Source organism: Bos mutus, chromosome 21 (assembly GCF_027580195.1).
Source record: "Bos mutus isolate GX-2022 chromosome 21, NWIPB_WYAK_1.1, whole genome shotgun sequence".
Classification (NCBI taxonomy): domain Eukaryota; kingdom Metazoa; phylum Chordata; class Mammalia; order Artiodactyla; family Bovidae; genus Bos; species Bos mutus.
The window spans coordinates 36,594,920-36,739,098 of NC_091637.1; the positions used below are offsets into that span (position 1 = coordinate 36,594,920).

The 144,179-nt window shown below is 36.9% G+C and overlaps 1 long non-coding RNA gene across 1 annotated transcript; it reads left to right on the forward strand.

Annotated features, from left to right (window-relative positions):
* The first annotated feature begins 29,295 nt into the window (after positions 1-29,295).
* On the forward strand, positions 29,296-76,209 carry LOC138984384 (uncharacterized). The gene is made up of 3 exons (XR_011461641.1): positions 29,296-29,425; positions 56,215-56,293; positions 76,086-76,209. It is a non-coding gene; the product is annotated as an uncharacterized lncRNA (long non-coding RNA).
* The last annotated feature ends 67,970 nt before the right edge of the window (positions 76,210-144,179 follow it).

Genomic DNA, 144,179 nt, shown 5'->3' on the forward strand with positions numbered 1-144,179 from the left:
AATGGACTTCTCTTTCCCTATGTCTCTACACTGCTAATCTGAAAACTATGCCACCATTCTGGTAAAGAAACCACTCCCTTACTCTTATCAGGTGTTATTCTGCTTTCTTTCCAAGAATATAGTAGCTTTCCCCCACCTTTGTACTCCAGTTTAATAGTTGTCATTTAGATATTCAAGATTTATTGAATCATTTATAGAATTTAAATGATGCTGCTATCTTCTTTACCTAAAATCCAAAATAGGACATATGTTTCACAGCATGACTGAGTAGAGTTTCATGCTTTTTCAGTGAGAAAAATAGTGAGAGTTATTGTCAAGAACCAAGTGAAGCAAGAGAACACCTGCATTTCCCTGACCAAGGCAAAGTCATAATACACTAACGGCAGACTTAGCCTTAGGTTGCAAATGCTCCCTTTTGGAAATTAAAATAAAATTATTGAGCAAATTTATTAAGATAATGTATGGGAAGTAATTTGTCATACAAACTTCTTGTGGTAACTCTAGAGCGTCTTGTTAGAAAGACTAGTGGAGAACAATTTATATGCTATTGCAATAAGCTCTTAACAATATTGACTGAAGGGAAATGAAAGTTGCTCAGTCATGTCTGACTCTCTGAGACCCCATGGACTATACAGTCCAATTCTCCAGGCCAGAATACTGGAGTGGATAGCTTTTCCCTCCTCCAGGGGATCTTCCCAGCCAAGGATTGAACTCAGGTCTCCCGCATTGCAGGTGGATTCTTTACCAGCTGAGCCACAAGGGAAACCCTAACAATATTATCTGCGATTATTTCTTTTGTGCACTGAATCTACATCTTCTGGAATACCTGCTGATATAAGTGGATATTTACTTAATTTGAAAGAGAATAGGTGCATGAAGAGGTTTGTTTCACATCTTTAATTGGGTTGATAGTTGTTTGATTTGTGTAAAACATCCAGTAGGCTTCAAAACAGCCATTGATATCATCTTATTTTCCCTGTATGTTCTGTTCCTATCTCCTTCTCTACTCTTCAGTGACCAAACTTTGTACTCAATAAATAAGATCCAATCAAACATCTACTCTTTCCACCTTCCCATTACAAAACTGTCAACTCACCTGCATCTGTAATCACCTACACTGTCTGATTTTCCCTCAGTTACTTTGGATGAAGTGTCTCTTTTCCAATTAAACTTGTCAGGTATGGCCTGGATTCCACCTTCTCAAAATGTGACCTCTGTAATTAGCCACTTCTCTCCTGTTCCTCTAGGGAGGCAAAGACAGCCTAAACTAAGATTATCTGTGGAATTACAAAGAATAAATAGTTGAGAGATGAGGTAGGGCAACATCAGTAAGAATTGTTAATCCGACTTGAAAAATAAAGGAGAAAACAGTGAAGATTGCAGCACATTTTCTAAATAAATAGAGAGATACCATGGATGGGAACTGAACAAATAAGAGGTAGAGCATTAATCTTATGGCTTAGGGTTGATTCACACACACAGAAAATCACTTTCTATCTTTCCCAGGTGGAGAAAGTCCTTGTGTCTTTTTCTGCACTTACAAGCTTCCTAATATGTCCATGAATTCTCCAATAATGTTGTTTCTGAAAGAATCCTTTACCACTCATACTTTAGGCAGAACCTTTTTCATCTTATTTAAAATTGTGCTCTGTGCCTAAGAGTGGTTCATATATTCACCTTGATAGTAGAATCTCTTTATGATGATGGTGGTTCTATTTTCTTATACTATGTTATCATATTAATAGTAAGGACCTTGGGGGAAGAAATATTTTTTAAAAATCTAAAAGGTATAGAACAGTCTTATGGACTCTGTGGGAGAGGGAGAGGGTGGGAAGATTTGGGAGAATGACATTGAAACATATATAATATCATGTATGAAATGAGTCGCCAGTCCAGGGTCCATGCACCATGCTGGATGCTTGGGGCTGGTGCACTGGGACGACCCAGAGGGATGGTATGGGGAGGGAGGAGGGAGGAGGGGTCAGGATGGGGAACACATGTATACCTGTGGCGGATTCATTTCAATAAAAATAAAAATAAAAAAAATAAAATGAAACATTATGGCTGTGATTGTTTCACATATTCTAGGAATTATTAGTTCTTTCAATGTATAATTGATAATATTTATTCCCTCCCCATTGAGTTATTATATCAAAATATTAGACTTGTTTTCCATTTTCCTAGAGTTTTTTTATTTTGTACAGAATTCACTTACTAGTACGTAATTTTATTCAAGAAATTTAAAGTGCTATAACTGATTTAATCTACTAGGTTCTATGAAACTGATAGATGGCCATGATCTCAATTTCAATTTGAAACAGAATTTAAATCTATTAATTTCTACCAGTTGTCAATATCTATTGACTTAACAAGCTTGAAGATACAGCATTGCTTCTACACAAACAAATGCTAACACACACATACACACACTGATTTCAAATTTTTATAAACCGACTGTCACAAAATGAAAGGGCTTCCATGGTGGCTCAGAGGTTAAAGCGTCTGCTTGCAATGCAGGAGACCTGGGTTCGATCCCTGGGTCGGATAGGATTTACAAGGTTAATCCCAAGATATCACATCTTCATACATATAATGACTTGTGTTTACACACTTGTTTTTATATCAGCTGTACTTCATGGGTTTGGAAGAGGGCACTGAAAAAAGACCAATGAAAGGTACCAGTGGACGAAAGCCAATAATTAATACAGTAATAAGTTAGTGGAGGGAAAAAACAATTAAAAATCAGTACCCATTCCTATTTGACCAGTCTCTGGTTGAATGAGCATATGAATTTCTTGGTATAACATTGGTTTCAAATTGTGTACTGTTTTCTCCATGAGCTCACTTGGATCAAGTTATTGGTTGAAGACCGAATCTAGAATGTATTGCTATTTTGTATCAAATGAACTTATCTTTTAAAAGTTTCTATAATCAGAAATATTCTGAATTTACATTCTAGAACAATTCATGTAATTAAACACTTTAATAAAGACCCCAAGTTGTGGTGAATTTTCTTACACTGTAACATCCCTATATACTGTTCTCAGTATGAAACCTGGATATAAAAATGTGAATAATTTCCTTTGTAAGTACTATAGAGAAAGTGAGATGACTTGAGATTACCAAAATTATTAAAGGAATATAATTACCCTTTAGACTTGTCTAGAGTAAAGATGATCACATCATAACTCACAAAGATTTTTAGGCCTTAAACTGCTTAATTCTTCTCCAATATTTTCATTTCTCCCTCACTTGTATACTCAGGAAATTTTATATTTGTGTGTGTGTGTGTGTATATATATATATATATATATATATATATATATATATGTAGTCCTGAAGAGTCACAATAGCCAAGCAATTATCTGCATCTTTGTAAAACTATGTTTTATCTTCAATTTTGGCTCTTGGTTTGGCACAAAAACTTTTCTGAAATAAGTGCTCTGTAAAACATTAATCTCTTGGTAGTTTCCTTAAATACAGTTGAAACCATAATTTTTAATTATGTCACAACCCCACATTTTTCCAGGAATAAGATATACATAGTAGTTATAACCACATAAGATTCTGATATAATAATATGGTAGAATAATTACATCCTTTAAAAATTTATTTGTAAAGATGGATCAAAATATAATTTTTGTATTTCTTTCATAGCTTCTCTCATAGCTCAGTTGGTAAAGAATCTGCCTGCAATGCAGGAGACCTCAATTTGATTCCTGGGTTGGGACGATCCCCTGGAGAAGGGATAGGCTACTCACTCCAGTATTCTTGGGCATCCCTTGAGGTCCAACTGGTAAAGAATTTGCCTGCAATGTGGGAGACCTGGGTTCAATCCCTGGGTTGGGAAGATCCCCTGGAGAAAGGAAAGGCTACCCACTCCAGTATTCTTTCATAACCACTAAGAAGCTGTGGTTCTTAGCATTAATTGTTATTAGAGTCTTTCTTGCACCCCCAAATCCACATATAAAACGTGTCAAGAAAAGATCTATCCATTTTCATTCTTTCAGTCATCCCGTTAACATGATGTGAATTGCCCTTACAGTTTTCCAAGCACATTATCAGGTACACTTGTTGGTCTCAGCAAAGCAACAAAAGGAGTTAGCATGAAGTGATCTGACATTTAGAAAACGGGGATTTTGTTTCTGCCTTCATCACTTGTTCATTTTGTCACTTCAGCATTACTCCTTCTCTATGGGCTTGAGCCTTTCTGTCCACAAAGTATCATGTTTAGTTCAATGTATCCAGGGGACCCCTTTGTGTTATATTCCACTCTTTGCCAACCAATGGCCTGTAGCCCACCAGGCTCCTCTGTTCATAGGTAAGAATACTGAAGTTGGTTTCCATGCCCTCCACCAGGGGGTCTTCCAGACCCAGGGATCAAACCCTTACGTCTCTTATGTCTCCTGCATTGGCAGGCAAGTTCTTTATCACTAGCACCACCTGCGAAGCCCCATCCAGGGGCTCCTCAGGAAACATTAAAAATGGTAAATGGAGCCTTCTGGGCTACAGTCCATGGGTCACAAAGAGTGGGACACGACTGAGCAACTCACACATTCACTTTTTCAAAGGTAATTTACCTCTTACCTGTTGACTACAGAATGTGCTGTGTGATTAAATAAACAAAAGACTTTGAAATTATAGATGGGGCCTTTTTTTTCCTCCTTTTTCTAGCAGTATTCAGTGCGTTATTTTCTGTTTAATTTTGAGTTGGAAAATACTCACAGAGACAGTAAATATCTACATCTTTCTCAGTGTGCTTTCTATCTAAAATAGTTCGTTTTCTCGTTTTCTTCTGCTGTGTTTCCTGTTGTTCCTAGGGGTTTATGGAGAATAGCAAATACAAAGTTAAATATATTATTACCTTTCCTATGCTGTAGTGGTAGTGCTAGTCACTAGGTTGTGTCTGACTCTCTGGGAACCTGTGGACTGTAGCCTGCCAGGCTCCTTTGTCCATGGAATTTTCCAGGCAAGAATACTGGAATAGGCAGCTATTTTCTTCTCCAGGGGATCTTCCCAACTCAGGGACCGAACCTGGGTCTCCCACACTATGGGCAGATTCCTTACCACCTGAGCCACCAGGGAATCCGCTCCCATGCTGTAAGGTTATTCTAAAGTTGTCTTTCTCTGTAATAATATTCTTTGGATTTTTATATAATTTTTATTTCATTCCTCTACAGATGTACTTTAGATGTTACACATATTTTATGAGTGGTTTTGCTTGTTTTGGCATTGCTCTTATGGCACATAAAATTCTAATTTTATTAGAATTTTATATTCTAATATTCTAATTGGCCTGAAAAGGATAATGCATCTTCCAAAAGTAAGAACTAAGTTCATATTTGGTGAATGTGGTTGGCTTTTTCAAAATAAGTAAAATAATTTCATAGGTTGCAGGGCAATCCCTTAAACTTAGCACCTCTCTGAAATTCAACCCTTATTTTAAAATAAACATACTTAAAATTTGAAAACACTGAAATCTCTATTAAATTAATCATCTATAGAATTTTTTAAATAGCCCTGTATTTTGCTCTATTTTATGTGAAACAATTCTTTCAGCCTTAGTTTATACTCTCAAGATAATGGGTTCCATCTTTTTAATTTATCTCAATTCTTACCTTTTGATAGGAATTTATTATTTTCACAGCAGTAGGGGAGAATCATTCTTTACCAAAATGCAGCTATCTGCTATTTATTGAAATAAACATCTATATCTGATACTGTTTCTCAGTATCTAAGAAAAAGAGTTGTGATCACTCTATGTCTTGGCTCTTTCCTTTGTGTTTAATTATGCTAACTTTTGCAGTTGATGTATAATGCTTTCTCATTTTAAAATTAGTTTTGATGTTTATTTACTGATAATACTTGTACACAGAAACAGCACATTGCAAGCATATTCAGGCAATAGTGAAAAGATCTGAAAGTCTTTCTGAAAAGTTAATAGTTGGAACTCAAAAATAGATCCTGCTCATAACAAGCATTTTCTTTTCTACTTCTACTATACCAGAGAGAAGGTTTCATTTTATATGCATAAAGCAAAGTCTATTGTATACATTAAACCAGCTTTATGACAACAGGGAATCTTCATGGGCCTAAAAACAAAAATCAGTAAAATATTTATAAGAAAAAAAATGGCAAGGAAGAGCATGCAATCCCTGGTGATCATTCCATGTTATTAGGTGATGGCTTCAGCCATTTTTGAATTGCAAAATGCAATTATTACTATAAAATCTTTCTCACCATAAAGCCATGCTCTTTCCAAATTGATACAGGTTATTGCGCTGCAAGGAGGTAGTGTTCGTCTCCACTCAGAGCTCAAACAGTTAATGCTCAGCACTTGGGACCAATTTGGCTGACATGAAAGAGCCCCTGGAGTGGTAATGGCTCTTTTCTGGTGATCTGTATATCACTGCACTTAAGTTCTAGAATGCCAGGAGTGCTTCAGATATGAATTTATTTTGTTACTGGGCTTAATGCACCCACTTGAATATTTAGATGAATCACTCTTCTGTCAAACAAATTTCTCTTTTGAATATCAAGCACTTAAAAATAATGCTGATAAATAGGCAATGGATAAAATTATGTTCTGCTTGATCAGATTTTTTATTTTTCCACTTATTCTGGGACCACTAAGATTTGTATAATTCTTCAAGTCCTTTTTGGACTGGAACAAACATAAATAAATATGAAATTGACCTTGATTACAAGGCTGGCTTTTCATGGCCACCATATATGGCCATTAAGCTCAGGCATAGCATAACTTGACAGAGCACTGGTCACTTTTAATCTTTGCAAAGAATGTCCCCTGTATCTGGATGGTGTACAATTGGAACAATAGTACATGGAAGCACTACCATAGATAGATATGAAGCAAGTAAGGAGTTTGATTAAATCATCATTCTGAAATTGCATGGTAGGTCAATGAGTAAATCAGAGCCTTACCTGCTTTGAATGACCTACTTAATAGCATCTGATCTGAGACTACAAGTCAGAATTGACTTAAGAGTTCATCTAGTTCAAACTCATTACAGTATAAGTTAGGTAAACTTAAGTTCCTACTCACCAAAGGGTTGAACTAAGTCCTGTAGGTAGCTAGTAGCTGTCAAAGCTAGTAAATTCCAGTCTATAGATTTCTTTTCCAGTGCTCTGTTTTCAAAACTCTATGCTAACTCTCATTATCTTATTAATATGTTGACAGTCACCTCTCCCCTGATTATAAGAGACATCACTGGGAAGTGACCTTACAATAATAGAGTTGTGGTTTTAACCTCCCTTGAAGTCCATTCTGCTATAGGGATTCCATAGTTTTGATCTTGGCTTGTTAACCTCATTAGCATTGATTCTCAACACCTGTGCCTGTGGTTAGTTGGGACGCTAGGGTGCGTATGACTTCTTTGTACCAGAGCCCACCACCAATAATCATTTCTCCCATGACCAAATAGAGTATGAACAGCCAGAAATACTGAATCCAGAATCTTGTATGGACATTGAACAGGTTATTATAAAGATTTCATTTATATGCATATTTGATAATATTTCATGCAATAGAGGTTTTGGACAATAGGTGAAGGAACAGCAAATGAAGTTAATTCTCTTTCTTTTTTTCCTAGTGAAGATGATGGGGTTTTGTGTATTTTCCTAATGAGATGGTGATTTACATGTTTTAGAGAACCACTTACTCTTGGCCCTCTGTGCATGGTTTCAGCCTTGCAGATCTGAAGGCTTATGGAGGCATACATAAGTCCAGAGCAGATGTGTGCAGCTGGGCAAACCATTTTGCCATTGCTCTTCCTTGGAATGATACTCCACATGCCAGGATTTCAAATGAGTTTAATACACATTTTCTTGATTAATGGAAAATGGCAGAGTGTAGGAGACTGAAACAGTTCGTGCTTTGCTTGATTAATTAATAAGGGACTCTCTTTTCCCAGCCTCGACTCATTATGCTAATGAAGTGTCATCAATTAAGGCTTTCCCTTGATTATTGAATCTGTCAGGTAGCGCTCAGTGAAAATGCTGCATTCCTTTGCTGTCTGGGTGGAATTACCATTACAGCTTTTTATGGACTGCTTCTTCCATTAGCTGCTGTTTGTTCTATTTTCTCATTATTGTATCTTTATCTTGACCTTAAGAGAGGTGACTATCAAAACTTGGAATGAACTGGAAAATGTTATCTCTGGAAATACAGGTCAAGAAAATGTGCTAACAGAAAGATACACACCATTTTTCATTCAGAATTCATTTGTAATTATTAATGATATAGTAAAAAATTAATCAAAAGAATATGTTGAACTTTCTAAAGTAGGCCTTTGGCATTGTCATTAGATTAGATAAGCAGTTCCAGAAATACATCATTAACCATTTCCACCCTACTATTCAAATTAAGTGTTTAGAGGAAAGCCCCACCCCCACGCCACCCCCACACACTGGAAATATTCTGAGACCAAAAGAGTACTGATTTAAATGCTTTATTCTCTTTGAAAAAAGTGAAAGTGAAATAGTTAGTCACTCAGTCCTGTCCGATTCTTTTCGACCCCATGGACTGTATGTAGCCCATCAGGTTTCTCTGTCCATGGAATTCTCCAGGCAAGAATACTGGAGTGGGTAGCCATTCCCTTCTCCAAGGGATTGTCCCAACTCAGGGATCAGACCCAGATCTCCTGTATTATAGACAGATACTTTACCATCCGAGCCACTGGGGAAACTCATTACTAATTTGTTTGCAGATATTACTTAGATTTGGATCCACTTAAAGATGACAAAAATGTAAAAAGAATAAAGCATAACCAAATACAGCCTCTAGAGTAGGTTTAAAAAACAAGCGTTTTTATATTTCTTCATGGTTTTGCTCCTCAGCACTAAAGATGAGGCTTTTGCTATGGATCAGTTTTGTACCGTGATCTAATTCACTGATTAAGGTATACCTTACTTTAAGGTTAGGTAGTCAAATAGGCCTTAGAAAGCATTACTGCGAACAAAGCTAGTGGAGGTGATGGAATTCCAGTTGAGCTATTCCAAATCCTGAAAGATGATGCTGTGAAAGTGCTGCACTCAATATGCCAGCAAATTTGGAAAATTCAGCAGTGGCCACAGGACTGGAAAAGGTCAGATTTCATTCCAATCCCAAAGAAAGGCAATGCCAAAGAATGCTCAAACTACCACACAATTGCACTCATCTCACACACTAGTAAAGTAATGCTCAAAATTCTCCAAGCCAGGCTTCAGCAATATGTGAACCGTGAACTTCCTGATGTTCAAGCTGGTTTTAGAAAAGGCAGAAGAACCAGAGATCAAATTGCCAACATCCACTGGATCATGGAAAAAGCAAGAGAGTTCCAGAAAAACATCTATTTCTGCTTTATTGACTATGCCAAAGCCTTTGACTGTGTGGATCACAATAAACTGTGGAAAATTCTGAAAGAGATGGGAATACCAGACCACCTGATCTGCCTCTGGAGAAATTTGTATGCAGGTCAGGAAGCAACAGTTAGAACTGGACATGGAACAACAGACTGGTTCCAAATAGGAAAAGGAGTTCATCAAGGCTGTATATTGTCACCCTGTTTATTTAACTTATATGCAGAGTACATCATGAGAAACGCTGGACTGGAAGAAGCACAAGCTGGAATCAAGATTGCCGGGGGAAATACCAATAACCTCAGATATGCAGATGACACCATCCTTATGGCAGAAAGTGAAGAGGAACTCAAAAGCCTCTTGATGAAAGTGAAAGTGGAGAGTGAAAAAGTTGGCTTAAAGCTCAACATTCAGAAAACGAAGATCATGGCATCTGGTCCCACCACTTAATGGGAAATAGATGGGGAAACAGTGGAAACAGTGTCAGACTTTATTTTTCTGGGCTCCAAAATCACTACAGATGGTGACTTCAGCCATGTAATAAAAAGACGCTTACTCCTTGGAAGGAAAGTTATGACCAACCTAGATAGCATATTCAAAAGCAGAGACGTTACTTTGCCAACAAAGGTCCGTCTAGTCAAGGCTACGGTTTTTCCAGTGGTCATGTATGGATGTGAGAGTTGGACTGTGAAGAAGGCTGAGCACCGAAGAATGAATGCTTTTGAGCTGTGGTGTTGGAGAAGACTCTTGAGAGTCCCTTGGACTGCAAGGAGATCCAACCAGTCCATTCTGAAGGAGATCAGCCCTGGGATTTCTTTGGAAGGAATGATGCTAAAGCTGAAACTCCAGTACTTTGGCCACCTCATGCGAAGAGTTGACTCAATGGAAAAGACTCTGATGCTGGGAGGGATTGGGGGCAAGAGGAGAAGGGGACGACAGAGGATGAGATGGCTGGATGGCATCACTGACTTGATGGACGTGAGTCTGAGTGAATCCAGGAGTTGGTGATGGACAGGGAGGCCTGGCGTGCTGCGATTCATGGGGTCGCAAAGAGTCGGACATGACTGAGCAACTGATCTGATCTGATCTGAGTCTCCATTAATGAGGGGCTGCTAAGCCATGTCTAAAGGCTCTAAGTAGAAGACCTGAGTACGGCACTCATAATCATCCATCTTATCTGCTTTTGGTAACTGACATCTTGGAGGAGCAGTAATAATTAATTATTTTAATTTTCTCATCAGTTCACCTAAAGTAAAAAGTAGTTATATTTTGTGGTATATCTCTGGTCTTGAAAAAATTCTTTTTCAACTGGTGGTATCATCTGTTTAACTCATTCATCAGCTTCTTCGTTTTCTTAACTACAGAATGAGGAGACAGTATTCATTCATGGCTGTTTTTCTGGAGATTTTGAATATAAATGAATATATATATATATATTTCTTATTATAAATCATCATATCGCATCTTCAGTGGCCACATCTGAAGTGATTAGGTTGGAGAATGACCAACTTGGAAGTTTCACAGTTCACCTATCTTCATGATGGTGAAATTCCTGGCATTCATTGGTTTATGAGCACATACTCTTCTCTTGTTGGCACACGAGTGCTTCGTTTCCACTTTTCATTTTAATATATATCAGACTTACAGAAAAATTTCGAGAATACCAATTGAATGTTCATATCCATATCACTGAAATTTCTAAATTGTTAATGATTTTATGGGCTTGTTGTTTCTGAGGTAATGCAATTCCATTGAGAATGAATTCGCTTCTGACAAGTTCCATGTTCCAGTCATTTTCACATTCTCGTTAAGCAAGAGTTTTTCCATGTTTCCTTGGTGGCTCAGACAGTTAAGAATCTGCCTGCAATGCAGGAGACCCTGGTTTGATCCCTGGGTTGGGAAGATCCCCTGGAGAAGGAGATGGCAATCCACTCCAGTATTCTTGCTTGGGAAATCCCATGAACAAGAGAAGCTAGGTAGGCTCCAGTCCATAGCATCACAGAGTCAGACATGACTGAGCAACTCAATATACAACATGCTTATAGGAGTTTTGTATCTATTAATATATTTAATGTTCATAACAACCAAATGTGGCAGGCATTACTTTAGTTAAGGAAGAGAATAATGAAACATGAAAATGTTAAAGATAGCTCATGTTCACACAGCTAGTTGGGAGGTGGGCTAGGATTCACACCCAGGCCGTTTGACTCCAGGATCTGTCTGTTTAACTACTTTATGGCTCTGTTTCACAAAACACTAAATTCCTACCAGGAAGAAAGTTTGTTAGCGGAGGTGACCATTTGGCATCGACCATGGCAAAGTATTGACATGTCTGTTAAAATGATTATATCCAATTTCCTTTTGGTTAACTGTTGGTTACTGACTAAACACGGTATCGTTTATCATACTGTTTTTAATCTGTCAATCTGGTATACAATATACATATTCAGGCCCTGAAATCTATTTCTCTAAAAATAATCACAATTAATCAATTATATAAATATGGCATCCCTTTCTATACACATTTTATTCTGTATTTCAAAACAGGCAGGACACAAAGATTGTGTTATACACACAGCATGACTTTAGTTATGAATGACAGAATCATATCTCATATCCTCAGATCTATGGTACTCATCTATTTCTCTCACTCAACCAACATTGCAGTATTATAAATATAACAGTCTTATGACTTCAAATTTAATGACAGCAGGAACATGTACACTTTGGTGAAAAATTGAACATAAGTTGTTTTCCACAATGAGAGTGAAATTTTATTGTTAAGAAGAAGAAACTGACAGAGTAATTTGATTCTAAAAAATATTTTATCCCGGTTCATCCTATCTAGTTATCATGACTTTAATATAAAAAATAAACCAAATAGAAGATTAAAATGATGACAATGAATATATACACACTGCAGTTGGTAGGGCTTAAACTAATTTTTCATTCCCTGGGTAACTTGATCTTCCACTAGTTTGTTTCAGAAGGTTATTTTCCATTTTTCTACATCACATGGAACAAATTCAAGTATGACTACCAAGTGGAATACTGGCTCTAAGGGTTGAGTAAATTGCCCTTTCTGCACAGCCACCTGCAAGAATCTGAGGCTTGGGGCACATCCTCTAAAGGAACTACAATCTCAGGCCTGAATTCTGATGATTACCCATCATTGAACCAGTTTATCCTTAGATTTAGATTCATTTCTCACCAAGATCCTTCTGAGAAGATAAGACATTCCATATTGAGGCAGTCAGTACCGCCTCTGCTTGGCAGCTAGTGGAGGTGATGGAATTCAGCTGAGCTATTTCATCATCCTAAAAGATGATACTGTTAAAGTGCTACACTCAATATGCCAGCAAATATGGAAAACTCAGCAATGGCCACAGGACTGAAGAAGGTCAGTTTTCATTTCAGTCCCAAAGAAGGGCAATGCTAAAGGATGTTCAAACTACCATATGAGTGCACTCATCTCACATGCTAGCAAAGAAATGCTCAAAATTCTCCAAGCCAGGCTTCAACAGGACGTGAACTGAGAACCTCCATATGTTCAAGCAGGATTTAGAGAAGGCAGAGGACCGGAGAGATCAAATTGCCAACATCTGTTGGATCATTGAAAAAGCAAGAGAATTCCAGAAACATCAACTTCTGCTTCATTGACTAAGTTAAAGCTGTTGACTGTGTAGATCATAACAAACTGGAACATTCTTTAAGAGATAGGAATACCAGACTACCTTATCTACCTCCTGAGAAACCTATATGCAGGTCAAGAAGCAACAGTTAGAACCAGACATAGAACATCAGATTGCTTCAAATTTGGGAAAGGAGTACCTCAAGGTTGTGTACTGTCACCCTGCCTATTTAACTTATATACAGAGTACATCATGTGAAATGCTGTGCTGGATGAAGCACAAGCTGAAATAAAGATTGTCAGGAGAAACATCAGTAACCTCACATATGCAAATGACACCACTCTTATGGAAGAAAGTGAAGAGGAACTAAAGAGCCTCCTGATGAAGGTGAAAGAGGAGAGTGAAAAAGTTGGCTTAAAATTCAACATTCAAAAAACAAAGATCATGGCATCTGGTCCCATCACTTCATAGCAAATAGATGGGGAAACAAAGGAAACAGTGACAGACTTTATTTTGGGGGCTCCAAAACCACTGCAGATGACTGTAGCCATGAAATTAAAAGATGGTTGCTCCTTGGAAGGAAAGCTATGACAAACCTAGAAAGGGTATTAAAAAACAGAGACATTACTTTGCCAACAAAGGTCTGTCTAGTCAAAACTATGGTTTTTCCAGTAGTCATGTATGGATTAAGGAGGCTGAATGCTGAAGACTTGATGCTTTTGAGTTGTGGTGTTGGAGAAGACTCTTGAGAGTCCCTTGGGCTGCAAGGAGATCAAACTAGTCAATCCTAAAGGCAATCAATCCTGAATATTCATTAGAAGGACTGGTGCTGAAGCTGAAACTTCAATACTTTGGCCACTTGATGTGAAGGGACATGAGTTTGAGCAAGCAAGATGTTGAAGGACAGGGAAGACTGGCAGTCCATGGGGTTGCTAGGAATTAGACACGACTGAGCAACTGAACAACAGCAGCAGCATACTTAGATTTATTTATGGATCAGTCTTTCTTTAGTGCTGTAACAGGTTTGGGACTCAAAGAAAGAGTTAAAGGTGTGAACCAACGAGAGCACATATAGGGTTCCAATGAACTACAGACATTATTCCTGAAAGCAAAGGAAAGGAGTACTCTCTGACAAGAGAAATAAACTTTAGTATTAGCTGATGGAGCTAACTAGGCATCAATATACTCAGAAATGAATTCTATTATATGCCTTCCTCTCATTGAAAAACTCAGAACACCAGAATAAAAATGTGTTCCATACAAGCAAGTAGTAAAGTATCTCATTTGTACTCAACACCACAGTTCAAAAGCATCAATTTTTTTGGCACTCAGTTTTCTTTATAGTCCAACTCTCACACCCATGTATGACTACTGGAAAACCATAGCTTTGACTAGATGGACTTTTTTCGGCTAAGTAATGTCTCTGCTTCTTAATATGCTGTCTAGGTTGGTCATAACTTTTCTTCCAAGGAGCAAGTATCTTTTAATTTCATGGCTGCAGTCACCATCTGCAGTGATGTTGGAGCCCAAGAAAATAAAGCTTGTCACTGTTTCCATTGTTTCCCCATCTTTTTGCCATGAAGTGATAGGACAGGATGCCATGATCTTTGTTTTTTGAATGTTGAGTTTTAAAGCAGCTTTTTACCTGTCCTCTTTCACTTTCATCAAGAGGCTCTTGAGGTTCTTCCTCCCTTTCTGCCATAAGGGTGATATCATCTACATATCTGAAGTTATTGATACTTCTCCTGGCAATCTTGATTCCAGCTTGTGCTTCATCCAGCCTGGCATTTTGCATGAGGTATTCTGCATATAAGTTAAATAAGCAGAGTGACTATATACAGCCCTGACGTACTCCTTTCCCAGTTTGGAACCAATCAGTTGATCTGTGTCCAGTTCTCCTATTGCTTCTTGACCTGCATATAGATTTCTTAAGAGGCAGATAAGGTGGTCTGGTATTCCTATCTCTTGAAGAATTCTCCCCAGTTTGTTGTGATCTATACACTCAAAGGCTTTGGCGTAATCAATAAAGCAGAAGTAGACATTTTTCTGGAATTATCTTGCTTTTTCAATGATCCAACAGATGTTGGCAATTTGATCTCTGATTCCTCTGCCTTTTCTAAAACCAGCTTAAACATCTGGAAGTTCATGGTTCATGTCCTGTTGAAGCCTGGCTTGGAGAATTTTGAGCATTACTTTACTAGCATGTGAGATGAGTGCAATTGTGTGGTAGTTTGAGCATTCTTTGGCATTGCCTTTCTTTGGGATTGGAATGAAAACTGACCTTTTCCAGTTCTGTTCCACTACTGAGTTTTCCATATTTGCTGGCATATTGAGTGTAGCACTTATACAACATCATCTTTTAGGATGATGAAATAGCTCAGCTGGAATTCCACCACCTCCACTAGCTTTGTTTGTAGTGATGCTTCCTAAGGCCCACTTGACTTCATATTCCAGGTGTCTGGATCTAGGTGAGTGATCACACCATCATGGATATCTGGGTCATGAAGATCTTTTTTTGTATAGTTATTCTGTGTATCCTTGCCATTTCTTCTTTTATCTTCTGCTTCTGTTAGGATTGGAACAGAAGCAGAAGATATTGGATTCGAACTTTCACTACAACTTCTGACTTCCAGGGAAGGATGAGGAGCTGGAGATTGAGTTCAATCACCAATGGCCAACACAGGCCATGCCTGTGTAATTAAGCCTCTATAAAAATCCAAAAGGTCAGCGTTCTGAGAGCTGCTTGACTTGGAATATGACCCCCAGGGCAGTGTTGGAAACTGCAAACTGATATTAGAGAAGTTGTCCTCGGTTTTAATTCTAATGACTTTGGGGTGGAGACACTTCCCATACTCTGTATACTTGGAAATTCCATGGGCTACTGTGGGAAATAGCTCAGTTGGTAAAGAATGTGTTTGCAAGGCAGGAGACCGTGGTTTGTTTCCTCTGTTGGGAAGATCTGCTGGAGAAGCAACAGGCTACTCCAGTATTCTTGAGCTTCCCTTGTGGCTCAGCTGGTAAAGAATCCACCTGCAATGAGGGAGACCTGGGTTCAATCCCTGAGTGGGAAGATCCCCTAGAGAAGGGAAAGGCTACCCACTCCAGTATTCATGCCTAGAGAATTCCATGGACCATATAGTCCATGGGGTAGCAAAGAGCTGTACATGACTGAGCGACTTTCAAAAAAAAAAAAAAAACTATGGGAAATAACTTTTCTTATGCTGATCTCTTGCGTATTTGGGTTCAGTTTTGTTTTGTTTTGTTTTGTTTAGTCTATCCTACGCTAATTAATACAAAGGTTAAAATCTATAACATCTAATTGAGACTGTCCAGATCTAAGAAATGGATTAATCTTACTTTAAACTAATGTAGGGGATAATTAAAACTCTCTATTTACCTGCAAAATGTTTCAAATTGTATATAGTGAATGAGAGATAAACAGGCTAAAACACCTTAAAAATTATAGGTTGCCTATATTTCCTAACACTATACTGATAATGTTTAACAGTCATCTTGAGTTTTCTATGTCCTAATTTTAAAAAAGAAAAGCTGAAATAACCCCCAAATTAATGTATGACTATATGTAGAATGAACAGAGAGCACGATTACTGCTTGTTCCCTTTGCTGTTGTATTTTAAGATACTGAAGTGTTAGAAAGAAGTCTATTGTGATGTCATTTGAAAATAAACTATTTTTTCCTATTGAATCTTCATATCCCTGGAAGCTGAATATGTTACCATGATTCCGAATGCATATTAGCAGAAAATTTTGCAAACCAAAGAAGAAAATAAAGCAATACACAGTTTAGCATTCATATTTGTTCCAGGTTTTCCATTACAAGAGTCATTATAGAAAATCAGTAACACAGAAAGGAGATAGTTGTACCCAAATATTAGATATTTTTCTAATACAGAAATAAAAATACTTAAAGTGAATACTTTTATTTCAGTATCATATAATTTTGTAATTTCAATTTCTGATGTGTTAAAATTTTCTTTGTTTTCATATAAACTCTTACATCTCCCATTTTATTTTTAGGTGATATAAGTTGGAGCCTCAGGTGCCAGTTTTTTGTTTTCTTTTTTTTTTTTAACCTCATTTTCTTTTTCTTGATATATCTAGGAAATTAAGAAGTAAAACAGGAAACATAATGTTCTGATAAGAAAACAACAGGCTTGTTGTGCTGAGGTAGTACAAGCAGTAATTCTGCATTGCAGTTATTACTACAGAATCAATAAGTATGAAACTAGAAAACAAATGCATCTTACTGAAAGTTTAATCAACCAGCAATCTCTGGTAGTGCCCTTCTGTGAAACAGTGTCATTTTTATGAAGAATTTATTAACTTACATTTTACTTTTGAATTGTTGTATTCAAGAGCAGTATCATTATTTAAAAACTATACTCTGCTAATTTCTGTGTAAATCATGATCTAAAGGTACATATAGGATTGAAAGAAGGGCCAAATGGAGAAGGGGCCAGATTTCACCAAAATAAAATATTTATTAAATGTCACAACTACAGCTGTTACTATTCTAAACAATTAAAATGTGATAAATTATGTAATAAAATGCATGTCTTTGAGTTTACAGCACGTTCTTAAAAAAAAAAAAAAACAACACAATAAAACTGATACATATTCATCCTAGGAGAGCAAAAAAGAAGAAAATAAAATTTACCTGTAATTCTGCTAAGGAATAGTCAATTTTCTGTCTGGCTCACTTCTACCTATCTAGCCATCGATCATCATCTATCTATATCCTCTGTCTCATGTGTGCTTTCAAACTTTCTAAGCTTTGTGTATGCTTCTTAATTTTTAGCAAATTGGATTATACAATTTTATTTTCTCTATTGCACACTTCACATATACTGTATTTTTTCATATCATTAAATATTCTCATAAGATATAATTTTAGATAGCTTCACAGAATTTTTTAAACTTTTATTTTATTTTTAAACTTTACAAATTGTATTAGTTTTGCCAAATATCAAAATGAATCCGCCACAGGTATACATGTGTTCCCCATCCTGAACCCTCCTCCCTCCTCCCTCCCCATACTATCCCTCTGGGTCGTCCCAGTGCACTAGCCCCAAGCATCCAGTATCGTGCATCAAACCTGGACTGGCAACTCGTTTCATACATGATATTATACATGTTTCAATGCCATTCTCCCAAATCTTCCCACCCTCTCCCTCTGCAACAGAGTCCATAAGACTGTTCTATACATCAGTGTCTCTTTTGCTGTCTCACACACAGGGTTATTGTTAGCATCTTTCTAAATTCCATATATATGCGTTAGTATACTGTATTGGTGTTTTTCTTTCTGGCTTACTTCACTCTGTATAATAGGTTCCAGTTTCATCCACCTCAATAGAACTGATTCAAATGTATTCTTTTTAATGCAACTCCTACAGCTCAACTCCAGAAAAATAAATGACCCAATCAAAAAATGGGCCAAAGAACTAAATAGACATTTCTCCAAAGAAGACATACAGATGGCTAACACACACATGAAAAGATGCTCAACATCACTCATTATCAGAGAAATGCAAATCAAAACCACAATGAGGTACCATTTCACACCAGTCAGAATGGCTGCGATCCAAAAGTCTACAAGCAATAAATGCTGGAGACGGTGTGGAAAAAGGGGAACCCTCTTACACTGTTGGTGGGAATGCAAACTAGTACAGCCACTATGGAGAACAGTGTGGAGATTCCTTACAAAACTGGAAATAGAACTGCCTTATGATCCAGCAGTCCCACTGCTGGGCATACACACTGAGGAAACCAGAAGGGAAAGAGACACGTGTACCCCAATGTTCATCACAGCACTGTTTATAATAGCCAGGACATGGAAGCAACCTAGATGTCCATCAGCAGATGAATGGATAAGAAAGCTGTGGTACATATACACAATGGAGTATTACTCAGCCATTAAAAAGAATACATTTGAATCAGATTTTTTTACATAGAAATACTGTGTAGTCATGTATTCACCTGTAGTCAAACATCTACTGTTTCCTGTTTTGCCTCTTTCTAATATTTTTTCTTTAAATATCTTTTTTCACAACTGTGTGGCCCAGTTTTTACTCCTTATAATTATTGATTCTTAGAGATGAAATTTTTTTAATCACAGAATAGCAACCTCTTTTTAAAGTCTTGCTGTATACTAGGAACTGTACTGATCTTTGGAGGCATGGTGGAGGAAGCTGAGAGAGGGGAGATAAACACTGCCAAGATGATTTCAAACTAGAGGTACTAATTTAATTCCAACCTATGAATACCTAGGAGGACATATTCACTATACTCTAGGCAACATTATTAATCTCATTATTAAAAGGTATGATACTTCATCAGCCAAACTGTACCTAATTGCTATTTAATTGAATATTTAACTCATAGGTTATAGTCAATATATACTTAGATGTTTGTCATTTGTATTTCTGATTTAAAACATATTTTTACATTAATGGTATAAACTAGAATAATGTCTAGACATAGAATTTATACTGGGCATTTTTCCTTTTGTTTCTAAATTTTTTATGGAACTGCTCTGTTTAAGTATGAACTGTGATATTGACTAAAATCATAGGATCTTAAACATAGCCTTTAACTGAAGAGCAAAAGGGAAATAACTTACTTATGTTACCTATTTTTCTTTTAGTTGTTTTGTTCTGCCATTTCATTGTCTCAAAGTAAACTTTTAAATAATAACATATAGAAATTAAAATTGTCTTTTTCTGTAACATATAATGGTGTGTAAGAAAGTACCATCAGAAATGGTTTTCCTCACTAAAAATATGTCTGGTTTAATAAAATAAAAATAATCGATGTTAGACCTTAATAAACTAGAGTGTGGATAATTACTCATCTACAGGATGTACCATTTAAAATTTCATTACCAGTTTTAAAGGTCTGGATATGCAAATTGATTTTGTAAATTTTAAAGAGGGTAATACTTAATCTACTAAAATAAACTATTTTTAATAGTTTTAGAAGCACAATTTACATGCAAATATTTTATATGCTAACTTCAGCTATTTCTTGTCTGTTTCATAAGCAAGTCTGACAAAAGAAGCCTATTCAGCAACACTGTTAGCCACTGGTTTGGTGTATGTTATTGATTGTATTTCTAAATCAATTATACTTTTTTTAAAAAACAGCAAATATGATGGAGCACATCCAAGTAAGTGTTATTTTCTTCAGTGCTTAATTCTGAAAGTTCCTATGCTGACTGTAATAATACTACCACTATTTAAAACCTTTAAAAATTGTCTGCTTTGGAACTATCTTTACTTGCTCTAAAATACTCTTTTGAATAACTTGTTATTTGCAGTTATATTTTGATTTTGTACATCACAGAACGTTGGAGCCAAGTAGTTGCGCTTCGTTGTACGAATGTTGGTCAAATGCTATTGTGAAAAAGATGCCACATGAACAAACGGTTTTTTGATGAAAAGTTCTGTCATTGGACATTCACATGCACTTTGTTAATTTCTATCAAATATAATCTTTCAGATTCCTCAAAATTTAAACATAAATATCTTGATTGACTAGCCTTTCTTCGGCTTTTTTGGTGATATAATTGAAAAATCGGAATTTAAAATTTTTGAGGTGTGCAACTTGATGACTTGGTATTTGTACGTTTTGTGAAAGACCACCACAATCAAGCTAATTAGTATATCCATCACTTCATATAGATACCCTTAGCAAATTTCAGGAACACAATGTAGTATTGTTAACGTTCACCATGTTGTAATTAAATATCCAGAAATTTATTTTTCTTGTGTAACAGAAACTTTGAACCCCTTCGACCAATATCTTCCTATTCTCTGCAATTCCCTGCCTCTGGCACCCTCCATTCTACTCTCTGTTTTTATGACTCTGACTGTTTTAGACGCCACATATAAGTGAGATCATGCAGTATTTGTCTTTCTGTGTCTGGCTTATTTCACTTAATATAATGTGCCTCGGGTTTATTCATGTTGTCAGGAATGGAAGGGTTTTCTTCTTTTTTAAGGTTGAGTAGTTCTTCATTAATGCATACACACAGACATAAACACACACACACACACACACACACATACATATATCACATTTTCTTTATCCATCCATAGTTTTGCTACATGAATAATACTGCTTTGAGCATAAGAGCCAAATATCTTTTTGAGATTCTGATTTCAATTTCTTTGAATATACCCAGAAGTAGTATTGGTGAATTATATTATAGTTCAGTTTTTCACTTTTGGGGGGAAACATCATAATGTTTTTCATAGCAGTTGCACTGTTCTTATCAACAGTGTACAAGGGTTCCATTTTCTTCACATCTCACCAAAACTTGTTATTTTTTGGGTTTCCAGTAAAAGTCATCCTTACAGATGCAACATGATGTCTCATTTTAGTTTTGATTTGCATTTTGAGCGTATCTTGATCCTTGTTTTTGCTTTGTGTTCAAAACATATGCTGCAATCTTAGAAGAAACTTTGTTCTTATTCAAATAAATTCACTTTTACATGTTTACAGTCTGCCTCTCATGCCAAATTTAATTTAAAAATATACTTGAGCACAGTTTGAAAACTGAAATAAAATAGAATGTGATTCTTTTTCTTGTGGATATAGAATTATCTTATGTAATTTAGTGATTTGACAGCAACCTCTAAAAGATACTAATTTTTAAAGTAATGAAGTTAATTACCAATTAATTACCTGCTCAAACATATAAATAGAACTAAAGATATGAAAAGTGACCTTAGGAAGGTACAGATTGGAAATTTATCATAAATCAATAATTTCTTGCTTTTTAGCTTGGGTAATCTTACATAATGATCACTCATCCAGAAGATAAAGCTATAACATTATGATAGGGAAAATGCATTTTTAGAATGCTGTATTTGTATTTTACCCACCTTGATGCTAATAAAAATGTTAATACTAATATATAAAAACTGGCAAGTGACCTCAGTGACCATGATGATCTTCATAGTACTAGAGTAGGGGCATCTTCAGTGAAAAAAGCAATTGGTCGATTATTTCCCCTAACCAACCATTACAGTATTAGTGTTTTCCAGGACTCAGTCATAGATTTTTTTCTTATCATCCATGCTTTACAGGGGTCTCTTTATCCATTACTAAATATACTATCTCCACCTAAATATTATTGATTTTAGAGTTAATCTCCAGACTTGAACTTTCTTGTGAACTTCAGACTTCTGAGTCAAATTTTCTATTGCATGTCTTCACTAGAATATTCCACAAGCATCTTCAATAATAGTACATCTAAACCTCAGCATCTTTATTTTTTGATTTCCTTCAAATTGCTTTCTACTGTCATTGTCTCTGCCACAGTCTGGACACTTCTCATTATCCATTACCCAAAGTCTCTCTCTGGGATTGTTGCAAATGTCTCTTTACCGATTGCCCTACTTCTTACCCTTTGATCAGTTTAATATCTATACTTAGTTATGTTTCCAACACACAAATAAAACTGTGCCATTTTGTGCTTTGCCATTATGTGCTTTAATTGCTTAAGTGGCCCCTTAGCTCAATTTTACACATTAGAAACTCATGACATATTATATAGAGAACTATCTCAACTGGCATTCTGTCCTCCCACTTTACCAAAATAGTTGTTCTGTTCTAAACTTGCCAGTTTTCTCATTCCACTTCGGTTTTGTACATGTCTTTATCCATGCCTGAAAAGTTCTCTAATGCTTTTCTGACAAGAAATTCAATAAATACGTTTTACATCTCAGTCGAAACTCATTAGAGAAGTCATCTCTGACAACTCATGGTAGACATATGCCCCTTTCCTCTCACCAAGGGTGCCATTAATTGCCCTAGAGCAACGACCAACTTAAGGTTCGATATCTCAGTTTTTCTTTCTCTAGATTTAAGCTGTCTTTAAGCAAAAGATCATATTTTGTTATATATGCACCAGTTAGCATAGTGCTTAGCCTGTGACAGAACCTAATGCAATGATAACCAGTCTCTCTGGGGGCCAGAGTGGAGTTGGTTATGTTCACTTTGGTGGTAGGCTCTGATTCACCCATACAGATTCAGCTTGAGAAAGTGTCTGTTTATCTGTTTTGCATATTGATCTATAGCACAATATTTTGGAGAAAAAAGTGTTTAAAATTTTAAAATAGTACAAAAGGAACAAAATTTGGAGTGAAACAAATTTTAGTATAAGTCCTCTCTAGCATGACTAGTAATTATTTATCCTTGGGCAAATTACTGAATATTTAGTCTTTAAAATAAGACTTACAATCTATATACTGCATAATTGTTGTGAAAAGTAAAATGAAGATAATATTTTTATCATAAACTCATAGTTTTATAGCTTAATCATTCTTGTATTAAATGATACTTCAAAACAGAGCCAAATTACAAGTTGGATGAATAAATTTACATATAAGAGATCTGCATTTATAGGTATGAAGAATAATGCCATAGGGTTTCCCAGTATTTTTTTCAATGGAGAAGTCTAAGAAAAACATTTTTCTCTTTGAATATTTGGGTAAGCAAATGTGAACAGTATGCTTGCTATATTTTTTCAATACCAGTTAAAATGTAATAATGAAGTATTTTTCCAGAGATGTTACTTTAGAATTTTTTCCAGGCTTCCCTCATAGCTCAGTCAGTAAAGAATCTTCCTGTAATGGAGACACAGGCTTGATTCCTGGGTTGGGAAGATCCAGTGAAGAAGGAAATGTCAACCCACTCCAATATTCTTGCCTGGAGGATCCCATGGACAGTAAAGCCTGCCAGGCTACTGTCCATGAGGTCTCAAAAGTAGGATGCGACTCAGCAAATAAACCACCACCATTTTTCATGGAACTTCTTTTCACATTTAACAGAACATTATTTTTCTGTGACTCAATCATTAAGATTGAGTTTGGAAAGTTATATTTAACCCCATAATTTATCTTTCAGTTAGATATAAAATGCAATAGTATATGAGTAGTATACAAACAAAAAAAGTTTGGGTAATATTCCTGGTCATTTTCCTAGCACTACACAGTATATCTTTCTGTGATAATGAAAATGATCTATAAACTGTTCGCTCTGTCCAGTACTGATGCTGCTAGCATCATGCAGCTATTAAGAACTTGAAGTGTGTGCATTGCAACTGAAGAACTGACTTTTTCTCATTCAATTTTAATTGATTTAAATTTAAATAGGCATATGTAACTGGTGACTTTTTATTAGACACCTCAGTTCAAAGCAATTCTGTTGTGGATAATTACCACAAGTTACCTATTATTAGTGGTATGGATTAATCTTCCTTACTTTAACCTGAAAGTTGAATCATGCACCATTTTTTCTTAGTAACTTTTTATAGTTCTATCATCCATCAATTTGATGAAAGTCATTTTGAATCCAGTTTAATTTCCTGCCACTGCCACTTCTTGGAACAAATAGTTCTTTAAGTTTATTATCCACTTTGAATAAGGGCTTCCTGATACTTATTGTAAGAAAACTTTGCCCAATTTCAATGTTTTACCACCACCATATCAGAGTTAGCCAAAAAAAAAAATCCATTGATAATTTATCTATTATGTTCATGTCTACACGATTCTGATCCTATTTATTCTATAATTTTATCTTTGTGAATTAAAAGATTGCCATCATGTGAATATATTACATGAGTCTACATCAGATTCTAGAAGCACGTTGTTTAACATTGATTCAGTACACTTGACTTTATGTCTACCACAGTCATTTTTTAATGCATAAGAATTTCCTAAATGTTTTGATTACCAGCACAGGGTTAATATACTAGTGGTAGGAGAAGGATAGCAAACAAAAACAAATAGCAATAACACTTAAACTCCTTTTATTATCTCTCTTTATTCTGAGTTATAGGTCATTATACATAATTTGAATTTTGTGCCTGTATAATCTTTCTTTGAACTTCCTTACTCTAGATTGTATCTTCCACTCTTCTGCTTATTTGTACCGAACTGTGAGACCTTATAGTTGTTTCATCAACTGTCTTCACTTAACCAAGAAGTTTGACTTTATCCAGCAACTTCAAGATTTCAAATCTTATAGACTTTGTGGGTTGAAAAGATTATAATACACCTTAATCTCTAACAGTTCAGTTCAGTTCAGTCACTCACTCATGTCCAACTCTTTGCAACCCCATGGACTGAAGCACACCAGGCTTCCCTGTCCATCACCAACTCCTGGAGCATGCTCAAATTCATGTCCATTGAGTTGGTGATGCCATCAAAACATCTCATCCTCTGTCATCCCCTTCTCCTCCTGCCTTCAATCTTTTCCAGCATCAGGGTCTTTTCCAGTGAGTCAGTTCTTTGCATCAGGTGGCCAAAGTATTGTAGTTTCAGCTTCAGCATCAGTCCTTCCAATGAAGACTTGGGATTGATTTCCTTTACGATGGACTGATTGGATCTCCTGCAGTCCAAGGGACTCTCAAGAGTGTTCTCCAACACCACAGTTCAAAAACATCAGTTCTTTGGTGCTCAACTTTATTTATGGTCCAACTCTCACATCCATACATGACAACTGGAAAAAAACATGGCTTTAATCATATAGACCTTTGTCACCAGAGTAGTGTCTCTGCTTTTCAATATGCTGTCTATGTTAGCAATAGCATTTTTTAAAAGCAGTAGAAACATATTAAACAGCTTTGTCAATGCTCAAATTTATTTTGATTTTTCACAATAATTCAGTAGTCCTTTAAAAGACTTTTGAAATAATTTTTATAAATAATTTTAAAAGTCTAAGTAGGTTACATTGACCCCCTTCCCCTATGATTATTTCTTCTCTTTAAAATCTATAAATTAATCCAACACAGTGAGAGGGTAACAGGCACGAAGGCCAGGGGTCTCCAAATGGAGGAAATAGCCTGCAAGTGTCAGACATTTTTGTCTCTCTTAATGCACTGGTCATAACAAACACCCACTTCCAACAATACAAAAGAAGACTCTATACATAGATATCACCAGATGGTCAACACCGAAATCAGAGGGATTATATTCTTTGCAGCCAAAGATGGAGAAGCTCTATACAGTCAGCAAAAACAAGACCAGGAGCTGACTGTGGCTCAAACCATGAACTCCTTATTGCCAAATTCAGACTGAAATTGAAGAAAGTAGGGAAAACCACTAGATCATTCAGGTATGACCTAAATCAAATCCCTTATTATTATACAGTGGAAGTGAGAAATAGATTTAAGGGCCTAGATCTGATAGAGAGAGTGCCTGATGAACTATGGAATGAGGTTCGTGACATTGTACAGGAGACAGGGATCAAGACTATCCCCATGGAAAAGAAATGCAAAAAAGCAAAATGGCTGTCTGGGGAGGCCTTACAAATAGCTGTGAAAAGAAGAAAAGTGAAAAGCAAAGGAGAAAAGGAAAGATATAAGCATCTGAAGGCAGAGTTCCAAAGAATAGCAAGAAGAGATAAGAAAGCCTTCTTCAGTGATCAATGCAAAAAAATAGAGGAAAACAACAGAATGGGAAAGACTAGAGATCTCTTCAAGAAAATTAGAGACACCAAGGGAACATTTCATGCAAAGATGGGCTCGATAAAGGACAGAAATGGTATGGACCTAACAGAAGCACAAGATTTTAAGAAGAGGTGGCAAGAGTACACAGAAGAACTGTACAAAAAGATCTTCACGACACCAGATAATCACGATGGTGTGATCACTGACCTAGAGCCAGACACCCTGGGATGTGAAGTCAAGTGGGCCTTAGAAAGCATCACTATGAACAAAGCTAATGGAGGTGATGGAATTCCAGTTGAGCTATTTCAAATCCTGAAAGATGATGCTGTGAAAGTGCTGAACTCAATATGCCAGCAAATTTGGAAAATTCAGCAGTGGCCACAGGACTGGAAAAGGTCAGTTTTCATTCCAATCCCAAAGAAAGGCAATGCCAAAGAATGCTCAAACTACCACACAGTTGCAGTCATCTTACACGCTAGTAAAGTAATGCTCAAAATTCTCCAAGCCAGGCTTCAGCAATATGTGAACCATGAACTTCCTGATGTTCAAGCTGGTTTTAGAAAAGGCAGAGGAACCAGAGATCAAATTCCCAACATCTGCTGGATCATGGAAAAAGCAAGAGAGTTCCAGAAAAACATCTATTTCTGCTTTATTGACTATGCCAAAGCCTTTGACTGTGTGGATCACAATAAATTGTGAAAAATTCTGAAAGAGATGGGTATACCAGACCCTTGATCTGCCTCTTGAGAAATTGTATGCAGGTCAGGAAGCAACAGTTAGAACTGGACATGGAACAACAGACTGGTTCCAAATAGGAAAAGGAGTCCGTCAAGGCTGTATATTGTCACCCTGTTTATTTAACTTATATGCAGAGTACATCATGAGAAACGCTGGACTGGAAAAAGCACAAGCTGGAATCAAGATTGCCGAGAGAAATATCAATAACCTCAGATATGCAGATGACACCACCCTTATGGCAGAAAGTGAAGAGGAACTCAAAAGCCTCTTGATGAAAGTGAAAGTGGAGAGTGAAAAAGTTGGCTTAAAGCTCAACATTCAGAAAACGAAGATCATGGCAACCGGTCCCATCACTTCATGGGAAATAGATGGGGAAACAGTGGAAACAGTGTCAGACTTTATTTTTCTGGGCTCCAAAATCACTGCAGATGGTGACTGCAGCCATGAAATTAAAAGACACTTACTCCTTGGAAGGAAAGTTATGACCAACCTAGATAGCATATTCAAAAGCAGAGACATTACTTTGCCAACAAAGGTTTGTCTAGTCAAGGCTACGGTTTTTCCAGTGGTCATGTATGGATGTGAGAGTTGGACTGTGAAGAAGGCTGAGCGCCAAAGAATTGATGCTTTTGAACTGTGGTGTTGGAGAAGACTCTTGAGAATCCCTTGGACTGCAAGGAGATCCAACCAGTCCATTCTGAAGGAGATCAGCCCTGGGATATCTTTGGAAGGAATGATGCTAAAACTGAAACTCCAGTACTTTGGCCACCTCGTGCGAAGAGTTGACTCATTGGAAAAGACTCTGGTGCTGGGAGGGATTGGGGTCAGGAGGAGAAGGGGACGACAGAGGATGAGATGGCTGAATGGCATCACTGACTCGATGGATGTGAGTCTGAGTGAACTCCGGGAGTTGGTGATGGACAGACAGGGAGGCCTGGCGTGCTGTGATTCATGGGGTCGCAAAGAGTTGGACACGACTGAGTGACTGAACTGAACTGAAGCGGCAGGAGGAAAAAGCTAGCGATATTTTTTCCTTCTCTATACAAATTTAAAAGGAGGTTTCTCAAAAATACTGTGTTGCCATAATGACACCTGGTTTCACCCGAAGTTAACTATTCTCAAACCTAGAGATAACCAATGCATTTTTCTTATGGGAATGTTTAGCTTAAGCTATACTAATGTACTATTCATTTACCCCAAACTCTGTCTTCAAGTTGGTTCCACCTCTTGGCTCAGAACCTACTTGAGAAACCAGTATGTTATACTCAGATATTGTTCCCCTAATCTATATAAACAAAACTATTTGTATGGTGATCTGCCCTTCTTCAAGATTCAAGTTAATCACTTTATGGCCCAAGAGGAACCATTTGGTGCCAAGATTATCCCAAAATGCATCTTATGGGTGAGGGGCCTGGTGCCATTCTGAGTTTTAAGACATTCCTTTCTTTCATTACGGAGAAGGCAATGGCACCCTACTCCAGTACTCTTGCCTGAAAAATCCCATGGACGGAGGAGCCTGACTGCTAGTGACTATATAACATCCAGCTGAAGACTAGCAAGGGGGCACTCTTTCTGCCCCCTTCTGATGCCTATGTCAGAAGCTTTCTCTATCTCCTTTATACTTTAATAAAACTTTATTACACAAAAGCTCTGAGCGATCAAGCCTCGTCTCTGGCCCCAGATTGAATTCTTCTCATCCGGGGGCCAAGAATCCCGGCGTCTTTGCGTGATTCAACAACAACCTTTCAACAGTTTACTCAGATTTTGCAAAGAACTGTATATGTTGCTTTCTGTCAGACCCCATAACTAATTCTAAAAATCATCTATGTCTGGTTCTCTCTTTTTCTAGGCACATTCCCAGCCCTTTGGAATCAGGCACCAACAAGTGAGTCATTATGTTTAAGATGTTTGGGAGTTCATTTTGGTTGCCTTATGCAGTTACCTCTAACCTTTGAATCATTGGTATGTTTTGATACTGAGTCATATCTCTGGCCACCTCATGCAAAGAATTGACTCACTGGAAAAGACTCTGATGCTGGGAGGGATTGGGGGCAGGAGGAGAAGGGGATGACAGAGGATGAGATGGCTGGATGGCATCACTGACTCGATGGACGTGAGTCTGGGTGAACTCCGGGAGTTGGTGAGGGACCCGGAAGCCTGGCATGCTGCGATTCATGGGGTCCAGAGTCGGACACGACTGAGCGACTGAACTGATCTGATTGTATGTATCATCTCAGTTTAAAAAAATAACTTAAACACCATGCTCTAGGTATGTTCAGCTTTAGTGATCATGCCAATTTTCAAAAACTGGTTTATTATCTCACACTCTCACTAACAGTCCATGAGTTTCACTTACTTACATTCTCAACAACACTTGGTTTTGTCAACTAAAATAATTGATTATTATAATTGGTTTGCAGTAATTTGGCATTTTGATTGTAATTTATATATTTAAAGTCTGTCTGTGGTTCGGATACCCTCTTTTGAGAATTGTCTAAGTCCTTTTCCTGTTTTTTAAAATGTGTTGTCTGTATTTTTCCAATTAACTTTATATAGTTTTAAATATATATATGTGTATAGATCTATTGTAGGGTACAGGTATTGGAAGTATTTTCCAGTTTGTAAAGTCCTTTTTTACTTTCTTAATTATATCTCTTGATATTTTTAATCTAGATTAATTTGAAGTTCAATTAAACAACATTTTAACCTTTTTTCCTTTTACCTTTGCTCTCATTGTCTTTTTAAGAAATCTTTGACTACTTCAAAGTCAAAGATTTTCTTCTGTAATAAACTATTCTTTTCTAATATATACATCTAAGTCCTGCTCTAGCTTTTCACAGTTTTGGATACAATTTAGTTTCCATTATCATTCATTCCATGTCATATTATTCCAATTTAAGTATTATAGTAATTAGGGATTTAATATAGGTTTTAGAAGTCACAAGGATGGGGAAGAGATGGGGTAATGAAAGCACAGAGGGGCTCCAATTGGGGTATAAAAGAAATAGTAACCAAATGGCTTCCATTGGAATATCTAGATGTATTGGAGAAACTGAAGCTTAAAGAAAGTTTTAGAAAAGTCTTCACATTTGGCTTATTGATTTAGAGAAGCAAGTAGGGAGGTCTGTGAATATTGCTATGAAGGTATAGTGAAGCTTGTATGACAGTCTTCAAAAAATAATGGTTTCTGCCACATTTTGTTTTGGTCTCAATAGTACTATAGCTGGTAAGCGTTCTTTGGTAAAGTGACCCCAAACCAAAGTTACATTTTTATAGAATCTGAGTTATTAACAGTTCTTTTGGGGCCTGTTTGTGTTGGTTGTTGCGGTTTTGCATTCAATTTACCACATGACATCAAAGTACTAGAAGACCCCTCAGAAAATGTGTTCCAAACACATTCCTCCCTTCCTATATGGTGTAGTGGCAACCCAAGTTCCTCTTGGTATTCTCCATTCAGTATAGAAAGAGACTCAGCTGGGAGCCTTTAGCCACCAGCACTCCCAACAAGTGAGGGCATGAGTGCTTCAGTCCAGAAGGAGTAGTCTGGGTTCCGGACCCCCCATCTACTACTGTCCTACTCTTATGCTGCTCTCAGCCTCTTATTTTATATCAAAAGTTCAATGAGAAGCTCTGCTATGATTTTGTTTGGTCTTTTTTTCTTGAGAGATAAGAAGATGAGTAGGATAAGATTACAACCCCTGCTGTAGCTGGTCTTAGGAGTGAAAATGATATGCCTTGTCTTCATCACTTCTGTCTATTTGAGATGCCCTCTTTTGGATAGCACTTCTGCCAGTATAGGGTACCTACCAAGCCGCTTATCCTTTAGAATTCTTAACATCTTCTCAAATCATAGCTATTGCATTTGTCCATTTGTTTTCAAAAGTGGGCAAACATATGTCAAAGCACATACACATGGACGCCCTGAGTATCAAACATAATCCTTACTATCCCTCAATCTAAGAACAGCCCTACCTCCTCATGATGATTATGGTCAATTATCTTTTCCAAGCTGATAATCCCTTTCCTTGCCTGCTTGTTTCTTGATGTAAGGAAACTTAAGTGACCGAGTGATTACCATAACTTAAAGTTTAGTGGTACTCTTTCTATTCCCTGTGGGGAAATATTTGTCTCTGGGAACCAAGACATCTAAACCCATATTACCATGGGGACAGGAAGCTTAAATTCTCCAACAAAGACATTGAGTTTGATGCTAAGCAAGGCTACAATGACTTCTATCTTTGGTAACCAAACCCATGTCTTATCCTATCTATTTAAGACACAGAAACATTAAATGATCATTGATTTAGCATAAAAGTGAATATTGACAAAGGTCTCCCCATATTTATCAGCTATCACATCCAAACTTACTTGTCTCAGTTATACCCTTAAAAGGCATTTCTGTCTCTCCATCAGGTGAACAATTTCTAGGCAGTGAGATGGATAATAGAACCAATTGAACCTCTGTATATGGGTTAAGTTTCATACTTTCTTTTCTATAAAGAGGAGTCATGTTATATGGGATAGTGGATAAGTGGATCACACCAGATATGATTCTATCTGAGGCCTCACAAGGAGTAAAGCATACCCTACTGAATGTGTATTAATTCTACTCAAGCTGAATCTCTGCCCTTTCCAGTATGGAAGGGATCTAATGTAATTAACTTGCCAAGTAACAGGTTGTCTCTTCAAAGTGAAGTGAAAGTCACTCAGTTGTGTCCAACTTTTTGTGACCCCATGGACTATACAGTCCATGGAATTCCCCAGGCCAGAATACTAGAGTGAGTAGCCTTTCCCTTCTCCAGGGGATATTCCCAACTCAGGGATCAAACATATGTCTCCCACAACGCAGGCAGATTCTTTACCAGCTGAGCCACAAGGGAAGCCCAAAGGATGGTATTATATCAGGAACTCAGAATTAATCTCTATTGCTGACTTTGTCAGCAGCAGAGGTTGGATGTCCCTACAGTTGGATTTTATACATAGTCTTTATTGCTCTCTCCATGGCTGTTTGTGTCTGTAAACTCATTGTAGGTCCCTCTGGGGAGAAGAGTGGGGAAGTCATTATTCTATTGATTTGCTATTGATTTGAAGAGCCCTTCTTCATGGAGACTCAGTCTTTCCTGTGGTCATGAAATTCAAGGTTGAAACTGGCTTAAGTCAAACAACTGAGCAAGGGACTGGTTCTTAAAAGGACAGCCAACTTCAACATCTTGGCTACCTTTCCTTAATTTTTTTTTTTTTTTAATTTTTAGGTTGAAGAGTTTATTTATTGGAAGCTCATTAGCTGTGACTTGGGACATAGTGATATATTAACCATCTCCTTAATTCTCAAGGGGTTATATCCCTTTGGCTGCCACTTTGACGCTCAAAGTCATTTTAGTACTGCCATCTGGCCTCTGTCACTTAGGGTTCCTATCATCCACGTTGCTATCAGGGTTTACTGTTCTGAAACATCATCTTCTATTAAGTTCAATACCAGTAAATCACATTGAGCTTCTTGGTGATAGTTAATGCCTCTTTCCCTAGGACATTCCTTTTTTCTTTTTTCAAGTGTCTTTTACTGAGCCCTCAGTATAAAACTTAGTTGGTGAATTTTTTTGACCCTAGGTAGAGTGTCTACTTAAGCATATCCATTTCTCTGAGAATTCTAATCTCTTCTGCAACTGTCTTTTATAGAAATTCTGACATTTCTATTTATTTACTCTTAGCCTTCTCTTTCTCTAACCTCCAAGAGCCATCCTGAAAGTGAAAGTGAAGTTGCTCAGTTGTGTCCGACTCTTTGCCACCCCATGGACTGTAGCCCACCAGGCTCCTCCATCCGTGGGATTCTCCAGGCAAGAATTCTGGATTGGGTTGCCATTTCCTTCTCCAGGAGATCTTCCCAACCCAGGGATCGAACCCGGGTCTCCCGCATTGCAGACCTGACTTTCACTGTATTCTCATAGTAATGGATTCTTCCTATTCACACCTAGTTTCATATCATGGTAGAACAGAAAGCTATCAGCTCATGATAACTTATTTTTCAAATAAGAAACAAAAAAATCAATTTATAATAAAATTAGATCAGATCAGGTCAGTCACTCAGTCATGTCCGACTCTTTGTGACCCCATGAATCGCAGCACGCCAGGCCTCCCTGTCCATCACCAACTCCCAGAGTTCACTCAGACTCACGTCCATCAAGTCAGTGATGCCATCCAGCCATCTCATCCTCTGTCGTTCCCTTCTCCTCCTGCCCCCAATCCCTCCCAGCATCAGAGTCTTTTCCAATGAGTCAACTCTTCGCATGAGGTGGCCAAAGTACTGGAGTTTCAGCTTTAGCATCATTCCTTCCAAAGAAATCCCAGGGCTGATCTCCTTCAGAATGGACTGGTTGGATCTCCTTGCAGTCCAAGGGACTCTCAAGAGTCTTCTCCAACACCATGGTTCAAAAGCATCAATTCTTCAGTGCTCAGCCTTCTTCACAGTCCAACTCTCACATCCATACATGACCACAGGAAAAACCATAGCCTTGACTAGACGGACCTTTGTTGGCAAAGTAATGTCTCTGCTTTTGAATATGCTATCTAGGTTGGTCATAACTTTCCTTCCAAGGAGTAAGCGTCTTTTAATTTCATGGCTGAAGTCACCATCTGCAGTGATTTTGGAGCCCCACAAAAATAAAGTCTGACACTGTTTCCACTGTTTCCCCATCTATTTCCCATGAAGTGGTGGGACTAGATGCCATGATCTTCATTTTCTGAATGTTGAGCTTTAAGCCAACTTTTTCACTCTCCTCTTTCACTTTCATCAAGAGGCTTTTGAGTTCCTCTTCACTTTCTGCCATAAGGGTGATGTCATCTGCATATCTGAGGTTATTGATATTTCTCCTGGCAATCTTGATTCCAACTTGTGTTTCTTCCAGTCCAGCGTTTCTCATGATGTACTCTGCATATTAGTTAAATAAACAGGGTGACAATATACAGCCTTGATGGACTCCTTTTCCTATTTGGAACCAGTCTGTTGTTCCATGTCCAGTTCTAACTGTTGCTTCCTGACCTGCATACAAATTTCTCCAGAGGCAGATCAGGTGGTCTGGTATTCCCATCTCTTTCAGAATTTTCCACAGTTTATTGTGATCCACATAGTCAAAGGCTTTGGCATAGTCAATAAAGCAGAAATAGATGCTCTTCTGGAACTCTCTTGCTTTTTCTGTGATCCAGCGGATGTTGGCAATTTGATCTCTCGTTCCTCTGCCTTTTCTAAAACCAGCTTGAACATCAGGAAGTTCACGGTTCACATATTGCTGAAGCCTGGCTTGGAGAATTTTGAGCATTACTTTACTAGCATGATATTTAAATATGTAAATACTCAGACACAACTGTACTAGAAGACATAACAAAAGAAGAAACACTCTGTTATAAATCTAAACTAATACAGTTGAATTGTGGTGATGACTCAAAAATTATGAGCAAAATTGCCATTGCAGACAAATTTTCTAAAATAGTAAACAGTTCTTGGTACATTCGGAACAAAATGATGCACAGGCTTCTCATGATTTGTTTTTGTGATTTAAAAAAATATATAATTAGATTTTTTATCTAGTTTTTAACTTACAGTTGAATAGTGAATGCTGGAAAGGAGTTCAAATGATAGATAATATTCGAGTTGGGAGAAGTGTAAGAAAGGAGGAAAACCAGGTGTCAGAGCAAGTTTACCTGAGAAACTAATTCTTTCAGGGCAATGTACTTAAGCCTGTTTTTACCAATCTGATTCTTTTGATGGAAAAATTTCTGTTATTTGGCCACATGTTAATAAAACATCATACTATCTGCAGTCCAAGGAGCCTTTGTTGAAGTGTCCTGCCATTACTGAGTTACCTGGGTATAGAGCAACTGGTTCATGGTTAGGTAGAAACATTACCTGCATGTTCAATTATTTTAAAACATGCTGATTCCAAAGCTACTTTTAAAGTGGAGAATATAAATGGGATGACATAAATTATTGATTTCTTGAAAATGTTTATAAGCCACCCCCATATGAAACATTTACCTTCTCTCTTTATAACAAGATGGCAACTTATTAAATTATTACTTTAAAGCATTTGTGATAATGAAATTATTCTTGCCAGGGATTAGATTACGATAGGAAATGTGACCATTATTGGCCAATGTTAAAGCATTTGAAATTTTCTCAAGCTAAGAGTTTCCACTGGTGTAGAAAGTAGTCAATGAGAAATAACCTTTCTTCATTTATTGATGTTGTTGGCTCTATACGAAATTGTAGCCATCATGCAATCATGAAAAACATGTCAAAACAAAAACATGGAAAAAACATGGACTCTTGATCCTGACAGTGAGTATAAATTCACCAACAGTGTAATATTCCTGATGTCTGAACTTCTGGTTTCTTGAGATAATATATCCACTTATTGTTTAAACCATTTTAATTTGAATTTCTTTATCTTGCAACTGATGTTCTAACTGATGTAGCAAGTGTTGAAGAGTTATTTTAGTATTATACTTTTCAGTGTCTAAACTACACTCTAACACCAAAAAGTGCTCAAAAATGTATTTAAATTAATCATTAAATGAAATATTTTCACTACTGAACCTAAGAAGTCATCCTATTTTATTAATAAGTATATGAAAAAGGCATTTTTATTTCCTTTGTTCCCATAAGCACTCAATAATCTATAGGGAAAAGGAAAGAGTGGCTATTCTATTAATATCTCTAAGTTTAAATACTTTTCTAGTATAAAGGTGATTGAAAAATCATCTCTGCATTATTCACAATGCATATATAATGCTATTTTAAGAGTATTAGTAATGAAAATGACACATTAGAATTTTATCTAGGGATTTGCATAACATTAGATTACATTCCTGATGATAGTTAAGATTAATTTTCCAAATTTTCAAAAAGTTTTCTTTAAAAAGCAAAACAAAAAACTTCAAATAATAAAAGTCCATATTTCTAGCTGAATTTTATTGTGTGGTTAAAAAACAAATCTTAGTGGGTTACTTTGAAAATTATCTTGGGTGGCATTATATTAATTTTCTGATTGATGGGTTAATCTAAAAAAATTTTAGCATGATTTAAAGAATAAAGGAGGATTTTCCTGGTGGTCCCGTGGGTGGTTAAGAATCCACCTGCCAATGCAGGGAACATGGGTTTGATCCCTGGTCTGGGAAGATTCCACATGCCTCAGGGTAATAAGCCCGTGTGCTGTAACCACTAAAGCCCTCGCACCTGAAGCCCATGCTCTGTAAAGAAGCCTGCGACAATGAGAAGCCTGCACACCACAACTTGAGACTAGCCCCCTCAGTGCAACTAGAGAAAGCTCATGCAAAGTAATGAAGATGCAGCACAGCCAAAAATAAAATTTTTTATAAAAAATTTCCCCTTAAAAAAGGAATAAAAGAATAAGGGCCTCATAAGACTATACTTGGAACTGTCTTTGCTCTTGCCTACAGGAAGATGGTTTTTCCAGTAGTCATGTATGGATGTGAGAGTTGGACCATCAAGAAGGCTGAGCACTGAAGAACTGATGCTTTTGAACTGTGGTGTTGGAGAAGACTCTTGAGAGTTGCTTGGACTGCAAGGAGATCCAACCAGTCCATCCAAAAATAAATCAACCCTGAATACTCATTAGAAGGACTGATGCTGAAGCTGAAGCTCCAATATTTAGGCAGCATTTCCAATACTCCAAAACCAGATGTAAAGGGCCAACTCATTAGAAAAGCCCCTGATGCTGGGAAAGACTGAAAGCAGGAGGAGAAGGGGAAGACAGAGGATGAGATGGTTGGATGGCAACACTGACTCATTTGGCATGAGTTTGAGCAAGCTTTGGAGGATGGTGAAGGACAGGGAAGCCTGGTGTGCTGCAGTTCATGGGGTCACAAAGAGTCGGACACAACCGACTGAACAATAACAGGAGGATGATCATTGTTTTTATCAAAGTAATTAGATGAGTATTTATTCTAAATATTGAAAATTATCATTGGGCCTACCATCTACATGAAATGCTAAGCAATGCAGGAAAAACCTCAAAAAGGATCTCAAGATATCCCTCAAAGGAGCCCTTCACACAAAATGCTTGAAGAATGGGCCTATTCTGGGTCTAATGACAGAGGATGCCCTGGCATAAGGAAAATATTTTCTGTGTTTTATGATTCAGTTCTGTGTTTATTCAGATGTGTTAAAGCAATAAAGACAAAAGCATGTTTTCATGCTATAATTACTAATAACGTGTCAGTGCCAACCCCCTGTCAAGTGTGGCATTGTCCCTTACGCTGGATGGATATTTCTTGCAGAATATTTCCTAGGTGCATTCCATGTACTTTGTATTGGATATAATATTAATATTCCCCAAAGCACTTGGAAAGAGGTCATCTGTATGATGATTAGGAGAAAATGTAAGTATCTATCAGGACACAGATTTTCCAGAGGACTTTATTTTTGGAGAAAGTGTGAAGCAAAACTAAAGTTTTAAATTCATGCTTCTTAAAACTTAGAGGATTGTCTATGAAAGAAAGAACTTCAACAACAACAACAAAATGGCCATCTCTTCTAAGAAGGTGTGGTCTAATCTGAACAATGCATGATATTAATGGACTTTCTTAAAAAATTATTTTTGAAGTCATCTCTGTGGGCCATCTGGTGTTGAAAATGGGAGAGACGGTATCTTATGTATCTTTTTATTTTGTTTTTAAATAATTTATTTTTTTTCTCTGGCATCCTGCTAAAATCTCCTGTATCTTTCTATTTCTCCAGTTAAGAAAGTAAATGATAAACAAAAAATTAACTGAATTCTTATAAAACACATAGGATAAATTGTATGAGGTTTTTAATTTTTTAATTTTGCTTTGTTTTGTTTAAGAATTTGTAACACTTTGTATGACCTTCTATGATTCCTAATTGCTAAGTCAATATAAAAAAAAATAGAAATTGACTCACCAAACTGGCAATGTCTATATATTTCTATATTCACATTGCCAATTGTAAGTTCTAACAAGAGGTTGAGAACTTCCATTTACATTTGAAAGTATTATATTAATATACTAATTAAAGAATATTATATATATATATATCTAAACTTCTCATTCAGTAAATGAATCTATATAAAATATAAATATATAAAAGTTTCACATATATACACATACATTTATGTGTATATGTAATATCAACTAGTCTTATTTGTTTCTTTTATTTCTTAATTTTTCACTTGGAATGAAAATGCTTAGAACTGAAAAAAATTGAATTCATCAATCAATTAATTGTGGTAATCAAATAATCATTTCTTATCTTTTCATCTCATATATTGATCTGAATTCACTCTTAAACTGCAAAGATATATCATTACATATCATATCATTATTACAATGATAATAAGGGAGCCTTAATACCAGTAACTTTGAAAAATATATGCGATGTACATATTTCTTATATTCATAACACAAAAACTGACACAAGATGAAATAGAAAATCAGAAGAGTTCAATATCTATAATAAAAATTGAATTCATCATCAAAAAGTTTTCTCAAAGTACTCCAGGCCTAGATGCTTTCACTGAGGAATTATGCCAGACATTTAATGAATAAGTAATAGCAGTTTTATACAAACTTTTTCAGAAAATAGAGAAGCGAACATTTTCCAATTTATTTTATGAGGCTAGTGAAAACTTAATACCAAAACATGACAATCATGTTGCAAATTTAAGACTCCATCAAAACTCTATCCTCTAGGTTTATACAAGTAGAAGGTAGGAGTCAAGGATACTCTTCTGTCAGTAAAACACTGATTTGTAGTAAATCAAATTTTACTAAAAATATACTTCCATGACCCATAACATGATAAAAATTATTTTTAAAATATCTTGATGTTTTGTTATTCAATATGTAAGATTTTAGTGAAGAAGAGAAATAAAAATTTTGATTAACGTGTATAAAAGTAAAAATTCTCTGTAATCTTAGTTCTGCTGTTTTAAGTACAGAATCCAGCTGCAATGTAGGAGAACCAGGTTCAATCCCTGGGTTGGGAAGATCCCCTGGAGAAGGGAATGGCAATGCACTCTAGTATGCTTGCTTGGAGAATACCGTGAAGCTTGGTGTGTTACAGTTCATGAGGTTGCAAAGAGTGGGACATGACTGAATGCCTAACACATGCATACACAGACTCAGGGGAAAATGACAAGAGCTATATAAACCAATCACCATATAATGTCATTATTTTTGTATTTTAAAGTGTAGTATTAGGAGCCACTTACCTGGATGTTATTACTAAGCATCTGGGCAATTCAAAGAATAATTTCCACCTTGAACTGTGTAAAAGCCTTTCTAGCAGGACAGGACCACTTCATGTAGTTAAGAGCTAAGGAAACATATATACGCCCAGAAGTTGCTTTGCTGAATCATATAGTAATTCTGTTTGCACTTTTTGAGAAAATTCTGTACTGTCTTCCATACTTTCTGTATACCACTTTACAGTGCCACCAACAATGCACAACATATATACATGTATATAATTCTAACTGATGCTATTCCTGTTGCATTTGAATTACCATCCAAAATTTCAAATTGTTATTTTATGATTTCATAAACAATTCCCTACAATAATCCACAATGAGCTAATATTACTCAAACTTCTATGATATCTTTTATCTAATTATATACTATCTTATTAGAATTAAGATAAATATGATGTATTTGCAATTAAGATGTACTCCAAATAAAATTTTTATTATATTATGGCATACAGAAAAGAACATGTTATATACATGTAACACATAAAGAATAATAATTCAAAAAGTACTCATTGATTTAAGGGAAAAAAGCATCATAATTATCTTTGATATCCAAGGGTACCAAGAGGTAATTATTCTGACATCTTGTATTTTTTTCGTCCCCTTTCTTTGCTTTGTAGCTCCTCAGCTTTACTCTTTCTGGTCTTACAGGAAAAGTATTTGGTATTTCACCATTAAGGATAATTTTATCTCTAGACTTTTTGGAAACAGCCTTTATCAAGTTGAAGACATTCACTTCTATCCTTATTTTACTGAGATGTTTTATCAGGAAACAATGTGTTGGATATAGTTAAATGGTTTTTCTTTGTCTATTGAGGTGGTTATCTGTTTTTCCCTCTATTCAGTTCACTTCAGTTCAGTCGTTCAGTCTTGTCCGACTCCTTGAGACCCCATGAACTGCAGCACCCCAGGCTTCCCTGTCCATCACCGACTCCCTGAGCCTACTCAAACTCATGTACGTCATGACAGTGATTCCATCCAACCATCTCATCCTCTGTCATCCCCTTCTCCCACCTTCAATGTTTCCCAGCATCAGGGTCTTTTCCAGTGAGTCAATTCTTTGCATCAAGTGGCCAAAGTATTGGAGCTTCAGCATCAGCATCAGTCCTTCCAATGAATATTCAGGACTGATTTCCTTTAGGATTGACTGGTTGGATCTCCTTGCCATCTGAGGGTCTCTCAAGAGTCTTCTCCAACACCACAGTTCAAAAGCATCAGTTCTTTGGCACTCAGCGTTTTTTATAGTCCCTTCCGTTAGGTTTATTCCATTTCTGTCCTTTGTTGTGTCCATCTTTGATTGAAATGTTCCCTTGGTATCTCTAATTTTCTTGAAGAGATCTCTAGTCTTTCCCATTCTATTGTTTTCCTCTATTTCTTTGTACTGACCACTGAGGAAGCCTTTCTTATCTCTCCTTGCTATTCTTTGGAAATCTGCATTCAAATGGGCATATCTTTCCTTTGCCTTTTGTTTCTCTTCTTTTCACAGCTATTTGTAAGGCCTCCTCAGACAACCATTTTGCATTTCTTTTTCTTGGGGATGATCTTGATCCCTGCCTCATGTACAATGTCACGAACCTCTGTCCATAGTTCTTCAGGCACTGTCTATTAGATCTACTTTTGCGTTATTGACTGTGCCGAGAGCTTTGACTGTGTGGATCACAACAAACTCTGGAAAATTCTTAAAGAGATGGGAATACCAGACCACCTGACCTGACTCTTGAAATCTGTATGCAGGTCAGGAAGAAAGAATAAGAAGTGGACATGGAACAACAGACTGGTTCCCAATTGGGAAAGGAGTACAGCAAGGCTGTATATTGTCACCCTACTTATTTAACTTATATGCAGAGTACATCATGAGAAATGCTGGGCTGAATGAAGCACAAGCTGGAATCAAGATTGCCTGGAGAAATATCAATAACCTCAGATATGCAGATGACACCACCCTTATGACAGAAAGTGAAGAACTAAAGAGCCTTTTGATGAAAGCGAAAGAGGAGAGTGAAAAAGTTGGCTTCAAACTCAACATTCAGAAAACTAAGATCATGGAATCTGGTCCCATCAATTCATGCTAACAGATGGGGAACAGTGGAAACAGTGACAGACTTTATTTTGGGAGGCTCCAAAATCACTGCAAATGGTGACTACAGCCATGAAATTAAAAGATGCTTGCTTCTTGGAAGAAAAGCTATGACCAACCTAGACAGCACGTTAACAAGCAGAGACATTACTTTGCCAACAAAAGTCCATCTAGCCAAGGCTATGGTTTTTCCAGTAGTTATGTATGGATGTGAGATTTGGACTATAAAGAAAGCTGAGCACTGAAATAATGATGCTTTTTCATTAAACTCTGGGAGTTAGTGATGGACACGAGGCCTGGTGTGCTGCAGTCCATGGGGTCACAAGGAGTTGGACATGACTGAGCAACTGAACTGACTGACTGAATGAATGAATGGTCTAGTGGTTTTCATTACTTTCTTCAATTTAATCTGAATTTGGTATTAAGGAGTTCATGATGAGCCACACTCAGCTCGAAGTCTTGTTTTTGCTGACTGCATAGAGCTTCTCCATCTTAGTTGCAAAGAATATAATCAATCTAATTTCAGTGTTGACCATCTGGTGTTGTCCTTGTGTAGAGTTTTCTCTTATGTTGTTGGAAAAGGATGTTTGCTATGACCAGTGCGTTCTCTTGGCAAAACTGTGTTAGTTTTGACCTGCTTAATTTTGTAAACCAAGGCCAAATTTGCCTGTTGCTCTAGGTATCTCTTGACTTCTTACTTTTGCATCCATTCCCTTATAATAAAAAGGACATCTTTTTTGGGTGTTAGTTCTAGAAGATCTTGTAGTTCTTCATAGAACCATTCAACTTCAGCATTATTGGTCGGGGCATAGACTTGGATTACTGTGATATTGAATTTTCCTTTATTATTTTGTTAATATAGTGGATTGCATTGTTTTGTATATGAAATCAAAGTTTCATTCTAATTGACTTTATTGAGATATATGTTACATGCAGTAAATATGCATGCACTTTAAAACAGTTCAATGTGCTTTTCAAATGTATTCAGTTCAGTTCAGTCACTCAGTCGTGTCCGACTCCTTGCAACCCCATGAATGGCAGCATGCCAGGCCTCCCTGTCCATCACCAACTCCTGGAGTTCACTCAGACTCACATCCATTGAGTCAGTGATGCCATCCAGCCATCTCATCCTCTGTCGTCCCCTTCTCCTCCTGCCACCAATCCCTCCCAGCATCAGAATCTTTTCCAAGGAATCAACTCTTCGCATGAGGTGGCCAAAGTACGGGAGTTCCAGCTTCAGCATCATTCCCTCCAAAGAAATCCCAGGGCTGATCTCCTTCAGAATGGACTGGTTGGATCTCCTTGCAAACGTATTACTTCCTTGTAATTACAACCCCAATTAAAAGTTAGAATTATTTACGTTACTCACAATAAACTGTGGAAAATTCTGAAAGAGATGGGAATACCAGACCACTTGATTTGCCTCTTGAGAAATTTGTATGCAGGTCAGGATGCAACAGTTAGAACTGGACATGGAACAACAGACTGGTTCCAAATAGGAAAAGGAGTTTGTGAATGCTGTATATTGTCACCCTGTTTATTTAACTTCTATGCAGAGTACATCATGAGAAACGCTGGACTGGAAGAAGCACAAGCTGGAATCAAGATTGCCGGGAGAAATATCAATAACCTCAGATATGCAGATGACACCACCCTTATGGCAGAAAGTGAAGAGGAACTCAAAAGCCTCTTGATGAAAGTGAAAGTGGAGAGTGAAAAAGTTGGCTTAAAAGCTCAACATTCAGAAAACGAAGATTATGGCATCCGGTCCCATCACTTCATGGGAAATAGATGGGTAAACAGTAGAAACAGTGTCAGACTTTATTTTTGTGGGCTCCAAAATTAGTGCAGATGGTGACTGCAGCCATGAAATTAAAAGATGCTTACTCCTTGGAAGGAAAGTTATGACCAACGTAGATAGCATATTCAAAAGTAGAGACATTACTTTGCCAACAAAGGTTCGTCTAATCAAGGCTATGGTTTCTTCCTGTGGTCATGTATGAATGTGAGAGTTGGACTGTGAAGAAGGCTGAGTGCCGAAGAATTGATGCTTTTGAACTATGGTGTTGGAGAAGACTCTTGAGAGTCCCTTGGACTGCAAGGAGATCCAACCAGTCCATTCTGAAGGAAATCAGCCCTGGGATTTCTTTGGAGGGAAAGATGCTGAAGCTGAAACTCCAGTACTTTGGCCACCTCATGCGAAGAGTTGACTCCTTGGAAAAGACTCTGATGCTGGGAGGGATTGAGGGCAAGAGGAGAAGAGGACGACAGAGGATGAGATGGCTGGATGGCATCACTGACTTGATGGATGTGAGTCTCAGTGAACTCCGGGAGTTAGTGATGGACAGGGAGGCCTGATGTGCTGCAATTCATGGGGTCGCAAAGAGTCAGACGCAACTGAGCGACTGATCTGATCTGAAAATTTTCTTCACAACTCTGTAGCTACTGACAGTTAACCCTTGCCCAGTGCAATGCAAACTCTGGTCTGATTCTTATTAGTATATATTCATTGTACTTGACCTACAAATTCATGTAAGTGAAGCCATACAATTTATGCTCTTTTGTGTCTTCTTCTTCCCACTTTGCATAACGTTTTGGGGATGTGTTGGTTATTTGTTGTCCATTTCTTGTTGCTGAACATAATTTTACTATATGATTATACCACAGTTTGTTTATCATTTACCTACTGATGGACATATTTGTGTTGTTTGCATTTAGGGGTGATAATTGTTGAAATTGTTAAGTACAATGATGTACAAGTCTTTAGCTAGATATTTTCATTATTTGGGGGGAAATACTTTGGAATAGAATTTCTAGGTTGTGTGTGATTTGAATATTAAGTAGATGCTAAACTTTATAATAATATAAAAATTGTGATAATCTAGTGAAGCTGCTCAGTCATGTCCAACTCTTTGAGACCCCGTGGAGTGTAACCTACCACGCTCCTCCATCCATGAGATTCTCCGGGCAAGAATACTGGAGTGGGTTGCCATTTCCTTCTCCAGGGGGTCTTCCCGACCCAGGGATTGAACCTGGGTCTCCTGCCTTGCAGGCAGACGCTTTAACTTCTGAGCCACCAGGGAAGCCCTATAATCTAACACATTGATAAATATAACACACTGTTAAAAATTGTCATATTTAATATTTTCATTGACAATGTATGAAAGTTTCAGTTGTTTCATATACACATTGATTATTTTAAGTCAATTTTATTCAATATTCTAATGAGCATATAGAGGAATCTTATTATTTTAATTTTGATTTCTCTGATATCTAGCAATATTGAGGATTTTAATATCTACCAATTGGATATATATATAGGTATATTATTTTATGAATTATCTGTTTAAATGTCATACTTGCCATAATGGGCAGTGTTTTTCATTATTTAATTGAAATATTCTTTATGTGTTCTGGTTACACACCCTTTATCAGGCATTTGTATTATAAATATTTTCTCCCAGTCTGTGAATTGCATTTTCCTGATTTCAGTGTGTTTTAAAGCACATTTCTAGTCAATTCCAAATTATAAATTTTCTTGTGATTTGTATACTCTTAAAAATATTATCCTACTACGTATCAAAAAGAATTCCTCCTGTTTCCTACTGTATATTTACTTTATCACTCCTAGAATTCCTTACTTGTTATCATTTCTGTTTATTTGTTGAGATGTTCCATTTTGGGGGGTAAAATTTTTATTGATTAAATAAATTGTCTTTTATTTCATTTAGAATGTAGTAGCCACTTCTATTGGAGAAGGCAATGGCACCCCACTCCAGTACTCTTGCCTGGAAAATCCCATGGATGGAGGAGCCTGGTAGGCTGTGGTCCATGGGGTCGCTAAGAGTCTGACATGACTGAGCGACTTCCCTTTCACTTTTCACTTTCCTGCATTGGAGAAGGAAATGGCAACCCACTCCAGTGTTCTTGCCTGGAGAATCCCAGGGACGGGGGAGCCTGGTGGGCTGCCGTCTATGGGGTCGCACAGAGTCGGACACGACTGAAGCGACTTAGCAGCAGCAGCAGCAGCAGCAGCGGCCACTTCTATATTGTTTCTGTTAGTACTAACATCTAGGTTTTCTTGGTTTTGCATTCAAGTGATTTCTTTTTCTCTAATTCTGTATTCCATTGTCTTGATTCTTGGTATGTCATGACCTTCTGGACTGTATCCTGGACATTATGAATATTACATTTTGTGGATTCTTAGTTCTGTTATTATCTTCTAATGACTATTATTTAGTTTTTTGTTGTTGGTGGTGGTCTTTTTTTGTGTTTTTTTAATTAGTGTTTTCCTTGGCTGTGCTTGGACATATTTTGCTATTGTGAATAATACTGTAGTGAATATGATGGTTCAGATATCTCTTTGAAATGGTGATTTTATTTTCTTTGTTTGAATCCCTGAAGTGGGATTGCTAGACTATATAGTATTTTTATTTTTAGTTTTTTGAGAAATGTCCATACTGTTCTCCATACTGGCTATACCAATGTGCCTTTCCATCAACAGTGTACCAGGATTCCTTTTTCTCTACATCCTCACCAACACTTATTATCTCTCGTCTTCTGATACTAGCCATTCTAACATATGTGAAGTGATATCTCATTGTGGCTTTGATTTGCATTTCCCTGATGGCCTCAATAAAGCTTGAGGAAAGGAAAAAGCTATATATTATTGAGAGTTTTTTTGCCAGACAAACAGCTGTGGAAAATGTAAACAAAACTGATCTTGCATCTGTTCTTAGGGGGTTACAAATTTTATGTCTATTGTCTAGAATAAAATTTAAGGTAGTTAAGCATTAGAGCATAAAAATTATTTCTAGATACTTTAAATGAAAGAATAAACCCTAAAAAATAAAGTAAATGAATTTTACCTGAAGATAAGTTGCAAATTTTCTTTCTTTTTGCCTGAATCACATATAGATTCACACAGCTTTTACAGGGTCAGTCTAATGGATGTAAAACCAATTCATGATGAAGTACTTTAACCCACTGAGACAGGAGTGAAATCATTCTCTTTTCTCTTATGGAATTATACTAGATAACTATGGGGTGAATAGAGTAGAAGATATTACTTATACTAAAGAAGAAAAGATGTGTGGATAATTTCTTTTTCTGGGGATTTGTCAGATTTGTGATTATACTGATTATCTTGTCCTTAGCTGTAACATTTTCTTCTGTGGGTGTGAATTTTCATCATTTTATTATGGGCCAATCATCCTTTATTTAGAAAATGATAGAATACACCTTTATTTTTCTTAAAGTTATCTTGAAGTCTGAAAGTTTTGCAATCACAAAATTATCTGGTGTTCTTTATATCTTTATTGTCAATTTTAAGGTGGTTGCCATTCCACTTATTGATCCTTCTGAATTGGTTTTCATGGTAAGCGGTAAGCACACTTATATTTACATTAGCAATATTCATTTTTCTCATTTTTCATAAAACATTTCTAATGAGAATAGACATCTTTATTAGCTCTCCCTTTCCATTCATTTCGTTTTCCAGCTGCCATTCGTTTTCCAGTTTCCATGTTAAATTGTATGAATAATTAAAGTTGGACTTTTAATTTTCTTTTCTGGGCATGATTCCATTGTTTTATTTTGTGAATATTCTTAGTGGTAAATATGGGAAAATATCCCTAGAGTCTAAAGATTAAAATCAGGCAAATTCTATTCATCTTGTGCTCTAATCAAGCAAAGAACTCTAGCAATTTTCTTCCTCATAGTAGCAGCCTGCTGTATATCCGGTGTATGATATATTTGCTCTGTCCCTTTTCTGATGGCTTTGTGTTTTGACAGATAACCAAACTGTGTAGTTATGTTTTCAGCATGTGATGTCCTCTTTGTAAGAGCCACTCAAAAACTGACAGATATTGGGGCACATGGTGACTTCTACCTAAAGTGTAAACACAATGCAACTGTTTATATAAAGTCAAGCCATTTGATCATATATAAACCTCTTCACAACTCTTCCAAAAGCAATATTATCCCATTTGAGCTCACCAAAGTGCTTTAAATACTAAACCATTTGAATATTATTACATTCACTCTTTGTGTTTACTAATCACAATGATGTAAACTTAAATTTTGTTGAAATATCATAAAATTAATCTGCTGTAATATCTATACTTGAAAATCAGTTCAGGCTCCAGTAGCGAATGAAATACTGAATGCTACTGGATACACAGGGGAGATTAATAATCTCCTCTGAATTTGAAACAGTTGTGAAGATATGGAACATTTCCAGGAATAGAAGCAGATTATTTGAGTGACAAATCACATATAACATGCAACTTTTAAAAATACTTCGTGAAGATCATTTATAGCAGTCTTAGAAGCAAGATTCTTCAATTATACCAAATGAACTAAAGTATAATCACCAATCTCAGTTTTTTACACTACTGATGTTGCACACTCTGAGTTTTGATAAATGTATAATAGGTATTGACCATTTTAGTGCCATACAGAATAGTTTCTCTGCCTTAAAAATCCTATGTGTTCTGCCTGTTCATCTCTCCTTTCCTCTGAAACCCTGGCAATCAATGATTTTTACTATCTATATAGTTTTAACTTTTCCAGAATATCACATACATGGAATCATATAGAATATTGCCTTTTAAGGTTGACTTTTTTCACTCAGTAATTAACATTTAAGATTCCTTTGTGTCTTTTCATGACTTGAAATCTCATTTTTTCAACACTAAATATCTGTTTTCTGAATGTATCACAATTTACTTATTTGTTCAGCTACTGAAGGACATATTGGTTTGTGCAACTTTGGGCAGCTATTAATAAAACTACTACAGACATCTTTGTGTAGGTTTTTGTGTGAATTTTCAACTCCTTTGGGCAAATAAACACCAAAATATTCAGTTGCTGGGCTATCTTCAAAAATAGCTGTTCTATTTTACATTCCCACCAGGAATGAATGAGAGTTTCCATTGTTTCACATCCTCAACAGCATTTAGTGCTGTCAATGTCTTGAATTTTGGCTATTCTAATGAGTGTATAATGCTTTGCCGTTGTTTTTGCATTTTTCCCGATGGCACATGACGGGTATCTCTTCATGTGCTTATTTACCATCTTCGTATCTTCTTTGACCATTTTTTAATCAGGTTGCTTATAATTGCCACCATCCCCAAAGGCTTCAGACTGTCCCTGAGAACTGTCTCTAAGTTCTCCTTTACCCACTTCTTTCTGCTCTAGACAACCACTCATCTGATTTCTAACACTATAAATTAGCTTTATTTATTCTAGATAGTTATATAAATTAAATGTTAATATTGTAATTTGCATCTCACTACTTTTGCTTAACATAACATTTTGAAGATTCATCCATGTTTTTTCATGTACTAAAGGTTTTTTGCTTTAACTGCTGAGCTGTATAAATACACCACAAGTTGGTTTTACATGCTTCTCTTTTGTTTCACAGGTTTTTAAGTTCAATTTCCTTATTTCTCTTTGGTATTTTAGAGTGAACATGTGTTAAGCTTTATTTCTAATCTTTCAAAAATTTCAAAGCCCTGTATCCAATTTCTTATACTAAAATATTTGAGATTATTCTTGATTCTTCTTGTACTTAAAAAAAATTTTATTTCTTTATTTTTGGTTGTTCTGGGTCTTCGCTGCTGCATGGGCTTTTCTCTGGATGTGGTGCATGGGCTTCTCATTGCAGTGGCTTCTCTCGTTGCAGAGCACAGGCTCTAGGGTGCATGGGCTTCAGGAGTTGCAAGTCTTGTGCTTGTTAGTTGGGTACATGGGTTTAGTTCCCCTATGGCTTGTGAATCTTGCCAGAGCAGGGATCAAACTGGTGTCTCCTGCATTGCAAGGTGGATTCTTAACCATTGGACCACCAGGGAAGCCCCAGCTCTTCTTGTTCTTTTCCTCTTCTGATTATTACTGTGTGTAGTCTAAACCCTTTAATTCTGTCCTAACCATGTGCTCTATTTCTCCATAATCACTGATGCCATTCTAATTTATCTAGCAGTATTTCTTGCCTAAGATTTTGTAACTTTCGCATAATTAATCTCCAAACATAGTCTAGGGGGTCCCTAAACTATTTTCCCCCATGTGTGCTTTTAAACAGAAAATCCTTTCCTGCTTCAGTTCAGTTCAGTTGAGCCGCTCAGTTGTGTCTGACTCTTTGTGACCCCATGAACCACAGCACGCCAGGCCTCCCTGTCCGTCAACTGCCAGAGTCTACCCAAACCCATGTCCATCAAGTCAGTGATGTCATCCAACCATTTCATCCTCTGTTGTCCCCTTCTCCTCCCACCCTCAATCTTTCCCAGCATCAGGGTCTTTTCAAATGAGTCAGTTCTTCACATCAGGTGGCCAAAGTATTGGAGTTTCAGCTTCAACATCAGTCCCTCCAATGAACAGCTAGGACTGATCTCCTTTAGAATGGACTGGTTGGATCTCCTTGTAGTCCAAGGGACTCTCAAGTCTTCTCCAACACCACAGTTCAAAAGCATCAATTCTTCGGCACTCAGCTTTCTTCACAGTCCAGCTCTCACATCCATACGTGACCACTGGAAAAACCGTAGCCTTGACTAGACAGACTTTTGTTGACAAAGTAATGTCTCTGCTTTTGAATATGCTGTCTAGGTTGGTCATAACTTTCCTTCCAAGGAGTAAGCATATTTTAATTTCATGGCTGCAATCACCATCTGCAGTGATTTTGGAGCACCAAAAAAATAAAGTCAGCCACTGTTTCCACTGTTTCCCCTGCTTACAGCCCTTCAAATGTTTTTTCAATTATAAATAAAGTGACTATCATGAATAAAGTGTACATGACTTTGATTACCTCAGTGATGTAGTGGACTCTCATCTTCGCTAATCTTTAGTTCCAGCAACCCTCATTTAGGACTTCCATGACTTAGGGCCTTTGGACAAGTTTCTTTCCATATTTGTATGCATATTCCTATTCATATTTCAAATTTCAGCTAAAATTACTTCATCAGGGAGATGTTTCTTGAGTTTATTAGTTAGATGAACCTCTCTTACTAAAGATCACAAATCATCCTACATCCTATTTTTTCCCCTCTTGTCTTTTGACCATAATTCAGTTATTAATGAATTTGTTTAATGTCAGTGTCTTTATGTAAATACCTTTATAAGGTAAGATGCCATGTTCATTTCATTCATTGCTGTATTCATAGCACTTAATAAAGTACTTTAGTGTTTTAGGTTATTAACTATTGATTGACCTGTGATGTCAAAGAGTATTTGTAATTGAGTATATCGGTGATCTGCACTGACAGAACAAGAGACAAGAGAAAGAAGGCAACATCTGGGGAAATATGGAGAGAAATACAGGGAGAACAGGGCTTACAGAGGTGGAAAAGGACATGTTCTTCTGCCTTAAAAAAAGATTATGTCATTTGTCATTTGTATTATCTCTTCTGACTACAGTCAGAAAAGAAGATACTCCAAAGCAGCTATATCCAAACACCCCAAAAATTCTTGTCTTAATAGAGGTAAACTAATATTTTATGATATTTAAAGAACAATGATATAGGACTTTAATATTAGAAAGTTATGAGATAATAATTCATGTCCTAACTGGAACACAGTCATTATCTTATTTTGAACACTAAAACAAGAAGGGACCAGCACACTGACTGTTTTTGACATTTGTCTCTAATAAGAAATTTTACCTTGAGAAGCATCTATAGTGTGTTTTCACTCTGGTACTTTTTTTACTGTGTGATCTAGGATAGTTGTTTAAACCTTTCCCAGCCTCAGTTTCTTGCTTGGTATAAGATAATATTCATTTCATAGCTTTGTTATGAGGATTAGATGAAGTAATATGTCATCATTAAGCCCACACTGTAGTGATTTTCACACATGTGTTTGGAAACTCAAGGCTATTGTATTTTTGTAATGTTCTTATTTTGTCATCATAACTGCCATTATCACTAGAAGAACATTTGGCTAAGGGTAAGGAAATTGTATTCTTTTTCAATAATGGAAAAAAGAATCTCTGGGCAAATGCATTAACTTCAAATTCAATGCTGTGATCTCAAAAATATGGCATATGGTATTCACCTTGTCAACAGGAAAGGATTCTTGTGAGTAAATGAATGTGATGTAAATGAGTGAATGGATGTGAAGGCAATTTGAACATTGTAAGTTATCATTGTTAAGATTGGACCATAACTGGGAAACACTGATTTAGAGCAAAATTCTAATGAGGACTGCTGCTGCTGCTGCTGCTAAGTCGCTTCAGTCGTGTCCGACTCTGTGCGACCCCATAGATGGTAGCCCACCAGGCTCCCCCGTCCCTGGGATTCTCCAGGCAAGAACACTGGAGTGGGTTGCCATTTCCTTCTCCAATGCATGAAAGTGAAAAGTGAAAGTGAAGTCACTCAGTCGTGTCTGACTCTTAGTGACCCCACGGACTGCAGCCTACCAGGCTCCTCCATCCATGGGATTTTCCAGGCAATGAAGACAACTTTATACATTTAACTCCTTTATGCAAAAGTTTTGTTCAATGGCCTAGCAGGGTATTATCTCCTGGGGACTAGCCAGTGTTCATCTGTTTTCTCTAGATTACAGAACAAGTGTAATCATTTAAAAGCGTGTGTGTAGGAGCCAAATATACAAACATTTTGAAAGAATACAGTATTCTAATTAGAGGTCTGAGAGTCTTTAGTTTCCGTGGATTTAATGTGCCAATTTGATCACCTACATTGTTTTGTGTGAGTTGCCCTGTATTGTCATCTTTACTCACTCCCAGTGTCTATCAGTCTTCCTTTGGCCTGTGACCACTACTTGGTCATCTTCCTGACTGACACCTTTGGAAATGTGTCAACAGTTACTGTGTCTTACATTTAGCATAATGTCCTACGTAGCATTACATTTAGATTTCCTGGACATAGCGTTTTTCTCTGGTGAAAGAGAAAAAAAAAAATGTTTAGTTTAGACCTTTACAGAATTCAGTCAGTTGCACACAGAATATCTTTCTTTATTCATTAGAGACAATGTAAGAATGTGGTGGAAAAACACAGACCCGGAAGTCAGTGAAACCCAGATTTGTGTGCTAGCTCTGTCATGTAATACTCTTTTGATCTTGAGGAAATTATCCATGCTTTTTAAGCTTCTGATCCTTTTTCTACAGTATGGGAATAATAGTAACCACTTTACACATGGATATCATAGAAGCTGATGATGTAAAACACAAACATTAGTGCCACACAAGAACCAAGACTACGCGAGAATGTGAGGATTAGATTCTGCTTCATGCTCACTCCAAGTTATATGCATGCAAAAGGGACTGGAGACTAATCTCACCTTATTGCCACCCTCCTTTACTTATAGAGCAATTAAATGCAAGCCCAATGAGGGTTGTCTGTTTAGTTCTGGGGACAAGGGAATGACATACCACTTTATAGGAAGGGCACAGCTGAATCCACAGTGCGGGGAAAGAGACATTAACTGTTATGCATACAAGTCATCTGAATGTAAACTGGTCAGTTGGACTGTTTGATCTGTAAATTAATTTTCATATAGAGATTACTTGGGCCTGTGAGGTCTTGAGGAGAAGGCAATGGCACCCCACTCTAGTACTCTTGCACGGAAAATCCCATGGATGGAGGAGCCTGGTAGGCTGCAGTCCATGGGGTCGCTAAGAGTCAGATACGACTGAGCGACTTCACTTTCACTTTTCACTTTCATGCATTGGAGAAGGAAATGGCAACCCACTCCAGTGTTCTTTCCTGGAGAATCCCAGGGACGGGGGAGCTTGGTGGGCTGCCATCTATGGGGTCGCACAGAGTCGGACACGACTGAAGTGACTTAGCAGCAGTGAGGTCTTGGAGCTTGAATCTGCAATTTAAGAGATATTGGCAACTTGCTCCCCCTGAATGGGAAGAGCCTAATCATTCTTAGAGCTGGATCCTATTGTGACAAGACCCACCTGCTCATTGTGGTTTTGGATGTCAGGAATACTCGTGCCTATCCTGAGGAGAGCAGTGAAAAGAAATCCATTCTTTAGACTGGCGTCGGTCAGGGCCAGGTCTATGGCTACTTTTGGAGGATACTATGTTTGAAACTTGTTATAATATATAGTGAGCCTTTTACCTCCTGTTCCAGAAGGCTTCTGGAAGTGATCATATCAGTATTCACTCTATTTATAAGGCACTTTGGAATGTGCCAGGGCTGTGTTTCATGGTTTTTATGATTTATAAAACTCAGGAGGCATTATTATACCAGTACAAACTAAGGCTCAGATAAGCTCAATAACTTACCCCACATTCGCATGGTGAAAAACTGGTGGTGTCAAAATTTGACCTCAAGCAAGCTTACATGAGATTCATGTTTCTTGTGCATGGCTGGCAGACAAAGAATCAAGAGGCCATGAAGATAAGTCACCATAAGGAAGAACAAAAATAGATGGGCTATGTATAAAACAAATAAGCTACAAAGATAAGTTACATGGAGGTACAGCCAATCTTTTATAATTATTTTAAGTATAATCTATAAAATATTGAACCATCATGTTGTTCACCTGAAATTAATATAGTATTATAAATCAACTATGTGCCTGAGTCTTTGTGACCCCACGGACAATAGCCTGCCAGGCTCCTCTGTCCATGAAATTCTCCAGGCAAGAATACTGGAGTGGGTTGCCATTTCCTTCTCCAGGGTAAATCAACTATACTTAAATTTTAAAAAGTGGACTGCAATCAACATTAGGACTTACCTGTTTCTGTACACATCCTAAGTGATGATTTAAACAAATCATGGAATATTTATATAACAGAATAGCATACCAAATCTATATGTATTGATATGGATCTTCTTTTAAGCTATATTTTTAAAGAAAAAAATTCAACATGTTGCTTCATGTTGGAATTTCTGTAAAGCAATATTTGTGCAGCACAGAATATTCCTGAAAGTTCACACATGAAACTGACGTGGTTACCTGTGTATAGAAGTACTGGGTAGACGATAGTTATGGGGTTGGTGGCACTGACTGTTCTCAGATTATTTTTTATACTTAAAACAGTTCTACTGAAAGTAGTTTAGTAAAGAAAACTGTATTTTAAGAGTAAGAGAGCACTTTAAACCTTATCTCAAAGTGGTCTACATTAAAAAAAAAAAAAAACACATTGTGTTTTATGTCTAAAAGAAGATTAGTAATACAGGTAGAGGCGATATTGATTTATGCACAGTATCTTCCCTTAGTATTCTAGATAATCTCCAGGTTTATTCTATCTCTGTCAGCAGAAAGTATGATTAGAATTTAGTGAAGGTATTATTCTTCATCTAGAAATTGAAAATATGAGTTCTTTAAAAATAAAAGCAAAGGACAGAGCATTCACCTATTTTACTCAAGCAATTTATACTTTCAAAGTGGTGAAGAGGCCAGGTTGGTAACACTGAACTGGTACATCAAAATAATTAAGCTTTAATCTCTGATTCAAAGACTTCAGCTTAGGGGTCATGAGGAATCAAGAAGACATTTTCTTTTTAATCAGTCTAAGATGATTAGTAACTTTGCTTGTGGAATGATCATTTTCCAAGTACAGCAATGCAATGGTGTAGTAAAATAGAGGGAAAAGATTAAGGAGTTTAATTTACTTGGCATGTTATAACTATGTTTATTAAAATACTAAGAATTACAGCAAAACTTTATTATTTGTTAATATTACTTTTGCCTCAATGGGGGTTATATTGAGAAAATAATATTCTAGACATAAAGGCCATTGCCAAGCCATATTTTTTAAAAACATATTTTTCTACTTTCTTATAAAATAACCCCCTGGGTACTTATAATGAAATCTATTTCTTTGTTGGAATGTAATTATTCCCCCTCCCTCAATAAGCTTTCCATCTCTGGTTTATTGCTGTAATGTTGTTCAAATAAAAAGACAGGTTCAGAATTCTGATATATTAATCAGCATGCCTTATATCATAAGGAAAAGGATAAAGGGACTGTGAATTATTTCTCAACAAATGTTTTGTTTGCATAATGGCACACTTGGGATCTTCTTTCTGGTTTTATGGTTTTATCATGAAATTAATTGAATTCAGTATATACATGCAAAGAACTGTATTAAATGTAGAAAATCCACGTTAAATAAAAAATGCGTTCCCCAAAATAGAACTGAAGGTTTTATAAAGAGGTCAGTGATTTTAACTTACTGGTTCTTGTAACTTTGGCTTGTTTTAGCAGTCAGAGAGTCTTTTTCAGATTCAATAGGTATTCTTTGATTTCCAAGAAGAAAGTTGACAGAAAATTGGTTCCAATAGGATTGAAATATGCAAAACAAAAAACAATAAAATATGGACAGCTTTCTAAGCATCTCTCATGACAGTGGTATATTATGTAATAATACCTTATGATGGAAACCATCTTTGCTATGAGAAACATGATATATTTAGAAAGGACAATAATATATTTATCAGGGCCCGAATAATATTTGGCAGGGGTTCCTGAGAGTTTAAAGGAAAAAAATGTGTAAAAAATGTTGGATAAAGATGTAAAAGATGCATGCTATACTTCCAAACAGCAGCTTGTCTTTCCAGCCTGGTCTTGCAATCTGTGTCCTTTGCGGCATGAGCCATAGTGTTTTTGCTGTACTGAGAATTTTAAAGTCTGTAACACAATCATCTTTTAGTGGAATAATTACTGTTTGCTATAATTTTCAGAACACCCCAAGTACCCACATGAACTGCTTTACAGACTGCAAAGAAGCATACAACACAAACTGAGAGAAAGAAGACTAAGGTATGGTTGTGTAAGGAATGTTGCTAAAATTGTCTGTTTGCTTTTTACTTATAAGATTCACAAATAATTGTGATTTGGGGTCTAACAGATCCAGAAATAAACTTTAAACAAACCCCAAAAAGTGGTTTCTTTACTCAAATAATATGAAGATTGTGTAAATATTACTAAACTCACATCATTAAATAAGATCAGTTTGCTATTATCCATTTGTTGTCTTAGCTCAATATAATTCTTATGAATACACCTATACAATGTACACAATACATACTGTGTGTGCATATATGTTTATATATGTATATATTTATTATATAAAACTATCTCCATAATACCTTTCCAGGGATTAATATTTTCCCTTTTTAATTTTGTGTTTACTTTACTATCTCTAAATAATATGGGTACATTATTGTTTCTCTTTATAAATGAAACATAAACATCTATTGACATTATGGTATTTCCTCAACAGTTTTGCTGCTTTCCAGTTTTATCACTGATAATGTTTAAAAATTTAAGTACTATATTTAAAAAATTTTCCTGTTAATTTTTACCTACTCATTTCAAGTTTATGTAAAGTAAAATTCATTCATTCTGTTACCAAACTCAGGTTTGGCTGCTCACTATTCAAAAGTCAACACTCAAGAGACAAGTGCTGGTAGGAACAGAAAGACTGCTTTATTTAGGTGGCTGGTGACTAGGGAGAAGGCAGAATTGTGTCCTGTCCAGAACCAACTCTAATGATTTTACCATGGAAATTTGTAAAGGAAAAAGGGGAGTAATCTCAGTTAATCCCTGAGTTAGGGGGTTGGATTTTTGCCAATTCCCACTATGTACAAGCTTGTTGATTCCTTGTGATCTTTAGATGCTATCTTGTTCTCACCATCTGCTCATGAGATTGCCAAGGGAAGAAACTAGGGAAAGAGATCTAGTCGTCTGTTAATTATTTATTATTCATTTCTACTTCTTTAATTAAAAAAAAAAAGGAATCAACAGGTTAGGCAAGGTACGTTGTTATCGAAAGATTTGAAAGGTTAGTTAAGCATGGGGCATCTGGTATAAAGGTTGGTAAATATATAGTTTTGCTAAAGTGATGAGATGAAAGGGGCTGTCTGGAGAAAGCTGCTGCCTGCAAAGAGCTGCTTACAAATCCCCATACTCAGACATTATCCCATTTCTATTGGATTATGAGTAAAAGTCTCCCTATGTAACTTCTTCATGTTGACACAGGGTACCACATTCTTAGAGTGGGTTTATATGGGTCTGTAGTGTCTCTTTGCTAACAATTTTAGTTACCTACTTATATATACCTGTAGAACAAGCTGTAATTATTTTGATGATGCCCACAAAGATACACATTATTATGAGCAATAGTGTTTATTATTCCTGTTCTCTTGAGGCCTGTTTTTAGAATTGTGCTAGCCATAGATTCAGTACTATTCAAGATGGAGCAGCTTATATTTGCCATGGCTACATTCTGGTCATCCTAAGATTAGCTTTTTTCCCTCTGGTGATAGTCATAGTATTTATGAAACAACTCAGGACTGTGCATCAGACACAGGAAGATTCTATGACTCTATCATGCAAATCATTAACTGTTTGTGCATACTCTTTTGTGAGGAGGTCTGAGACACTTTAGCTTTCCTATAAACAGAAGCAGGGGACATGGAGGAGTCTTTACACTTGGGAGGGTCCTGAAGGGTTCTACTTGGTTTCAGTTTTGATATATTTGTTTGAGTTTTGACAAATACACAGAGTTGTGTAACTACCAAAATGAGCAAGATCTAGGGCAATTCCATCATCTGGAATATTCCCCAGTGCCCTTAGCAACCAACCCCTTTCCTCATCCCTAAAATCTGACATCTACCACTTAACTTCATTCTCTGTAGTTTTGCCTTTTCCATTATGTCATACAAATGAAATCAGGAAGCACATGGCCATTTAAGCCAGCATCTTTCCCTTATAATCCAGAACCATGGGTCACAAAGATTTGGACATGACTGAGCAACTAGCATTTTCACGTTCACTTTTCAGTGTGTATATTGTTGCTTGTATCAACAATTTACGCCTTCGCATTGCTATGTATTATTGTACTGTATTAATTTACCAAAGTTTATTTATCCTTTCATCAGTCAAATGGTGTTTAGGTTGTTCCCAGTTTTTAGAACGCATGATTAAAACTACTGTGAACATTCATGTACAGGATTTTTTTGAACATAAGTATTAGTTCCTTGGGTAAATACTTAAGAGGAAGATTGTTGGGTCATATGATAAGTATGTTTACTTTTTCTTCAGGAGTCATTAATTTTATTAGTATTGCTAAAGCAACAAAGAAATATGTATTATATACATCAAAGATTTTTACCTTTGTGAAATTTTACAGGGGGTTTTATGTATGGCTCTTAATAACAATATGCATTTTCTCTATTTTCTAAGTAAAATATTATTAACTCTAGTCACTATGGTGTATATTTTATCCCCATGACTTATTTATTTTATAACTGGAAGTTTGTGCATTTTGATCCCTTCATTTACTTCATCCACTCCCTCAGCTACCACCTCTGTCAACCACCAATCTGTTCTCTCTATCGCTTGGCTTTGTTTAATTCCACATATAAGTGAAAATAAACAGTATTTGTCTTTCTTAGTCTGACTTATTTCACTTAGCATAATACCCTCAAGATTCATCCATGTTGTTGAATAAGATTTCAATCTTTTGATGGTTAAGTAGTGTTCTACTATATGTATCACCGAACCTTTATATTTTTGTACATCAGTAAACACTTGCTAAACTCTTGACTGTATCACTTTTGCATTGCTAGCAGCAATGTATGAAATTTGAGTGCTCTGCAAACTTGCCAGGGCATGCGACTTTATCAGGTTCTTTTTATATCTGTTGTTTGCTGATCCAATAGATGTGCAGTGGTGTCTATTTTGGGTTTTACTTCACATTACCTGTAATGACTAATGATAGTGAACATTTTTACCTATACCCATTTGTCACTGGTATATCTTCTATGGTAAAGTGGGTTTTTTTTTTATTCAAATATTTTATTATTTTATTGGGTTGTTTTCTTGTTTTTGAGTTTTAGAAATTCTTTGTATTCTATGGATCCAAGTTCCTTGTGAGGAATAATTTACAAATATTTTTTCCCAATCTGTAATTTGTTTTTTAATTCTTTTAACAGTATCATTCACAGAAAAAAAGTGTTTTTAATTTTGATGAAGTCTAATCTATCAATATTTTCTTTGGGGGATCGTGCTTTTGATATTCCATATAAGAATTCCTTGTCTGTTCCAAAGGTCATGAAAATGATTTTCTATGTTTTTCTTTGTAAGTTTGAAAGTTTTACATTTTATATGTTTATGATCTGTTTTGAGTTAACTATTATTGGGTTGGCCATAATGTTCATTTTTTTTCTCCCATGAGATGACTCTAGTAGTGCATAGTTGTGTTTAGTTTCATTAAAAACAATTTTGTTAGATTGTATTTTGACAGATGTCATATCAGCATGAATTAAAAACGCTTATCAAAACTGGTGAAATTTTGTGTGGCCATTTTAATATTGAAGATGAAAGAAAACAAATATTTTTGGCATATTATACTTTATGATTTGAAGAAGGGTAAAAATGCAACTGAAACACACACACAAAAAGATTTGTGCAGTGTATGGAGAAGGTGCTGCAACTGATCAGTTGTGTCAAAAGTGGTTTGAGAAGTTTGGTACTGGAGGTTTCTCACTGAATGGTGGTCTGTGGTCAGGTAGACCAGTTGAAGTTGATAGCGGTCAAATTGAGACAGTAAGTTGAGAAGAATCATTGTTATACCACATAGGAGATAGTTGACATACTCAAAATATACACATTAATTGTTGAAAATCATTCAAATCAGCATGATTAGGTTAATCACTCTGATATTTGAGTTCCACATAAGTTAAGCGAAAAAAATCTTCCTGACTGTATTTCCATAGGTAATTTTCTACTGAAACTTAATGAAATCATTCCACTATTAAAAAACAAATCATGACAAGTAATGAAAGTGGATACTGTACAATAATATGGATGGAAGAGATTGTGGAGCAAGTGAAATGAACCAACACCAGCCACACCAAACACCGATCTTCATCCAAAGAAGATGATGTGTGTGTATGGTGGGATTGGAAGGGAGTCCTCTATTATGAGCCATTCTGGAAAACCAAATGATTAATTCCAAGTATTGCTATCAGGATAATGCAAGACCACATGTCTCTTTGATGACCAGGCAAAAGTGGTTACCGCTTGCCTGGGAAATTTGGGTTCATCCACCATAGGCACCAGACACTGCACCTTTGGGTTTTCCATTCACTTCGATTATAAAACTCTCTTCATGGAAAAACATGTCAATTCTCTAGAAGACTATAAAAAGCATCTGGAACAGTTCTTTGCTCAAAAAAAAAAAAAAGTATGGGGAAGACGAAATTGTGAATTTGCCTGACAAATGGCAGAAGGTAGTAGAACAAAATGGTGAATACATTGTTCAATAAAGTTCTTGATGAAAATGAAAAATATGTGTTTTATTTTTACTTTAAAAACAAATGAAATTTTTGGCCAACCCAATATATAAGCTGAGAGATCCGGTCAAAGCGTTTTTTTTTTCTTCTTCTTCTTCTTCTTCTTCTTTTTCCTTCTTTTGCATGCAGATATGAAATAATTCACCAAATTTTGTTTAAAAAATTTGTTTTAGACATTGGCTTGCCTTTGCATATTTGACAAAAATCAACTGAACATAGTTGTGTTTCTCTATTTCTGAATATTGTCTCCCATTGATCGACATGTCCATCTTTTCATTGATACCATGGTGTTGTGATCTTTGCAGCTTTATATCAGATAGTGTGAGTCTTCCAACTTTGCTGTTTAAAAAAACCAACTTTTTGTTCTAATCTCTTTCCTTTCTATATAAAGTATAGAGTCATCTTGTCAATATTTACAATAATCATATTGTTACAGAGACAGGAGAAAATTCCTGAGAAACGTGTATGGACAGTATAAGCCCACACTAAAAGCCAGGACTATAGCCAGTGTCACTACAGTGCAATGGTTGGAGAGATACTGTAGCATTAACTGGGCATTGATGCTAACTCAAATACCATCAGACATGGCAACAATGACATTACTGCTTCTGGATAGTGGATACCATATCATTGCCAATGGAATGCCCTGTAGAGTTGTTGATTTGTTACTATGTTCCCCCAAGGGTAACATGTTAACACATTTCCCAAATGAAATAGGAGGTTCATATCCCTGGTGACTCAGACCATAAAGAATCCCTCTGCAATTCAGAGAAAGCGATGGTGCTCCACTCCAGTACTCTTGCCTGGAAAATCCCATGGATGGAGGAGCCTGGTAGGCTGCAGTCCATGGTGTCGCTAAGAGTCGGACACGACTGAGCGATTTCACTTTCACTTTTCACTTTCACACACTGCAGCAGCAGCAGCAATTCAGGAGATCTAGGTTTGATCCCAGGTTTGGGAAGATCCCCTGGAGAAGGGAAGGGCTATCCACTCCAGTATTCTTGGCTGGAGAATTCCATGGACAGAAGAGCCTGGCAGGCTACAGTCCATGGGGTCAAAACGAGTTGGACATGACTGAGCGACTTTCATTTTACATGCTGGAAAAAGGGAAAAAATGTTGGACAAAGCTAACACTAAATGTTATTAATTTCTTTGTAAGCTGCACTGTTGTCATCCTAGAATTCTTTTCTTACACTTGTGGATTATGCTTCCTCTTTCACTGACATTCCATCGCATAGGCTGAGGCACATCTTCACCAGTTTCTCATTTTACAGGACTGACACTGACTTCTACCTTTGTGTAAGTTAGTTTCCCAAATTGTTTTTCCTTTGGATGGGAGGGCTGATTCTCAGCATTTCCATTAATGACATGTGAATAAGTAGCAAATATAAAAGCTAGCTTTTATTATAATTTCCAAAAATAAATAAAATTGAATTAAATAAAAAGTAGAAAATATCTGACATACTAACACCAGTGCTAGAATCCCTAGTGCTCCCCGAGACATTGTTCACTTTCTTTTGAGAGTTCTTTAGTTATGTCTGAAAGTAACCAGTGTCTCTGCCAATGCAGGGCTTGCATGTGGACAGCTTGCATAAAGCAGCCTGGTCCTGCAATTACTTACAAAGCCTTTAAATTAGTTAAATTTTTTTCTGTCCCATTCAGACTTCTGCACAATGTAACCACTGTCATAAGGCTTGTACCCCTGAATCTTTTCAGGCCCACTAAAGATCACTGCTCCCATGTCTGTTATTTTCATTTGCTTTTTTTTGTGGGCTATAGCTTTCTTTACTCTATTTCATCTGTTATGAAGATTATATCTACTGGTTCTCCTGTTCACAATGAATGTTTTGTTTTGTTTTGTTTTTTAATATATCTGCCATTTCAGTGGGCTTTTGTTAAGGGGGAAGAAAAGACATATATGCAGAGTTCACTGTCTGAATCAGAAACACATAAAGGAGTTCTACTGTGGACTTAAAACTACTCATAATAAGGAATTGAGCTTCCCAGGTGGCATTAGTGGAAAAGAACTCAGCAATGTAGGAGACATAAGAGACATGAGTTCAGTCCCTGGGTCAGGAAGATCCCCTGGAGGAGCACTTAGCAACCCACTCCAGTATTCTTGCCTGGAGAATCACCATGGACAGAGGAGCCTGACAGGCTACAGTCCATAGGGTCACACAGAATTGCACATGACTGAAGTGACTCAGCACGCATGTACGCCACAAGGAATTATTGATACTCACTCCCTGACCAAGTTTGGCAAATGAGTTATCTCTAGGAGGGGGTGAATTTTCCTAAACTTCTCTTTTTTTTTTTTTTTTTTCTGTGTCTCTCATTTTTCAAGTTTCTCGCATGTCAGAACTAGTTTGTTGATTATGTTCATTCCTCCTATCAGGATTCCTGTAACTAATTGCATAAATGTTTAATATTCTTTCCAGTTATCACTTCTTGATGTTCTTATTTTAAATAACAAATATGCTTGTTAATTATCTCAAAATATTTCCACTGGTATAGAATGAAGCTTGGGCTCCAAAATCACTGCAGATGGTAACTGCAGCCCTGAAATTAAAAGATGCTTGCTTCTTGGAAAAAAAGTTATGACCAGCCTAGACAGCATATTGAAAAGCAGAGACATTACTTTGCCAACAAAGTTCTGTCTAGTCAAAGCTATGGTTTTTCCAGTAGTCATGTATGGATGTGAGAGTTGGACTATAAAGAAAGCTGAGTGCTTAAGAATTGATGCTTTTGAATTGTGGTGTTGGAGAAGACTGTTGAGAGTCCCTTGAACTGCAAGGAGATCCAACCTGTCCATCGTAAAGGAAATTAGTCCTAAATAGTCATTGGAAGGACTGATGCTGATGCTGAAGCTCCAATACTTTGGCCACTTGATGGGAAGAACTGACTCATCTGAAAAGACCCTGATGTTGGGAAAGATTGAGGGCAGGAGGAGAAGGGGACAACAAAGGATGAGATGGTTGGATAGCATCACCTACTCAATGGACATGAGTTTGAGTAAACTCCGGGAGCTGGTGATGGACAGGGAGGCCTGGCATGCTGCAGTCCATTGGGGTCGAAAAGAGTTGGATACAACTGAGCGACTGAACTGCTAGAATGAAGCAGTGATGTTAATCAAACTACTCAGGGCAGAAAGTTAACTTATGGCAGAAAGATAAAGTTGAAGTTCGCATTATCAACCATTATTGTGTATGGTTTTCCTTTAAATCACTCCAGTGTTTTAAAAGAGTTAATTTTTCTGCCAAGTTACCGTATGGCAAAACCAATAGAATATTGTAAAATTAAATAAAATTAAATTTAAAAAATCATATGATAGTTTAAAGACATGGAGAGCACACTTCAATCCACAGACTCCTATATTTTCAGAACTGAAAAGCACAATGCTATAGCTTAGCCTCACTTTCTCACACATGCTAACAAAAATCCTAGAGCTTAAATGATATGTTGATCCATTCAATTATTACAAGAACTGTTACCAAGTTCCTCATTCGCATACCCATTGTTTTCCTAAAACTATTTTCTTTACTTACCTTAGAATACCATACCTTTTTTCACCTCACTTATCCATTGCTGTTTTCTGTGTTGATGTGCAAATGCCTGATCTATTAATCATTTAAAGGAAGGTGACTAAATTCAGCTGCACATCAGATGCAGTTTGACCACTAGTATATAAAATACTAATTTTACATTTACCTAAAATATTCCTGATCTAGTGGTTTTCTGAACAGCAGTTGAATCTGGGTTACGTTTACATGTTTTAGACTTTATGAATACGTTATTTGCAATTGTTTGAGCAATAAAAAAATAAAATTATAAAATAATATCTTCTGTCAGGATCCTCAGAGTACTATGTATATATAATAATTACAACATTACAAAATTATAATAAGCAATCATCCACTAGGACAAATTTAGGGAGGAAAAGTTTTGAATAGTGTTACATAAATGTAGAGAGAATTAATTGTAAACTCAAAAAATAAAAAAAAACCTGCAAACATGATTAAATGCAGAGACAGACACAAATCGAACTGAACACATTTGTCTTTGGGAAAGAAATGATAAAAATGTTTTGGCAGTAAAATGAAATTGCTTATAAGTCATTTCAAAATAATAATACACCCTGGAAGATTTTATTGGTTTTATGACTTTAAAACTGTGACCCAGTGTCCTGTATATGCTTCCTTGTAAAGTTATAATCTAATTATAAAGTGACCAAATATTAAAAAGCTGCTGTGAGTCTGCTGCTGCCTCCAAATGTTACTTTTGATGTTTAAAGCTCTTCTAATGAAAATTGCATGCACTATCAATAGAAAAAGATTAAATACTATAGTGCAGTGAAGTGAAGCAGAGATTGGTTTTTCACCCTGTTAAGGTTATGATTGGATTATTGTGAACTTAGTATTTGTTCCAAGACAAAATGCTTTCTTTCTTTAAATATACATTACAATAATTGGATAGACAAAGTTATTCCTGGAAGTTAAGGGGCATTTTAAAACCAATAGAAATAGTTGTATATTGTTTCTTCCTTCTATTCTAAATGCCTCTTTTCCTCAATTCCAAATCTGCTGTTAACTTATGAAAACTCTATACGATGCTCCAAGGGAAAGAAATATGTTTCTCAACTGCAGAAACTTATTGGAATCTTTTCTTGTACCTCTGTTTCTATTTAGGGGCGTGTGTGTGCGTGTGTATGTGTGTGTGTGTGTGGTGTTTGAGTTACTGATGAAAGAGGAAGGACATATAGGGCTAGGGTCTGGTTAACTTACTTAGCTCATTACTATCTTTCACAGCCCATGGGAAAACTGTTTTCTGGTTCTTCACTGTCTCTGTCCCACTCATTCTTCTACTTCTTTCTACTTTCTTCTAGCATCCTTTTCAAGAATGTCACATTTCAGTATTCCACTCAGGCCGGTCTTTAGTTTTCCCCTGGGAAATACTTCTCCATGCTATAAAATCAGACTTTTGTCCTGTATTTTTCTTTTCATGGCTACACTTATTCCTTAAGGCAAATTTCAGTTCTTAAAAGTTAAGATTCTTACTAAACTCACACTAAAATATAATGTGAATAATGACTATATTGTCATGTTTAAGAATAATAATCTAATATAAGTCTACTTACATTTCAAATAAATATGTAATAGACGATGAAATTTCAGGCACATGAATTTAGCTCCCAATAGAATTCTACACTCTGATCATCAGGCAGTGAATATATTATTTAACATGTCAAAAAGAACTTTGTAGATGTAGTTAAATTTCCTAATCAATTGAATTCAAAAGAAGAAGATTGACCAGAAGCAGAGGCCCAATATAATCACATGATCCCTTAAAAGCACAAGGCAAGGCGGAAAGGGAATTTGGAGAAATCCAAAGCACAAGAAGAATTCAATGATTCTTTGCTTGAATTTGAAGACAGTAATGTGTCAAGAAAACAGGGACTTCAGTTCTACAACCACAAGAAGCTGAATTTTGTCCACAACCTCATAAGCTAGCATGGTGCTCCACAAGAAGCTGAATTTTGTCCACAACCTCATAAGCTAGCATGGTGCCCCACAAGAAGCTGAATTTTGTCCACAACCTCATAAGCTAGCATGGTGCCCCAGAAGAGAATAGTAGCCCTGACAGATATCCTAATACCTTATCACTGCTGCATCATTCATCCATTTAAAAATACTGCTTGTTAAAATGTAAGCCATTTAAAAAATAATTCAAATAAAGCTCTTGTACCTTTGTTTATCTTTTCTAAATCTGTCCCTAATATGTTTTCATGTGCGGCATTCATATTTGTATCATCTGTTGTCCAATATTATCCTGGCCAATGTGTTTAGTCAATTCTGTTACATATAATGAAATATCTAAATGCTAAGCATTTATGCCAGCTAGTAATAGCTAATCTATTTATTTTTCAGCATCTGCATAAACTCTTTCAGAGTGTTGTCACTTCTCTATTTAGCTGGAAAGACTGACAAACAAAATCTGAAAAAGACTAATGTTTGCAGAACAGAGGGTTTCATACCTACCATCTCCCTGGCTGCATATTTTCAAATTTTATGCCTCATCTGCTAAAATCTCTTTCAACACAAACCCCAACTGTGCAGCTGTGTAAATCATGCATTCCCGTGACCAGGTTTGCCAAGGATGACTGTGGAGATACCCCTGTTAAAGTAATCCTCCCACTAGAAGAGACACTGATAACATTGATTTTTGGATGTCAACAGGCTGGATGGCTTAGAAGCCAAATAGTTTAAGATGGTTCCAGAATGTTTTCATTTGAAGCATGATGATTATAACTGTGTTGTTATAAAGTTTGGGAAAACTAGAAGCACCTTCTCTGTGCTAATAATTACTGGAGAGCATTGTTCTTTGCAGACTCGGGAATCCTTAACATATAGGCTGAACTTGCCCTGCTAAAATTTTTCTGTTTCCCTTCTGCTGATGCTGAAAAAATAATAATACAAATCATAGTTTTTCATCTAATAAGCATCAATTACTCAACATAATCAAAAGAAGACATTCATCTTTTAATCTATCTCTGTCATCTGTCTTGTATCTATCTATCATGGAGCTACCCTGAGGCCATCAGTCATTACACAAGTTGGTTGTTTATTTTTTTAACTTAGTTTTACAGCATGACTCTTAAGAAATGGCTACCTTGGATATGCCTGTGATGACCACAGTGAAGTAAAATAACACTGCCTTGCTGCCTCGAGAGGAAATCACTGACTTTTATTATAGTAGTGTGGTTTATGCTAGTGTTCTCTTTCAATGAAGGTCTAATATGAAAAATGGTGTTAGCGGAATATTTAAAATCATCGTCACAAATCAGTATATATTATTCCATCAGTTTGATGTTTAGATGTATAATACATATTTTCCTTTCAAAAGAGCTGAAAAGTAATGTATTTTGTTTACTGGATGTTCCAAGCCTATGATGAATACATCCTTGCTTATGTCTCTTTTGTATGTTCACTCTGAACTCCTCAGAAGTTAAAGAGAAATAATGGTTTTCACTGGGAGCTTTGTTGTTGTTTGAAAATAACAAACTTGACACTAGCAAATAATAAAATGTTAAGTCAGTTGAATAGGGGAAGAAATTTAAAACCTTTCATATCCTTAATACAGGTAATAGGAAATAGATTTGTAAAGTAGAATTTGTGGTTGCTTAGATTTTGATTTTACTCAGAAAGTCGCTGAATTGCTTTTGAAATTACAACTTTTAACAACTGTTAAGCAGGAGTAATACTATAAGTGTCTAATCCATATCAGAGACCAATTGGTGTGTGGATTAATGCAATAATTTCTACCAAGATTTTTGGTATATATCAAATGGGCTGGGTGAACACAAGATAGTGCTGTTGTTTGTCATGAAATTGTGATTTTTTTTTGTTTGTTTGTGTTCAGTTTCTTTTAAATCCCTCCTTTTTCATTTTCCTTAAGTTAGTTGCTTGCTGTCTTGATTCAATATTAGCCTAGGTTTTTCTGCTGATGTTGATTTCTGTTTTTCTACCCACCATCTCTTGAAACACTCCTCACTCTACAGGCTTCAAAGTGTGGCATTTGGAGGCTTAGAAAAACTTTTGCCTGTGGTTTTAATACAATGAAGAGCACACAAAATTTTAATCACATTCAACAACATATTGTATAAAAACTTATGCTTAAACTTGTATTGAAGAAGAAGCCGTTGGCTTTTTCCTGAAGGTATAATCTCTCAAATTTTATTTTGAGAAATAATTCTAGTATAATGGCTTAGGACTGTACTTTTAGCTTCATATTTATCAACCTACAATTTCTTTATGGCTTATATGGTCTTCTCTTGTGGCTCAGCTGGTAAAGAATCTGCCTGCAATGTGGGACACCTGGGTTTGATCCCTGGGTTGGGATTTGTAAGGGCTTCCCTGGTGACTCAGACAGTAAAGAATCTGCCCACAATGCAGGTGACCTGGGTTCAATCCCTGGGTTGGGAAGATCCCCTGGAGGAGGGCATGGCAACCCACTCCAGTATTCTTGCCTGGAGAATCCTATGGACAGAGGAGCCTGGAGTGCTACAGTCCATAGGGTCACAAAGAGTCAGACATTACTCAGTGACTAAGCACAGTATGACTAATTTTGCCTGTTTATTCTCTTGATTTATAGTTCATGTTGACAACTAATTAATTGTCCTATTTTAATGTTTTGTTCTTGTTCATATGTCTAAAACTGGAAATTATAGACCACTTCCAATGAAAGTCCAGAGAAGGCAATGGCACCCCACTCCAGTACTCTTGCCTGGAAAATCCCATGGATGGAGGAGCCTGGTGGGCTGCAGTCCATGGGATCGCTAAGAGTCGGACACGACTGAGAAACTTCACTTTCACTTTTCACTTTTATGCATTGGAGAAGGAAATGCCAACCCACTCCAGTGTTCTTGCCTGGAGAATCCCAGGGACGGGGGAGCCTGGTGGGCTGCCGTCTATGGGGTCGCACAGAGTCGGACACGACTGAAGCGACTTAGCAGTAGCAGTATCAGTCCATTGAAAGTTACAATCCACTTCTAAGATTCTGCACATTGTAATTGGTATAAGTTCAGTTCAGGTGCTCGGTCGTGTCAGACACTTTGCCACCCCATGGACTGCAGCACACCAGCCTTCCCTTTCCATCACCAACTCCCTGAGCTTACTCGATTCGTGTCCATCGAGTCAGTGATGCCATCCAACCATCTCATCCTCTGTTGTCCCCTTCTTCTTCTGCCTTCAGTCTTTCCCAGCATTGGGGTCTTTTCCAATGAGTCAGTTATTTGCATCAGGTGGCCAAAGTATTGGAGTTATTATACAATGTATTGTTTTCTATATCCATGTATTTGTTCACTAGTTCTGAAAGTCAGTTAGAGGAGACTGAAATTTATTATTTTAGTGAACAACTAAGAGATAATCTTACCTGTTCTTTCAAAAATATTTATTAAGTGCCTTTTGTGTATCTTTTACATTTAAGAAAATAATTTTATAATATACACAGTGATATATATTATATATATATATATATATATATACTTTATGAAAGGATTTATGTTATAGTAACCAAATGTCTTGACTGTGTGTGTGTGTTTTTTTTTTTTTTTAATTTAAAATTAAGGAGATTACCTGTCAGGCAGAATATTAGAAAATCCTGTTGATAATGTGAGTTCCCGTTTAAACCTATCTCAGAAGGAATTGTTCACAGTTTTCATAAGCCAAATGTCTTCTGACTTCAAATCCATTCTCCTCCCACCATAATACTATAACCACTCATTTGCAAGGGATACAGTTATTGTGGAGGTGCTGCTGTTGGTGTTTCTTTGCTGAGCTGGGAGAGATTAAGAGGAGATACTTTTACAACATTTGTTCTTCCTTAGAAAAGATTCCTATGTATCTTTTTATTAATCAAAATACATGTAATGCACTAAAAACTCAAGTTGTCAAGAATAAACATTAAGGGTGCTATGAATGCATTTTTTTCTTGGCCATTTCTGTAAATGGGAACTCACTATCTGCAGACACAGAATAGTATCTTGTTTTAAATATGTATTGAGACAAAAGGCATGCCCTCAAATCTCATCACTTAAAAAAATTTCTTCCCATTGGGAAAATTTTACGATTATTATATGGGCAAAAAAAAAAAATGATTAAATTAAAAAGGACTTAAACTGCTAGGGTAATACTTGTCTCTCTTGCATATTTTCTATTTTACATAAGACCCAAAACATGGTGAAGAATGATTCTGAATCATTCTATAATGATACCAATTTTTATTTTTATTTTATAGTTCTCTGTTTTATAACTAACCATGGCATAGAACTGTAAACTAAACACCAAGGTAATCTTTTACTGTGTTCTTCTCTGCCTTGGAATTGTCTATTTTTCATGTTTGTTTTGCTGTTTTGAATATAATGTTCATTTAGAGAAGATTCAGTAAGTTGATCCTTTCTTTTTCTTGTACTGAAAAAAGCTAAGATATGCCTTTTTGTTCTCCTGACTTTGCAAATACTTGTTGACTGTAGCATAAAAACTCATTCTGGCTTCTGATTTTGTGTTCAGATGACATGGCATGACTTCAGAAGTTTTAAATTCTTCCAAAGATGGGCCTGAATCTAGTACTAGCTGTGTCAAGCTACTTTTCTTTTTTTGATTACATGTGTTTTTGTCAATAACTTGACTCATTTTTATTGTAAACTTTATTTTTATATGGCTAACTACAACTTGGCAAGATTGGTGCCTTGATTTTATGCACACATCTTAGTTGCCAAAGCTGAAATTACCTTAGGAAAGAGCAAAATGAAGAGATCCCATTAGGAGACACTATTCTAGATATACCCAGTCACATGCTATCTTTGAACCATGACAAATTCTTGGCCTCCGCTGATTGCCACACCTAAATATTCTTCAATATTTTCTTTCTGCAAAGACACGAGAATCATATTAGGTACCAGATAGTTGAGCCTCAGCCCCATTCCTTCCTTTTGATAGGTAGCAGTGTTTCCTTGGCTGTATCTTCATCTGCAAGTAATTTCAAGTCTGGTATTATTTATCAATTTCACTGATTAAAATAACCATGCTTGAACTTTGGTTTACAACTCTTTAATGTTTAAGCAGATAAAAATTTCTCAATCATGTCTGCTAAGGAGCAAAGAGGAGAAGGCAATGGCAACCCACTCCAGTACTCTTGCCTGGAAAATCACATGGACAGAGGAGCCTGGTGGGCTGCAGTCCATGGGGTCGCTAGGAGTCGGACACAACTGAGCAACTTCACTTTCACTTTTCACTTTCATGCATTGGAGAAGGAAATGGCAACCCAGAAGGCACAGATCATGTAAAATCTGTAACTTCCCTTTCTTTTTCCATCAGAATATTCTTTTTTGTGTAATTCTTTCATGTGTAATCTTGTCTATTGTATTAGGATCTCTTCATTTTCTGCAATAAACCAACATGGAACATTGTCCCTTAACCCTGTCTGCTTCCCATATCAGAGTGACTAGTTTATATTTATACCACACATCATCATTGCCTATCTCAGTTAGGGATGACCTACACAGCAAACACCTTAAGAACAATGGAATAATAATCTCACTGTTTCCCCAGGAGTAACATCAAAGCCACAGTTTTTTTGGCTCCAGAATTCTCAGGGAACATTTTTTCATAAATCTTGTCATAGCAACTTACTTATTTACAGCTGTTTACTGGAGGATTTTTGGCACACTGCTTTTACTCTGCTCTAGTCACTTTTTTCCCCTTTCAACTGACTCTGTTAAACCCATATGTCTTAGAGGTTTGCAGCCACTGACTTTCTGTGCATCAAAAATCCAAATATAACTTATCTAATCATCTCATATCCTCTGCCACCCCCTTCTCCTCCATATCCATGGTTACTCCTTATGTGCAGTTTTGGTTCTAAGGATTCAACCAACTACTTACTGTGTAGTACTCTAGGAATTGCTATTGTAAAAAATCCATATACAAGTAGGCCCATGCCATTCAAACCCATGTTGTTCAACTTTCAATGGTATGTATATAATCTACTTTGCACTTCTTTACTAATTGGCCAGATGTCCCCAGTGGCTCAGTGGTAAAGAATCTGCCTGCAATGCAAGAGGTGCGGGTTTCATCCCTAGGTGGGGAAGATCCCCTGGAAAAAGGCATGGTGACCCTCTCCAGTATGCTTGCCTGGAGAATTCCATGGGCAGAGGAGTCTGGTGGACTACAGTCCATAGGGTTGCAAAGAGTCAGACACAACTGAAATGACTGAGCACACACGCACTAATTGACCATTGTATTGACTTCTAAAGGATAAAAGCTAATATGCTTTATTAGCTAGTCTGAAAGTTGACATCCTAATGTTGAATCTTCACAGTTTGACACATTTTGCTTCTAACCATTTATGTTACCTTCACACTTTTCCCTGTACAGTATACTTATGATATGTGAAAAAAATGAAAGTATTAGTCACTCAGTCCTGTCCTACACTTTGCACATGTAGCCACCAGGCTCCTCTGTCCATGGAATTCTCCAGGCAGAATACTAGAATGGGTAGCCATAAATATGATATAGTCATATCCAATTTAGCTTATGAATGTGAAGTAGATATATTTTGGTTCATAGTCTGTAAAAATTTGTTTGAGTGGTCTTGATGGAATTGCCTATATTTGGATATATCATCTATATTAATTTTTATCTTTAGAGGTTCTTCAAAATAGATTTGAGATGGGTTGCCTTATATGAATTACAATGAGTGCCTTATCTTTGTTTTTGTTCTCCCTCTGTTTCGTAATGTAATTCATTTTGCAATAGGATATGCATCTATTTTAAAAATTCATTAAAATCTTTCTCTTACCTCCTACTGAATATGCCCCAAACTAACTGTTTATGTGATGATTACCTTATTACTTGGAAAAATGTCAATTTCTCTGGAAAAAAATCCCCTTTTAAAATGGATCAAGTTAGATTCTTCTGTTTTACCTTTTCAAATAGACTTTAATTTTTAGAACACTTTTATATTCACATCAAAATTAAATGGAAAGTATAAAGAGTTCCCATACACTATCTGCCCTCCCAGCACCCCAGCCCCACTTCTCCACTATCACCTTTCTCCACTAGATTGGCACATTTGTTACAACAGATGAACTGCATTGACACATTATTGCTATCCAAAGTTCATAGTTTATATTAGGGTTTTTCTTGGTGTTCATTCCACTTTTTTTTTTTTTTTTTTGCAGTCACGAAGTCATATCTGACTCTTTGTGACCCCATGGACTGTGGCACACCAGGCTACTCTGTCCACAACTGTCTCCCAGAGTTTGCTCAAATTCATGTCCACTGAGTGAAGAATGATGTTATCTAATCATCTCATCCTCTGCCACCCCCTTTTCCTCCTGCCTTCAATCTTTCTGAGCAGCAGGGCCTTTTTCACTGAGTTAGTTCTTCCTATCATGTGGCCAAAGTATTAGAGCCTCAGCTTCAGCATCAGTCCTTCCAATCAATATACAGGTTTGATTTCCTTTAGGATTGATTAGTTTGATCTCCTTTCTGTCCAAGGAATTCTCAGGAGTCTTTGCCAGAACCATAAATTCTTTAGCACTCTGCCTTCTTTATGGTCCAATTCTCATATCTGTATGTCACTACTGGAAAAATCCTACCTTTGACTATATGGACCTTTGTCAGCAAAATGATGTCTCTTCTTTTTTAATACACTATCAAGATTTGTCATAGCTTTCCTTCCAAGGAGCAAGCATCTTTTAATGTTATGACAGGAGTCATTATCCACAGTGATTTTGAAGCCCAAGAAAATAAAATCTGTCACTGTTTCCACTCCCCACCCACTCCTATTTGCCATGAAATGATGGGACCAGATCCCATGATCTTAGTTTTTTGAATGTTGAGTTTCAAGCCAGCTTTTTCACTCTCCTTGTTCACCCTCATCAAGAGGCTCTAGTTCCTCTTTGGTTTTTTACTTTAGAGTGGTATCATCTGCATTTCTGAGGTTGTTGATATTTCTCCCAGCAATCTTGATTCAAGCATGGGATTCATCCAACCCACATTTCTTATGATGTACTCTGCATATAAGTTAAATAAGCAGCATGACAATATACTGCCTTGTTGTACTCCCCTTCCCCAATTTTGAACCAGTTAGTGGTTCCATGTCTGGTTCTAACTGTTCTTCTTGACCTGTATTCAGGTTTCTCAGGAGACAGGAAAGGTGGTCTGGTATTCTCATCTCTTTAAGAATTTTCCACAATTTGTTGTGATCTACATAGTCAAAAGCTTCACCATAAAGTCAATGAAGCAGAAATTAATGTTTTTTTCTGGAATTCCCTTGCTTTATCCATGATCCATGTACATTCTATGGGTATTAACAAATGTATAATTACACATATCCACCATCATAGTATCATACAAAATAGTTTATCATTCTAAAAATTCTATGTGCTCTGCCTATTTATCCCTTCTTCTTCTCTAATTCCAGGAAACCACTGATTCTTTTATTATCTCCATAGTTTTGGCTTTTCTCAACTGTCAGAAAACTCAGTATGTAGCCTTTCAGATTGGTTTCTTTCATGAGTAATATACATTTAAGATTCTCCGTGTATTTTTATGACTTGATAGTTCATTTATTTTTGGCACTCAATATTATTCCATTGTCTAGATGTACCCTAGTTTATTTATACATTCACCTATTGAAGGACATTTTGGTTGCTTCCAGTTTTGGACAATGAGGAATAAAGCTAATGTAAACATCTGTGTGCAGATTATTGTGTGGACATGTTTTCAACTTATTTGCATAAATACCAAGGTGTGTAGTTGCTGGATCATATATTAAGTGCACATCTATATTCCAAAATGACTCTGCAATATGCATTCTCACTATCAGTGAATGAGAGTTCCTGTTGCTCTGTATCATCTCTGCCATTCTGTGCTGTTAATGTTTGGACTGTTGTCATCCTAATAGGTGTTTGTTGGTATCTCATTGGTATTTTAACTTTCATTTCTCTGATGACATATGATGTTGAACATATTTTCGTATACTTACCTGTCATTTATGTATCCTCTTTGGTAAGGTGTCTGTTAAGGCTTTTGATCTTTTTTTAAAATCAGTTTGTTTTTTTTATGGTTGAGTGTTAAGAGCCTTTTGTATTGGGTTGGTCAAAAGTTCATTTGGATATTTTTCCATAAAATATTGTGGAAAAACCCAAGCAAACATTTTAGCCAACCCAGGGCATTTAGAATAACAGTTCTTTATCAAACTTATCTCTTGTAAATACTTTCTCCCAGTCTGTGGCTTATCTTCTCACTTCGTAGTGTCTCTCACAGAATGGCAGATTTTTATTTTAATTATGTCCAACTTATCAATCATTTATTTTATTGATCATGCTTTAGATGTAGTATCTAAAATATCTGTACTCAACCCAAGGTCATCTATATTTCCTACTATCTTATCTTCTGGTAGTTTTGTGTTTTATATTCAGATCTATGTTGTGAACGGTATAAAGTCTGTCTAAATTCATTTTTTACCATGTGGCTATTTACATCTTTCAGCACCATTTGTTAAAAAGACCATGTTTTCTCCATCGTATTGTGTTTCCTCCTTTGTCAAAGATCAGTGTTTTACTTGAAATAGTGTAATGATTGGTCCATTTCACCTGCCTTCACTAATCAAGGTCATTTTAAGACTTGCATGTGTGCCAAGCAGCAACTAGCCTAAGCAATAAGCCATTTGCCCAAATTGTTTTCCAGAAGCTTGGAGTCAGCTGCATCTAGTTCAAGATGAGTTGATTGAGACTGGATAGGACCACAGACCACTGACCCTTCAACTGGGCATGCTTGGTGACCTTTTGAAATGCAGAGACCTGTAACTCAGGTATGTCTGTGTGTGGAATGATTCCTATACCTTTTCCCACACCTCAGCTCACCCTGCTTCTTTATTTATTATCTATAAGAGCCCTGACTCCTTGCTTTTAGGGAAGCAGATTCGAGACTAGTTCTCTGGTCTCCTTGACCTTGGAGATAAACCCTCTTTGCTGTAAACCTCAGTGTTTTAACTTGCTGTGTTCAACTTGCTGTGCATTGGACAAAATCAACCTGGTTTGTTAACATAATTTTTATTGTTTCTTGTTATTTGTTTTTTATATTCAAAATAATATTATGTCTTGCATGCATTTTTTTAATGGTCTAAACTTAGTTTAAACTTGCTACTGCATTAACAGTAACTAACCAAAAAGAAACGATTCTGCTTACTAGCTTTTTAGAATTTCCTTCTAAATTCATGGATCTTTTAGGTTCAGTATAGCATCTATCTATCAGATCTAGTCCCTTAAATCTATTTCTCACTTCCACTGTATAATCATAAGGGATTTGATTTAGGTCATACCTGTATGGTCTAGTGGTTTTCCCTACTTTCTTCAATTTCAGTCTGAATTTGGCAATAAGGAGTTCATGGTCTGAGCCACAGTCAGCTCCTGGTCTTGTTTTTGCTGACTGTATAGAGCTTCTCCATCTTTGGCTGCAAAGAATATAATCAATCTGATTTCGGTGTTGACCATCTGGTGATGTCCATGTGTAGAGTCTTCTCTTGTTGGAAGAGGGTGTTTGCTATGACCAGTGTGATCTCTTGGCAAAACTCTATCAGCCTTTTCCCTGCTTCATTCTGTATTCCAAGGCCAAATTTGCCTGTTACTTCAGGTGTTTCTTGACTTCCTACTTTTGCATTCCAGTCCCCTGTAATGAAAAGGACATCTTTTGGGGGTGTTAGTTCTAAAACGTCTTGTAGGTCTTCATAGAACTGCTCAACTTCAGCTTCTTCAGCATTACTGGTTGGGGCATAGACTTGAATTACTGTGATATTGAATGGTTTGCCTTGGAAATGAACAGAGATCATTCTGTCATTTTTGAGATTGCATCCAAGTACTGCATTTCGGACTCTTGTTGACCATGATGGCTACTCCATTTCTTCTAAGGGATTACTGCCCACAGTAGTAGATATAATGGTCATCTGAGTTAAATTTACCCATTCCAGTCCATTTTAGTTCACTGATTCCTAGTATGTCAACGTTCCCTCTTGCCGTCTCCTGTTTGACTACTTCCAATTTGCCTTGATTCATGGACCTAACATTCCAGGTTCCTATGCAATATTGCTCTTTACAGCATCAGACCTTGCTTCTATCACCAGTCACATCCACAACTGGGTATTGTTTTTTCTTTGGCTCCATACCTTCATTCTTTCTGGAGTTATTTCTCCACTGATCTCCAGTAGCATATTGGGCACCTAATGAACTGGGGAGTTCCTCTTTCAGAATCCTATAATTTTGCCTTTTCATACTGTTCATGGGGTTCTCAAGGCAAGAATAATGAAGTGGTTTGCCATTCCCATCTCCAGTGTACCACATTCTGTCAGACTTCTCCACCATACAGTGGAAGTGAGAAATAGATTTAAGGGACTAGATATGATAAATAGAGTGTCTGATGAACTATGGATGGAGGTTCATGAATTGTACAGGAGACAGGGATCAAGACCATCCCCATGGAAAAGAAATGCAAAAAGCAAAATGGCTGTCTGGGGAGGCCTTACAAATAGCTGTGAAAAGAAGAGAAGTGAAAAGCAAAGGAGAAAAAGAAAGATATAAGCATCTGAATGCAGAGTTCCAAAGAATAGCAAGGAGAGATAAGAAAGACTTCCTCAGCGATCAATGCAAAGAAATAGAGGAAAACAACAGAATGGGAAAGACTAGAGATCTCTTCAAGAAAATTAGAGATACCAAGGGAATATCTTATGCAAAGATGGGCTCGATAAAGGACAGAAATGGTATGGACCTAACTGAAGTAGAAGAAATTAAGAAGAGGTGGCAAGAATACAAAGAAGAACTGTACAAAAAAGATCTTCACGACCAAGATAATCATGATGGTGTGATCACTCACCTAGAGCCAGACATCCTAGAATGTGAAATCAAGTGGGACTTAGAAAGTATCACTACAAATGAAGCTAGTGGAGGTGATGGAATTCCAGCTGAGCTATTTCAAATCCTAAAAGGTGATGCTGTGAAAGTGCTGCACTCAATATGCCAGCAAACTTGGAAAACTCAGCAGTGGCCACACGACTGGGAAAGGTCAGTTTTCATTCCAATCCCAAAGAAAGGCAATGTCAAAGAATGCTCAAACTACCACACAATTGCACTCATCTCACATGCTAGTAAAATAATGCTCAAAATTCTCCAAGCCAGGCTTCAGCAGTACGTGAACCATGAACTTCCAGATGTTCAAGCGGGTTTTAGAAAAAGCAGAGGAACCTGAGATCAAATTGCCAACATCCTCTGGATCATCGAAAAACCAAGAGAGTTCCAGAGAAATGTCTATTTCTGCTTTATTGACTAGGCCAAAGCCTTTGACTATGTGGATGACAATAAACTGTGGAAAATTCTGAAAGAGATGGGAATACCAGACCACCTGACCTGCCTCTTGAGAAACCTATATGCAGGTCAGGAAGCAACAGTTAGAACTGGACATGGAACAACAGACTGGTTCCAAATAGGAAAAGGAGTTTGTCAAGGCTGTATATTGTCACCCTGCTTATTTAACTTCTATGCAGAGTACATCATGAGAAATGCTGGTCTGGAAGAAGCACAAGCTGGAATCAAGATTGCTGGGAGAAATATCAATAACCTCAGATATGCAGATGACACCACCCTTATGGCAGAAAGGGAAGAGGAACTGAAAAGCCTCTTGATGAAAGTGAAAGTGATAAAGTTGGCTTAAAGCTCAACATTCAGAAAACTAAGATAATGGCATCTGGCCCCATCACTTCATGGCAAATAGATGGGGAAACAGTGTCAGACTTTATTTTTTGGCTCCAAAGTCACTGCATATGGTGATTACAGTCATGAAATTAAAAGATGCTTACTCCCTGGAAAATCCTATGGACGGAGGAGCCTGGTAGGCTGTAGTCCATGTGGTCTCTAAGAGTTGGACACGACTGAGTGACTTCACTTTCCCTTTTCACTTTCATGCATTGGAGAAGGAAATGGCAACCCACTCCAGTGTTCTTGCCTGGAAAATCCCAGGGACGGGGGAGCCTGATGGGCTGCCGTCATGGGGTCGCACAGAGTCACACACGACTGAAGTGACTTAGCAGTAGCAGCAGTACTCCTTGGAAGGAAAGTTATGACCAACCTAGATAGCATTTCAAAAGCAGAGACATTACTTTGCCAACAAAGGTCCATCTAGTCAATGCTATGTTTTTTCCAGTAGTCACGTATGGATGTGAGAGTTGGACTGTGAAGAAAGCTGAGTGCCGAAAAATTGATGCTTTTGAACTGTAGTGTTGGAGAAGACTCTTGAGAGTCCCTTGGACTGCAAGGAGATCCAACCAGCCCATTCTAAAAGAGATCAGCCCTGGGATTGCTTTGGAAGGACTGATGCAAAAGCTGAAACTCCAGTACTTTGGCCACCTCATGCGAAGAGCTGACTCATTGGAAAAGACTCTGATGCTGGGACGGATTGGGGGAAGGAGGAGAAGGGGACGACAGAGGATGAGATGGCTGAATGGCATCACTGACTCGATGGACATGAGTTTGAGTGAAGTCCGGGAGTTGGTGATGGATAGGGAGGCCTGGCGTGCTGCATTTCACCGGGTCGCAGACAGTCAGACATGACTGAGCAACTGAACTGAACTGATAGCATCTAACTAATGGAAATAGAAGCTTACTATGCCTAAAAGGAGAAAAGTTCTCCTGTTTTAGTAAAGATGCAAATATTGATCACTGTTTTGAAGAAGCAATTAGTATTTCTGAGCTGAAACTACAAAAAACCTGAAAATGTTGAATGTTTGATACTGAGGAATGAACTTAAAAATGATGAGCATCATTGAGTTTTCATACCATGGTAGTGGGGGTGGAGGTAAGCCTCTTCTCTGCATGCATTTTAAACTGGCAGTGTAAGAGGAACCATAAATTATATTTTGATATCATTTGCTATGAAATGCTTGTTCGACACTGCACTAGTAAACTAAATGTGGCAATTTCAGTCAAAGTTAACAATTCCAGATATGGTGTTGGGAACAGAGAAAGTGTCAGAGAGAATGTATTTACAAGACTGTTAAAAATAAAAGTAAAAATAGTGAAATATGATGTGGAAAAGGTTGTATAAGAGTCAACAGACAGGTTCTAGAACCATGTTGCTGTCACTTAAAAGTATCTGTTTTATTCAACATAAATTGGAGAGTGAATAAGTAGTTGTGTGTGTGTGCGTGTGTGTGTGTTTGGTCTTCGGCTTTTAAAATTCTAAACTTCTAGTACAAGTCAACCATAATTTTGGGTTAATCTAGTTCAACTCAGCAGCTTTAGTGACTAATTTAAATATGTGTTCCCTTAAAACTACATGCTTTTAATAAAAATATGTGTAATAAATTTAAACTTCAATTTTTTCCACTATTTTTTCTTTTAAAGGTAAATCAGTAATAAACACAAGTGATTCTAATGATTTGAATTTCCTACAAATTTCTGAGTTTTTATTTGGCATTCGTTTTGGAAATCTAGTTCAAGTCCTTGGAATTAGAGGATTTTAGGATTAATAGGAGCATTTTAATTCCATGCCATCCCAAGCTTAATTTTGGAAACAGTAAATTGTGGTCCAGAGAATGTAAATCGTTTGTATAGTGTCACATAGCTAATTTATGGCAAAGTTGGAAGAACAAGCTAGATTTCCTGATCTCCAGCCCAGTGACCTTTCCACAATAAGCTTAAAGTCCTTAGCAATTAGTATTGGTTCAATAATCCATTGATAAGACATTTAATTCTTTATTTGACAGAAATAAATTTTGACACACATTAATTCATTTATCCTTTAAACATCCCTGAAGGTTATTATCATTCTCATTTTTATACACACATTAGAACAGATTAAGTATTATGCCCAAGGTTATATAACTAATAAGGAATGAAGTATGAATTTGAAGCATCACTTTTGCCTGACTCCAGATCCTAACCACTTTCAAGGCATTAAGTTAACTTCTTCAAGTTTCCATTGAACATTAGTATAATAATTGTTCTGAAGGGCACCTTAGTATATCTTTCAAATTGGTCTTTATCAGGGCTTAGTAATAATCCAAATTTATCCAAATTTATGGTTATTTTCTGGTACTGCTCTATTGTGACTCTTTCCTTAAAGTGAGGCTGACATTAGGATATGTGCAATAATAAATGGGATAAATAGGGTGCGTATATAAGTTTATTAACTAACCGTTATGGTTGATTAGAAGCAATTCACTCATTATTTCATGCTTTGAACATATTTTAGTGTATTTGTGTGTTTGCACACACATATGAGAATTGTTCTGATCATCTTAGTTTCATCCTCTCAAGATGGTCTTAAATGCTGATCCAAAGTCCAATGTATAACTTTTCTGAGAATCTTAGAGTCAACTTTCAGAATAAAAAGTTGTCACTAGAGGTTTCCCAGTGCCTTTCTACTGCATTTCTGAATTAACAACAAATGCAGATTTGTGTTTGATGGCTCTTTTATAGCTGCATGCAGCTGGAGAAAAACCAACTGCCAAGGGAACTCAATTTTCTTTATCATCAATTTGACATTGGTTAACAGATGGCTTCTGGATACCACGGTAGTCTTCTTAATTTGTCTTTTTATGTAGTGCTGCAAATACCCTTGGTTAATTGCCTGATTATTACATTTAATTCTTTGTCAACAATATACCTCATTGTTTTGGAACATATCCTAGGAGATAGGTTATAAAAGGCAGATATTTGAGTGTTGAACTGCTACCATGCATTTGAAACATAAAGCAGGATACCTAAAGGAAGGCAAATATATTCAAATATTCCCATCTTAAAATACAAGATGCTTTCTTGGAATTATTCCATTTCTCCAGAATACTGTGGAGTCTCAAGAGCTGATGTAATACAAAAGAGAGAAGAAAGGGGATCTAAAAAAATAAAAAAAAACAAATTGAAAACAAATTCAGAGACACTTTAAGGTAAAACATCTTTCCAATTGAACATTAACCTAAGGTTAACTGCAATTGAAGTCATTTTTTTTCTTTTTTTAGAATTTAAGTAGAATTTAAATATTACACCTGGGAGAGTGAAACTTTTTCCACTGTTTCAAAGGGTATGTAAAAATCAGCTTACAGTTGATTGAATCTTTGGCATTCCTTAAAATGCAAATGTGAAACCTTTCTCTGACTACTCAGAAATTCAAAGAAATGAACAAACTTTTAAAAGTTTGAGAGATGGGGAGGGAGGAAGGAGGAAGGTTCAGGATGGGGAACACATGTATACCTGTGGTGGATTCATTTTGATATTTGGCAAAACTAATACAATTATGTAAAGTTTAAAAATAAAATAAAATTTTAAAAATAAATAAATAAAAGTTTGAGAGAGCAGGTTCAATCAGAAAATATTGCATGCAATATTACATATACATGCATTCTTGTACATATACAAAGAGGAGAATTCAATACATGATGAGAATTCATTGATCATTATAGTATTACCTTACATTCCTTATGTTGTCCATTATGACAGTGGTGTATTGACTTCCCAAACATACCAATTAAAACAATTATTAATTTTTTATTTTTTCTTAGCTTTTTATTTTCATTTATTCATTGTTAAATAGTAAGGCTAAAAGCTTTCTCAAAAAATGACACAGAATTATACTTTCACTTACTATTGTACTTTAACAAGATAAATTACTCATTTACTTCTTTAAGCATTTAAATAGATTCAAAAAATGAACTCAATGAAATCAGAAAACCCTCAAAATAGTACTTTGCTGCCATTATGATAGAAGATTAAAACTATAACTAATAGTAAATATTCTGTTGAAGTTTGTGTTGCCACCCATGGGAAATTAAACTTCTTAGCAATTAGTCTAAAAAGGCAACAGTTAGAACTGGACATGGAACAACAGACTGGTTCCAAATAGGAAAAGGAGTTTGTCAAGGCTGTATATTGTCACCCTGTTTATTTAACTTATATGCAGAGTACATCATGAGCAACGCTGGACTGGAAGAAACACAAACTGGAATCAAGATTGCCGGGAGAAATATCAATAACCTCAGATATGCAGATGACACCACCCTTATGGCAGAAAGTGAAGAGGAACTAAAAAGCCTCTTGATGAAAGTGAAAGTGGAGAGTGAAAAAGTTGGCTTAAGCTCAACATTCAGAAAACGAAGATTATGGCATCCGGTCCCACCACTTCATGGGAAATAGATGGGGAAACAGTGGAAACAGTGTCAGACTTTATTTTGGGGGGCTCCGGGGTCACTGCAGATGGTGACTGCAGCCATGAAATGAAGACGCTTATTCCTTGGAAGGAAAGTTATGACCAACCTAGATAGCATATTCAAAAGCAGAGACATTACTTTGCCAACAAAGGTTCGTCTAGTCAAGGCTATGGTTTTTCCTGTGGTCATGTATGCATGTGGGAGTTGGACTGTGAAGAAGGCTGACCACCAAAGAATTGATGCTTTTGAACTGTGGTGTTGGAGAAGACTCTTGAGAGTCCCTTGGACTGCAAGGAGATCCAACCAGTCCATTCTGAAGGAGATCAGCCCTGGGATTTCTTTGGGGGGAATGGTGTTAAAGCTGAAACTCCAGTGCTTTGGCCACCTCATGCAAAGAGTTGACTCATTGGAAGGGACTCTGATGCTGGGAGGGATTGGGGGCAGGAGGACAAAAGGGGACGACAGAGGATGGGGTGGCTGAGTGGCATCACTGACTCGATGGACGTGAGTCTCGGTGAACTCCGGGAGTTGGTGATGGACGGGGAGGCCTGGAGTGCTGAGATTCATGGGGTCGCAAAGAGTCAGACACGACTGAGCGACTGATCTGATCTGATCTCTGACCACAGTTTATTGGTTCGTTTTGTTCTTTGGATTACAGTCCTTACCAGGTATGTCTTTTGCAAATATTTTTTTCCCCAGTCTGTGGCTTGACTTCTCATTCTCTTGACAGTATCTTTCACAGAGCTGAAGATTGAAATTGTAATGAAACCCAACTTATCCATTCTTCCTTTCATGGATCATGACTTTAGGGTTGTATCTTTCCTAAGATCTAGGTTTTCTCCTATGTTATCTTCTAGGTATAGTTTCGTGTGTAATACATTTAAGCCTGTGACCATTTGGAGTTAAATTTTTGTGAACAAAAAAATAAAAAAAAAAAAAAAAATAAAAATAAAATGTAGACTGTTGCCAATTATGAAAACATTTGAAACTTCTAAGTGGATTTTATTACTATTTAATTGTCAAAGAAAGCTCCATTTGGAGAAAGCTGTAAGTTCTTCAGCTGTTTTTTAGAAAACCCAGATTTAGCAATTGAGCTACTTAAACCACAATGATCATTTCTAAGGAATGTCTTCAATATCAAAGTTGTGTATTTGCAATTAAGTAGTTAAAAATAATACAAAGTGGATTCATATACATGAAATCTTAAGAGTTAATTTAATAATGCTTCTGTGGTGTTTACCTCCCTTTCTTTTCACTTCTGCCCTTTTAACATATACCATCTTGTTCAAAAGTGACAAGCAAATGAAACAAGTTATTAGCCTCTAGCCTTCTAATATAATAATGTAGTAGAATGAAAAGAGAAAAACCTTGACTTGAAGAAGTCTTTGGTTAAATTTCATGTTCTAACACTTGCTACTTGTTTCATGCGAGAAAAATAATCATCAGAAAATAGCATTGGCAGTACCTATTTTATAGGGATGTTGTAAGAAATACTATATGTAAATATTTTCTAGTGCTTAGCAGAGTACAAAATTGAGTCTCAATAAATTTTTTCTTTCCTTTCAAAATGTACTCTGTCAACAAGATCCAGAAAAACTGAGTCAAAATTCACCCTGTGACTTTCTTTTAATCAATAAAATATGGGAAAAGTAATGAGCTCATTCAGTGACTGTGTTATATAAGACTCCCTTGCTGGTTGTGAAGAAGTAAATAACCATTTTAGAGGGCTTAGTTGGCAAGGACCTGAGGGACGCCTTTCGGAGGTGAAGGCACCTTCAAACCAACAGGGAGCAAGAAGTCAGTGCCCTTAGTTTATAATCACAAGAAAATGAAGTTCTCTGTCCGTTCTAGTGACTCTGAGGCAGAATCTTCCCTATTCTCTCCTCCACAGAGGATCCAGACTTGGCCATTATATTAATAGCATTCTTCCCAAGACCCCAGTTAAGATATAACTAGATTCCAGAATCACAAACACAATGGAATAATACATTTATGTCTTATAAGCTGCTAAATTTATGCTAATTTGTTATGCAGCAATAGAAAAACTGATCTAATAAATTCCCTTGTCTAAGTTCCATTTTTTTCCTTGTTTTGTATTTCTTTAAAACATATGAAAACAAATTTATGAATATGAACTTTTAGAAACTGTTAAAATCACAAAGCTTTATATAATGTATCACTCTACATACATATATCAGCTTCATCACACTCCCCAGAGGCAGTCACCATTTACTGCTTCACATTTTTACCTCTGGTAAAATAGTCTTCCAAATTCATAAATCTATATGGAGATTTAAAATTATTTTAAACTTTTTTCTAATATTTGTCATGTACAAAAAGAAAATGTTTATTGATCCTTGGTTTTAGACAGATTTGAAAGCTAATGCAAGCAACTACTGTACTCTGTAATGTTATGTCTTAAATTTCATGGACAATCTGTGATCTGAAAAAAAAAAAAGGGAAGCAATGAGCCCAGTCAGTAGAAGAATATTTTAAGAAAGTTAGATTCTTATCCAGTATTGCTGCCACTGGCCATATATTACAGAAGCTACTTCTTGTCTCTATACCCTTAATTTACACAATTCCGATTTCAAGCTATGTCTTATAGATATAAGCACTTTATGATTTGTGAGTGTTTTATCGTTCATAATGGTACCTGGTGATTTTCAAACCTGGCTGATCACAAAAATCATACTCAATGTGTATTATTACTCTTATTATTATTGTTGATGTTATTATTTTCATCATTATCATCAACTAGTTATCATCTCTGGATATTATGATTCTGTAAATTTGGGATGCGGTTATGGAATCTGTGTTGCAATAACTTTACAGATTATTCTGACCAACTCGATTGGGAAACAATTTAGATATTTCATTTGTACATATATAATACTGTAATAGTCTGTATCATCTCATCCATTGGAAGGCAGATAGAAGATGCAAAAGTACAATTCCACAGCTTCCAGAACAAACACCACAATCATAGAAAGCTAACCAAAATTATCACATGGATCAAAGCCTTGTGTAACTCATGAAGCTATGAGCCATGCCATGCAGGGCCACCCAAGATGGACAGGTCATGTTAGAGAGTTCTGACAGAACGTGATCCACCGGAGAAGGGAATAGCCAACCACTCCAGTATTCTTGCCTCAAGAACGCCATGTTACAGTACAAAAAGGCAAAGAGATATGACACCAGTAGATGAGCGCCACCCCCCCCCAAGATTAGGAGTTGTCCAATATGCTGTGGGGAAAAACAGAGAAATACCTCCAGGAAGAATGAAGAGGCTGAGCCAAAGCCAAATGATGTTCAGTTATGAATGTGTCTGCTGATGAAAGTAAGTATGATGCTGTAAAGAAGAGTATTGTGTAGGGACCTGGAATGTAAGGTTCATGAATCAAGGTAAACTGGACATGTTCTAGCAGGAGATGGCAAGATTGAACATCGACATCTTAGGAATCAAATCAGAGAATTAAAGTGTACAGGAATAGGTGAATTTAATTCAGATGACCATTATATCTATTACTCTGGGTAAGAATCCCTTAGAAGAAACAGAGTAGCCCTCATAGTCAACAAAAGAGTCTGAAGTGCAGTCCTTGGGTACAATCTTAGAAACAACAGAATGTCTCAGTTCATTTTCAAGGCAAACCATTCAATATGAGAGAAATTCAAGTCAGTGTGCCAACCACTAATACTGACGAAGATTAAGGTTCTATTATAACCTACAAGACCTTATAAAACTAATGCCAAAAAAAGATGTCCTTCTCATCAAAGGAGATTGGAATGCAAAAGTAGGAAGTCAAGAGATACCTGCAGTAACAGGCAAGTTTGGCCTTGAAGTAGAAAATGAAGCATAGCGAAGGCTAACAGAATTTTTCCAAGAGAACATGCTGGTCATAGCAAACACACTCTCCCAACAACACAACAGACGGCTTTGCACACAGACGTCACCGGATGGTCAATACTGAAATCAGATTGATTACATCCTGTGAAGTTGGAGAAGCTCTATACAATCAGCAGAAACAAGACCTGGAGCTGACTATGGAACAGATCATGAGCTCCTTATCATAAAATTCAGGCTTAAAATGAAGAAGACAGGGAAAACCACTAGACCATTCAGATCAGATCAGATCAGTCGCTCAGTCGTGTCTACTCTTTGCGACCCCATGAATCGCAGCATGCCAGGCCTCCCTGTCCATCACCAACTCCCAGAGTTCACTCAGACTCACGTCCATCGAGTCAGTGATGCCATCCATCCTTCTCATCCTCTGTCGTCCCCTTCTCCTCCTGTCCCCAATCCCTCCCAGCATCAGAGTCTTTTCCAAAGAGTCAACTCTTCGCATGAGGTGGCCAAAGTACTGGACTTTCAGCTTTAGCATCATTTCTTCCAAAGAAATCCCAGGACTGATCTCCTTCAGAATGGACTGGTTAGATCTCCTTGCAGTCCAAGGGACTCTCAAGAGTCTTCTCCAACACCACAGTTCAAAAGCATCAATTCTTCGGCGCTCAGCCTTCTTCACAGTCCAACTCTCACATCCATACATGACCAGAGGAAAACCCATAGCCTTGACTAGACAGACCTTTGTTGGCAAAGTAATGTCTCTGCTTTTGAATATGCTATCTAGGTTGGTCATAACCTTCCTTCCAAGGAGTAAGCATCTTTTAATTTCATGGCTGCAGTCACCAGTATGATCTAAATCAAATCCCTTGTGATTATATAGGGGAGGTGACAAATAGATTCAAGGGATTAGATCTAATAGACAGTGCCTGAAGAGCTATAGATGGAGATTCTTTGTACAGGAGGTGGTGACCAAAACCATCCCAAAGAAAAAGCAATACAAGAATCAAAATGGTTATCTGAGGAGGCCTTACAAATAACTGAGAAAGGAAGAAAAGTGAAAGGAGAAAGGGAAAGATATATTTAACAGAATGTAGAGTTCCAAAGAATAGCGAGGAGAGATAAGAAAGTCCTCATAAGTGAACAATGCAAAGAAGTAGAGGAAAACAATAGAATGGGAAAGACTAGAGATTTCAAGAAAACTAGATACCAAGGGAACATTTCATGCAAAGATGGGTACAATAAAGGACAGAAATTGTAAGGATATAACAGAGGAGAAGACATTAAGAAGAGGTGGCAAGAATACAAAGAACTGTACAAAGAAGGTCCTAATGACCAGGATGACCATGATGGTGTGGTCACTCACCTAGAGCCAAACATTGAGTGTGAAGTCAAGTGGGCCTTAGAAAGCATTAGCATGAACAAAACCAGCAGAAGTGATAGAATTTTAGCTGAGCTACTCCAAATCCTAAAAGATGATGCTGTGAAAGTGCTACACTCAATATGGCAGCAAATTTGGAAAACTCAGTAATTCCCACAGGACTGGAAAAGGTCAGCTTTCTCTCCAATTCCAAAGAAAGGTGATGTCAAAGAATGTTCAAACTACCATACAATTGTGCTCATTTCACATGCTATCAAGGTGATGCTCAAAATCCTTCAAGATAGGTTTCAATGGTATAGGAATGGAGAACTTCCAGATGCAAGCTATATTTTAAAAAGGCAGAGGAAACTGAAATCAAATTGCCAATACCCACTGGATCATAGAAAAAGAAAAGGAAGTCCAAAAAAAAAAAAAATACTAAAACTTCTGCTTCATTCACTATGTTAAAGCCTTTGACTGTGTGGATCACAACCAACTTTGGAAAATTCTTAAAGAGATGGAAATACCAGACCATCTTATCTGTTTCCTGAGAAACCTGTATGCAGGTCAAGAAACAATAGTTAGAACTGGACATGGAACAATAGACTGGTTCCAAATAGGGAAAGGAGTATGTCAAGGCTATATGTTGTCACCCTGCTTATTTAACTTATATGCAGAGCACATCATGAGAAACACTGGGCTGGATGAAGCACAAGCTGGAATCAAGACTGCTGGGAGAAATACCCACAACATGAGATATCCAATTGTTACCAGTCTAATGGCAGAAAGCAAAGAGGAACTAAAGAGCCTCATCATGAAGGTGAAAGAGGAGAGTGAAAAAGCTGGTTTCAAGCTCAACATTCAGAAAACTAAGATCTTGGCATCTGGTCCCATCACTTCGTGGTAAATAGAAGGGGGAAAAGTGGAAACAGTGACACATTTTATTTTCTTGGGCTCTAAAATCACTGTGGACAGTAACTGCAGCCATGAAATTAAAAGATGCTTGCTCCTTGGAAGAAACGCTATGACAAACCTACACAGTATATTAACAAAGCAGAGACTTCTCTTTTGCCGTCAAACGTCCTTATAGTTAAACCCATGGTTTTTCCAGTAGTCATGTAAGAATGTGAGTGTTTGGACCATAAAAAAGGCCGAGTGCCAAAGAATTGATGCTTTTGAATTGTGGTGCTGGAGAAGACTCTTGAGATTCTCTTGGACAGCAAGGAATTCAAGCCAGTCAATCCTAAAGGAAATCTACCCTGAATATTCATTGGAAGGACTGATGCTGAAGCTGAAGCTCCAATACCTCAGCCATTTGATGCAAAGAGCCAGCTCATTGGAAAAGACCCTGATGCTGGGGAAAATTCAGGGCAGGAGGTGAGGGGGGCAACTGAGGATGAGATAGTTTGCTGGCATCACCAACTCAATGGACATGAGTTTGACCAAACTCTGGGAGATATTGAAAGACAGGGAAGCCTGGAGTGCTGTGGTCCATGGGACTGCAAAGAGTCAAAAAGGACTTAGTGACTAAACAACAATGGTCTGCAATTCACCATAAGCTACATGATAGGGAAAGCAATCATTCTGGTATAGATTATATGAAAAAGCAATTGCAAATGAAAACAGTTTAAGCAATCTTTCCTAACACTTTATTTTCCTTTCTCATTTGATGTATTTTTATTGATTCTTGCCCTGGAGGTTATTTTGTGTCCATAGCAAAACATGTCTTCTCCTTATCTCCTATCCAGAAATTCTCCTCCTTACCTTAGAAGCTCTGATGCTGGAAAGATATGAGAGCTCGTCTTTGGAAATGTTTAAAATCATCAGCCAAGGTTCGAGTATACAGGTCAGTGTTTCTAGTCTTCCTTGTTTTTGGCTCCCTTTTCTCCCTGGTGGATCAAAGCAGGGAGCTGACAGTATCATCTCATGTACTGTTGTAATTAAATTTGTTACCTGTACTTCTTATTCAGAAGTTGCTTTTGACTTATTGTTAACTTAATTTTTTTTGACATAACATTCTTCAAACATAGCAAATCGTGTATGTGCTTTGTTATAAATATGCAATGTTTTGGCTGCACATGATCAGAAAATGAACATGGTAGTGGTTGTTTTGTCATTATGGAAACTCGAGCAATTATAGGAGGATCTAACCTCAAGTACAAGAGAACTGTAGCTGCCTTCCTCTCATCTTCTCTATTCCTTTTAAACAGGTAGTTAGCTAACTTGCTAGCTAGGATTCACATACCATAAAGATTACCCTTTCAAAGTGCACAACTCATTGGTTTTTGGTATATTCACAGAGTTCTGCAGTTATCACTACTGTCTAATTTTAGAACTTTTTAAAATTACCCCTAAAATAAATCACATGTATATTATTCGCTTTCTATCTTCCCAGCCTCTGACATATAATCTACTTACTGTCCTTATGGATTTTATTTTTCTGGAAATTTCGTATATGTTGAATCATATAATATGTGCTCTGTTGTGACTGGCTTATTTCACTTAGGATGTTTTCAAGGTTTATTTATATTGTAGCATGTATCAATACTTCATTCGTTTTTGTAGCAAAATAATATTACATTGTATGAGTATACCACATTTTGTTTACCCATTCATTATTTTATGAACTACAGTTTGTTTCCACTTTTGAATCATTATAAACAAGGACTTTATGAGCAATCAAGTACATGGTCTTTAATGTATACATTTTTTTAAATTTGTCTTTGATATATTTCTAGGAGTGAATTTTCTGGTTTATACTGTAACTTATATCTAATATTTTGAGGAAATGCCAAACTGTCTCCCAAAGCAGCTAAACCATTTTACACTCTCATGATCAATATATGAGGTTTATAATTTCTCCACATTCTTGTTTACACTTGTTATTGCCTCTCTTTTTAATTTTAACCATCTTAGTGGGTATCTCATTGTTGGTTTCATTTGCAACTCCCTAACGACTAATGATTGGAGAAGGAAATGGCAACCCACTCCAGTATTCTTGCCTGGAGAATCCCAGGGACGGGGAGCCTGGTGGGATGCTGTCTATGGGGTTGCACAGAGTCGGACACGACTGAAGCAACTTAGCAGCAGCAGTAGCAGCAGCAGCAGCAGTGACTAATGATATTGAACATCTTTGGTGCAGTTATTAGCCGTTTGTCTGTCTTCTTTGAAATAGAACCTGTTCAAAATCTTTGCCTATTTTTTTAATTGGTTTGTTTTGTATTATTGGATTGTATGAGTTCTTTTTATATTCTGGATATAAATGCCTTGTCTTATCACATTCTTGGTGGTGTCCTTTGAATCCGAAAAAGAAATTTCATTTCCTCAGTTTTTTTTTATTGTGGTAAAATACACATAACATAAAATGTACCACCTTAACCATTTTAAAGTATACAGTTTAGTGGTATTAAGTGCATTCATATTGTGCAACCATCACCATCTCTTCAGAACTCTTCTCATCTTGCTAAGACTAAAACTCCATATTCATTCATTGATAAACTCCCCACTCCCCCCTCCTTCTAACTCCTGGCAAGCATCATTTTACTTTTTGTCTCCATGATTATTACTCTAGATACCTCATATAGGTCTGCATCCTTGCCAACACTGTTGATGCAGTTATCCTAACAGATGTGAAGTGGTACATCAATGTGATTTCGATTTGCATCTTCCTAATGAATAAAATTGTTGAGCATTTTTGCATGTGTTTGTTGACCATTTGTATGTCTTCTTTGGAGAATAATCTAGTCAAGTCCTTTGCCAATTTTTGAATTGAATTGCTTGATTTTTTTGTTGGAGTTTCTATACATTCTGCATAGTAATCCCTTACCAGATATACATAAATAAGTATTTTCTCCCATTCCATGGATGGCCTTTTTACTCTGTTAATTGTGCCCTTTGATACAGGAGTTTTTCATTTTATTGAAGCCCAATTTGTCTACTTTTTTTTTTTCTGCATCCTTTGTGTCATACCCAGGAGATCATTGCCAAATCCAATATCATGAACTTTATGCCCTATATTTTCTTCTAAGAGTTTTATTTCTTTTTTAATTTTTATTGGAGTATAGTTTATATACAGTGTTGTGTTAGTTTCAGGTATACAGCAAAGTGAATCAGTTACACTAAGTGAAGTAACTCAGACACAGAAAGACAAATAACGTATGATTTCACATGTGGAATCAAAAAACATGGGTATGGATGAATTTGTTTACAAAACAGAAGTAGACTCACAAATACAGAAAACAAATTTATGGTTACCAGGGTATGAGGAGTGGGGAGGAAAAAATTGGGAGATTGGGATTGACATATATACACTACTATATATAAAATAGATCACTAATAAGAACCTGCTGTATAACACAGGTAATTCTACTCAATACTCTATTGTCCTATATGGGAAAAGAATCTTAAAAAAAATAGTCGATATATGATATGAAAAAGAAATTTTATTTTGATTGAAACGAACTTATTTATATTTTCTTTTGTTACTTGTGCTTTTGGTATTATAATCTAGGAAATCATTGTCTAATGATTATATTAGATTAGACGATGATCAGAAATCATCGTCTAATCTAAAATCACAAAGATCATGGTTTCTTCTGAGTTTTATAGTTTTAGCTCTTTCATTTAGGCCTGTGAGCCATTTGTAGTTAATACTTTTTATGGTGTGAGGTGGGTAGTCCAGATTCATTATTTTCATGTTGCTATGCAGTTGTCCTCACACAATTCCATAGTTCAGAAGGTTTTTCTTTCCCTGGTTTGGTTGTCTCGGTACCTATGTCAAAAATCAATTAACCACAAATTAATCTATATGTTCCCCTTTCTGAACTGACCACTTATATGTACATTTATATATATACCACACTCTCTTGATCACTCTACCTTTGTAGTAAGTTTTAAAGTCAGATAGAATGACTCTTTCAGTTTTGTTTTTCCAAATGATTTGGGCTATTCTGGGTCTCTTGAATTTCCATATAAATATTAGGATCACTTTGCCAATTTTTGCAGAAATGCAACTGAAATTTTGATAAGGATAGCTTTGAATGTATAGATGAAGAATGATCAATGTTGGGTTATTTAATTCATGAACATGGATTATCTCATTTATTTATATATTGATTTCTTTGCTCAGTGTGTTGTTGTTTTCTGCATACTGATACCATGCATACTTTTTAAATTTACCCTTAAGTGTTTCATTCTTTGGTTGATTTTTTTTGAATTTCAAGTTCCAGTTCCTCATTGCTGGCATATATAAAAGCAATAGAGCTTTGTAGAATGACCATGCATCCTGGGACCTTGCTATACTTACATAGTTTCAAGGTTTGTTTGAAGATTCTTTGGAATTTTCTACATAGACAGTCATGTTGTATGCAAATAAAGACTGTTTTATTTCTTCCTTTTCAATCTGCATATATTAAAATTACATTTGTAGTCTTACTGTAATAGCTACAACTTCTCACATACTACTGAATAGGAATGGATAGAGAGGTGACTATTGAATTGTTCTCTAGAAGAGAAAACCTCTTACCACTAAGTAAGATGTCAGCAGCATCGTTTACAGTCAGTGTCATAATTAGTTTAATATGCTATCAAATTTTGTTTGCTAGTATTTTTTGAGAATTTCTGCATATATGTTCACAGGAATATTGGTGTATAGCTTTCTTTTCTTATGATTTCTTGGTCTGGTTTTAGTATGGTCATATTGATCTAATATTATTTACTGACTTTATTTTTTTGGGCTCCAAAATCACTGCAGTTGGTGACTGCAGCAATGAAATCAAAAGATGCTTACTCCTTGGAAGGAAAGTTATGACCAACCTAGACAGCATATTCAAACACAGAGATATTACTTTGCCAACAAAGGTCCGTCTAGTCAAGGCTATGGTTTTTCCTGTGGTCATGCATGGATGTGAGAGTTGGACTGTGAAGAAGGCTGAGTGCCGAAGAATTGATGCTTTTGAACTGTGGTGTTGGAGAAGACTCTTGAGACTCCCTTGGACTGCAAGGAGATCCAACCAGTCCATTCTGAAGGAGATCAGACCTGGGATTTCTTTGGAAGGAATGATGCTAAAGCTGAAACTCTAGTACTTTGGCCACCTCATGCGAAGAGTTGACTCATTGGAAAAGACTCTGATGCTGGGAGGGATTGGGGGCAGGAGGAGAAGGGGACGCCAGAGGATGAGATGGCTGGATGGCATCACTGACTTGATGGACGTGAGTCTGAATGAACTCCGGGAGTTGGTGATGGACAGGGAGGCCTGGCGTGCTGCGATTCATGGGGTCACAAAGAGTCAGACATGACTGAACGAATGAATTGAACTGAACTGATTGACCTAATAGAATGAGTTGGGAAATAGTTCTTCCTCTTCTTTTATTTGGATGATAACGTGAAGATTACTTGAAAAATTGGTGTTGATTCTTTAAATGTTTAGTAAGATTCACCAGTGAACCATCTTGATGTGGGTTTTTCTCTGTGGAAAGTTTCTAAATTACAAATTTAATTTCTTTGTTTGTTACAATTTATTTCAGGTTTCATATTGTATATTGAGTCACTTTCAGTAGTCTGTTTCTAGGAAAATTTCCTTTCTACTTTGTCGACATACAGTTGATTATAGTATTCTTATAATTTTTACCTCTATAAAGTTAGTAGTAACAACTACTTTCTAAGTACTTATTTTAGTAGTTTGATTACTCTCTCCCACATTCTGTCTCTCATTCTTTGGTTCAATAATGAAAGATTAGTGAACCAACTTTTGATTCCAGTGAATTTTTTTTTTCTATTTTCTGGTTTATTTCCATTCTAATTTCTATTATTTCCTTCCTTGTACTTACTTTGGGCTTACATTGCTTTTTTACTAATTTATTAATGTGGAAGGTGAAGTTGATTAGATATCTTTCTGTTTTATTCATGTGTGTGCTCCATTGTGTCTGACTCTTTGTGACCCCATGGACTGTACAGCCCACCAGGTTCCTCTGTCCAAGGGATTATCCAGGCAAGAATACTGGAGTGGGTTACCATTTCTTCCTCCAGGGAATCTTCCCAATCCAGAAATTAAACCCGTGTCTCCAGCATCTCCTGCATTGCCAGTGGATTCTTTACCAGTGAGGCACCAGGGAGGCCTCTCGGTATTCATAAATAATAATTCTCTCCACACATAGTTTTAAGTGAATTCCTTAATTTTTGTCATGTTGTATATTCATCTTCATGCATCTCAAAGTATTTTTTATTTTTCTTTAACCCACTGGGAATTTGACTACATTGTTCAGTTTCTACACATTTCTGAAATTCTCTAGTTTGTATGTGTTCTTTCTAATGTCATTTCACTGTAATAAGAGAACACATTTTTCATGATTTATGCCATCTTAATTTTGTAATAAATAGCACTTTACATTTAGTAAGGCTTCCTTTATGGCCTAATATATGATCTATATTTGGGAATGTGCTATATGTGTTTAAAAATGTTTACTTCTGTTGTTGGGTCAGTGTTTTATAGTTGTATCTTAGATCTGCTTCGTTCATTGTGTTGTTCAAGTCTTCTGTTTCCTTGTTAATCTTACGCTGAGTCTTGCTCTCTATTATTCAAAGTGGAGTATTGAAGTTTCTCCAACTACTGTTTAATTGTCCATCTATCCCTTCATTTATGTCAGTTTTCAATTCATGCATTTTGTGGGTTCTGTTACTAAGTACATATGTGTTTATAATTGTTATGTCTTCTTGATGATTGGTCCCCTTTTCACTGTAAAATGTTTTTTTTTTTTCCTAGTAACAATTTTTGCCTGAAAGTTTATTGAATCTGAAATTATCAATAATATAGCCACTTCAACTCTCTTTGGTTTATTGTTTGCATGATATATCTTTTTCCGTTCTTTTATCTTCAGTCTGTGTCTTTGTATATAAAGGGTGTCTCTTATAGGCAGGTCAAAATTGGATCCTTTTTAAAAAATTCAGCCAATTCTTATCTTTTGTTTGGAATGCTTAATCTACTTACATTTAGTGTAATTACTAATATGATAAAGTTTAGATCTGCTCTTTTGTAATTTGTTTCTATGTGCCTTATATCTTCATCAGTCCTCTATTCCTTCATTACTGCCTTCTTTGATGCTAAATAGATATTTTTCTTGGGTACTATATTCATTTCTTTGTTGTTGATTTATTGTAGTTTGATATATCTTTTAAAATTGTTGTCTGAGGATTACAAGTAACATCTTAATTTATAATAGTCTAGTTTAATGTCAACTTAATTTCAATACTACACACAAATTCTGTGCCCAGAAGCTAGATATAGAATTCTTGGTTAATATCCCCTTTCAGACTTTGCCTTCTGGCTTCCACTCTTTCTGATGCAAAGTCAACTCTTAATCTTATTGAAGATACCTTGTATATGATTTTTTCCCCTCTTGCTGACTTCAAGATCCCTTCTGTATTTTTTACCTTTCACAACTTGACTAGGATGTATTTGGGTATGGATATCTTGAGTTTAACCTATTTGAAGTTGATTGAGGTTCTCAGATAATGCAGATGAATATCTTTTATCAAATTGGGAAAATTTTCACTTTCCCATGATTAGAAACATCATGTTTCTAATGTTCTTTCTGTTCCTCTTTTCTGGACTCCACTTCTTGACTACTATTATGCACATGTTGGTACATTTCAAGGTGTTCAAGAGTTCTTTGAAGTTGGTTAATTTTATGTATTCTTTCCTCTTTCTCTTCCTCAGAAATAATTGAAAAAATCTTAATTGACCTACCTTCAGTGTTAATCTGGAGAAGGCAATGGCACCCCACTCCAGTACTTTTGCCTGGAAAATCCCATGGACGGAGGAGCCCGATTCACTGCAGTCCATGGGGTCGCTAGAGTCGGACGTGACTGAGTGACTTCCCTTTCACTTTTCACTTGCCTGCATTGGAGAAGGAAATGGCAACCCACTCCAGTGTTCTTGCCTGGAGAATCCCAGGGACGGGGGAGCCTGGTGGGCTGCCATCTATGGGGTCGCACAGAGTCGGACACGACTGAAGTGACTTAGCAGCAGTGTTAATCTCCTGTCAGCTCAAATCTGTTTTTGAGTATTTCTAATGGATTTTTATTTCAATATTTAATTGTTTTTACCTCCTGATATTTTGTATACAGTCAGATATTGTTCTCATACTTTTCTTTAATTCTTCAGACATGACTTCCTTTACTTTTTGAAAGTATTTATAATAGCATATTTATACAATTTTTCTAGTAAGTCCAACACCTGGTTTTCCTAAAAGATAATTTTTTTTGTTGTTGGATTAATTTTTTTTCTTTCTTTGTATGGGCCATACATTTTTTTCCCCTTTGTATATTACATATTTTTAAATAGGAAACTGAATACTTGAAATAATATGGATACTCTGGAAATGAGATTTCTATTCATCATCAGAGTTTGTTGTTGTTATTTGTCAGTGATTTTCCTAGATTAATTCTATGAAGCTTATATTTTTTGTCATGTGTGGCCACTGAAGTTTCAGCTAACTTAGTTGTCAACTAATGATGGAATAGAGATTTTATTAAATGCCTTGAACCGGTAAGTCTCCCAACCTTTGCAGAGAGGCTTTCTGTGTTTGATGGGGTGTGATTTTAAGTCTCCTGCTGAATTTTATGCCTTATCCTTCATTTCTAGATTGTGTAGATCCTCAACTAGAGGTGAGAGGTTAGGAAACACTTAGGTATTCTGGGACATAAACACATACCCAGGAATAATTTGGAGCCTATCAAAGCCCCATATAGACATCTCATAATACATATTTTCCTTTTAAGTTCTTTGGCTACACTCTTATTTGATTAAACCAGTGTCACTTTGTCTGGCAACTTCAAGAGTAAACAGTTGATGCTGGTTGTTTTTGGCAAACACTCTAGGGTAGAGTTTTCCCACTAGAAAGCTCCAATTCAGATCAGATGAAAAGCTTTGTGAGGGGAACTTTTCCTGAGATCTACTAGATAAATACTGCAAAGTGAAAGAGACTCAGTTGATTTTGATTCTTTGTGACCTGTGGACTGTAGCCTGCCAGGCTCCTCTGTCCATGGAATTCTCCAGGCTAGAATACTGGAGTGGGTAGCTAATTCCCTTTTCCAGGGGATATTCCTAACTCTGGGATCAAACCTGGGTCTCTTGCATTGCAGCTGATTCTTTACCACCTGAGCCACCAGGGAAAACCCAATACTAGATAGATAAACTGGTGACAATTCTCTGTGTCTTTTATGGCAGCTCCATGTCCATTAGACGGCTGGTTTTTAAGGCTACCACAGAGCTGGCAAGAGGAAAATATGATAGGGCAAGTTAAAACATCATATTTATTGTTCTTACTGAGATTTAGCTGTTTTTTAGGTGTTTTTTTTTTTGCTATTGTTTTTTTGGTTTTTGGTATAAACCCTTCATGGATTTTTAAAGCTTCTTTTGATTTCCAGAATTTTGAAAGAGCTGATTTTGACAAACTTTTTTTTTTTTTTGTCTTCTGCTTGGTTTCTACAAAGGAACAGTTTTTCAGAGATCCTTACTCTGCCATTTCAGAAATGCTTTCTTCTTCTTAACCTAATTCTAAAGCAAGGAATATTAAATCTCTCACTACATGTCGGAATTTGATATTATCACTATCAGGCTCCTCTGTCCATGGGATTTTCCATGCAAGAATACTGGAGTGGGTTGCCATTTCTTTCTCCAGGGGATCTTTCCAATCCAGGGATCAAAACTGGGTCTCCTGCATTGTAGGGCAATTCTTTACCAACTAAGCCACCAGGAAAGACCTACTACATGTAGCAATTTGATATTGTCATTTGAATTGCATTAATAGAAAACAACTTGGTAAATGATTCAGAGTAAACCTTATTCCCAGTGTTGGATAGCAGGACATATCTACTTATGCTCTGGTCTAGTTCAGGATCACTGTAGTTGCTCCATGACTTCACAGCTCCACAGTACAATTTCAGACCTGCATTGACTACTCAAAGTTATAAAGAATAGTTCTGATTTTTCAGTAGTATATTTTAGGCCTATCATTTTAATGCTTTAAAATATGGACTTGTGTTTATCTAAATTTCATAGATTTGTATTTTATTCTCAGTATTAATTAGTGTAATTAGCTCTAAGTATCTATGAAATCTTTTCTTAGACTATAAATTCTTTGAAGATTGAGTCTTCAGTGTGTTCAGTTATTAATATATCACATCTTGTAAAGTGTCTTGTACTTTTTGTTACTTACTCAATTTAGAAAATATATTAAGAACCTAGTATATATCAGTTACTGTTACTTATACCAGAGATAAAAGATGGAAAAAAGTGTACTCTTGAAGCCCTTATTTCTCCTAGAAATTTAATGAATATTCTTCATTTGTATCCTTAGCACAATATATTCTTATGTGTTTAAATTTTCCTGCATCTTAGTACGAAAGAGAACAGATGAGACCTTAATAGAACATTGACAATAAAGCATTACAGTGTGCTTAATTTGTATGTCTATGAAAATTGCAGGGGATTTCCCTGGTGGTCCAGTGGTTAAGATGGACCAATGCATGGGCTGTGGGTCAGGGACTAAGATCCCAGATGCCATAGAGCAACTCAACCAGCAACCACAATTGGAGAGCCTGTGTACCACAACTACTGAGCTTGCACACCCTAGAGCCCCTGTTTCCCAAGAGGAGAAGCCTGTGCACCACAATTAGAGAAAGTTCACATACCGCAACAAAGAATGAGAAAGATACAGCATGGTCAAAATACATTCAAAAAATCAGGGCTTCCTGGTGGTCCCCTGGTTGAGAGTGCCTGCTGATTCGGAGAACACGGGTCTGATCCCTGGTCCGGAAGGATCCCACGTGTTGAGAGGTGACTAAGCCCATGCAGCACCACTGCTAAGTCCACATGCCATGACTACTGAAGTGTGCACACCACAACACCTGTCCTCCACAACGAGGAGCCACCACGATGAGAAGCCCACACCGTAACTAGAAAGTGGCCCCCACTTACCACAACTAGAGAAAGCCCACCCCCAGCAATGAAGACCCAGTGCAGCCAAATAAATAAATTTTTCAAGTGAGAAGATTTAACAAATATATAAATAAACATTTAAAACATAAAGTAAAATTATGAAGTGATTTATATAAAAATACAAAAAGAAAATTGCATAGAGATCCATAGAGATACAAGCTCAAGGGATTGAAATTATTACTAAGCTGAAATGATCCAGCTAATTTGCAAGTTCATCAATAATAATGGTTGAATCCTTTCAATATTGAAGTAGTATAAAAAACTAAATATAAATAAAGAGAATAACATGCCAAGAAAATATAAATTAAGAAAAATATTTTGGTGTCTTCCAAACACTTGTTATTAAAAATATTCTAACTTATAGGTAGATTACTATGTTCTGCAGTTGAAAAAGACAGAAAATGTTATGAAAATTTTAACTGACATTGGGCCTCTTCTGTAAGACTAGGGTATAGAATATAGTATCAGAATTAGTATTAATATTTGATGATAATAGGAATATTCTAGATCCCTTCCCTGTTGGCTAAAAAATGGAAGTGTAATTGAGTACATGAAATGGATGTCATTTGAAGGAAAGCACAGTGACTGTGCTTCCAGGATGGCTCAGTGGTAAACAATCCACTTGCCAATGCAGGAGCTGCAGGAGACTCAGTTCAATGCCTAAGCCTAGAAGATCCCCTGGAGGAAGCCAGCCCACTCCAGTATTATTGTCAGGACAATCCCAGAAACAGAGGAGCCTGGAGGGCTGTAGTCCATGGGGTGACCATAGGGTCGCAAAGGGTCAGATGTGGCTGAGTACACACATAATGACTAAATAAAAAAGTAAGATTTTTATGTTTAAGGATCAAACATGTCTTAGTTCAGATAGCTATAACAACGTACCATAGATAGCTGAGAGGCTGCTGACAGATTCAATTCCTTGTAAGAGCTTTTTTCCTTGTTTATAGATGACCACCATCCAGCTGTATCCTCACAGGGCAGAGGTAAATATTTTTCTTCATTTATTTGTAATTTTTTTCTTATAAGGACACTAATTCCTCAGTGGATTCATGACCTCATCTAAACCTAATTACCCCCCAAGGGATCCATCTCCAAATACCATCATAGTGGGAAGTTAGGGCTTCAAAATATGAATTTTGGGAGACACAAGCATTTGGTTCATAACAAGGCACAATGTAAATGAACATCTAGTTTTAGTAACTGAATAAAGAGGATATTTCTTGAGGTTTAACATTTTACAAGCATCGAGGGTAGAAGATAATCAGACAAAGGAATGAAAATTATTGATTTGATCCTCAAGTTTAGTTTCCAGATTAGTGTCCAGATGGAAAGATAGAAAACCACAAAGTATCATAACATTCCACAATATCGTTATGCTTATGGTGTGGATATACTGGAGACCATTTTTGGAGTTTGCCTTTGATATTTTGATGGAATCCTTTCTAATTACTCTCCCCTCCCCCCATACTCCCTCTCTTATAAACAAATTTCTGTGCTTACAGGAGAACATATTATCTTAATGAATTAGCAAATGCTTTCCAAATAACAAAGCTAAAGAGTGTTTATTTGCAGTCTTATTTTATGTAGGTTTTAATAATTTTTGTTTATAACTTTATAAAACAGTTTAATTTGACTTTTTATTACCATATCATCCTCATGTTCTTTAATAATATCATAAAATATAAAAACCGTATTTGTATATTAATAAAATGTATTTCCCCTATGATATTTAACATATGCTTTATTATAGGTCTCTCATGGTATCTCTCCATGTATTTATGTTTATGAAACCTTAACATAAAGGGAATTTTATAAGAACACTTAAAATATAGACTCTCAGCAAAATTCTTCCTTCATTAACTCCCTTTCAAGGCAATAGAAAACATAATATTTTTAAGTAGAGCAGTTTAAAACCTAATGTTTTGTTCATATTAGGATTTGCTTTGATGTGCTTCCTCTACTTATTTTTTTTTTATGTAAATGAATAGAATTCAGGGATTGATGATATGCCTCTGGGTTTCCTTGATGCAAATTTATAGAATATTTAAGATGTTTAAGACCACACTTGTTTAATTATTGAATCCATCTTTGAAACCCAGTTAGCTATAAAATACATATGTGTTCCCAGACTGTATCTTCCAACACTGAGAAAATCTGAGACATGCTGTGAGCACTTTCATTTCACATGATTGCTTTACAATGAATACTATAGGCTTCTATTAAGAAGGCATTGTGGAAAGAACAGTTTAAAGAATTATAGTGGAGGAAAGTCATTGGATTTGATACTACTACTTATTAATTGCTCTAGGTGATGAGTGTGAAACTTAATTTGTCTTAATCAGTGTGAGGTGAAGAGAGCATAAATTAATTTGACATGCAAATTTTGTGCTTTCGTAATGATGCTGAAAGTATTCTGATCGCAAGGAAAAACAGTATATTCATCTCATAGGTCAGTGACGACTATGCCCTGCCTATAGCAACACTGTGCACAACGTTCCTAAGCCTGAAGTGGATAAAATCTCTACTCTAATCCTATTGATCTTCTTGATAATAAATTGATAAAGAGGACATGAGCTCCTTCCTGACAGCTGTTGTGACTAAGTGTGTCATATAAGCAGTGTAGGATCAGGAAGCAACATATTATTTAATCTTCAGATAAACTTAACAAAAAGTAATTGTACCTAGCTAGCAGTAGTCCTCGGAGAAGGCAATGGCACCCCACTCCAGTACTCTTGCCTGGAAAATCCCATGGATGGAGGAGCCTGGAAGGCTGCAGTCCATGGGGTCGCTGAGGGTAGGACTCGACTGAGTGACTTCACTTTCACTCTTTACTTTCATGCATTGGAGAAGGAAATGGCAGCCCACTCCAGTGTTCTTGCCTGGAGAATCCCAGGGATGGGGGAGCCTGGTGGGCTGCCGTCTCTGGGGTTGCACAGAGTCGGACACGACTGAAGCAGCAGCAGCAGCAGCAGCAGTAGTCCTCAAACAAAACTTTCAGCCCTTTCTCACTAGTTTCTGAGTCCTTAGTGAAAGCAAAGAAATCTTTGACTTCTCCAATTCTGATGTCAACAGATATGATAAGCATGTGATAAACTGTTCCTTTTCCACCAGGAACAGCGGTGTGGCCCTCTTAAGAAAAAGTTACTGTGCATTGTTTTCAGAGAGCTCAGTATTTTGAAATCTGTACTCCCTTAAAATATCACAGGTATTTTATTAATGTCTATGACTCAGTTTTACATTTCAGTAAAATATACAAAGCTAAAAACAAAGAAAACCAAGCCTATGAACATAATAACTGTTCAGTTAACAACTACTTACTGCAATAGCTCTTGAATATTGTTACTATGTTTTTACCAAAATCTCTTTTTGTTCCAGTATGATGATTTTTCAGTTAAAGGCACAGTAAATTAATGTGCTCTAAAAAGTAATACTTTGACATTTTAATTTCAGGCAAAGACACAATAATTTACTTGACAAAACAGTTCCTAGAAAAATAATAGAAAAAAATAATTGAATTGTGTCCTATGTCTGGATGAAGCTAAAATGCTTTCTTTTGTATGTATGCCAGGAAAATGGATGAAGAAATAGCATCTTTTGTTTATTCATGCATCTCTTGTGCACATGAACAATTTCCATGTATTTCAAAGTGTTTTTTTTTGTTTGTTTGTTTGGTTTTTCTGTTTGGCTCTAAATGTATTAAGTGATGTTTGGGTACAGGACAACCATGAGCCATAGAGAGGGTGAAAAATTGGTGATGAAAATAGTGCAATAAAAGAATGCACCAGCTAAAAAACAACTGCTTCTCATATCTTCTCTGCAACTACTATCTTTTTTACTTAAGAACAAGACATTTATCTTGCATAACTTTTAGGTAAAATGTGCATTCTTTTTAAAATGTGTTTATTTTTGGCTGCTTTGGGTCTTCATTGCTGCGTGCAGGCTTTCTCTAGTTGTGGTGAGCAGAGGCTCCTCTTCCTCGTGGTGCATGGCCGTCTTGTGGTGCCTTCTCTTGTTGCAGAGCACAGGCTCCAGGCACGCGAGGTTCAGTAGCTGTGGCCCCTGGGCTCTAGAGCACAGGCTCCATAGTTGTGGCACGCATGCTTAGTTGTTCTGCAGCATGTGATATCTTCCCAGACCCCAGGGATCATACCTGTGTCTCCTGCATTGGCAGGTGGATTCTTAACCACTACACCACTAGGGCTGGCTTAACAAGTAAAAAAAAAAAAAAAGCCACCTGCAATGCAGGAAATGGATTCAGATGTGGGTTCAATCCCTAGAGGAAATGGCAACCCACTCCAGTATCCTTGCCTGAAAAATCCCATGGACACAGGAGCCTGGTGGGCTACAGTTCATGACGTTGCAAGAGTCAAACATGACTAAGTGCATTCACTGCCACCACAGACCACCAGGTAAGCGTGAAAGTAAAAGTGTGAATTACTCAGTCGTACCTGACTCTGCAACCCTACGGACTACTGTAGCTCACCAGGCTCCTCCATTCACAGAATTCTGAAGCCAAGAATACTGGAGTGGGTTGCCATTTCCTTCTCCAGGGGTCTTCCAGACCCAGGGACTGAACCCAGTTCTCCTGCATTGCAGGCAGATTCTTTACCATCTGAGCCATCAAGGAAAACCTCCAATGTGATGAGATCCAGTTTAAAGACCCAGAGTTATCACTTCAGAAGTGTTTTGTGAACTTGTTGGTTTTACTAAGCACTGAAACCAACAGTGTCAGCACCAGCTCTGTAGTGCAAAATACATCTTTACATACAATACACAGTTGAGTCTGTCAATATCATCGCCACGGTGATGTTCTTCTTGAGAAAAATACTAAAAGAAACATTAGTAATGCTCAATAGGTGCAATTTTTTGACTTTGCGAGCTGGCATATTATTAAACTTAAATTCTTTAATATCTTGGCAAAATAATATTATTGTATGAAAAGAGGATATAGATTACATCACAGTGATTTGAGGAGCATTTGAAAATACCTAGTGTGCATTCCTATATGCCAGGCACAAGGCATATGATCTAATTTATCCTCAAAAAATGTTATGAAGGTGATATATCTTTTCTATGAATAAGAAAATGAGGACTCACAATTATCAAGTTCATTGTACAATATCCTACTGATTAGGCATTGTGGAGCCAGTGCCAAATCCATTGTTTTTAAAATCTATTCCAGAGGCTACATGTAAACTAATATACCATGCTGTTTCTTATAAGAATGAGATACTCCATTCAACCCTGTCTCCACTGTTTCCCATGTAATTCTCTCAGATGAAGTCATCTTACTTTTGCAAACCTTTTCATCTAGCTCATCACCTATACCAAGATTCATAGTATCTATGAGATCTTAATTCCAGTAACTATTCAGATATTCAAAAATAATTATTGAATACTCTTGATGAGTAAGCACTCTAGGTGGTTGGAGATATGTTTAGTAAATGCAAGAAATAAGATCCTAGTCTTCAAGAAAGAAGAGCCTACCAAATATTAATAGGTGATAAAACCAACACAGTGGTGAGATAGAGAATATCTGTGTGAGAGAAGTTAATTTCTCATCATATTATCCTATTCTTGCAAACTTCTCATTTCTTTATTTCTATCACTTTGATCACATCAGAATTTTCATTTCCTAGATATTTTCAGTCTCATATCAGTAGCACTTGCACACTTGATCCAGTTTCATTTATTTTCTTATATACTAAAGCTCTGTAATTTAATATCTCAACTACTTTCTAACTAACTTTTTCGTTTTCCATACATTTAAAAATTTTTTCTTCCCTACTTATAACCAACCTTGGGTTAAAGCTATCAGCCACTTTCTAGAGCAGAGACATTACTTTGCCAACAAAGGTCCATCTAGTCAAGGCTATGGTTTTTCCTGTGGTCATGTATGGATGTGAGAGTTGGACGGTGAACAAAGCTGAGTGCCGAAGAATTGATGCTATTGGACTATGATGTTGGAGAAGACTCTTGAGAGTCCCTTGGACTGCAAGGAGATCCAACCAGTCCATTCTGAAGGAGATCAGCCCTGGGATTTCTTTGGAAGGACTGATGCTAAAGCTGAAACTCCAATACTTTGGCCACCTCATGCGAAGAGTTAAGTCATTGGAAAAGACTCTGATGCTGGGAGGGATTGGAAGCAGGAGGAGAAGGGGACGACAGAGGATGAGATGGTTGGATGGCATCACCGACTCAATGGACATGAGTCTGAGTGAACTCCGGGAGATGGTGATGGACAGGGAGGCCTAGCATGCTTCGATTCATGGGGTTGTAAAGAGTTGGACACGACTGAGCGACTGAACTGACTGAACTGCACTGACTTTCTAGAGAAGAATTATACCATGCAGACTGACCCAATAAAATGTATTCTCTCTATCTTCACTTAGACCTTTCAGTTCAGTTCAGTTCAGTTGCTCAGTCGTGTCCGACTCTTTGCGACCCCATGAATCGCAGCACGCCAGGCCTCCCTGTCCATCACCAACTCCCGGAGTTCACCCAGACTCTCATCCATCAAGTCAGTGATGCCATCCAGCCATCTCATCCTCTGTCATCCCCTTCTCCTCCTGCCCCCAATCCCTCCCAGCATCAGAGTCTTTTCCAATGAGTCAACTCTTCGCATGAGGTGGCCAAAGTACTGGAGTTTCAGCTTTAGCATCAGTCCTTCCAAAGAAATCCCAGGGCTGATCTCCTTCAGAATGGACTGGTTGGATCTCCTTGCAGTCCAAGGGACTCTCAAGAGTCTTCTCCAACACCACAGTTCAAAAGCATCAATTCTTCGGCACTCAGCCTTCTTCACAGTCCAACTCTCACATCCATACATGACCACAGGAAAAACCATAGCCTTGACTAGACGGACCTTTGTTGGCAAAGTAATGTCTCTGTTTTTGAATATGCCATCTAGGTTGGTCATAACTTTCCTTCCAAAGAGTAAGCGTCTTTTAATCTCATGGCTGCAGTCACCATCTGTAGTGATTTTGGAGCCCCAAAAAATAAAGTCTGACACTGTTTCCACTGTTTCCCCATCTATTTCCCATGAAGTGATGGGACCAGATGCCACGATCTTCGTTTTCTAAATGTTGAGCTTTAAGCCAACTTTTTCACTCTCCACTTTCACTTGCATCAAGAGGCTTTTGAGTTCCTTTTCAGTTTCTGCCATAAGGGTGGTGTCATCTGCATATCTGAGGTTATTGATATTTCTCCTGGCAATCTTGATTCCAGCTTGTGCTTCTTCTAGTCCAGCGTTTCTCATGATGTACTCTGCATATAAGTTAAATAAACAGGGTGACAATATACAGCCTTGACGTACTGCTTTTCCTATTTGGAACCAGTCTGTTGTTCCATGTCCAGTTCTAACTGTTGCTTCCTGACCTGCATACAGATTTCTCAAGAGGCAGGTCACGTGGTCTGGTATTCCCATCTTTTTCAGAATTGTCCACAGTTTATTGTGATCCACACAGTCAAAGGCTTTGGCATAGTCAATAAAGCAGAAATAGATGTTTTTCTGGAACTCTCTTGCTTTTTTGATGATCCAGCGGATGTTGGCAATTTGAGCTCTGGTTCCTCTGCCTTTTCTAAAACCAGCTTGAACATCAGGAAGTTCACAGTTCACATATTGCTGAAGCCTGGCATGGAGCATTTTGAGCATTACTTTACCAGCATGTGAGATGTGTGCAATTGTGCGGTAGTTTGAGCATTCTTTGGCATTGCCTTTCTTTGGGATTGGAATGAAAACTGACCTTTTCCAGTCCTGTGGCCACTGCTGAGTTTTCCAAGTTTGCTGGCATATTGACTGCAGCACTTTCACGGCATCATCTTTCAGGATTTGAAATAGGTGAACTGGAATTCCATCACCTCCACTAGCTTTGTTTGCTGTGATGCTTTCTAAGGCCCACTTGACTTCACATTCCAGGATGTCTGGCTGTAGGTCAGATTTCTCAACTGTCTTTGTATTTGTCTCTGATATGTCTTTGTTCCTTGTTCCCTTATATGAACAACATAATTGCTTTTCTCATATCCTTTACCCCTGCTCCTCAAAGTAACATGATTTTCTTACTTCACTTGAACAAGAACAACAAACAAACGAAAACAACACTAAACAAAAAACTAGATACACAATCATTCTCAGTGATGTGGTCTTGATATCTATGGCATTTTAAATTACTTCTCATTTCCTTTGTTCTGCCTGCCCTGCACATTTTAGAGGCAGTATTGTCCTTCCTTTGGTTTACTTTAAGTATCCTTTCCCCATCCACTCTGTAACTCTGTTTTCTAAGCAAGTACTCATGCTTATACTACTCTGGAAACATAAATAATAATGACAATGAAATTCTCAACATTTATTCCTACTTGATTTTTTTCTTTTTCCTTCTTCATTTCTCCTTCAAACTGAATGTAATTGGGAGGAGTGTTTATTGAATGACCTTAATGCTTGAGGCTATGCCAGGTGATTCTGTGGTCACTTTAGGGTGGGGTCTGTCAGGCTGATCAGAAACTCGTGTCCACTGGCGAGCACCCACCTCCCCTGGGCAATGCTAGAGGAAAACAGAGTAGCCTTTACTTTTTGGCTGAACCTTTTATAACCCCACCCTTGTTTCGGATAGCATAAGCCTGCATAGTTTGAAACCTCACTAAACTCACTTGGGTATTTAAATGCCCAGACTCATATTTATAGATAATTACTTATTTTAATTTGTACGTACCTATAATTCTGCATAAAAATTATTATGTTGACACTTTAAACATTAGTTTTTTTTTTTTAATTTTTACACCTATATAGTATAAGATTAGACATGTATTCAAATACTTATTTACTCAATTTACTGGTGGTAGACATTTAGGATATCTCTCTTTTTTTTGAAATGAAAAGTCGCTTAGTTATAAACTCTTTTATTCATGAATTCTTCTGGTAAATACCTGTTTTCGCTGTAGAATTTCATTTGTTTATGGATAATCTGTCTTTTCCCTTCAGCTAATTTCGAATTTTTCATTGTCTTTGATTTCTACAGTTGTATTACTATCTGTCCATCTATCCTTGCCATACGTTTGTGTCTCAAATCTAAAAATTCATGTGTTTCTTCAATTATGGAAGATTTTTTAGCCATCATGTCTACAAATAATTTTTTTTAATATCATCTTTTTGTTTTCCAGAATCTCTCTTTAGATCTTATTCTGCTTTTATGTTTCCTAGTCTCTCTTTAATTTGGTAAGTATATATCTTAATGTTAGAGTCTGGACATTTTCTTTTTATTTTTAGTTATCTCTAATCTACTATTTTGCCCAGATATCTATTTTGAAAATTTTAAAGCAGAGTTTCTCCTGTTTAGATGTTTATTTCATTTCTGAAAAGTCTAAGACTGAAGGTACTCTATCTCCTTGTCTTCCTGCTCTAAACCATGAACTTTCTTGATTTGGTGAAATACAACTTTATTTTTTAAAGCCTTATATAACTAATTATTTTCTTACTTGTACTCTCCACATCATAGATGGTAGATGTGATTTCTAAAACTAATCTCGGTGCATCTCAATTTTTTTTTTTAGTTATGTTAATCAATTTGGTTTTTTTCATCTTATTTTTCCAGAGACAGCCCTTTAAATGTTCTAAGTTACTAATCTTTTTCAGCTATACCTAAAGGTATTTGTAGGTAAATGACTTTGGTTTGAGTTCTAAAGCCCATAATCTTTTTTAATAACTGCAGTATCATGGGTTTAATATTATTTTTACCCTAGTATATTTAAATTTTTGTTATTGTCCAATTAAATGTTTTCTCTATTTACTCTTCTGACTATTAAGTTTGGTGTTCCTCTAATACTATTTTTTAAAGTTTCCTATATGCTCATCTTTGTTTTTGAGTTTTCCCCTGATTATTTTCTGTTGCTCTACTAGTCTCAGAAATTCTTATTCAGAGGCTTATGAGTAACAGTGACACGTGCTACCAGACACTAGAATTCTGAATTTGGGGTATAAACCTCATTTCTTTTCCAAATTCTTGCCACTGGCCTGTCCCTTCAATGAGAATTGCTATAAATATGTGTTGCTGCAGTGCAAGGACAAGCGATTCTCTTGCCAACACTTGGTATCATGTTCAGAAAGCGACTGGCTGATTTATATGGCTGATCAGTGCAGTCGCACAGTCATGACCGACTCTTTGTGACCCCATGAACTGCAGCACGCCAAGCCTCCCTGTCCATCACCAACTCCCGGAGTTCACCCAAACTCACATCCATCGAGTCGGTGATGCCATCCAGACATCTCATCCTCTGTCGTCCCCTTCTCCTCCTGCCCCCAATCCCTCCCTGCATCAGAGTCTTTTCCAATGAGTCCACTCTTCGCACGAGGTGGCCAAAGTACTGGAGTTTCAGCTTTAGCATCAGTCCTTCCAAAGAAATCCCAGGGCTGATTTCTTTTAGAATGGACTGGTTGGATCTCCTTGCAGTCCAAGGGACTCTCAAGAGTCTTCTCCAACACCACAGTTCAGAAGCATCAATTCTTTGGTGTTCAGCTTTCTTCACAGTCCAACTCTCACATCCATACATGACCACTGGAAAAACCATAGCCTTGACTAGACGGACCTTTGTTGCTTTTCAATATGCTGTCTAGGTTGGTCATAACTTTCCTTCCAAGGAGTAAGAGTCTTTTAATTTCATGGCTGCAATCACCATCTGCAGTGATTTTGGAGCCAAAAAATAAAGTCTGACACTGTTTCTACAGTTTCCCCATCTATTTCCCATGAAGTGATGGGACCAGATGCCATGATCTTTGTTTTCTGCATGTTGAGCTTTAAGCCAACTTTTTCACTCTCCTCTTTCACTTTCATCAAGAGGCTTTTGAGTTCCTCTTCACTTTCTGCCATAAGGGTGGTGTCATCTGCATATCTGAGGTTATTGATATTTCTCCTGGCAATCTTGATTCCAGCTTGTGCTTCTTCCAGACCAACATTTCTCATGATGTACTCTGCATATAAGTGAAATAAGCAGGGTGACCATATACAGCCTTGATGAACTCCTTTTCCTATTTGGAACCAGGCTATTGTTCCATGTCCAGTTCTAGCTGTTGCTTCCTGACCTGCATATAGGTTTCTCAAGAGGCAGGTCAGGTGGTCTGGTATTCCCATCTCTTTCAGAATTTTCCACGGTTTATTGTGATCCACACAGTCAAAGGCTTTGGCATAGTCAATAAAGCAGAAATAGATGTGTTTCTGGAACTCTCTTGCTTTTTCCATGATCCAGCGGATGTTGGCAATTTGAGCTCTGGTTCCTCTGCCTTTTCCAAAACCACCTTGAACATTTGGAAGTTCACAGTTCACGTATTGATGAAGCCTGGCTTGGAGGATTTTGAGCATTATTTTACTAGCATGTGAGATGAGTGCAATTGTGCGGTAGTTTGAGCACTCTTTGGCATTGCCTTTCTTTGGAATTGGAATGAAAACTGACCTTTTCCAGTCCTGTGGCCACTGCTGAGTTTTCCAAATTTGCTGGCATATTGAGTGCAGCACTTTCACAGCATCATCTTTCAGGATTTGAAATAGCTCCACTGAAATTCCATCACCTCCACTAGCTTTGTTTGTAGTGATTCTTTCTAAGGCCCACTTGATTTCACATTCCAGCATGTCTGGCTCTAGGTGAGTGATCACACCATTGTGATTTTCAGGTCATGAAGATCTTTTTTGTACAGTTCTTCTGTGTATTCTTGCCACCTCTTCTTGATACCTTCTGCTTCTGTTAGGTCCATACCATTTCTGTCCTTTATCAAGCCCTTCTTTGAATAAAATGTTCCCTTGGTATCTCTAATTTTCTTGAAGAGATCTCTAGTCTTTCCCATTCTGTTGTTTTCCTCTATTTCTTTGCATTGATCGCTGAGGAAGGCTTTCTTATCACTCCTTGCTATTCTTTGGAACTCTGCATTCAGATGCTTATATCTTTCCTTTTCGCCTTTGCTTTTTGCTTCTCTTCTTTTCACAGCTATTTGTAAGGCCTCCCCAGACAGCTATTTTGGGTTTTTGCATTTGTTTTCCATGGGGATGGTCTTGATCCCTGTCTCCTGTATAATGTCATGAACCTCCATCCATAGTTCTTCAGGCACTCTATCTATCATATCTAGTCCTTTACATCTATTTCTCACTTCCACTGCATAATCATAAGGAATTTGATTTAGGTCATACCTGAATGCTCTAGTGGTTTTCCCTACTTTCTTCAATTTCAGTCTGAATTTGGCAATAAGGAGTTCATGATCTGAGCCACAGTCAGCTCCCAGTCTTGTTTTTGCTGACTATATAGAGCTTCTCCATCTTTGGCTGCAAACAATATAATCAATCTGATTTTGGTGTTGACCATCTGGTGATGTCCATGTGTAGAGTCTTCTCTTGTGTTATTGGAAGAGGGTGTTTGCTATGACCAGTGCATTTTCTTGGCAAAACTCTATTAGCCTTTGCCCTGTCTTTCCGTATTCCAAGGCCAAATTTTCCTGTTACTCCAGGTGTTTCTTGAGTTCCTACTTTTGCATTCCAGTCACCTATAATGAAAAGGATATCTTTTTTGGGTGTTAGTTCTAAAAGATCTTGTAGATCTTCATAGAACCATTCAACTTCAGTTTCTTCAGGATTACTGTTTGGGGCATAGACTTGGATTACTGTGATATTGAATGGTTTGCCTTGGAAATGAACAGAGATCATAGTTATTTTGAGATTGCATCCAAGTACTGCATTTCGGACTCTTTTGTTGACCATGATGGCTATTCCATTTCTTCTGAGGGATTCCTACCCGCAGTAGTAGATATAATGGTCATCTAAGTTAAATTCACCCATTCCAGTCCATTTTAGTTCGCTGATTCCCAGAATGTCGATGTTCACTCTTGGCATCTTCTGTTTGACCCCTTCCAATTTGCCTTGATTCATGGACCTAACATTCCAGGTTCCTATGTAATATTGCTTTTTACAGCATCGGACCTTGCTTCTATCACCAGTCACATCCACAACTAGGTATTGTTGTTGCTTTGGCTCCATCGCTTCATTCTTTCTGGAGTTATTTCTCCACTGATCTCCAGTAGCATATTATGCACCTACCAACCTAGGTAGTTCCTCTTTCAGTATCCTATCATTTTGCCTTCTCATACTGTTCATGGGGCTCTCAAGGTAAGAATAATGAAGTGGTTTGCCATTCCCTTCTCTAGTGGACCACATTCTGTCAGAACTTTCCACCAATACCCGCCCATCTTGGGTGGCCCCACATGGCATGGCTTAGTTTCATTGAGTTAGACAAGGCTGTGGTCCTTATGAGTAGATTGACTAGTTTTCTGTGATTATGGTTAGTATGTCTGCCCTCTGATGCCTCTCGCAACACCTACCATCTTACTTGGGTTTCTCTTACCTTGGACGTGGGGTATCTCTTCACGGCTGCTCCAGCAAAGCGCAGCCGCCTTCTTACCTTGGATGAGGGGTATCTCCTCACAGCCGCCCCTCCTGACCTTGAATGTGGAGTAGCTCCTTTCTGCCCTTCTGTGTCTGCACAGCCACTGCTCCTTGGACGTGGGGTTGCTCCTCTCGCCCCCGCCCCTGACCTCGGATGTGGGGTAGCTCCTCTCGGCTGCTGCCCCGACCTCGGACTCGTGGTCCGTCGCAGCCGGCGTGCTTCTGCCGTGCGATCCATCACCCTATATGGCGGATAGGGCTTTCTAAAGCTTTATAGTCTTCTGATAGTATTTTGCTTATTTGTATTTCAGTGTTATTACAGATCATTTTACCTTTTACAAAAACTCTATGTACTTTTGAAGCTAGAGATTTTAGACCATGAGTTATGCTTTTGTAGCCATTTTGCCATTTTAATCTATTCTTTATGGTGTTTTTCATCACAATATCACTAAGGATAATTAAAAACCCTTTTTTTCTTTAACAAAATTGATTTTGCTGATGCTAAGTCCTCTTAAATTGTCTCCTAATTTGTAAAACTTCTTTACCCCTTATTTCCTTTTTTTGACTCATGTGACTTTTGAATTCACCTCCTCTAATTCTTTTTTTAGTTGGTTAGTTTATATGTTTTACTTCACTTATCATGCAATTATCTCTCTCTTTTTTGCCTTCAAGTAATTTTTATTTTACTTTTTTTTTTTTTTGTCACGTAAAAAGCTGAACTTACTTACTATGTGTTGTGTGTTAGTTGCTCAGTCATATCTGACTCTTTGCAAACCTCTTGGACTGTAGCCTGCTCGGCTCCTTTGTCCTTGTAATTCTCCAGGCAAGAATACTGGAGTGAAAGTCCATTCCCTTCTCTGGAGTATCTTCCCAACCCAGGGATCAAACCCAGATTGTATGAATTGCAGGTGTATTCTTTACCATCTGAACCACCAGGGATCTATTTACTATATACAACTCAATGAGTTTGGGAATAAGTATATACCCATGAAGGGCTTCATGGGTGTATACCCAGGTGGTGCTCGTGGTAAAGAACACACCTGCCAATTCAGGAGATGCAAGAGAGCTGGTTTGATCCTTGGGTCTGGAAGATCCCATGGAGAAGGGCCTGGCAATCTACTCCAGTATTCTTGCCTGGAGAATTCCATGGACAGAGGAGCCTGGCAGGCTACAGTTCAAGGGTTGCACAGAGTTGGACATGACTGAAGCAACTTAGCACACATGCATGCAAACACCCATGAAAACAACACAACCATGAGGGCTGTAAACATATCCATCAACTCCCAAAATTCCCTTCTACTCTCTTTTATTATTTTTTTCCTGTGTCAATAACACTTTGTATGAGGTCTACCTTCTTGTAAAATTTTAAATACATGATACAGTATTGTTGGCTGTAGGCACCATGCTATCCACTAGATATTTACACTTGAAGTTTTACATATTTGCATAACTGAAACTCTCCAAATCAAAAGAGAAGATATAAAATTGTCCCTTCTTTGTAGTTGACATAGTCATATATCAGTTCAATTCAGTCGCTCAGTCGTGTACAACTCTTTGCGACCCCATGAATCACAGCACATTCCTGTGATCCCTGTCTATTACCAACCCCCGGAGTTCACTCAAACTCACGGCTATCGAGTCAGTGATGCCATCCAGCCATCTCATCCTCTGTCATCCCCTTCTCCTCCTGCCCCCAATCCCTCCCAGCATCAGAGTCTTTTCCAATGAGTCAGCTCTTCGCATCTGGTGGCCAAAGTATTGGAGTTTCAGCCTTAGCATCAGTCCTTCCAATGAACACCCAGGACTGATCTCCTTTAGAATGGACTGGTTGAATCTCCTTGCAGTCCAAGGGACTCTTAAGAGTCTTCTCCAACACCACAGTTCAAAAGCATCAATTCTTCGGTGCTCAGCTTTATTCCCAGTCCAACTCTTGCATCTATACATGACCACTGGAAAAACCATAGCCTTGACTAGATGGACCTTTTTTGGCAAAGTAATGTCTCTGCTTTTCCATATGCTATCTAGGTTGGTCATAACTTTTCTTCCAAGGAGTAAGTGTCTTTTAATTTCCTGGCTGCAAATACTATCTGCAGTGATTTTGGAGCCCAGAAAAATAAAGTCTGATACTGTTTCCTATAGAGAATCCTAAATATTCCACTAAAATCTCATATTTGAACTGATAAATGAATTTAGTGAAGTCAGAAGATACAATCAACATACAAAATCAGTTGCAATCCTAACAATGAACTACCTGAAGAAAATACTAAGGAAAGAATCCCATTTACAATAGCATCAAAAAAATAAAATAAAATATCTAGGAGCAAACTTAACCAAGAATTTGAAATATCAGTGTACTGAAAACTATAAAACTATGAGGAAAGAAATTTTAGAAGCCAGAAATAAATGGAAACTCACTCCAAGGTCATGGATTTCAAGAATTAATATTGTTGAAATAAACATACTAACCAAAGTGATGTACAGATTGAATCCTTATCAAAATTCCAATGGCATTTTTTTCAGAGGTATAGAAAAAAAAGTCTCCAAAATCATGTGAAACCACAAAAGACCCTGAGTAGTGAAAGCAAGCAAAATAAAAACTTGAGGTATCACAATTCCCAATTCCTATTATACTACAAATCTATGGTACTGGCATAAAATTGACACACAGACTAGTAGAACAGAATAGAGAACACAAGAATAAATCCACACATTTATAGTTCACTAACTTTCACAAGGGATCCAAGAATACAAGCTTAGGAAAGGATAGTTTCTTTGAGAAATAATGTTGGGAAAACTGGATATCCATTTACAAAAGAATGAAATTGGACCCCTATCTTATACTATACAAAAATCAACTCAAATAGATTAAAGACTTAAATGTAAGACCTGACCCACAAAACTCCTAGAAGAAAATGTGGGTAAAAAACTCCTTGACATTGGTTTTGGCAAAGATTTTTTGGATATGACACCAAAAGCATAGATAACAAGCACAAAAATAGCGATTGGAATTATATCAAACTCAAACAATCAACAAAATGAATAGGCAAACTATATAATGGGAGAAAATATTTTAAAACCATGTATCTGATGAGGAGTTACTATCTAAAATACCTAAGAAACTTCTACAACTCAACAGCAAAAATGAATCTGATAAAAATTGGGCAAAGATCATAAATAGACATCTCTCCAAGGAAGACATAAAAATGATCAATAGGTATACGAAAATATGTTTAATATCAGTAATTATTAAGAAATAAAAAGCAAAACCACAATGAGATATTGCCACATACTTTTTACATGACTCATTAAAAATACAACTACAGTCGTCAGTGCTAGAGATGAAATGGAGTAAAAGAATTATTGTATCCTGTTGATAGGAAGATAAATTGGTACAGCTATTATGAAAGACAGTATGAAGTTTCCTCAAAAATGAAAATTAGAACTGTCATATGATCCAGCAACCTCACTTCAGGGTCTGTATATAAAGGAAATGAAATCAGGATCCTGAAGAAATATCTGCACTTCTGTGTTCATTGCAGCATTATTCAAGATAGCCAAGATAGGAAAAACAACCTACATTTCCATCAGCGGATGAATGGATAAAGATGTGATATATACCAGAGAATATTAGCCTTAAAAGAAAGAAAGAAAATCCTGCCATTTGTAGCAATGTGGATAGACATGGAGAATATTATGTTAAGTGAAATAAGCCAGACACAGAGAGTCAAATATCATATGTTCTCATTTATACATACAGTCTTAAAAAGTCAAGTTCGTACAAGCAGAAAACATAATGGTTATTTCCAGGACCTGTGGCTCAGGGGAATAAAGGAATGATGATAGTCAAATGACACAAAGTGAGAAAACTCTTCTGAACCACCTAATTTTTTCTTAGAAGTTTTTCTCACCATTTTTCTCCATGTTAATAAGTGATCAAAATTCCCCAGAGTCTTATTCAATGGGTCATCATTGTCCATATTTAAAAACTAGTTGTGATGATTTTCTCAATATAAATGAATTACCATATAAACCTAGATCTTATTATCTAGTACATTTTCCACTCAGTTATATACTGTAAATTATTATCCATTAATCTTGTGAATTTCTCTTAAATATATGACCACTTGACAACTTTGTGATTTCTAAACTTCTTATGTTAGATTCTGAGTTTGTGAGAATTTCTCTCTAAATACTAATTACAAAGCAATAAAAACAAAATACCTGTAATAAAAACATGTAATATGTAAATACTGTAATAAAATAAAATAAACACCTGAAATAAAAACATGTAAAATACTGGTAATAAAAAGTATAACTGATGTTATAGCCGTTAATGTCTGAGGAGTTCATGAGATCTGAGTAACTGAAAACTGCTTTTATTTAAGGCATTAAGAAGCACAAAACACCTGCAAAAATGGCTATCAAAAACAAATATTATTCTAAACAGCAAAGGCCATGTCATATTTTGTCTAACTATTTGAATTTTACCAGAAGGAAATGCTAACTTGGAGATACTGCTGTGATATAGGTACTGTGCAAGATGTGTATGACAGATTATGCCTTGTTAATGGTACTGCTCTCTCATCCAAAATATTCATCACTAATGGCCATGCATTCCTTACATACAATTTTGGCAACTGAGCAGTATACTCTGGGTGGGGTTTTCAGGAACAGAATATTTGTATTATTGATATGAGGAACACTCTTCTTTCATTTCTGAGTCTCTGTGGTTTTCTCTTCTCTGTCTTCATAAGCTGTTTGCAATTTCTTTGGGCACTGAGCCATTCTGGAGTGGTGTATAATTTGTTTTGTTCAGTGGTTTCTTATCATGCATAGACGAAATGCCTTTTTTATCACTCATTTAAATTATTGTTTTCCTCTGGTGATGGATTTTTACAGCTTCTGTATTGACTTTATTACTTGTGACTAAGGCATGTTTTCTCATCAGGAACCCATCAGAGGTTTGCACTTAGTATTACTTCACCATCATTCAGAACTACATTCTCTGCAATTTCTTTACTCAATCTGAGGCACGGAGTCTCTGGGTTAAATAGTTAAAGAAATAACTCCTTTTTCCTTTATAGCCTCAGCTTTACTGCAAATTATTTTAGACTACTACAATCTATATTAACACATTTAATTTATTTCCTGTGTCTTATATTTTATGTTTGTGTTTTTGCCATGAACAGAAAGAGATAAGCAATGAAGTGATTTGAGCAGTTTTCTTTCCAAACGCATCATTGTTGTTGTTGAGTTGCTAAGTCATGTCCAACTCTTTTGTGACCCCATGGACTGTAACTCACCAGGCTCCTTTGTCCATGGGATTTCCCAGGCAAGAATACTAGAGTGGGTTGCCATCTCATTCTCCAGGGGATCTCCCCAATCCAGAGATTGAACCCATGTCTCCTGCATTGGCAGGTGTATTTTTTTACCACTGAGTCACCAGGAAAGCCCTCCAAACTCATCATTCACCCAAAAAAAGCTGAGATATATTCTTAATAGCTATATTTCTTCTAAATTTTCTGCTTAGTTAATTTCAATGGACTCAACTTTCTTCACTCATTTAGAAAGTTAAATAATTGGAAAGAAGTTTTCAGTGCTTTTACATCCCATCCCCATTCTTCAGATAGAACCACTTGGAAATTGTCATGGAAGGTAAAAATCTGTCCTGTTTCTTAAGATTCTCAGAAGTGAAAAGTCTACTTCCTTCTTTAACATTTATTCTACATCTCTCATTTCTTGTAGTACTGTCTAAGGCCTAGCTAAAATCTTGATAATAATTGACATCTATTTCATTTCTTCATTCCAAATCAAATATATTCCCAACAGGTCACAGTGGAATAAAGTATGAGTATTTCAGTCAGACACAGATCTTGTCATTATAAAATAGTTTAGCCTTTAAAAGAAATAAACTACATAATTAAACAGCTATGGAATTAATGACAAAAAAATTGCACATAGTGGTATTACTGTTCACAGAAATGTTCAGTTTTTTTCAGTTGGAGGAACAAGAACACACTCTTGAGAAGAGCTGAGTTGGAGATATGTTGATGCTTGAAGAAGAGTTATATGAAACCCAGGACATTAGGATGTATTAGTTAAAATCTAAGATTCCAGGAGAAAGAAGTTGGAGTTTATTCTGGTAGGAGCAGAGCAAAAGCTTATTTGAATCCTAGTTCTGTCTTATGGCTTCAGCCAATCTACAGAAACATCTCTAGAGCCTCAGTTTCTCATCTATAAGATAATGATAGTAACCTATAGATTTCAACATATTTATGAGAATAAAGTGAGACAGAATGTTCAGTGTGTTTATTATAGTTTTTGGCACATAGAATGTGGTAAGTAAAAGAAAAGAAAGTTGAAATCAATAATGATGACATTATGATATTTTATGGTGGCAATGGGAAATCATCAAGAAATTTTGAGCAGTGAGTATGACTATAGCCATATTTCAAGAAAATTAATCCAAGAATAGTATATAAATGCAACTAAACAGTGAAGATATAGGAAGAGGGAGCACAGTTTTATAAAAAAAATACATATTCTAGATATTTTTTAAAGGCTCAATTAAGGATAGTGACAATTTGGATATGGGGAAGATTATAGACATAATATTAAATCATGGAGAAAATTTCTTTTAATCTGAAGTATCATGAACTTTTGTGTTTAATTATTAGTCTATTTTTTTAATCCAATTCCTTTTGCTTACTGCTTATATTTTATAAACTATTTGGTCACACCTGAAACTCTTGCCATCCCTCTCTGGTGCTGTGGATTAAAGTAATTAAAACCTTCATCTCAATCAATTTACATAAAGTCTTTCAAAGATTGGCAGTAATAATCCTATTAATTGAAAAACTGAATTTCACAGACTTTAATTTAGGACACATATTAAAGTAGGAAATAGATCATAATAAATTATAATTTTACTTTCATTTCTTCAAGAGAAAGTCATTTTTAGCATCTGAATGGCAAGAGGAATTTCTTCTGGAAGTTTCTCTACAACAGAGTAGTGTAAACGTCATTGAATTTTGGTAAATGTATTTTATAGCAGTTGAGAATTTATCCTCTGAAATCAAAAGGACCTATATTTCATTCAAGCACTGTCATTTACTTGGCAAATTTACCCTTTCATTTAAGTTAGTTTACTTATCTGTAATTTAGAGGTAATCAGTACTCAATTTACAAGGATGTTGTGAAGATTAAATAAACTATGTATCACATTTACTGGTACCCATGTACACGATAGTATAACTGCTATTATTATCATAAATATCAAGCTTCAAAACATGGTAGATACTCACCATTTGTTGCTCCTGTATTGTTCATGGCTCTATTTTGCTCCATTTACTTTAATTCTTAATCACTAACTTATAAAGGCGTGAAAAATAAATTAGTTTTGTATTACTAAGTTTGTTTCTCAAAGGCTCTATTATGTGTTATCAAGATCCAAGAACTGTTGAAGAATTGCTCAATTTTATTTTATTTTTTTTATTTTTTTATTTTTTTAAATTTTCCTTCTTCTTTAATATCTACACGTGTTCCCCGTCCTGAACCCTCCTCCCTCCTCCCTCCCCGTACCATCCCTCTGGGTCCTCCCAGTGCACCAGTCCCAAGCATCCAGTATCATGCATCGAACCTGGACTGGCGACTCGTTTCTTATATGATATTATACATGTTTCAATGCCATTCTCCCAAATCATCCCAACCTCTCCCTCTCCCACAGAGTCCAAAAGACTGCTCTATACATCAGTGTCTCTTTTGCTGTCTCGTGCAACCCACTCCAGTACTCTTGCCTGGAAAATCCCATGGATGGAGGAGCCTGGTAGGCTGCAGTCCATGGGGTCGCTAAAAGTTGGGCACGACTGAACGACTTCACGTTCACTCTTCACTTTCATGCATTGGAGAAGGCAATGGCAACCCACTCCAGTGTTCTTGCCTGGAGAATCCCAGGGACAGGGGAGCCTGGTGGGCTGCCGCCTATGGGGTCACACAGAGTCAGACACGACTGAAGCGACTTAGCAGCAGCAGCAGCATACAGGGTTATTTGTTACCATCTTTCTAAATTCCATATATATGTGTTAGTATACTGTATTGGTGTTTTTCTTTCTGGCTTACTTCACTCTGTATAATAGGTTCCAGTTTCATCCACCTCATTAGAACTGATTCAAATGTATTCTTTTTAATGGCTGAGTAATACTCCATCATGTATATGTACCACAGCTTTCTTATCCATTCATCTGCTGATGGACATCTAGGTTGCTTCCATGTCCTGGCTATTATAAACAGTGCTGCGATGAACACTGGGGTACATGTGTCTCTTTCAATTCTGATTTCCTTGGTGTGTATGCCCAGCAGTGGGATTGCTGGATCATAAGGCAGTTCTATTTCCAGTTTTGTAAGGAATTTCCACACTGTTCTCCATAGTGGCTGTACTAGTTTGCATTCCCACCAACAGTGTAAGAGAGTTCCCTTTTCTCCACACCCTCTCCAGCATTTATTGCTTGTAGACTTTTGGATCGCAGCCATTCTGATTGGCGTGAAATGGTACCTCATAGTGGTTTTGATTTGCATTTCTCTGATAATGAGTGATGTTGAGCATCCTTTCATGTGTTTGTTAGCCATCTGTATGTCTTCTTTGGAGAAATGTCTATTTAGTTCTTTGGCCCATTTTTTGATTGGGTCATTTATTTTTCTGGAGTTGAGCTGTAGGAGTTGCTTGTATATTTTTGAGATTAGTTGTTTGTCAGTTGCTTCATTTGCTATCATTTTTTCCCATTCTGAAGGCTGTCTTTTCACCTTGCTTATAGTTTCCTTTGTTGTGCAGAAGCTTTTAAGTTTAATTAGGTCCCATTTGTTTATTTTTGCTTTTATTTCCAATATTCTGGGAGGTGGGTCATAGAGGATCCTGCTGTGATGTATGTCGGAGAGTGTTTTGCTTATGTTCTCCTCTAGGAGTTTTATAGTTTCTGGTCTTACATTTAGATCCTTAATCCATTTTGAGTTTATTTTTGTGTATGGTGTTAGAAAGTGTTCTAGTTTCATTCTTTTACAAGTGGTTGACCAGTTTTCCCAGCACCACTTGTTAAAGAGATTGTCTTTAATCCATTGTATATTCTTGCCTCCTTGAGTTCATGAGTCAAATTTCTTCCATACTGGTGCCTCAAAAGGAATTAACCTCCAAATAATCTTGGATTCCATGGTGGAAAAATAAATGAGTTTAAAGACATGATCTCAGTTCATTTTGGACTTCACTCCTGTTCTGCTTCCTGAGGGCAAATATGAAGTCATTGTAATGATTTTGAAATCTGTTGCTTTTCTTCTTTCTCTGACTATGTAAATCTTACGAGTAGTTTGGTTTTTAGTTGACTCCTCTCAGGAAATCTTGTTCCCAATATTGTATGCAAATAATCAGAGCAAAAATAAGGCAAGAGGAACCCTTAAGCAGATCTGTATATAAACAGTATCAGGCAGATGTCAGAGACTGTGTAATTGCCTTTGGTGGTCTGCTGTTGTGCTTATAGTACCTTATTTTCTGAAAGTTATATCTGTCCTTGATCTCTTCAGTTAAACTTTAAGCTGATTTAATCTTGTTCTTTCCACTGTAGAGATCAGGAACATCTGGTTACCATCTCTTCCTTCCTAATCTTTTACACATTTGAAAACTATTAATATATACCACAAAATTTTCTCTACTGTAAGCTAAATTATTTCAGTTTCTTTCATCTTAGCATTACTCAAAAGACCTATTTGCCAACTCCTTAATCATTTGTGTGGCATGTATATAGCCTCTGTTTACTTCTCTAAACTCACTCAAAATTAGAAACTTTTAGGATTTTCTGAAAATGCTAAACATCGTTCATGAACAAGTGGAGAAATTATGCTTTCCAGAGTTTATATACTGGAAAAATTCAGACTGTGACCTAAAATATGCTATATCACTTTTAGGATAATTCTTTTCAGCATGAACTTAAAAAAAAAAAAAAAAAAAAACTACTGTATTATTTGTAAACTGCAATCGATGCACTGTCTTCAAACACACATAGAGGAGAAACTGTTTTAGCTATAAATTTAAGGTGCTGCTGCTAAGTCACTTCAGTCGTGTCCGACTCTGTGCGAACCCAGAGACGGCAGCCCACCAGGCTGCCCCGTCCCTGGGATTCTCCAGGCAAGAACACTGGAGTGGGTTGCCATTTCCTTCTCCAATGCATGAAAGTGAAAAGTGAAAGCGAAGTCGCTCAGTCATGTCCGACTTTTAGCGACCCCATGGACTGCAGCCCACCAGGCTCTTCCATCCATGGGATTTTCCAGGCAAGAGTGCTGGAGTGGGGTGCCATTGCCTCCTTATAAATACCAAATTTAAGGTATTTATATCAAATTATAAGTGTCATAATAATTCCAGAATAAGAAACAGAAAAGACCATTTAGTGAAATTTGGGGTTAAAAATCATATAAGTGCAGAAATATTCATAAGTAAATCTCTCTCCCTGTTCTGTCCCTCAGAAGTCTCACCTTTACCATTTTTCACGGAAGCTTGTGCTTTGTATTTATAGAATTTATCACAGTTTGGAATGTTACATTTGTTTATGTGGTTAATGTCTAGTCTCCACCCTACTTTAAGCGTCATGAGGGAAGGAATCTTGACTAGTTTTCTTGAACTTGTATCTTTGGTGTTTAACATGTAGTAGATAACTCAGATATATTTGTTAATTGCATAAATGAATGATGTGTTGTGATTGCACCTGAAGAGATGTACAATTCCTATTTTCCTATTAAGTCTGAAATACCATTTTATTTATTCCATTAAGGTGCATGATTAAAAAGAAACATAATCAGGGAGGAAATAATATGTCATTATTGAAAGTAAACATATCAACCCAAATTTATTGACCCATTCTTAAGAAAAAAGTGAAGACTTAAAAAAATGAAGATAGCAGAGGTTAATTTTAATGAGTGTGAAGTGGGAGAAGCAGATGAGAAATCAGTGGTTTTTGCTACTTTGGTCAGAATCTGTAATAGGAAAACCTTGAGAGCAAGGTATGTCTTCTGTGAAATGTCTTCTCTCTTTAGAGTAAATTGGTCTTGAGAATTGTAGGGATACAGAGAGCACTACAGGGCTGGGAAACAGAGGTAAAACTTTCATAACGTAACTACTATAACACTGAATGGCATTTTATCAAAAAGTCAACACCGGAACTTTTAAAATAACTCCTCTATAATAATTTCTTTGCTTGTAGCAACTTTTCTATGATAAGTATGCAAATAAAGTATTCTCAGTCTCTATCAGTACAGGATAATTCTCTTCACTCTCTAATCTTTTACAGGAGGCCCATATATCTTGTTTACTTCTTGTTCCTGCAGGCTAGGAATGTAATTTCCAGCAAAATTCTTATACTATAGTAGCATAAATATACTATAAATATTTTGTAAGATAAGAAATAGTCATAAAAATAATCTAAAACTTACTAGATTCTAGATTCCTAATCATCATGCAAGTCAAAAGAATTTATATATCTATAAAATGTAAATTCTTATTAAAAATACATATATGTAAAATATAATATATCATGAAAATGATACATGAAAATGGTGTAGTACTAGACTGAGTTGGAAAATGAGTTTGGTCAAGTTTGTATCACTGATGCTTTGTAAAGTTGGACGCATATCTGACCTTTCCTATGTTTTAGTTTTCAAATCAGCAGACCAATCTTATTAATACTTTAAAACTTTCACAGATTGGAAAATGTGTACTCTTTACTTTTCTCTGTCCTTCAACACCTGTGTAAAATGGCATCCTGTTCAGATATGGAAATATCTCCTCTACTGTTTCCTTATTTCTATCAGTATACAAACAGACTCTCCTTAACATTTTATATGAGACTGCAGCATTGTTCTAGGTCATTCTCCTGCATCCTTCCATGATTGCCTCTCTGTTTTCCATATCATTGCTGCCAAACTCAGTTTTATGAAGCACTGGTTCTCTGCCAAATTGCCTTGTTAAGGAACTTCTAATAGTTCATTACTACTTATTGATGCCTCTGCACTGTTGCTGAATCAAATCCAGGAATCAGAGTTTTGAGTGAAGTAGAAAAGAATAGCTTTATTGCCTTGACAGGCAAAGGGGGATGCAGCAGTCTCCTGGCCTCAAAAACTGTGTGTCCTAGCCTGGGAGGACTTAGTGAGACATTTTGTAGGGATGGGCTTCCCTGGTGGCTTAGATGATAAAGAATCTGCCTGCAATGTGGGAGACCCAGGTTTGATCCCTGGGTCAGGAAGATCCCTTGAAGAAGGGAATGGTTACCCACTCCAGCCTGGATAATTCCGTGGACAGAAGAGCTCCATGGACTGGCCAGCTACAGTCCTTGGGGTCGCAAAGAGTCAGACACACTGAGCAACCAACATTTTCGCTTTATAGGGATAGTTCAAAGGTGGGGTTGCTGATAAATTAAAGTGCTCCAATCCTTTTAATCTGGTCTCAGATAATCTTTTGATAAGCTTCTCCATTCCTTTAGTCTAACCTCAGGTAATCTCTGGTATGATGAATGCTGACATCTTCCTTTGATGGGTTTAATTATATGAAGAGCTTGAAAGTGAAGTTGCTTGCTCAGTCCTGTCTGATTCTTTGTGACTCCATGGACTGTAGCCCACCGGGCTCCTCCCTTCATGGGATTCTCCAGGCAAGAGTACTGGAGTGGGTTGCAATTTCCTTCTCCAAGGGATCTTCCTGACCCAGGGATCGAACCCCGGTCTCCCACATTCCAGGCAGACGCTTTAACCTCTGAGCCACCAGGGAAGCCCATGAAGAGCTTCAGTTCAGTTCAGCCTCTCTTTGCAACCCCATGGACTGCACCATGCCAGGCTTCCCTGTCCATCACCAGCTTCCGGAGCTCGCTCAAACTCATATTCATCAAGTTGGTGATTCATTCTCATCCTCTGTCTTCCCCTTCTCCTCCCACCTTTGATCTTTCCCAGAATCAGGGTCTTTCCCAATGAGTTAGTTCTTCGCATCAGGTGGCCAAAGTATTGGAGTTTCAGCTTCAGCATCAGTCCTTCCAATGAATATTCAGGACTGATTTTCTTTAGGATGGACATGTTGAATCTCCTTGCAGTCCAAGAGACTCTCAAAATCTTCTCCAACACCACAGTTCAACAGCATCAATTCTTCAGTACTCATCTTTCTTTATAGTCCAACTGTCACATCCAAACATGACTATTGGAAAAACCATAGTTTTGACTAGATGGACCCTTGTTGGCAAAGTAATGTTTCTGCTTTTTAATAAGCTGTCTAGGATGGTCATAACTTTTCTTCCAAGGAACAAGTGTCTTTTAATTTCATGGCTGCAGTCACCATCTGCAGTGATTTTGGAGCCCCCAAAAATAGTCTGCCACTGTTTCCATCTATTCTCCATGAAGTGATGGGACCAGATGCCATGATCTTCGTTTTCTGAATGTTGAGTTTTAAGCCAACTTTTTTACTCTCCTCTTTCACTTTCATCAAGGGGCTCTTTAGTTCTTTGCTTTCTGCCATAAAGGTGGTGTCATCTGCATGTCTGAGGTTATTGATATTTCTTCCAGCAATCTTGATTCCAGCTTCTGCTTCATCCAGCCCTCATTTTGCATGTTGTACTCTGCATATAAGCTAAATAAGCAGGATGACAATATACAGCCTTGATGTACTCCTTTTCCTATTTGGAACCAGTCTGTTGTTCCATGTCCAGTTCTAACTGTTGTTTCCTGACCTGCATACAGATTTCTCAGGAGGCAGATAAGGTGGTCTGGTACGGCCATCTCTTTAAAAATTTTCCACAGTTTGTTGTAATCTACACAGTCAAAGTCTTTAGTATTCAATAAAGCAGTATTAGATGTTTTTCTGGAACTCTCTTGCTTTTTCAATGATCCAAGAGATGTTGGCAATTTGATCTCAGGTTCCTCTGCCTTTTCTAAAACCAGCTTGAACATCTGGAAGTTCGTGGTTCATGTACTGTTGAAGCCTGGCTTGAAGAATTTTAAGCATTACTTTACTAGTGTGTGAGATGAGTGCATTTGTGAGATAGTTTGAACATTCTTTGGCATTGCCTTTCTTTGGGATTGGAATGAAAAAATAATTTTGCATTCCAGTTCCCTATAAAGAAAGGACATTAATGAAGAACTTAAAGACATTATTATGTATATCCCTAGAGGGGGAACCAGGACCCTCCCCAAGGGTAGACTAATGTTTCTTGGCTGTTCCTCTCTTGACTCTCTATCCCTTTCCTTCCTGGACTAGTAACTGTTCACATCTGCCCTTTGGAACTCAAGGAAGGTCATGGAGGCTAGAATCTGTTTCCTAAAAGGAAGGGGGGGACATGGAAAGCCTTTCATGCCCAGGAGCCCCACAGGTCCCTGTTTGATTTCACCATCACATTACATTTTGTTTTTTGAAACTTTTGGACATGTCTTAAGTGATAATGCATGTTGCTTTCTGAATATACATTTCACCCTTATTCCTTTTTTTCTGTTGCATAAGTATGCCACTGTAGATAGTTAAAATAGAACACGTTTTCCCTGATCCCTTGTATGTAGAGATGACTGTATGACATGATTCGATAATGAGAGCTGAATTCACTAGAAGCTTTCAGAAAAGGTAGGCTTTTCTCTGGGCTTCCCTGGCAGCTCAGATGGTAGAGCATCTGCCTGCAATGCAAGAGACCCAGCTTCAATCCCTGGGTTGGGAAGATCCCCTGGATAAGGAAATGGCTACCAATTCTAGTATTCTTGCCTGGAGAACTCTATGGACAGAGGAGCCTGGTGGCCTACAGTCCATGGAGTTGCAAAGAGTTAGACATGAATGAGTGACTAACATTAGTAGTAACAGGCTTCCCTTTGCCTATCATCTGTCTGGAACAGAGATGCTCTGCTGGCAGTGCCAGACTTAGTTATAACCAGCAGGCTAAAGATGGTAAGACTGGCAGAGTGAGAGAAGTATCCAGGATGTAACAATGTCTTGGAGCCTTTCTACTTCCCTAAGCTGTCTACCTCTATATTCCTTGTTTCATGGGAAAAATAATCTCTCTTTTGGTTAAGCTATACTGCCATCAAGTCTCTGTTTCATACAACCAAACATAAATAATACACTGATAAATGCTACTGACCCAAGTCTTACCTTTTCTGAGAAGCTTCCTCTAACAAACCAACCAGTCTTTGAATTTCTGCAGCACATGTATTTTCTACTACACTACATTAAACTGTTATTTGTCCTGTAATTTTGTTCACTTGTGTTAAGTTTAACACTCTGCTAGACTGTACATTCTTTAAGGTCTGGGACTACTCCAAAATGTAATAGAATATAAATTCCTGAAAGGCAGAGGCAAATTTTACATCCAAATCTATTCACTACTTTTCTTTTCCGTCAGTACCACTTGTTCATCATAAGTACTCAAAAGAGGCTTTGGATATATATGCATATATATACATACGTGAAATTTTAATTGATTCAGTGATTAATGCTTAATGATATTTATCCTAAATTTATTTTTAAAAGAAATTTATCCTTTAGCTGTATCCTTTATTGGGGACAGTCTTACTCCAAAATGCATAGCAGATAATTAAATAAAAACAAAACTTTTGTGCTCAATTACTTCTTTTCCCATTTATTGTCATCATATTGGAATTTTGTGAGGAATTATTAATTAAGTTGAAAAAAACTTAACCTTTAAATCTGGTCATTGCCCAAAGTCAGGAAAAACATAATGCAAAATGAATAAATTAACATGTTTGTTTACACTTCTATCCTCAATCAGTTATATTTGAATAAAGGGATACCTGGGCTTCCCTGGTAGCTCAGCTGGTAAAGAATCTGCTGTAAAGCAGGAGACCCCGTTTGATTCCTGGGTTGGGAAGATCCCCTGGAAGAGGGCAAGGCAATCCACTCCAGTATTTTTGCAAGGAAAATCCCCATGGACAGAGGATCCTGGCTGGCTACAGTTCATGGGATCACAAAGAGTCGGACATGACTGAGCAACTAAGCATAGCACAGCAAAGGGATACCTAGAGGATAAACCTGTGTAGAGTGAAACAGCTGCAACTTCAAGTTTTTCTGACAATGTTAAATCTTTCTAATAAAGAATCTTGTGTATTATTATAAAACTCTAATCACTCTCTCCTAGGTCTGGGTGAACAGATTGTGTTAGTATTAAAATCACAGCAGTCATTCTAACATAAAAATCACCAAGGGAAAAATGAAGATATGATTGCAATAGGATTTTTTCACACTCTATAAAGTTTTCCTCTTGTTAAGCATTAAAGATTTTCTAGTGTGTGCCCATATTAGCACTATTTCTAAAATATCTGACAATTGTTACACTGCCTATAATAAATGAACTAGTATTGAAGATAAAGAATGTACCTTCACCAACCATTTGAAATGAAGTTGTTTGGAGAATGTGGAGTCGCTTCTGTCCTAAGAAAATCTTTACAGTTTATATAGGCACTTACTGTTTTATGTGCTTTCTATTGTGCAAGTTTGAAATGTGTTCTTTTTTTTTTATTATTTTTATTTTTTCAGAATGTGTTCTTTCCATTCATTCCTCTTAATTTTCCAAAGTACATGCCTGCTCTTGTTGGAAGAGAGTTGTCTAAAGTCTATGCAGTGCTAGCATAAGTGTGCATCACACTGCTTGGGCCTTACCTGGTTTCCTGATTAATCCCCTGTGAACGCCAACTCAATATCCCTTCCCTACACCCCCATCTCCGCTCACCTTTTATGTTTGAGGTGGATTAGGCCCATGCTCTAAAGTCGATGGGCTTCCCAGGTAGTGTGCAAGTGGTAAAGAAGCCGCCTGCCAGTGCGGGAGATGCTAGAGATGTGGGCTTGACCCCTGGGTTGGAAGATCCCCTGGAGGACGGCATGGCAACCCACTCCAGTGTTCCTGTCTGGAAAATTTCATGGACAGAGGATCCTGGCATGCTACAGTCCGTGGGGTCATAAAGAGTCAGACATGACTTAAGTGCCTTAGCACATACAACATGCATCTTGCTTTGAATCAGTGAATCTTTCATCTATTACTTCAGAGTTTAAACTGTACCCCTTTTAAAGCAATCTGCTCCTCCATAATTAAAAAAGAAAAGCTCATATTGATACAGTAAAGAGTATGAATTTAAGAAATAAAGACATCTTTAGGCTAATTGACCCTGCTGCTGCTCCTAAGTTGCTTCAGTCATGCCAGACTCTGTGCGACCCCATAGACAGCAGCCCACCAGGCTCTTCTGTCCCTGGGATTCTCCAGGCAAGAACACTGGAGTGGGTTGCCATTTCCTTCTCCAATGCATGCATGCATGCTAAGTTGCTTCAGTCGTGTCCAACTCTGTGCGACCCTATGGACAGCAGCCCACCAGGCCCCTCTGTCCATGGGATTCTCCAGGCAAGAATACTGGAGTGGGTTGCCATTTCCTTCTCCATTAGGCTAATTACACTTCCTAAATTTAAAATATCCGAAGGTCCATGTGATTTTACTCTTTACCTTGGCCTTTGGTAATCAGTAAGAGGTCATTAAAAATCTTATAGCAGATCTTTCCAGGTGGTCCAGTGGTTATGAATTCACCTTGCAATACAGGGAATGTGCGTTTGATCCCTGCTTGGGGAACTAAGATCCCATATGCCATGGAGCAACTAAGCCCATGTGTGGCAACTACTGGGTCCGCTGCTCTCTGGAGCCCACATGCTACAAGAAAAGATCCCACATCCCACTTGAAGCAGCAACTCAATCAGAAAACAAATACTCCGTCCCAGAAAGCCTTGGTATTTGGTGGGTTATCAAGTCAGATATTCAGGTAAAAGAACCTGACACATCAGAAGAGGGTTTTTTTCAGTGTGTGTCCGGAGCTTTAAGTCAGGGTCAGATTAGCTCCAAGGAGACAGTCTTTCAGTTTTGAAACAGAGCTAAAGAAATTCATCCATATTATAAACATGACCTGATGTGTGAATATATGTTTGAGATCAATGTGATGAAAGATTCAGTGGCTAAAACTAAGTATGTATATGTGTATGTTTATGTCCATATGTTGAATTATTGTACATGCTTAGGCTTTTGACGGCTTCTGCTGCTGCTGCTGCTAAGTTGCTTCAGTTGTGTCCGACTCTGTACGACCCCAGAGACAGCAGCCCACCAGGCTCCTCCGTCCCTGGGATTCTCCAGGCAAGAACACTGGAGTGGGTTGCCATTGCCTTCTCCAATGCATGAAAGGGAAAAGTGAAAGTGAAGTCACTCAGTCGTGTCCAACTCTTAGTGACCCCATGGACTGCAACCTACCAGGCTCTTCCGCCCATGGGACCCTCCAGGCAAGAGTACTGGAGTGGGTTGCCATTGCCTTCTCCGTTGACGGCTTCTACTCCCCACCAAATATTCAGTTTGGCTGCTAGAGGTGTATTTTTCAAAGATATTTACATTTTGCCTACTTACTTGATAGTGTTGTATTTGGACATGAGCTTAATTTTCTGAAGATACAAACTATTTGTGTAAAACTCTTATTTTCCTCTGATTTTTAAGTGTGTATAAATCATTATTATTATCTCTAAAAGGTGGTTCTGAAGGTCAAATTCTGCCAGCAGAACAACAACAGAGATAGAGTGCATGGTAAATATAGCTGCAAACCTAAAACTGCACAGATCTTAAATGCTTCCCTTTGCACTCTTTGTTGGTGACCAGTGTTGAGGGAAAGTGATTGCTTTCTTTCTTTTATCAGTTTCTATTTGTGGGCTAAACTTTGCTTTCTTATCTTTCTAATTTACTAGCCACAATGAGTTTAGCTTACTTGCTGATGACTGCACAATTTTCTGACTTCCTATAATGCTCTCTTTGATAACACGGATAAACATGAAGATCTAAAGGTGCATTCTCTGATTTAAAACCAAAAGCAAATCTTTAGCTGTCCTGTTAACTGAGGGCTTTGCAACTAATTTTCTCCTACTTTACTTCTGTATCTGTGAATTCTATACAATGCCATCCCTATGGTTTTACATTTAAAATTTTTATTTGGTTTACATATGAGACTCATCACTAAACTATAAACATCTCAAGGGTAAAAATGATTGTTTTTGATGTAAGAGGGGTGAGTAACATTTTTATCCACAAACCTTGGTTTTTAAGACCTAAGTCTCACCCTCAACAGAGGAAGTAAATGAAAGGGTACTGAAAGGTTCTGAGAAATCAAAAGTCAAATAAACTGTCATTATTTCATTATTCACTGCTCTTTGCTAATCCCACTGTCTGTGTCTGAAAGATCAGTCAAAAATCATCTCCTGAGGACAAATCTAGTTGTTCACTACCTGTATGTTGACTTTAAATACAAATTGTCTCTCTGAACATGAAATAAAAACAGTGACGGGTTATCAATTTTGTTTTTCTAGTAAAGTAGAAATTTTATAAATTAAAGTTTAAGGACATTTATTTTTGAAAGAATGGGGGGTAATAATTTTGATAGGTGTATATCTTAGAACAGGCTTCCCTGGTGGCTTAGAAGGTAAAGAATCTGCCTGCAATGCAGGAGATCTGAGTTCAATCCCTGGGTTGGGAAGATTCCCTGGAGAAGGGAATGGCTACTCACTCCAGTTTTCCTGCCTGGAGAATCCCATGGACAGAGGAACCTTGTGGGGTACAGTCCATGTGGTCACAAGGAGTCAGATACAACTGAATGACTTACACTTTACACTTCAAGTCAGTTTTTATACAAATTTCCCAAACTTTTTGACCCAACAATCCTAAGAAATGGTTCTACAAAAATAATAACTTGAAAAATTTTTTTAAAGTAGAAAAATATGTGCATAGTATTTGTTTCAGTCTTGTTTTTAATAAACATTAGAATCTGTCTAAATTGACTTTAGTAGGAAATTGGCTGAATGAAGTATGAACATAAATGCCACATACTATGTCAATTAAAAAGGAATGAATCTTTATATATACACTTTCCTGAAAAGGCGTACACAAAACGTTTTAGCTTTAAAAAGCATCGAGGAGACACCTCGTGGTCCAGTGGTCAATATTCCAAGCTCCCAATGCAGGGGGCTGGGTTTGATCCCTGGTCAGGGAACTACCATAACTAAGAGTTTGCATGCTGCAGCTGAAGATCCAACATGCCCTCAACAAAGATCGAAGGTCCTGTGTGCCTCAGTTAAGACTTGCAGCACCCAGCACAGCCAAATAGATTAAAAAATGAAAACAAGAATTTAAAAAGGGCTTCCCTGGTGGCTCAGTGGTAAAGAATCCACTTGCCAAAACAAGAAGCACAAGTTCAACTCCTGGTCCAAGAAGATTCTACATTCCGCGGAGCAACTAGTCTCTTGTGCCACAGCCATTGACCCTATGTTCTAGAGCTCATGAGCTGCAATACTGAGCCCATGTGCTACAACTACTGAAGCCCATATGCCCTAGACCCATGCTCCACAAAAGAGAAGCCACCACAATGAGAAGCGTGCATACTGCAACCAGAGAGTAGCCCCTGCTCGCTGCAACTGGTGAATAGCCCTCACAGCAACAGACTCAGTGTAGCCAAAAATAAATACATAAAAATATTTTTTTAAAGCATTAAGGAAGAATTTGATTCTATTGTGTTGAAAAACATTGAAAAATATATGTATTGTAATATATATACTGCATATTCATGTATATCTGACTTTATTTAAAATATACCAAAACTATGAATTTTGCAGGCCTAGAGAGAAATATGAAATAATATATATCAAAAACGTAAAACTTATTCCTTTGGTGGACAAACACCAAGGCAAATTTCATTTGCTCCTTTTATTTACAATGGGTAATTTTTACTCTTGGATTCATATCTGTGTGTATGGGAGGGGTTCATTTTCAAATAATAATAATAATTAAAAAATCACCAATTTTGTACTTCTTAAAAATGGAGATAAACAAATCTTGCTTTCAGTATTTGTATGAACAAAGGCAATTACATCTGTGAAATACATGGCATATATTTTTGCCTTTCAAATTCACAGATGCATTATTATCAAGCTGTCATGCTCAATTATTGTTATGATGAGGACAATCTTATAATCAGTTTGCTATTCAAACAATTCACAATTATTCTCAAATGCCCACAGTACTAAATTCTTTTGTAATTCATAAGATGATTATTAGATGATTATTAGAACCATCCCTTTCTCAGGACTTTAGGAATTTATAAAATCTACAGTTATGAGAGTGTGTGCTGAGCCATACTGGAGAATAATCATGCATCTATTCTGACCCTTTGACCTCCTGATTCCCACTGGCAACCTTAATATACACTTCAAGGAATATATGTTAACTATTACAAATTCAATTGACTTCAACTGTATCCAATTTGTAACAATTGCTTAGTGAAATCTCAAGGCTCTGTTTTTCTTGAGCTTTATCTCTCACAGAAACCAAGTGCTCAACAAATACTCATTGCATTTATCCAATCAGTTATTTATATAATCACTCATTTTGTCATTCAGATCTTTATTTCTTCACAAAAGATAAGGAATAATTGCAAAACTACACTGGGAAGAGTATGGTAATAGATTCAAAATATATTTCTAAGATGAGAAAATCAAGGTAGAAAAGAATTGAGAGCCTAAACTCAAGATATGTGATCTATTTTGATATAAATATCACATTTTCTCAGTGCCAATATGTTTTTGAAAAGTTGTCACAGTTGTATTTAGTATAATACACATTAAAGATAAATTAATTCAGCCCACCTAGAAATACCTCAGTGACATTTAAAAATGTTTTTAATTGCTATGTCACACCCATAAACCAGGTTCAGTTATCCTGATCAATGAGCAAATGTAGATGCTTCGATAGAGGTAAAGCATTAACCCAAAGCATAGAATAGTATATAGGAAACTGCTTTACTAATTAAGAACAGAGCAACTTCCGTGAAAAAGGCTTCACTATATCATATTACTGGTAGAATTTTTTAATTGAAATTTTTTTTGTTTAATCTGATATTCCTTTCCTGATATTTCTCTGTATCTGTGGATTCAGAATTACTGATAACAAATTATACAGTACTTAATTCATTCTTATGTTCACATAATCTTAATGTTCATTGAATTTTGTTAATGGATGATGTTTAGCATGCTGCTGCTGCTGCTAAGTCGCTTCAGTCGTGTCCAACTCTGTGCGACCCCAGAGATGGCAGCCCACCAGGCTCCCCCGTCCCTGGGATTCTCCAGGCAAGAACACTGGAGTGGGTTGCCATTTCCTTCTCCAATGCATGAAAGTGAAAAGTGAAAGGGAAGTTGCTCAGTCGTGTCCGACTCTCAGCAACCCCACGGTCTGCAGCCTATGAGGCTCCTCCGTCCATGGGATTTTCCAGGCAAGAGTACTGGAGTGGGGTGCCATTGCCTTCTCCAGTTTACCATGCTAGAGACCTTAAAAGCTATGAAGCCAATTTACTGGTGACTGAGCTCCTTGCCATTATCTAGCTCCTAGTTTGAAATATTAGAGAACTGATCGACCATCTTTGGGGCATACTGTTCTCACTGCCTGGAACCACACCTTAAGTTGCATATAGGTAAACTGAAATGTGTGTAGAGAAGCTTAACCAAAATGGTAAAAAATAAGAGAAAGAGGCAAAGATATAAGGAATCATTAAAAAAAAAAAAAATGGGTGTCAATTTGATATTTTCCCTCAAATGTTCAGGGGGATGTTACATTGAAGAAGGATTGAAAGTATTCTGTACCTTTCCAGATGATCAAACTGGAGTGCAGAGGTAAAAGCTACAGAAAGACCTGTTGGTAAACATTCTTTCTAGCTGGTAATGCTCTAGTTCCTTCCAGAGGTCACAGATGCTACCAGTAATGCCTGTGTCATTATCTGGGTTTATTATTTAATACTTAAAATAGGGAGGTGGGCTTCTACAGCATGTCACTGGAGAAAACTTCTTAATTTAGCATTATTACCAATTGTCAATTATATATCTACATAACTTTATTATTCCCTGAGATATGTTTCCCTCAGTTATGCACACTATAGGATTTCAAATGCCCTGTGGAAGTTCAGAAATTGTCCTTGGCAATTTTACAGCATGATCAATATAGAAACTTAGTTGAATTTGGCTACACTTGTTATTAATGAACAGATGCTAATTGCAAGTGATTAATTTTTCTTTTAAGTGAAATTCAATATATTTTAAAATGTACTGCATAAGTTTTATTAGGATCCATGTAATATTTATTCATCTTTAGTTTTCAGAATTGAATATATTTTTATTTGTGAAAGCCAGGACTTTTTCTCACCTTCCTTTTGGACTCCTTTCCAGTTCTCTGCTCAAGAGCCTTGCATAGGAAGAACATTGCTGGAGAAGAGTAATTCTAGAGTATGAATGTTCCAGAATTTGCTAGTTCCTTTTTTCCTTGAGATTGGCTAGCTCCTTTTTTCTTTGAGATTTCAACTTAGAGATTCACTTCCTCAGGAAGACTTTCCCTAACTCTAAAGGAAATATGTGATCACTCCCACTCCAGTTCTGTACTAATTTGATATTATTGAATTTATCAAAAGTTGTAATTTTTTTGTCTTTTAAAAAATATGTTTATGATTTCTCATCCTCACTGGGAATGACATAGCTAAGATAATTTTTGTCTCATTCATCATTGGATTCTCTGCATTTTAGCATACAGTTCCTCATGTATGTGCAGAAGTGTGTTTCAGTATATGTGAATACTCGGAAAGGTACTGTGTGGCATATACTCCACAAATTAATCTTTTCACTTATTTATTAAACACATGTTTATTGAAGACTCTCTAAATTTAAAAAATCCACTAGATCCAGGTAGGGTGGCCTTTCATATAAGATTGAGAAATGGAGTTACTGATCGATATGCCAAAATAGAAACTGAATATTTACTACCTAATCAAACTCATTACTTTTTCTCAAAGGCATTTGAGGTATATTTTTTCTTCTCAGTCTGAAATTTAGTATAAATAGTTAAAATCTAGATCATAATTTTGGAAGGCGATGGGACCCCACTCCAGCACTCTTGCCTGGAAGGCTGCAGTCCATGGGTCTCGAAGAGTCGGACACGACTGAGCGACTTCCCTTTCACTTTTCCCTTTCATGCATTGGAGAAGGAAATGGCAACCCACTCTAGTGTTCTTGCCTGGAGAATCCCAGGGACGGGGGAGCCTGGTGAGCTGCCGTCTATGGGGTTGCACAGAGTTGGACACGACTGAAGTGACTTAGCAGCAGCAGCAGCAGCAGATCATAATTTAACTTTGTTTTTTATCGTTTATGGATATTAAGTTCAATCCCTGAGTCAGGAAGATCTCCTGGAGAAGGAAATGGCAATCCACTTCAGTACTCTCGCCTGGAAAATCTCATGGACGGAGAAGCCTGGTAGTTTACAGTCCACAGGGTCGCAGAGTCAGACACAGCTGAGTGACTTCACTTTTTCTTCTCAACCTGAGATTTAGTATAAATAGTTAAAACCTAAGTCATAATATAACTTTGTTTTTATCTCTTATGGATATTAAGTAGGAAACAGTGGCATATTAAGTTAAATTTCCTGTTTGAAGCAAAGAGGAAACATCTACGAAAAATCTGTAAGTAAGAAATTCAAATTTTAAACAGAGGATAAGGATTTTTTACATAAATCTTGAATCAGTTAATTATCTGTCTCAGATGCTTGTTTTATATTTAAGCTTCAAAAATGAAAGAGAATAACTGTTAGAAGGTGATTGTGAGAATTTTTGTTTCTACGTCCTTTTCCTTTAAAATAATAGGCTTATGGTAATCTCTCTTGTTATAATTAGAGAAAAACTGACTTCAGTCTAGATTAGAGTCACTAAAACAGATTAAAAAGAAACCCACTGAGTCTCACAAATATTTTATTTGAGAGACATATATTACATAGCCTGGAATTTTACTGTCCTTTCAAAGGGAAACTTGGAATGGAAAGAGAAATAGATGCTTATTGACTAATGCAGGGAGGGTAACCTTAGGCATATATTTCATGTGATAATTGCTTTTCTTTTGCATTTAGGAACTACAGGCAAAAGCAAGAAAAATGTAGCTGGTTTTATTACCCAAAGGAAAAGCAATCACTATGCTTGTCAGGTCTATCTATGAACATTTCTCCCATCCTGGGAAATCTTCAAAAAATAAAATCATGTTGGTGGCTATCTTACAGTGCACTCAATTAAAGTTAAGTTGTTAGATTTTTTTCCCTGAGAAATGTCAGCCACTGCCATTACCAAGTAACTGACCAGGTCACATGGAAAATAAATGTGTTCACACTATTCTATCTGCCTTTGTCAGAAACTGAGCTAAAAAGAGGACTGATGAGTATCTCATGGATATTCATTCCTGTTTCACTCAGGGCAAATTATATTCATCCTGCAAACTCTCTGACCACAAACTATTCTCTTTTGCTGTAGCATTTACCTCTAAAATTGAGCACAAGACAGAATGTTATCATTTGAATGTGGAGATCAAATGCAACTGGTTTTTACATAGACTGGATGGAAATTTGAAGAAAGCTGCTTCATCAAACATTAATTGAAAATGGATGCAATTAGAAACTGACTGTCCTATGGAGAGAGTATAACTACACCTCTGATTTTAGTTACGGTGAAGGAGGGTAGTAGAAAGAAAGAATGAGTGAATGCGATTATAATTGGGTTTTTCAGGTCACATTTCAGGGATTTTGCTGCCTTTCTTTTCAGGACAGAAGGTTAGATTCCAGAAAGCTTGTGCGGATATAGAAAGGGCAAATTGCCTCATCAGTCATCCACCCCATCTTCAACCGCTCTAATCACTCTCATTCTGTACTCCGCTGAGACAGACCCAAGGCCAAAGTCTGCTGCTGGGATGTGTGAAGAATTATATATATATATATATATATATATATATATATATAGAGAGAGAGAGAGAGAGAGAGAGAGAGAGAGAGAGAGAGACCAAAGAACTCAGAAGAATTAAAACAAAAACTACTGTTCTAACCTGAGATATGTTTTCAGAATGAGTTTCTCATGTATTTTCTTATTCCAGACCTCCTGTTTGTCAACATTTGCCTTTTGTGACTGAGTTTTCTCTAATTTAGCCATTGCACCATATGATATTGTTTTCAGTTATTTCAAAGAGCTCTGAAAATGGCCAAAGCAATACGATGAACATTTTTTATGGACTATTTAACTTATCTGCCTGCTTCTAAAGTTTTATTGAAGGGTGGTGACATCATCTGAAGATGATTTCAGTTCCAGTGCCTTTTTTTCTGTAGATTTGTGCTAAAGATGTCTGCTTGATTTCTAGAAAGATGCAGCTATTATTAACTCTATGACTTCAATGGATATTCAGGTTTTACAATATTTTATATTATCCTGCCTATGCCTCCATCTTTTTAACAATATTTTACTTATTACAGGTTTCATTTATATGAGAGGCAAAATGAAGTTTGCACAGATCACATCCTTACGATATCTGATTATGTTAAATTCATTGAGCAGAGGAAACAGTAGTGACCAAAACAGAAAGAACAAGGATGGAAACAAGGAAAAGTTCTTTATTATTTTCTTCCTCTCTCTCAGATAAGTAATTCTATTACTTTTGATTTGTTACTTGAAATTCTTTAAAGCTCCATATATGAATGAATTTTACTTGGAGTTACTTTATTTTGTTATGACTGAAAACATAACTTATCTCAGTAAGGTAATAAAGCATCAATGCCAAGACAACACGAATGCATGACTCTCCAGGAAGAAACTAGCTTAGCGAAAAAGTCAGGGCTTCCTTGGTGACTCAGTAATAAAGAATCCACCTGCCAATGCAAGAGATGCAGGTTCAATCCCTGGGTCGGGAAGATGCCCTGGAGAAAGGAATGGCAACTCACTCCAGTATTCTCACCTGGAGAATTCCATGGAGCCTAGAGGGCTATAGTCCATGAGGTTGTAAAGAGTTGGACATGACTGAGCAACAAACAATTTCACTTTCTCATAATAAAGGTACACAATAAATCATTTAACAGAACTTGTTTGACTTAGAAGGTTTTCCATTTGCAACATTGACTATAATCAATACAAGTATTAGTTGGGGGAAAAAAAATGCGAGGCTCTGGACTCCAGATGAGAAGTGGAATCATAGTTTATAAAGGTCAATTTCTTGGTTGTAATGACTGAAATCAGTAGTATGGAATTAAGAGCTAAAATGTCCAGTGGTAAGCTCTATCTCCTGGAACTTTGAATTCAAAAGATTAACTACAATTTATGATAATTTGGGACTTTGCAAATTACTCCTTGTTTATCAATTTTTGAAAGTACATAATCAGAGAATTATAGAAAAGTAAAGCTGAAATTGTACTATGATTTATCAAATCAAATGTATTCATTCTAGAGGCAAACACACACTGATACTTCCCCTGTGTTTAATTCTGCAAATGTCAAATATGATTTCAAACACTCTTCAAATATATGTTTATTTGTCCATTAAATATATATAATTCTGTTTCAAGCTTATATTGCACACCTCTTTCTAACAATGTAGTATTTGTTTATTTGCCTTACGCTAAAGGCAATCTCCAAATATTTCCATTGTCTTATTAAATAAGGACATGACTACACAGAAGGGAAAAGATAGATAGTGTGGGTGAGTAATTTGCCTTCAAAACAGGTAAATCTAATTTGAAGATCACATACTAAGCCTGTATCACTCTTCAGGTAGTATTTTACTGGAAAGTAATAGAGAATTTGCCTTATAGTATAACCAAAGAAAGACAAAAATCTCCTTAGATAACTGTCTAGACACACTGCCAGTTTGAAGTAGGGCCATTTAGGGTAACTGACAATATGGGAGCAGTAAGAGTTGGAGAGAATATCTTATATTTTCTTTTTTTTTTAAATACCTTATATTTTCATACAAGATTTATTCTGTGGGTTGAGTTTTGCAAAAGAGGAAAAGAATTTGGTAAGCAAAAGCACCAAAAATGCTTCACACAGTATTTTTGTTACTCTTCTAAATTTGTTTATTTTTTTTCCTCAGACAATATCTTGAATAAGTTTAAATCTGTGTTTCATACCTGTATTGCATATACCAAGTAAAAAGCCTATGCTGTATAATATAAAGTATATACAGGTAAAAAAGAATATGATTGGAAGTCTTCCTTTTATTCTAATATCAGGGAGATTCCTCTGAAGGTTGATATTGACAATGAAAGTAATTATTCTTTGTCAAAGGCAATGGAAAACTGAGATTTTAATTGTATAGATACCTGTCCACTCCCAAACCCCTCTTCAGATATCTTTAAAGGTATTGTCAATCAACAAAGGTTTCTACTATCTAGATAAAGAATCTCCTTCTTCAGCAAAATAGCTGCTTCTTCCCAACTACACATGTTATCAGTTCAGTTCAGTTCAGTTGCTCAGTCATGTCCAACTCTTTGCGACCCCATGAATTGCAGCACGCCAGGCCTCCCTGTCCATCACTAACTCCCGGAGTTCACTTAAACTCACGTCCATCGAGTTGTGATGCCATCCAGCCATCTCATCCTCTGTCATCCCCTTCTCCTCCTGCCCTCAATCCCTCCCAGCATCAGAGTCTTTTCCAATGAGCCAACTCTTCGCATGAGGTGACCAAAGTACTGGAGTTTCAGCTTCAGCATCATTCCTTCCAAAGAATACCCAGGACTGATCTCCTTTAGAATGAACTGGTTGGATCTCCTTGCAGTCCAAGGGACTCTCAAGAGTCTTCTCCAACACCACAGTTCAAAAGCATCAATTCTTCAGCGCTCAGCTTTCTTCACAGTCCAGCTCTCACATCCATACATGACTACTGGAAAAACCAGAGCCTTGACTAGACGGACCTTTGTTGGCAAAGTAATATCTCTGCTTTTGAATATGCCATCTAGGTAGGTCATAACTTTCCTCCCAAAGAGTAAGCATCTTTTAATTTCATTGCTGTAATCACCACCTGCAGTGATTTTGGAGCCCCCCAAAATAAAGTCTGACACTGTTTCCACTGTTTCCCCATCTATTTCCCATGAAGCGATGGGACCAGACACATGTTATAGTAATGTTAAATATTTTACTTACCTGTCCCATTTTTTCATATTCTGTTCTACATAGATTTCTAGTTTATTCCCAATGAAAATTGTATTGCTATATGTTCAGTTGTATGAATTAAGATGGGAAGGCTCACCTGCTTGCTCAAGTCTTTGTGTTTTCTTTGTTTGTTCATCTTTATTCTGATAGTAACACTTGGCTCTGTCCCTAAGGTCAGATGACTTGGCAGATTTATTTAAGATACTATTCTATAGTCCTAGAGTTCAATATGAAAAAAAAAAGAAAAAAAGAAAATGCACATGTGAGTCACCATTGGTGATTGGAATGTGCGTGTAGAAATTGACACACTTTATAATCAGTTAAAAAGCAGAATATCAATTAAACTACCTTTTATTCTAATAGGCCAGGGAAGATACTCCTTATTTAAGAGAGTATTAATTCCACTATTTTTAGCATGTTTTTTAAAAGGTAAGCTAGTTCTTTGGAAAAAAGTATTGCTTTTCTGCTTTTCAGTGTATGTGGCAGACAAATAACACAGAACTACAGGCATAAACACGAGATTTTAGGGAATCTTGAATGCCAGAATAGTTTTGTTTCTCACTAATCTTTCCTACTAAAGATAACTACCTCTATTTCTCTTTAATAAAATCACATGGTAAGTTTGTATAAAGAAATGCAAATAGAACACTTACACCAACATCACAGATCTAAGTCCTTTTTAATCCATGAAAAAGCAGATTTGTCTTCCCTTTACTTTTAAGAAGGTTAATTCATGGAAATCTCTATAGGACACTTTAAAACTTGCAATTCCTGATGGAGAAAAACATGGAGCCCTTTAAATATCAAAGCTGTGCAAGAATGTCCATAAATAATTCCTACTCTCCCAAAAGCCAGAGTGCTAGGAAATGTGCAGACACTGCAGATTTTTAGTGTTTTCTCTGCTTGCATTCATATTACAATAAATGAGAATAGAT